Here is a 144,179-nt window from a genome sequence, read left to right as displayed (position 1 = left end):
TTTTGCCAGATGCTTCCCCTTTGGAATGAGAAGTGCACATGCTGGAGTATTGAAACACACTTGTAGACAATCATAAGAATGGTTTTCCCCAAGGCAGCAGTCAGACACAGTGTGCATCGCAGTTCTAGACTTCCAACCCCGGAAACGTAAAGTTGTCACCACAAAAACATTAGCAGCAGTGTAAGTGGCATAAGCAATTTCAGTGAGTCATTTCACACATTTTTTAAGACTAGCCCGTGTACCAGCAGAACAGAGTACAAGTCTAACACGTTGTAAACAACTTGAGAGGATGGTGCAGGAGTATTTGTCATGCCCCGCAGTCAGCGTTCTCTCAGAACGTGTGTTCAGCGCTGCAGGTGGTGTCCTGATGGATAAGCACATCCAGGTGCCCCCTTAAAGTGTAGACTGCTTAACTGTCATCAAAATGAACAAGTCATTGATCTCCAATAACATTTGCACCCCAGTCGCAGACTGGGCAGACTAGGTGATGGTGTTGTTTTAGCGTCATGAACTGATCTTGCGTTGTAGTCTGTGACACCTGGCTTCTGTGTCTGCTGCTGCTGGTGATGTTACAAATAATTTTTTGAAATGTGAAAACTCTAAGTTAGGTCTCCATCTGGTGGTTGCTTGTAGTGGAAGGTGTGTCAGATGCCTATTATGCTGTTTCTACTCTGTGGAAATTGATGCCACTTTAGTGGTGGGTGACAATACTTTTTGAGATGTGGAGAACCCGAGTTGGGTCTCCTTTATTTGTGTTGCTTGTAGCAGTAGGGTTTCCAGACAGGCAGGCCTGCACTTACTTTCACTCAACTACTTGTGTTACTATCCTAACATTTTCTACCAATAGGTGGCATAAATATCAGTTTCATAGAGTACTGAGTATGGCTGGGGAAAAAAAAAAAATCTGTTTCATGAGGTATCACGGCTTCCAGCAAAGAAGTCTTACACCGCTCCTTTAACTACCAGGTCTTAATTTAAACTTCAATTCAAAGATCTAAATGCTGGCACAGACCCTGATACATCATGCATGAACCATGGCTGACTGCTGCTGTGCCATAAGCAAATTTATACTGTGGGTCAATTGATGCCACTTTTCATGGGGTCTGCCCCCAATTTTAGCTCTTCGGGAAGCTTTTTTCACCCGTTAAGGTGTTGTGTATACATTTGTTTTTGCCTCCCATTGAATTTAATGGGGTTCGGGTACATTCGTCAAAATGTTCAGAGAACATGTTAGGCGAACATTGGACGTTCGGCGAACTGAATCGAACCTTTGTTGTACAGAGCGGGGCCACTCCAGGAACCCATGCTCCAAGCGATCAGGCACTTCTTGCTTGTGTGGCGCCCCTGAGGCTCAGTCGCCACAGAGGTACTGCACCTTCTCCTAAGGTGCAGTGCCCCACCATGCAGGTAAGGTGGGAACTCCTGACCACACTCCAACACCTGCATCCCACACACAAGATAGTTCAGCAGGACCACATTGTAGCTTCAGGCTCAGGGTAGCAGAGCACCCTTCGTGGAACCCTGCTTCATAACATGAGATGTGCTGGGAGGTGGGTGGAGATAGATATAAAAGAAGGGGAAAGTGTAGGATTTGAGGTCAGTCTGCAGAAAGGGCAGGCGGAGTAGGAGAGGACAGTCACTCAGTGAAGAGTGAGGATCCCTGGAAGAAGGGATGGAGGAAGGAGTGCTGCAGCTGCCTCAGTGATCTGGGCCAGCTGGCACGGGAAGGAAAGGAGGGAGAAGAGACGTAAACTTGAAACTGCAGCTTCCATAAGAGAGAAGGATAAGCACGGAACGAAGGAGAGGGGAACAGAGAGGACGTGGGTTAGAGAGAGAGAATCCAGCCTATAGGTTCCAGCGCAGGGTCGGGGCCTGGTCTCTGAGGTTGTGCGGGTACTGATGGTTCTGCGGCAGGTGCCGGTGGAGTGGTTGGCTGTGGGTGCACTGCTCCCATCGGGGACTTGGGACACAGCGGCAGGGAGCCGGGATCCAGGAGGTCCCTGATCGGGCTACAGCTGTCTGTCATGCAGGTGGAGTTCTGGGGGCATCTGAAGAGAGGCATTCTGGGGTGGCTAAGTACTGGAATGCTTCGCACTTAGGGGCGCAATAGAGGAGTCGTTCAGAAAGGCACATGTTGGCAGAGTGTTGGAAAGGAGAATTCCATCTTGCCTGGAGGTTGACCGAGTCTCTAACCCGGAGGACACAGCGCGGAGGCAGGCATCGGGGTGCACTACAGACTGAGAGTAAAGCCTTGGAACTACAACCTCTGGTGTCCTCCATTCATTCTGCGCTGACACACTCAGCCCTGCTACATCTGGGCACCAGCACCTACACTGCCCTGGGACTACAACTCCACCTGTGGGGAGCTTTACCATCTATGCTGCACACACCATCAGTCCCAGCGGATCTGCATGCAGTGTTGGCTTAGCATCTTACTTGCCAAACACCACAGGTGGCGTCACAAACTATCCATATAAACTATTCCACAACCCACCATTTTATTGGGCGCCCAGGGCCACGGACAGGGTCGCCGCTGCTGTGACACATCCCCCGGACGCCGGCCCGAGTACCCCACAGCCCTGGGAGGGCGACCCACTTGTCCTCCGTAAATGGGTAATGCCTTCTTCCCCACTTACAGTCGTGCATGCGCATTCAAACCGGACAAGAGCGAAGCGTGTAATGCCTTGTTTTGTGTGCCTAACTGACATGAAAAAAAATACAACAAATAAAACTAATAAAGGCTAGGCATAAGGCAGGTGCCTCCGAGTTGGGCAAAGCTTAAAGCAAGTGCCTCTGGGTTGCCCTCCCAGGGCTGTGGGGTACTCGGTACCGGGCCGGCCATTCAGATGGGAATGTCACAGCAGCGGTGACCCGGTCCGTGGCCCTGGGCGCCCATGTAAAAGGGTTGAGTTGGGATTAAAGTTTGTAAAAGATTTGTGACGCCACCTGTGGTGTTCGGCAAGGGAGGTGTTAAGCCGACGCTGCAAGCATGTCCGCTGGGACAGATGGTGTAGTGCAGCAATGATGTGATAGCCCTCCACAAGTAGGGCTGTTGGTCCGAGGGCAGTGTAGATAGATGGTTAGGAAGAAGGTGCAGTGTTATGAATGGGTCACCGAGGAGGAACAACAAAAAGCTAAGTCCCAGAAAACCAGAGAGGTTGGTAACTATGTAGATTGCAGATCTCTGATTTTAACCACACAACTATCAGTAGCAGTGGAGCGTTCCTACGATGTTCCTAGACGCCTCATCACCACCGGAGGACTACATAAACCTAAAGCAAGAAAAGGGAAAACTAACTGCCCCAGAGCAGACCCCAAAGGAATAGACAGCCCCCACACATGTATTATTGGTGAAGTAAGATGAAAACACAAACACAGGCAGGAAAATAGGCTGAGCAAACGATGGGGCCCCAACTAACTATAAAGAACAGGAAAGGAAAGACACTGTCTGCAATCTGCCAAAAAACCCTACAAAATAATGTCCAACACTTCTGATAACAAAATTAACCCTGAAGTCACTAGACTTCTCCCACTATATCAGAACTCTCAAATATTCTGAGACGGAGCAAAAAGAAGCCAATCTAATAAGGGACTAAAAAGCAAATTGGCAAATACAGATAAATAAGAGTGGAAATTCAGCACAGCCCAGCCGGGGCTGGCTGAACACACAAAAAACTGAATATACCAACAAAATCAAGTGTGAACATTAGCAAAAACAATTAGCTTTGAGAAGGCTGGAATAGAGCTGAAAACCAAGATCTGAGCAGCCTGGAGCAATCACCAGCACTGACTTAGGGCGTCAGCAGTCTTAAATCCAATCTAAGATTCCTGAGGTCCAATCATCATCATCACCATCAATTGGTAGATCTCCACTGACCAAATCAGCCTCACCACCTCCTGTCACCACCAAAGGGAGTCTGGAAGGTGAACTCACCACTGGTGGACCAGAGAATGAACTCACAACAGTGCAGTGTTTGGCACAGAGATGTAGCAGTGCGGAGGATGTTGCAGGAAGGAGGCAAGGACACTACAGGGTGCAGTTTCTTTACCTTTATTTGGCAAACGCAGTCCAGGATCCTGATCACAGATGGCACAGGAGCAGGCTAGCCTGGAAGCAACTCGGGAATCTCTCTATCAGATGGGTTGTGTAGTCTCCTTCCTATCGCTGGCTTGAGGTACATGCAGTACAGGGTTACACTGAAGTTCCTCCTTCTTATCTTCTCTTAGAACTACCTCGTATGGCAGACAGCTGTAGCCCTTTATCTCTCTTGGCTCACCCGTCGCTGTTGTGCCTCCAAGTCTTAGGTGGGAATAGAGCATTTAAAGCTTCCTATTCCTCTGGCTTCTGTTGCAGTATCCATACAACCGTGGAGACCAGGCTCCAGGCTCCAGGTCATGCGCTATCACTAGGAGGGAGCGCTCTGTCCTCAGCTCAACCTCCAGCTTCTCTCCACACGTCTACACTCGTTGCCTTCCTCACACTAACTGACTAATTTCCCCTCCTGGCTGTTATGAATGAGTCACCGTAGGAGGCAAAAACAGAAATACTAGCTAAGTCCAGAAAACCAGAGAAGTTGGCAGCTATCGGATTGCAGACCCCTGAACCTATCAACAACAACTAGCAGTAGCCGTGGGGGGTTCCTACAGTGCCCTAGACCCCTCGATCACAGCCGGAGAACTAAATAGCCTAAAGACAGAAAGGGAAATCTAAACTGCCCCAGAGCAGACCCCAAAGCAATAGGCAGCCCCCAACATATAATGACGGTGAAGCAAGATGAAAAAACACTAACACAGATAGAAAGATAGGCTGAGCAAATGATGGGGCCCAAGCTAACTAAATAGGACAGGATAGAAAAGCTGCTGTCTGCAATCCGCAAAAACCCTATCAAAACAAGAGCCAACAGACTGATCGAAAAAAAGCCCTGAAGACGCTAGGCTTCAAAAAGACTAAATCAGTACTCAGGTATTTTCTGAAGACAGAGCAGAAAGGAATTCAGCTCACCCCAGCAGGGAATGGCAGAAATCCAGAAAAACAAGGCAAAACAAAACCAAAACACAAATGCAAAAAGCAGAGCAGAAAACTTAGCTTTTGAGGAGCAGGAATCAGACTGGTCTCCTAGAATCCCTCAGAGAAATCACCAGCAAGGCAGAAGGGCGTCGGCTGCCTTATATCCAGTCAGCAATTCCTGTCACCCAGTCATCATCATCCTGCTCAGGTGCTTGGTAATCAGCCTCACTACCTTCCTTCACCAGAAGAGGGAGTTCATCAGACCTCAATGGTGAAGGGGAAAATGAACTCACAACACCTGGCCCCAGAGAGAAACTCTTCCCCTTAGTATTGGTTCAGAGCTCCCTCTGCTGGCCTGGAGTGGGAACCGTGTTGCATGACATGGCTAACTGCTAGAGAGACCCTTCATTGCTTCCAAGCCTGACATCACCCTCCCTGGAGGAAGGCAATGCCACTGTGGCGACCATGCTCCTGGAGGCGCCACATTCCCCCCAGTGCAATTCAGTACTCCTGGACTGATGAAAAACATACACAACTTATAAACAAATATAAATGCACAAGATTTAGAAAAAATGAAAACTTACAAAAACCAAAATCTCCAAAAATAGTCCTGTGATGATAAGTCCATGCATCAGCGTCCTTGGTCCATTCCTGGGAAAATGGTGAACTATGTACAAAGGTAGTGACCACACCTAGTCCAGTGGTCAAAATGTCCATAACACAAACGGGAAAACTCAAAAAGGGATTTCTTACAGAATATCTGTAGGCACAAAACTTGAACAGTTACATATATACACACAATTTCAACATTTACATGAACTTATCTATACACGATATCTGATGGGCGGTATACTTTGTGTAGTATGGGTAGACCTGCGTAACCACTGGTGTGGTTGGGGACCTCACTGGTTGCGGGGTGGTAACTACTGGTGTAGTGTGTGATGTATGGAATACACTACTGGTGGTTCTGTGTAACACAGGGATACTAGACTTTCTAGGACCACTTCTATTCACTGTAGGTAAACTGGGTAGTAGCTGTCTGCGAACTCTTAGACTCACCATGGGTATAACAGATTCACCACTGGCAGGGCGAGGATTCTCTCGCTCCACTGCTGGTGTGGCTTCCACTGCTTGAACTTCCTGATTCTCAGAGTTCTCATGAGTCACTTCTTGTACTACCAGTTGGGGAAATGTCAACACTGGCACCACTATGGCATCATTTACTTTAGTCCAATTTGCAGGGAATTCTCCAAGTATAGTGCTGACCTTTTCGTCTTCTATGGGTTGGATGTTATTTTGTTCTTCCATTCTTTCTTTTAACTGGTCAGGGCATAATTTCAAATGATCCCTCGATATTGCTGCTGAGGTTTCGCCTCCATCTTTACTAATAAGGCACACCTTGGTATTGTCAAGGTTTGAGGGTAGAATGGTGTAGGGTTCAGCTTCCCATTTGTCATCCAATTTTTGCATCCTCCTTTTCCTCTTTAGGACTTGTTCTCCTGGTGACAAGGGAACTGCGGGTGCATGTTGATTGTAGTGCCTTTCTTGTTTTTGCCTTGCCTGAGCTAGGCTCTTCTCCACACACTCTTGTACTCTATGGTACTGCTGTTATCTTTCTGTATCCCAGTCAGCATTTGGGGCTGTCACCTCAGGTGTAAGGACTCCCATGTCCAAATCAATGGGCAACTTGCCAGGCCTCGTTCTCATTAGGTAGGCTGGAGTACAGTTGGTGGAATTCACAGGAATGTGGTTGTAGAGGTCTACTAGATCTGGCAATTTTTCTGGCCATAGATTCCTCTCCTCCAAAGGCAAGGTCTTCAGTAGGTCAATCACTGCCTGGTTCATCTTTTCACACACGCCATTGGCCTGTGGATGGTATGGTGTTGTCCGGATCTTCTTACAAACATACAAGTTACAGAATTCCTGGAACACTTCTGCCTCAAAGGCGGGACCTTGATCTGTAAGCACTCGCTCAGGATACCCATGCGGTCTACAGAAATGCTGTTGGAATGCTCTGGCTGCTGTCCTGGATGTTTGATCTTTGACAGGCACAACTACCAGGAATCTTGAGTAGTGGTCCATGATGGTAAGAGCATAGATGTAGCCTGACCGGATTGGGACCAGCTTCACATGGTCCTGGGCGACCAACTCGAGTGGCTGTTTGGTTACTATTGGCTGCAGAGGAGCTCGCTGGCTATTACGGTCTTTTCTGCACAGGTTGCATTGTCCACACTCCCGGCATCAATTTTCAATGGCTTTCCTCATACCAGCCCAGTAGAATCTCTCCCGGAGCAAGGCTTCCAACTTCTTCCATCTGAAGTGTCCAGCTCCATTGTGGTATGCTTCCAAGACCATTGATGCCTCCCTCTTTGGGACTACCACTTGCCAGACCAGCTCATGAGTGCGGGCATTGATACTCCTCCGACACAGCTTTCCTTCATAGATGAACAGCCTGCCTCTTTCCTTCCACAACTGCTGGGCTTCTTCAGTAGCATTCGACTCTGGGCGTGAGTCAGCTTGTGACAGTAGCTCCTTCACCAGGTGGACTGCAGGGTCACTATCCTGGGTTTCTGCCCAGTCATGATGGGGCAATGGATTTAGGGTGATCTCTTTCAAGCCAGACCTTCTGTTTCTCACTTCTTGGACACGTTGGGCCGCAATTGGCCGGTGGAAGGGAGGTAATTCTATCTCTTCGAGAGCCTCAGGGTCTTCTCCTGCATCTGGCAGATCAGGCATTCTGGACAGCGCATCTGCATTGGCATTCTTGTGCCCTGCTCGGTACTTGATGGTGAATTCATAGTTAGATAGCCGAGCCATCCATCGCTGCTCCAGTGCACCTAGCTTGGCAGTTTTCAAGTAAATCAACGGGTTGTTATCCGTGAAGATGGTAAACTTGGCTGAAGCAAGGTAATGCTTGTGTGGCGCCCCTGAGGCTCAGTTGCCACAGAGGTACTGCATCTTCTCCTAAGGTGTGGTGCCACACCATCCAGGTAAGGTGGGAACTCCTGACCATGCTCCAACACCTGCATCCCACACAGCAGGGTAGTTCAGCACAACCACATAGCGGCTCCATGCTCAGAGGGTAGCAGAGCACCTTTGGTGGTTCCCTGCTTGGAACACTGGACGTGCTGGGAGGTGGGTGGAGTTAGTGTATATATAAAAGAGTGGGAAGGTTTAGGATGAGAGGTCAGTCTGAGATCGGTCAGTCAGGAGAGTCTGAGGACGGGTCAGAGAGGAAGGAGATCCCTGGAAGAGGGATGGAGGAAGGAGTGCTGCAGCTGCCTCAGTGATCTGAGCCAGCTGGCACAGGGAAAGGAAAGAAGGAGAAAGACGTAGAACTGTAACCTAAGCTTCCATAAGAGAGAGAGAGACAAGTACGGAACGAAGGCGTATCAGAGAACAGAGAGGACGTGGGTTAGAAGAGAACCCTGCCTATAGGTTCTAAGCGCAAGGCCGGGGCCCGGTCCCCGAGGTTGTATGGACACTTATGGTTCTGCAGCAGACACCGGTGGAGTAGTTGGCTGTAATTGCACTACTCCCATCTAAGACTTGGGGCACAACAGCAACTGATTAGAGAGCCGGGACTCAGGAGAAGGGAGTCACCGAACAGGCTACAGCTGTCTGTCATACAAGTAAGGTTCTTGGGAACATCTGTCAGGAGGCACTCCAGTGTAACTCAGTACTGGAGTGCTTCACACGACAAGGCGCAATAGAGGAGACGTTCGGGAAGGCACATGTTGGCGGAGAGTTGGAAGGGAGCATTCCATCGTTCCTGGAGGTTGATTGAGTCTCTGCCCTGGAGGACACGGTACAGAGACAGGCATCTGTGTGCACTACAAACTGTGAGTAAAGTTTTGGAACTACAGGCCTTGGTGTTCTCCGCTTATTCTCGCGCCAACACAACCAGCACTGCTACATCTGAGTACCAGTTTCTACATCGCTTGTGCCTCTCCTCCATCATCGCATCTACACTGCCCTGGGACTACAGCTCCACCTGTGGGGAGCTACACCATCTTTGCTGCACCATATCATCAGTCCCAGTGGATCTGCATGCAGCGTTGGCTTAACATCTCACTTGCCAAACACCACAGGTGGCGTCATGAACTATTCACCTAATCCATTACATTAAACCACCATTACTTGGGTGCCCAGGGCCACGGACCGGGTCACCGCTGCTGTGACACATCCCCCCCCTGACACCGGCCCGGTACTGAGTACCCCACGGCCCTGGGAGGGCGACCCACTTGAATCTTTTAGTCACAGCCCAGACTATGGCGAGGAACTCCAGCTTGAAGGAACTGTAGTTGTCGGAGTTCCTTTCAGTGGGACGAAGCTTCCTGCTGGCGTAGGAGATCACTCTTTCTTTGCCATTCTGTACCTGTGACAGTACTGCTCCCAGTCCAACGTTGCGGGCATCAGTATACAACAAGTCGTGCATGCGCATTCAAACCGGACAAGAGCGAAGCGTGTAATGCCTTGTTTTGTGTGCCTAACTGACATGAAAAAAAATACAACAAATAAAACTAATAAAGGCTAGGCATAAGGCAGGTGCCTCCGAGTTGGGCAAAGCTTAAAGCAAGTGCCTCTAGGTTGCCCTCCCAGGGCTGTGGGGTACTCGGTACCGGGCCGGCCATTCAGATAGGAATGTCACAGCAGCGGTGACCCGGTCCGTGGCCCTGGGCGCCCATGTAAAAGGGTTGAGTTGGGATTAAAGTTTGTAAAAGATTTGTGACGCCACCTGTGGTGTTCGGCAAGGGAGGTGTTAAGCTGACGCTGCAAGCATGTCCGCTGGGACAGATGGTGTAGTGCAGCAATGATGTGATAGCCCTCCACAAGTAGGGCTGTTGGTCCGAGGGCAGTGTAGATAGATGGTTAGGAAGAAGGTGCAGTGTTATGAATGGGTCACCGAGGAGGAACAACAAAAAGCTAAGTCCCAGAAAACCAGAGAGGTTGGTAACTATGCAGATTGCAGATCTCTGATTTTAACCACACAACTATCAGTAGCAGTGGAGCGTTCCTACGATGTTCCTAGACGCCTCATCACCGCCGGAGGACTACATAAACCTAAAGCAAGAAAAGGGAAAACTAACTGCCCCAGAGCAGACCCCAAAGGAATAGACAGCCCCCACACATGTATTATTGGTGAAGTAAGATGAAAACACAAACACAGGCAGGAAAATAGGCTGAGCAAACGATGGGGCCCCAACTAACTATAAAGAACAGGAAAGGAAAGACACTGTCTGCAATCTGCCAAAAAACCCTACAAAATAATGTCCAACACTTCTGATAACAAAATTAACCCTGAAGTCACTAGACTTCTCCCACTATATCAGAACTCTCAAATATTCTGAGACAGAGCAAAAAGAAGCCAATCTAATAAGGGACTAAAAAGCAAATTGGCAAATACAGATAAATAAGAGTGGAAATTCAGCACAGCCCAGCCGGGGCTGGCTGAACACACAAAAAACTGAATATACCAACAAAATCAAGTGTGAACATTAGCAAAAACAATTAGCTTTGAGAAGGCTGGAATAGAGCTGAAAACCAAGATCTGAGCAGCCTGGAGCAATCACCAGCACTGACTTAGGGCGTCAGCAGTCTTAAATCCAATCTAAGATTCCTGAGGTCCAATCATCATCATCACCATCAATTGGTAGATCTCCACTGACCAAATCAGCCTCACCACCTCCTGTCACCACCAAAGGGAGTCTGGAAGGTGAACTCACCACTGGTGGACCAGAGAATGAACTCACAACAGTGCAGTGTTTGGCATAGAGATGTAGCAGTGCGGAGGATGTTGCAGGAAGGAGGCAAGGACACTACAGGGTGCAGTTTCTTTACCTTTATTTGGCAAACGCAGTCCAGGATCCTGATCACAGATGGCACAGGAGCAGGCTAGCCTGGAAGCAACTCGGGAATCTCTCTATCAGATGGGTTGTGTAGTCTCCTTCCTATCGCTGGCTTGAGGTACATGCAGTACAGGGTTACACTGAAGTTCCTCCTTCTTATCTTCTCTTAGAACTACCTTGTATGGCAGACAGCTGTAGCCCTTTATCTCTCTTGGCTCACCCATCGCTGTTGTGCCTCCAAGTCTTAGGTGGGAATAGAGCATTTAAAGCTTCCTATTCCTCTGGCTTCTGTTGCAGTATCCATACAACCATGGAGACCAGGCTCCAGGTCATGCGCTATCACTAGGAGGGAGCTCTCTGTCCTCAGCTCAACCTCCAGCTTCTCTCCACACGTCTACACTCGTTGCCTTCCTCACACTAACTGACTAATTTCCCCTCATGGCTGTTATGAATGAGTCACCGTAGGAGGCAAAAACAGAAATACTAGCTAAGTCCAGAAAACCAGAGAAGTTGGCAGCTATCGGACTGCAGACCCCTGAACCTATCAACAACAACTAGCAGTAGCCGTGGGGGGTTCCTACGGTGCCCTAGACCCCTCGATCACAGCCGGAGAACTAAATAGCCTAAAGACAGAAAGGGAAATCTAAACTGCCCCAGAGCAGACCCCAAAGCAATAGGCAGCCCCCAACATATAATGACGGTGAAGCAAGATGAAAAAACACTAACACAGATAGAAAGATAGGCTGAGCAAATGATGGGGCCCAAGCTAACTAAATAGGACAGGATAGAAAAGCTGCTGTCTGCAATCCGCAAAAACCCTATCAAAACAAGAGCCAACAGACTGATCGAAAAAAAGCCCTGAAGACGCTAGGCTTCAAAAAGACTAAATCAGTACTCAGGTATTTTCTGAAGACAGAGCAGAAAGGAATTCAGCTCACCCCAGCAGGGAATGGCAGAAATCCAGAAAAACAAGGCAAAACAAAACCAAAACACAAATGCAAAAAGCAGAGCAGAAAACTTAGCTTTTGAGGAGCAGGAATCAGACTGGTCTCCTAGAATCCCTCAGAGAAATCACCAGCAAGGCAGAAGGGCGTCGGCTGCCTTATATCCAGTCAGCAATTCCTGTCACCCAGTCATCATCATCCTGCTCAGGTGCTTGGTAATCAGCCTCACTACCTTCCTTCACCAGAAGAGGGAGTTCATCAGACCTCAATGGTGAAGGGGAAAATGAACTCACAACACCTGGCCCCAGAGAGAAACTCTTCCCCTTAGTATTGGTTCAGAGCTCCCTCTGCTGGCCTGGAGTGGGAACCGTGTTGCATGACATGGCTAACTGCTAGAGAGACCCTTCATTGCTTCCAAGCCTGACATCACCCTCCCTGGAGGAAGGCAATGCCACTGTGGCGACCATGCTCCTGGAGGCGCCACATTCCCCCCAGTGCAATTCAGTACTCCTGGACTGATGAAAAACATACACAACTTATAAACAAATATAAATGCACAAGATTTAGAAAAAATGAAAACTTACAAAAACCAAAAGCTCCAAAAATAGTCCTGTGATGATAAGTCCATGCATCAGCGTCCTTGGTCCATTCCTGGGAAAATGGTGAACTATGTACAAAAGTAGTGACCACACCTAGTCCAGTGGTCAAAATGTCCATAACACAAACGGGAAAACTCAAAAAGGGATTTCTTACAGAATATCTGTAGGCACAAAACCTGAACAGTTACATATATACACACAATTTCAACATTTACATGAACTTATCTATACACGATATCTGATGGGCGGTATACTTTGTGTAGTATGGGTAGACCTGCGTAACCACTGGTGTGGTTGGGGACCTCACTGGTTGCGGGGTGGTAACTACTGGTGTAGTGTGTGATGTATGGAATACACTACTGGTGGTTCTGTGTAACACAGGGATACTAGACTTTCTAGGACCACTTCTATTCACTGTAGGTAAACTGGGTAGTAGCTGTCTGCGAACTCTTAGACTCACCATGGGTATAACAGATTCACCACTGGCAGGGCGAGGATTCTCTCGCTCCACTGCTGGTGTGGCTTCCACTGCTTGAACTTCCTGATTCTCAGAGTTCTCATGAGTCACTTCTTGTACTACCAGTTGGGGAAATGTCAACACTGGCACCACTATGGCATCATTTACTTTAGTCCAATTTGCAGGGAATTCTCCAAGTATAGTGCTGACCTTTTCGTCTTCTATGGGTTGGATGTTATTTTGTTCTTCCATTCTTTCTTTTAACTGGTCAGGGCATAATTTCAAATGATCCCTCGATATTGCTGCTGAGGTTTCGCCTCCATCTTTACTAATAAGGCACACCTTGGTATTGTCAAGGTTTGAGGGTAGAATGGTGTAGGGTTCAGCTTCCCATTTGTCATCCAATTTTTGCATCCTCCTTTTCCTCTTTAGGACTTGTTCTCCTGGTGACAAGGGAACTGCGGGTGCATGTTGATTGTAGTGCCTTTCTTGTTTTTGCCTTGCCTGAGCTAGGCTCTTCTCCACACACTCTTGTACTCTATGGTACTGCTGTTATCTTTCTGTATCCCAGTCAGCATCTGGGGCTGTCACCTCAGGTGTAAGGACTCCCATGTCCAAATCTATGGGCAACTTGCCAGGCCTCGTTCTCATTAGGTAGGCTGGAGTACAGTTGGTGGAATTCACAGGAATGTGGTTGTAGAGGTCTACTAGATCTGGCAATTTTTCTGGCCATAGATTCCTCTCCTCCAAAGGCAAGGTCTTCAGTAGGTCAATCACTGCCTGGTTCATCTTTTCACACACGCCATTGGCCTGTGGATGGTATGGTGTTGTCCGGATCTTCTTACAAACATACAAGTTACAGAATTCCTGGAACACTTCTGCCTCAAAGGCGGGACCTTGATCTGTAAGCACTCGCTCAGGATACCCATGCGGTCTACAGAAATGCTGTTGGAATGCTCTGGCTGCTGTCCTGGATGTTTGATCTTTGACAGGCACAACTACCAGGAATCTTGAGTAGTGGTCCATGATGGTAAGAGCATAGATGTAGCCTGACCGGATTGGGACCAGCTTCACATGGTCCTGGGCGACCAACTCGAGTGGCTGTTTGGTTACTATTGGCTGCAGAGGAGCTCGCTGGCTATTACGGTCTTTTCTGCACAGGTTGCATTGTCCACACTCCCGGCATCAATTTTCAATGGCTTTCCTCATACCAGCCCAGTAGAATCTCTCCCGGAGCAAGGCTTCCAACTTCTTCCATCTGAAGTGTCCAGCTCCATTGTGGTATGCTTCCAAGACCATTGATGCCTCCCTCTTTGGGACTACCACTTGCCAGACCAGCTCATGAGTGCAGGCATTGATACTCCTCCGACACAGCTTTCCTTCATAGATGAACAGCCTGCCTCTTTCCTTCCACAACTGCTGGGCTTCTTCAGTAGCATTCGACTCTGGGCGTGAGTCAGCTTGTGACAGTAGCTCCTTCACCAGGTGGACTGCAGGGTCACTATCCTGGGTTTCTGCCCAGTCATGATGGGGCAATGGATTTAGGGTGATCTCTTTCAAGCCAGACCTTCTGTTTCTCACTCCTTGGGCACGTTGGGCCGCAGTTGGCCGGTGGAAGGGAGGTAATTCTATCTCTTCGAGAGCCTCAGGGTCTTCTCCTGCATCTGGCAGATCAGGCATTCTGGACAGCGCATCTGCATTGGCATTCTTGTGCCCTGCTCGGTACTTGATGGTGAATTCATAGTTAGATAGCCGAGCCATCCATCGCTGCTCCAGTGCACCTAGCTTGGCAGTTTTCAAGTAAATCAACGGGTTGTTATCCGTGAAGATGGTAAACTTGGCTGAAGCAAGGTAATGCTTGTGTGGCGCCCCTGAGGCTCAGTTGCCACAGAGGTACTGCACCTTCTCCTAAGGTGTGGTGCCACACCATCCAGGTAAGGTGGGAACTCCTGACCATGCTCCAACACCTGCATCCCACACAGCAGGGTAGTTCAGCACAACCACATAGCGGCTCCATGCTCAGAGGGTAGCAGAGCACCTTTGGTGGTTCCCTGCTTGGAACACTGGACGTGCTGGGAGGTGGGTGGAGTTAGTGTATATATAAAAGAGTGGGAAGGTTTAGGATGAGAGGTCAGTCTGAGATCGGTCAGTCAGGAGAGTCTGAGGACAGGTCAGAGAGGAAGGAGATCCCTGGAAGAGGGATGGAGGAAGGAGTGCTGCAGCTGCCTCAGTGATCTGAGCCAGCTGGCACAGGGAAAGGAAAGAAGGAGAAAGACGTAGAACTGTAACCTAAGCTTCCATAAGAGAGAGAGAGACAAGTACGGAACGAAGGCGTATCAGAGAACAGAGAGGACGTGGGTTAGAAGAGAACCCTGCCTATAGGTTCTAAGCGCAAGGCCGGGGCCCAGTCCCCGAGGTTGTATGGACACTTATGGTTCTGCAGCAGACACCGGTGGAGTAGTTGGCTGTAATTGCACTACTCCCATCTAAGACTTGGGGCACAACAGCAACTGATTAGAGAGCCGGGACTCAGGAGAAGGGAGTCACCGAACAGGCTACAGCTGTCTGTCATACAAGTAAGGTTCCTGGGAACATCTGTCAGGAGGCACTCCAGTGTAACTCAGTACTGGAGTGCTTCACACGACAAGGCGCAATAGAGGAGACGTTCGGGAAGGCACATGTTGGCGGAGAGTTGGAAGGGAGCATTCCATCGTGCCTGGAGGTTGATTGAGTCTCTGCCCTGGAGGACACAGTACAGAGGCAGGCATCTGTGTGCACTACAAACTGTGAGTAAAGTTTTGGAACTACAGGCCTTGGTGTCCTCCGCTTATTCTCGCGCCAACACAACCAGCACTGCTACATCTGAGTACCAGTTTCTACATCGCTTGTGCCTCTCCTCCATCATCGCATCTACACTGCCCTGGGACTACAGCTCCACCTGTGGGGAGCTACACCATCTTTGCTGCACCATATCATCAGTCCCAGTGGATCTGCATGCAGCGTTGGCTTAACATCTCACTTGCCAAACACCACAGGTGGCGTCATGAACTATTCACCTAATCCATTACATTAAACCACCATTACTTGGGTGCCCAGGGCCACGGACCGGGTCACCGCTGCTGTGACACATCCCCCCCCTGACACCGGCCCGGTACTGAGTACCCCACGGCCTTGGGAGGGCGACCCACTTGAATCTTTTAGTCACAGCCCAGACTATGGCGAGGAACTCCAGCTTGAAGGAACTGTAGTTGTCGGAGTTCCTTTCAGTGGGACGAAGCTTCCTGCTGGCGTAGGAGATCACTCTTTCTTTGCCATTCTGTACCTGTGACAGTACTGCTCCCAGTCCAACGTTGCGGGCATCAGTATACAACACAAATGGTTGGTCATAATCTGGGTAGGCCAGAACTTCATCTCCTGTGAGAGCTATCTTCAGTCGGGTGAAGGACCTCTCCAACTCCTCAGTCCATCCAAATATGGAACTCTTCTGTTTGGCTTTCTTGGACTGCCCCACCAGAAGATTTTGCAAAGGGGTGGCTATCTCAGTGAAGCCTTTGATAAACCTTCGGTAGTGGCCTACCAACCCGAGAAATTGGCGTACTTCATGGAGGTTGCTGGGCTTCGGCCAGTCCCGGATGACTGTGACTTTGCCAGGATCTGGTGCCACACCCTCTGCACTCACGACATGACCGAGGTACTGTACCTTGGGCTTCAGGAGGTGGCATTTGGAAGGCTTCACTTTTAAGCCAAAGTTGGACAAGGCTTCAAACACCTCAGCCTGGTGCTTTGGTTGGTTAGTTCAAATACATATGGGCGTCCGACCTAAGGTGACTTAAGAATCAGATGATATACTGCCCCTTGTATTCCAATGTCAGCAAGTCTACAATATCGGCTGGACCAGCAGGCCTAACTTCCTCTTCTGTGTGTCTGGAGACATGTCACAAGACAATGCTATCATGAGATCACATCAGCTCCCCAGTCTCTCTCATGGGGGGGTAGCAGGTTATTTCCACCAACTAGTTAGAGAGTTCAAACTGTAAATATGTATCTGTGTGCAGTATGGCTATATAAGAATGCATGAGTATATGGAGTATATAGCAGTATATAGCATATAGCAGGCAAGTGAGATCTAGATGAAATACATATACATATATATTTCCATAACAATCCCCCCTTAGATATCACTTGGCCTAAAATCCTGCTCCTGGCCCAAAGCGCTGCAACTGCCAGTGGACTGACATATGCCTAGTGCATACATCCTCCTCTGTACAGACTTTCGCAAATGGGCGGTCAGGAGATCTGTCCCTAAAGGGGGTGTGGTGCAATGTAATCAAAGTCTCTTAGTTAGCAGTCTATGCAGTCAGTGCATGTGTATTCTCTGTCAGGTAGGTAATTTATTCTGTCAGGTAGGTCATCCACAGCATCATTCCAGCTCAGGTGTGTCCTCTGGTATGAAAGCTTTTTCCTGCAATGCGGTGCGTGGATCCAGGAGGGGGTTTTCCCTCCAGGTTGGTGACGTCAGCACTTGGAGAAGGGCCATCGGATCTGGGATTGAGTGCTTCTCTTTATGGACTTTTTTCATCAACACGCAGCAGTCTCCTGACTTCAGGGCGTGCATACCAGGCACCGAATCTGGACCTGGCAATGAAGGAGAGAAACTCGAGAATGGACATTAGCAAGATTCTTGATAAATTCAATTACACATGCAGACAAAGTACCATATTGCATAGTCAACTGCTAAGTAAAGAATACCCCCAAACTGGGTTTTTCAGACCCAAATAAAGTCTCATATTGGTGACAGCTTTTTCTGAGCCTATGGGAGTGTCTAATGCCAGGGTTTGTCTGTCTCTTGGGAAAATTTTTTAGCATGCTGCTGTTGTAGCTGCTTTTGTTCTGACCAAGCGTCAGCTGTCCAGATCACCAGTGAGTCCGAATCATGAGGTTTTTCGCCCTTTCTGTTCACAAGCGCTTGGAGACAAAGTGACACACACACTGGTCATGGCTAAATCCCTTTATCTGACATAATGAAATATAAGACATGTTTTTATACCATTTACAACAATATGTGACTCTGGAGCTCATTTGGCCCCCACCATCACCTCAGGGTCGTACGTACCTTGTTTACAATATACCCAGAACAAGTTGTTGAGAACAAATATGATAACAAGTATAGTTTCATTGAAGACAGAGACTACTAGTCTACATAAGAATAATTCTAGCAATAATAAGGCAAAAGGCAATTGAAGTCTTAAAGGCATTTAAAGGGATATAAAAGCAAACCATTAACTCTTCTATATCACTGCTCTTAAGGGTCCCACCTAGTCTATGGTGTGGGATGGTGGGTAGTGTGTGTGTGGGTAGTGTGTAGTGTGTGTTTTTGTTCTGACCCTAATCAGGTCTCTTGAGTCAGGTTTGCTGTGTACGTGGGTCCCTGATCACTTGCTATTGCTTCTGGAACCCCCATATCTGCACACTATTTTTGAGAGTAGCTTCTTTGCAGCAGTCTTCGCCAACCGGTTCCTTACTGTGAAGTCTTCAGGCCGGATGATGTGGGAGAACTTTTCCCGCTTGTCCGATGTTGGATTTGTTGGTGGCCAGGCAGCTGCTGGGAATTTTGGCTGTTAAGGCGAGAGTCCAGTCTAATCAGGTCATTCATCTGTGTCTTCAATTCTGCGTGGGGGCCATGTGCCCATTGAACCACCGTAGGGTACACACAGGGCCGGTTTTAGGCAAAGTGGGGCCCTAGGCAAAGTTTAAAATGGGGCCCCAAATGCTAACATATTGCACATCACACATTAGCATTTTGATTGTATTTACATGCGCTGAGTTCAGGCCACTAAATGATCGACAAAATTGAAGAAGTCGTTCAATACTTGTTTCCCAGCCTCTTTCCACCATCTGAGAAAGAATGATGGGGACAGAACGATCACTAATGGATCACTAAGGATGTGTGCACACATTGCGGTTTTTGCTGTGGATCCACAGCGGATTTGGTCCTGCGGATCCGCAGCGGATTTGATCCTGTGGATCCGCAGCGGATTTGGTTCTACGGATCCGCAGCAGTTTCCATGCGGTTTACAGTACCATGTAATCCTATGGAAAACCAAATCCACCGTGCACATGCTGCGGAAAATTCCGGGCAGATTTGCTGCGGTTTATTTTCCGCAGCATGTTACTTCTTTTTTGCGGAACCGCAGCTGCAGTGTACATTCCGGGACATACAAATCAATCAATCTCTCTCATCCGCACTGCCAAACCTCACTAAAACCTGCATCAAATCCGCTGTACACATGCTAGGAATCCGCAGGAAAAATGCATGTGTTTTACCCTGCGGTTTCTGCCAAGAGATATGGATTCTCTGCAGAATAAGCCGCAGACTAATCCGCAACGTGTGCACGCACCCTAACAGATCACCATACAGTATCATGTTATCAGCAGCATCTACAGTTTACACCCCATAGTCCTCCATATAATATAATCTGCGCCATAGTCCTCCATATAGTATAATACACTCCTCAGTCCTCCATTTAGTATAATACACTCCTTATAGCCCTCCATATATTAAAATACACTGCTCAGTCCTCCATATAGTATAATACACTCCCCATAGTCCTCCATATAGTATAATACACTCCTCAGTCCTCCATATAGTATAATACACTCCTCATAGCCCTCCATATATTAAAATATACTGCTCAGTCCTCTATATAGTATAATTCACTCCTCATAGTTCTCCATATAGTATAATGCACCGCCATAGTCACCCATGTAGTACAATTCACTTCCCATAGCATAATGCACCCCATAGTTCTTCATATAATGTATTCCCCATAGTCCTCGATACAGTATAATGCAGTCCACATATAGTATAATGCAGCCACCCAATAGAGCATAATGCAGCCACCCCAGAGTATAATGCAGCCCTGCCATACAATATAATGTAACCCCCATAGAATATAATACAGCCCCCCTCTTATAGTATAATGCAGCCACCCCTTAGAGAATAATGCAGCTACCCCAGAGTATAATGCAGCCACTCCACAGAATATAATGTAACACCCCATAGAATATAATGCAGCCTCACCCCCCATATAGTATAATGCAGCCCCTCCATAGAATATATGGCAACCCCCTCCTAGGATATAATGCAGCCCCTTATATAGTATAATGTAACCCCTCCATAGAATACAATGTAGCCCTCCTCATATAGTATAATGCAGCCCCCATTGAATATAATATAATACAGCCCCCCATAGAATATAATGTAGCCCCAAATAGAATATAATACAGCCCACCTCCCCATAGAATATAATGTAGCCCCCATATTATATAACACAGCCTCCCCCTATAGAATATAATGTAAAATGTACCCCCCATGGTATATAAGATAAGATAATACTTTAATTGTCCCACCATGGGGAAATTCAGAGCATTACAGCAGCAAGGCAGGAACAAGTACAGATACAGATGCATAAAGGCATTACATTGACAGTAGGTAGGCACATATACGAAGAAAAAAAAAATGTAACCGGACTGTCACAACTTTGGATCTATCAGTTCTCTGTTTAGGTCGTTCTCCGTTTTGGACAGTGCTGGTTATACAGCCTAACTGCAGCAGGAAGGAAGGACTTTTGATAGCGCTCCCTCTCACATTTAGGATGAAGTAGCCGGTCACTGACAGTACTGCACATCTTTGTCACGGTCTCATGCATGGGATGGGAATCATTCTGCACCATGTAGCTCACCTTGGCCAGTATCCTCCTGTCGCCTACTTCCTGAACTGGGTCAAGGGGGCATCCCAGGACAGAGCTGGCCCTTCTAATCAGTTTGTCCAGCCTATTCCTGTCCCTGGTTGATATGCCACTACCCCAGCACGCCACACCAAAGAAGATGACTGATGCCACAACAGAGTTGAAGAAGGATGCAAGGAGTGCCCCTCTAACTCCGAAGGCTCTCAGCCTTCTGAGCAGATAAAGCCTGCTTTGGCCCTTCCTGTACACTGCATCCAAGTGATGGGCCCAGTCAAGCTTATTATTGAGGATCACACCAAGGTACTTATAGGTGTCGACTATCTCAATGTCCTTTCCCTGAATGTTCACCACTACTGGTGGATTTTTGCCCTTGCGAAAGTCCACCACCAATTCCTTGGTCTTCCCGGAATTAGTCCTAAGGTGGTTCCTCTGACACCACTCCACAAAAGTTTGGTTAGTATCTCTGTACTCTCTTTCATCTCCTCCTGTGATGAGGCCTACTATTGCAGAATCATCAGAATACTTCTGCAAGTAGCAGCTAGATGAGTTGCACCTAAAATCCGCAGTGTACAGTGTGAAGAGAAAAGGGGCAAGAACTGTACCTTGAGGTGCCCCTGTATTGCAGATCACTGTGTCTGACACACTGTCCCGAACCTTTACAAACTGAGGTCGGTTCGTGAGGTAGTTAAGGATCCAGGTGGAGAGTTGGAGGTCCACACCAACAAGGCCCAGCTTGTCTCTCAGTAGACCTGGCTGTATGGTGTTAAAAGCACTAGAGAAATCGAAGAACATTATTCTCAGTGTTCCCAGGTTTCTCCAGGTGAGAGAGAGTCCTATCTAGAAGGTGGATAATGGCATCATCCACACCAATGCCCGGCCTGTAGGCAAACTGGAGAGGGTCCATATCCGAGCTCACTAGAGGACGGAGACATGTGAGAATCAATCTCTCTAATACCTTCATTAGGTGTGATGTCAATGCTACAGGTCTATAGTCATTAAGGTCTTTCGGATAAGGTTATATAACACAACCGCATAGTATATAGCCCAGCACCACATGGTATATAGCCCAGCACCACATGGTATACAGCCCAGCCCACCATGGTATACAGCCCAGCCCACCATGGTATACAGCACAGCATGGTATATAGCCCACCATGGTATAATACAGCCCACCATGGTATACAGGCTGTATTCCATGCTGGGCTGTATAATACAGCCCAGCATGGTATACAGCCCACCATGGTATAATACAGCCCAGCATGGTATATAGCCGCCCCAGAATGGTATAATACAGCCCAGCATGGTCTAATACAGCCCAACATGGTATATAGCCCCCCCAGAATGGTATAATACAGCCCAGTATAGTATATAGCCCCCCAGAATGGAATACAGCCCAGCATGGTATAATACAGCCAAGCATGGTATATAGCCCCCCCCAGAATTGTATAATAAAGCCCAGGATGGTATAATACAGCCCAGCATGGTATATAGCACCCCAAAATGGAATAATACAGCCCAGTATGGTATATAGCCCCCCAGCATGGTATAATACAGCCCAGCATGGTATATAGCCCCCCAAGAATGGTGTAATACAGGCTAGCATGGAATAATACAGCCCAGCAAGGTATAATACAGCCCAGCATGGTATATAGCCCCCCCAGAATGGTATAATACAGCCCAGCATGGTATATAGCCCCCCCAGAATGGTATAATACAGCCCAGCATGGTATATAGCCCCCCCAGCACGGTATAATACAGCCCAGCATGGTATATACCCCTCCAGAATGGAATAATACAGCCCAGCATGGTATAATACAGCCTAGCATGGTATATAGCCCCCCCAGAATGGTATAATACAGCCCAGCATGGTATAACACAGCCCAGCATGGTATATAGCCCCCCAGAATGGTATAATACAGCCCAGCATGGTATAATACAGCCCAGCATGGTATATAGCCCTCCCAGAGTGGTATAATACAGCCCAGCATGGTATAATACAGCCCAGCATGGTATATAGCCCCCCAGAATGGTATAATACAGCCCAGCATGGTATAATACAGCCCAGCATGGTATATAGCCCCCCAGAATGGTATAATACAGCCCAGCATGGTATAATACAGCCCAGCATGGTATATAGCCCCCCCAGAATGGTATAATACAGCCCAGCACGGTATAATACAGCCCAGCATGATATATATCCCTCCCAGAGTGGCATAATACAGCCCAGCATGGTATAATACAGCCCAGCATGGTATATAGTCCCCGCAGAATGGTATAATACAGCCCAGCATGGTATAATACAGCCCGGCATGGTATATAGCCCTCCCAGAGTGGTATAATACAGCCCAGCATGGTATAATACAGCCCAGCATGGTATATAGCCCCCCAGAATGGCATAATACAGCCCAGCATGGTATAATACAGCCCAGCATGGTATTTACCCCCCCCAGAATGGTATAATACAGCCCAGGATGGTATAATACAGCCCAGCATGGTATATAGCACCCCCCCAGAATGGTATAATACAGCCCAGCATGGTATACTACAGCCCAGCATGGTATTTTGCCCCCCCAGAATGGTATAATACAGCACAGCATGGTATAATACAGCTCAGCATGGTATATAGCCCCCCAGAATGGTATAATACGGCCCAGCAAGGTATAATACAGCCCAGCATGGTATATAGCCCCCCCAGAATGGTATAATACAGCCAGCCCAGCACAGTATAATACAGCCCAGCATGGTATATAGCCCCCCAGAATGGTGTAATACAGCCCAGTATGGTATATAGCCCCCCCAGAATGGTATAATACAGCCCAGCATGGTATATGGCCCCCCAGATTGTTTTAATACAGCCCAGCATGGTATAATGCAGCCCAGCATGGTATATAGCCCCCCCCCAGAATGGTATAATACAGCACAGCACGGTATAATAAAGCCCAGCATGGTATATAGCCCCCCAGATTGGTGTAATACAGCCCAGCATGGTATATAGCCCCCTAGAATGGTATGATACAGCCCAGCATGGTATATATCTCCCCCAGTGTGGCCCCACAGTCCAGTACTCAAATGATTTAAAAAAAAAAAAAAAAATTCTCACCTTTTTCTCGTGCCTGCGCTGCTGGCTGCTCCTGTCTCCTCCTGCTCTGTCTGGCACACAGTGAGAGCGCGATTACGTCATCGCGCCCCCACTGTGTCAGAGGCAGAGCGGGGAATGATGGAAGAGGGAGTGTCAGCTGACGCTCTCTCCTCCATCACTGCCTCCTTCAGTGCGGCGGCAGCGGGAGTCGGCGCTGGGGGCATGCGGGCCCCCCTGCCTTACAGGGGCCCCATAGCGGCTGTGTGATGTGCCGCTGGCTGGGGGCCCCTGGAGGAGTGGGGGCCCTAGGCAGCTGCCTGGTCTGCCTGGCCATAACGCCGGCCCTGGGTACACACTTTGAGGTAGGCTGGGTCTGTCTTGAGGTAGACGTTTTGAGGTAGACGGCTTGAGGTGGACAAGTTTCTTGGAGCCCAGTGCTTTTTCCCTTCAGCTTCCAGCTTCCCTTCTCCTCCTTCCGAATCTGGTCCTGTTACTTCTTGTGCAGGTTTCGGGAAGCCATTTTGTCAGGTTTTCTCATCTTCAGTTGTCTTGTAGTAGCCGTCCGGCTCTACGACCTCTCCCATTTTCCATATTGTCTTCCTCTTGGCTGCTACGTCTGCTGTTGATGCCCCGTGTCTCTACTGTGTTCAGTTTTCCGTGTGCCTTGACCTTCAACACTGCCACCACTTTTAGTAGTTGAAGAGCGTCCGGCAGGTCTCTGATGGCTCCATGGTGCTTCACGGTCAATCCGCTTGCTGTGATGAAGTTTCTTGCAGCCCAGATGGGTCCGAAGTCGGGTGCCATGTCATGCGAGTACCTGGAAGTTTTTGTTCTTCGCAATCTAGCAGGTCTTTTGTCAGCTCTATCAGCTCCGCTTCTTGGGCTGACAACCTTCTGGACCATAGGATGTCTTGATTGCTGGTCACTGCACATCCCATGTGGAACCTTCCTTCATCATCTGCAAAACTGGCACCATCTACGGTATCTTGCAGATTTTTCATCTGAGGGTCCGTATCCGCATCCCCCCTTTTTAGTGGGAGTAGAGACTGGTAACGGCTGAGAGCACTGAAGAGTGGTGGAGAGCAGCCTTGTCAGGAGGGCGTGTGCTGCAGATATTGTTTTCATGCAGGAGGGCCCCCCCTTGCAACTGGATCCAGGCCGGCTGAGAGGTAGTCTAGAGGCCTTTGGTTTTCCTAGGCGGGTCTGTTTTAGGACTGGCCAGTAGCATGACCTTCTCCATCCTTGTCCTTTTTCCGTTCGGTCAGGACGGGATGGCTTCTCGTAGTCAGGGAGGCCTAGGGTTGGCGCAGAGACTATGAAGTCTTTCAGTTTTCTGTACGAGATGAAGGCTTCAATGCGTTGATGCAATTGTACAGAGGCTGCATGAAGCCTGGAGCACCAGGGATCCAAGTTCTGCAGTACGAGACTAGACTAAGGAAGGCCTGCATCTTTGGAGTTGTTGAGGGAGCCATCTTCTCCTCCGCGGTCCTCCGGTCATCTGTTAAGTGTTTTGTCTGGTGGGGGATTCGGTGTCTTCAGGAACTTGCTTTTGACACCACTGGACTCTGTTTTGCAGAACTTATGTTGCTATTCCGTCAGGCAGAGTAGAGGAGACATGGAAAGCGTTGTGCAGGTAGCGATGTCGATGACTTCTGCATGCTCCGCAATCCAGTTGACGGGGATGGAGGGCAATGCTCTGGCGAGCTGTGAAAGGCTGTTCTGGGCCCTCTTGGGCATCACTGTCCATTTGCTCTGCACCCCCCTTGTGCGTTTTCAGGAACTAGTCGTCCAGGTGAGGGGGAACATTGAGGGGGAGCTTCGGGCAGATCCATTGCCGTGAGCACCGTTGCTGTGGCTGGCACGTTTGTCAGCAGAGTGTGCAGAACTGGCACAACTGAGGTTTCAAGCACGGTTGCTTTGCTCACAGCCCTCAGGTTATACACCATTCAACTGAGTCTGGTTCTCCTTTCACAGTCTTCCTCTTGATAGAGAAAAGCTGGGACTGCATGATGATTCCTGTGGGTGAGGCGGCTCAATCTGGCCTTGCTCTTCACAGTGCCATGTGTGACGGCACAGGGCCGACAGGAAAACAAGCCGTTTTCTGGGGTCCTCTTCGTTGGAGATGACGTCTGGCTGAGCTTTCTTGCTCTCACAGGGGGTCTTTTTGCTGGGGCATCTTCTTTACCAGCCAGCAGCAGTTCCTTTCACCCAGCTTGATCTCAGGTCAGCATCTTGTTAACCAATTTGAGGAGCTAAGTGGCTGTCTTCTGGTCCAGGGCCTGGATTAACTTCAAGGAGCACCTTCAGGATCTTGTCCAAGATGATCCTCTGGCGCTGGAGCCGGAAGCAGTGCAGCCATTTCACGAAGCTGGTGTGGTCCCTCTGGGTTGAGAGTTTTCCTGGCCCATGCCAAAGTTCTTAGGCCCTTTCTTGAACCGCAGTCCCACCTAGACCTCCAGTTGGTCAGAGGCAGTTTGGCTCTGGGTGATGAGCAGCGGATGCTGGGCCTTCTGAGCGTCCGGGGTTCCAGACTTGAGTGACACCCGCACTGGCGCAACTTGAAGTCTCCCTTGGGCCACAGGCTTCTGGGTGCTATGTCCAGCACCTCCTTGGGTAGGCTTGCACGGTTGTTCGAGTGAGGCTCTTGTAGGGCCACCAGCATGATTGATTCTTCCTGGGCCTGGGGTGGAGAGGAGGTCAAGGTCACATTTTCATGGGAAACTTTTGGTCACCTTCAGTTCCTGCAGTAGGTCTGCGCTCATCAGGTGGGGTGGGCAGGTCTCCACCGTAAACTGGAACAGGATAGAGTATCCTGGCTGTGTCCACATGCTCAGGGGCTTGCGAGCTGCGGAACGTCTGTCTTGACCTGCAGTCCCCATATAAGACACACGGTGTTCTGATAGACTGGTGGGGTCGGGGATTTTCACTTCCGACTGCACCAGTGTCCACAAGGAAAGGCATGACAGCCCCCAGTGATTTGAGGTATTGGGTCCGCTGATGGGGTTCACATGTCAGGGGCGTGACGTCTGGCAGAGCTGGTTTGCCTCTGTCCTATGGACAGGGTTCGTCATTGTCTTCTGTGTTTCTTTCTTGGCGAATTCCTCTGCGGGATGACCTGGGTTGCCGGGGTGCTGTGCACTGGTTCCGGAAATGGCCAAAGTTGCCACAGTTGAAACACCTGACAGGTCTTCTGTCTCTGCAGGGTGGTTGCTTCTCCATGTCAGTGGCCACCACAGGAGGGCCTGTCCTCCGCACTCCTGGGAGGGACTCAATTCTTCTGGCTACTGAGAGCAGGACATCTACTGCTATTGTCCTGTACTCAGGCCTGGCCACTATCAGTAGTCTCTTGATTGGTTCTCTTAGTCCATGCACAAAGGCCTGTGCCAACATTTGTCCGTGTACCTGATCATGAATAGTGAAGCCTAAAATTTGGAATACTTGCCTCACTCTGCCATGAAACCTGTCTACAGACTCTGTCTCGGCTTGTCTCATGTTATGCAGGCTGAGTGCTTGTCTGGCGTTGGCCCACTCTCTAAGCTGTTCAGTTAGCTTTGATCCTGATTCCCAGGAATGCACATCTAATTCTGATGGAAGCTTGAAGTGTTCCTTCATGATTGGCCAGAGTGTTTCACCTGCTTTTACCTCCATTATGGACCAGAGATCACTCCAGGTTGCAGCATATGTCTGCTGGCTCTGCTGCATTCTTCCGTAGAATTGCATGGGGTCCATATCTGGGTCTGGCAGGTTTTTTAGAATACTGAACACCTGACTAGGGGTGAAGGGCACATAGTGTAAGAGTTCTGGCTCTATCTGCCCCTGCCTTCTTGGTGTCTGTGAGTTTCCCCTAGTACTAGTTTCTCACCTACTGTGTCCCCCCATTTCCTTGTAGATTGTAAGCTTGCGAGCAGGGACCTCACTCCTAATGTCATTGTTTGAATTGTCTTAACTTGTATTGAATTTATTGTCTGTACATGTCCCCGCTTAATTGTAAAGTGCTGCGGAATATGTTGGCGCTATATAAATAAAAATTATTATTATTATTATTATTACTATGCATCATAATCTCCTCTTCATATTCATCAGAGAAGGAACTGTGCCATTGTGTGATTGTCTTGTGTGTGGATAGCACTCCCCCCTTCTGAGACTGCAGCTTTGTATCAGACTTAGCAGGGGCAGTCTCTGATGGCACACACCTCCCTTCTGCTAGCTGTTGTATTAGGAGGGAACCTGTGTTGTCATGTGTGGGGAGTGATTCACTTTCTTCTCCTGGTGTTATAGCTGTCTCTCTAGAGAGGGTGTCCTGTGGATGTTGGGACACCTCATTGTCTGGATCTGGCACTGGGCCAGCGGGTGACGATGAACTGGGAGGTGGTTGAGGAAAAGAAAGAGAGGGAAGGGTGGAGGAAAGATTTGGAATAGAAGGAGAAGTGAGAGATAGTGGAGGGAGAGTGAGGAGGCGACAAAAGAGGAGGAGATGGTGAAGACAAAGAGGAGGAGGGAAGAGGAGAGGGATGAGAGGTGGGCGTTGGTGATGAAGATGGAGAGGGAGGAGAGATAAGAGAGAGAAAAGGAGGAGCAGGAGAAGGGATAGGAGGAGAGATAGATGAGAGAGGGGAGGAGATTGCGAGAATAGCAGAGATAGAGGGAGGAGAGAGAAGATGGGGGGGCGGACTGCTTCCCTCCCCGCTGCTGTCACAGAAGGCATTCTTAGACCTGTGGTCCTTCTTAGATGGTACAGATTAGTATGCCGCTGAAAACACTTTTTCCTACACGTAAAAAAAAACAAACAATCCTTTCCTGTTCACACTATCTGTTAGCACCTTCTGCGCTGTAAAATCCTCTGTCACTTTAAGAAAATGCAGACGGCAACTGAGCTCAACTAGCTACTTCCCTTTTTCCTTTCAATACATCATACCATGCTGCAGCATATGGAGCTGCCCGTAGAAAGTGACATGCTTAACTTTCTGAATAACACCTACTGTGTCTGTTCCAAAAACTTCAAAAAGGTGAGTGATTAAAACTCAATATGGAAAATCAAAAAACTGGCAAGATAACACAGGAATTACCAAAGCAGGTAAAAATTCAAAATTCTCTTTTTAACAAAAATTGAAGAAAAAACTGATAGCAAAACTTAAAAATGGAAAAACCCAAAAGAATTTGTACGGCTTTATGTTATAAACTTCTGTGAAGCCCTTGGGGGTTCAAAGTTCTCACCACACATCTAGATAAGTTCCTTAGGGGGTCTAGTTTCCAAAATGGTGTCATTTGTGGGGGGTTTCCACTGTTTTGGTACATCAGGGGTTTTCCAATCGCGACATGATGTCCGATCTCAATTCCAGCCAAAAACGTCAAATGGTGCTGCTTCCCTTCCGAGCTCTGCCATGCGCCCAAATAGTGGTTTACCCCCACATGTGGGGTATCAGCATACTCAGGACAAATTGCACAATAACCTTTAGGGTCCTGTTACCCTTGGGAAAATAAAAATTGGGGTGAAAAGATCATTTTTGTGGAAAAAATATGATTTTTTAATTGTACCGCTGTACGTTATAAACTTCTGTAAAGCCCTTGTGGGTTCAAAGTTCTCACCACATATCTAGATAAGTTCCTTGGGGGGTCTAGTTTCCAAAATGGGGTCACTTGTAGGGGGTTTCCACTGTTTAGGTACATCAGGGACTCTCCAAACGTGACATGGCGTCCGATCTGAATTCCAGCCAATTTTGCATTGAAAAAGTCAAACGGCGCTCCTTCCATTCTGAGCTCTGCCATGCGCCGAAACAGTCGTTCCCCCCCACAAATCATGTATCAGCGTACTCAGGACAAATTGCACAATAACTTTTGCAGTCCAATTGTTCCTGTTACCCTTGGTAAAATAAAAAAAATTGAACCTGAAGTATTTTTTTTGTGAAAAAAAGTTAGATGTTCATTTTTTTTAAATATTCAAAAAAATTCAAGTGACGCACCTCAAGGGTTAATAAACTTCTTGAATGTGGTTTTGAGCACCTTAAGGGGTGCAGTTTTTAGAATGGTGTCACTTTTGGGTATTTTCTATCATATAGACCCCTCAAAGTGGCTACAAATGTGATGTGGTCCTAAAAATAAAATGGTGTTGTAAAAATGAGAAATTGCTGGTCAACTTTTAACCCTTATAACTTCCTAACAAAAAAAAATTTTGGCTCCAAAATTGTGCTGATGTAAAGTAAACATGTGGGAAATGTTAGTTATCAAGTTTTTTGTGTGCCGTATCTCTGTGATTTAAGGGCATAAAAATTCAAAGTTGGAAAATTGCGAAATTTTCAACATTTTTGCCAAATTTCCGTTTTTTTCACAAATAAACGCAAGTTATTTGAATGAAATTTTACCCCTAACATGAAGTACAATATGTCACGAGAAAACAATGTCAGAATCACCGGGATCCATAGAAGCGTTCCAGAGTTATGACCTCATAAAGGTACAGTGGTCAGAATTGTAAAAATTGGCCCGGTCATGAACGTGCAAACCACCCTTGGGGGTGAAGGGGTTAATGGACTAAACCACTAGACACAGGAATGGCTTCGGGACAGGTGGCCAACGACTCTGAGGAAGCCGCTCGTCTGGTCGATGAACATCATGATGCCAGGAGGCCGCAGTTCTCCGGATCAAAGGTGGTCACTAGGGGCCCGCCCATGGACCTGGAGGGCCCCAAACCACCGAAGATTGTAGGGGGATCAGCTAGAAACCTGGCCTACCACAGTCCCCCTGGGGCGCAATGCCACACCTGCCGTCAGCTGGGCCACCTGCAAAGACAATGCCCCAACCGGACTCCGCATACCCAGTGGCCAAAGGCGGGAACAGCTACCTTCAGCCGGGCTGCTGTACACTGCTACCAAGGCGAAGCTGACCCAGCATTGGGGGCTACGACTAACCAAGGGGTGGAAGAGATGGAGGAAGTGCTGCATGAAGTAGACCCCGTGCAGGCAGCCCGGGCAGATAATCGACAACAGCATCGACAGGTCGTGTGGGTTAATGGGAAATGTATGCAGGGACCCTTGTGAAGCCTCATCTCATCCGGGACCAAGAGAAGATGGACCGGACAGTGGCAGTCCGTGTAGCAGGGGGAGCTATACATCGACTACCCACTGCCAGGATTCACCTGAACTGGGGAGTCGGGGATGGCCTTGTTGAGGTCGGCTTGATGGAGGATTTGCCTGCAGACGTCTTGCTGGGAAATGACTTGGGGCCCATGTTGTCTGCATTCTCGGTAGCCCCTCTGGCTGAGACCTATCCTGTGACCACCCGGAGACAAGCTCGAGCTGCGGAGGCGGAATCACACTCAGAGGAGGCCCAGGTAAGACGTCCCAGCCCTGCACGTATTCCCATAGCCAGACACATTTCTTGGGCCACCCCAGATGAATTTAAGAGGGAGTTACTTGAGGATCCTTCATTGGAGGGATATCGTGGGAAGGCACAGGAGGGGAGAGGGGTACTGGAAGGGGAACAGTTTGTATGGAAGCAGGGACTCCTCTACCGGATCACAGAGCAGCACCACACAGGGACGAGCCCCACTATAAAACAACAGCTGGTAGTTCCCAAGAAGTATAGGCAGGAGCTACTGCGAATCTCTCATGATATACCCTTGGCCGGGCACTTCGGCGTCAGTCGCATCAGGCATCGTCTGACACACAACTTCTTTTGGGTAACCTATGATGTTCGTCAGTACTGCCAGACCTGTGACAGTTGTCAGCGCATTGGAAAGAGGGGGGATCGATGCAAGGCCAAATTACGCCCCCTCCCCATTGTGGAGGAGCCATTTAGCCGAGTAGCGGTCGATTTGATAGGGCCGTTAGCCAAACCCAGTCTGTCCGGGAAAAAGTATATATTGACCGTGGTAGATTATGCCACACGGTATCCAGAGACGGTTGCGTTACCTAACAAACTGGCAGAGATGGTGGCAGCCACCCTGCTCCAGGTTTTCTCACGGGTTGGATTTCCCCGGGAGATTATCTCAGACCAGGGTACCCAGTTTACAGCAGAGGTGACCAACCAACTGTGGAAGCTGTGCGGCGTAAAGTCCATTAGAAGCGCCCCATACCACCCGCAAACCAATGGGTTGTGTGAACGCTTTAACGGGACATTAAAACAGCTCATTGGGACTTTTACCAGGACCTACAGGGACTGGGAGAAATTCTTGCCACACCTCCTGTTTGTCTATCGGGAGGTGCCCCAAGAATCCACGGGGTTCTCCCCGTTCGAGCTGGTATATGGGAGACGAGTAAGGGGACCCCTAGACTTAGTGCTGGAACACTGGGAAGGGGAGGGCCTCATAGAAGGGGTACCTATTGTACCCTATGTGCTGGAATTCCGGGACCGCCTACAGGAGCTGACTCAGGCTGTACGTGAGAACATGCAGGCGACCCAGCGGTGCCAGCGCATATGGTACGATCGGAGGGCCAGAGATCGCACTTTGGAAATAGGACAGAAGGTCCTGGTGTTAGAGCCCACTAAGCAGAATAAGTTTCAAGCTGCATGGCAGGGGCCCTACCAGGTAGTGGGGAAATTAGCCGACACAACCTATAATGTCGCCGATTGTGACGACCCCAGGGTTATCCGCATGTTCCACGTGAATATGCTGAAGCCCTACCGGGAGCGCCCTGAAGAGGTAGTGGCCATCTGTGCACCTAGAAACAGTATTGGACAGGATCCACCAGGCCGGAATCACCCTGAACCCAAACAAGTGTCACGTGGGCAAAGCAGAGGTTCAGTATTTAGGGCATTGGGTGGGAAGTGGGAAACAGCGACCTGAACCAGCCAAGATTGAGGCCATAGCCAAATGGCCCATGCCACGCACTAAAACCCAGGTCATGGTGTTTCTAGGGACAGCGGGGTATTACAGGAAATTTGTTCCCAATTACAGCAGCGTAGCCAAGCCCCTCACTGATTTGACCTGTAAGAACCAACCCCGCCAGGTAACCTGGACCTCAGAGTGTGAGGAAGCCTTCCGCCAACTAAAGGACGCCCTCACCAATACCCCTGTATTGGCCGCACCCGATCCAAATAAACGTTTCCTTGTTCATACAGACACTTCTATGTTTGGATTGGGGGCAGTACTGAGCCAAGTCGGGCCGGACGGCCAAGAACACCCGGTAGCTTACCTGAGTCGGAAACTACTGCCCTGTGAAGTAAGCTATGCGGCCATCGAGGAGTGCCTGGCGGTAGCATGGGCACTCAAGAAGTTGCAACCATATTTGTGTGGACGACAGTTTTCCCTCCTAACGGACCATAATCCCCTAGTCTGGCTTAATCGGGTCTCTGGAGACAACGCCAGATTGCTGCGGTGGAGTTTAGCCCTACAACCTCTGGACTTCACCATCCACTACAGACCCGGCAAACACAAAATGGTAACGCGGATGGACTAAGTCGACAAACGGAACTTGTACCAACCCCATAAACTTCGGTCATCCCCAAACCGATCCGATGAGGATCAGACTGTGTATGTCGATCGCGTCGCTGAAAAGGGGAGCCGTGTTACAGAACCACTCAGCACCCAGAATATGTTGTGCAGTTATATGTATATATAATAGGTTCCATGTGAGATGCTTGTCCCTAATGTATCAGCAGTGTCTGCTCTCCCCCCACCTTTGTAATTCCCACGGTAAACATCCGCAGGCTCCGGCCACCTGCGGCTTTTGTAATGCATGTCTGGCCTGACGCTTGTCTATTGGCCGGCCCTCTGTATCTGTGTGATATATTCTGTGTCCTGTGAGTAATGTGTTGTCAGACTGGAAATACATGGAGAAGCAGTGATCTTTTATATGCGCCCATGCACTCAGAGGGATTCCAGCCAGCGTCATTCATTCAGACTCCAGCCAACGCAGAGCGGACCTCCGAAAACACGGGGTGGTACTGAAAGAGGTACCCCAGCTTGGTAGACCCCATTACAGTAGCCTATCCTGCTTTTCTGCGGCCGCTGCGTTCCCGGCAACGAGAGGAAAACTTGCCATTTGTACCCGGCTCCACCGCTTTATCCCTTGCATTAACGAGTCACAGTCTGAATGGGAGTCACCACCACTCACCCTGTCACCCTGGAACAACAAGTCCCCCTTTAACCAGGTATCGGCCCCCTTACTTGGAGCTACCCCATTTTCAACGGTCACAAATTTGGTCACCCCTGCTAAGTCCCTGAGTTGGTCAGACCCACACCTTGCTTTGCTCCCCCTTAACTCTGGGCCATCGACCTTAGGGGGTGCTACCTCCTCTTTATACATCAGATTACCAGTAACCCCTTCAGCTACCTGCTGCGGTGGGGCTCCCTTAGAGTCGTTCCATCTGTCTTCTGAGCAATCAGACACTCCCCTTTTCTTCCCAAGTCCCAAAACAATTTAAAGTCCCGGCCTATTATAATAGGGTACGGCAAGTCCAGGACTACAGGGACATCAAGGCTGCAAATAATCGTGGGCGTCTCAATGATTACCCTGGACACCAGATAGTCCCTAGCGACCTCATGGATGCAGTGGACTTCTATCTTCCTTCCGGGAACCAGATACACAGGGAGTATGGTGCTCACCAGGGTCACTGAGCTCCCATAGTCCAGTCACGCTCTCTCCATTGACTTCCACAGAACACCTCTGTGACATCTTATCAGATGGATAATCAATACAGGATACCAGACATGTGCTGTTCAAACATTGTTCCCAGCAACAATCCATCGGCGCATTCGCCACCTCCCCCTCGGGCCACCACCCATTTCCGGGTATCCCCCCCTGCTGGGAAAAAACATGGAGGAGGTACCTCATGTAGATCACTCATGGAATCCTCAGGGCTCCCAAGGAATTGTGACGCGCCCCAGAGGCTGTGGGATACTCGGTACAGGGCCCGTTGACTTCAATGGGAAATGTCACAGTGGCAGTGACCCAGTCCGTGGCCTCAGGCGGTCATGTAAAAGGGGTTGAATTGAATAGGGATAAAGTTTATGTAGCGATTCGTGACACCACCTGTAGTTTCTGGTCAGAATGACCAGCGCTGCAGTGTTGCTTCTCTGGGACAGATGTTGTGGTGCAGCAATGATGTTGAGCTATCCACAGGTAGAGCTGTAGTCCCAGGGCAGTAGAGATGAGTTGGTAGATGGTGAGGTAGTGTAAAGAGGAAGATGTAGCGGTGCTGGATGAGAGGCGCAGAAAGAATATGGAAGACACAATGGCATGTAGTTCAGTGGGCTTTACTCACAGTTCTGGCAGACACAGAGGCCCGCTTTGGTGCTGTGTCCTCCAGGTGAGGGGTCCGGCCAACTTCTAGATAAGATGAAATGCACCTTTCCAGCTTTCCCTGTCAGTGTGTGCCTTTCCTGGCTGTCTCCACAAAATGCTGCTTTTCCCAACTTACTTTCACTCCAGCACTTCACAGTTATCGTTCTGGGCCAGCAGCGGCGAATCCTGTTCAGACAACGCATCACCGTTTCTGTGACTCTATATAGCTGCCTTTCCAGTCGGACTAACTGTGGTAGGGGCGATGGTCCGTAAAGTAACCAAAGCTATAGGCTTGCTAGCGGCACCCAAAGGAATGTGATCTAGGCTAGGGGCCATTCCCTTTGCAAACAGTCTGGCTCCTTCCTCCACCTAACAGCGTTCAGCGTGGAACGAGACCCACGGGATAACTTTCCAACCGTGTCTCTGGAAGAACCAATCTTTCCTATGGAGAATCTTCTGTTTTAGTCCCAAACCATCCGGTAACGCCTGGTACAAGTCAGGAGCTGCTCAGAACACGTCCTTCACCTTCCCTCCCTCTGAGGGGACTCAACCTAACTTCAGCCTAAATTCTCCCTCCTAAACTACGCTCCGCCAACCTTCCACTCTTCGTGTTCCAAGCAGGGAGCCATAAAAGGAGCTCTGCTACACTACTGATGTGTGTGGGTGTTGGAATCTGGTTGGGTGCAATCACCTTACCTGGTTGTGGGACACCACACCTCTGGTTGAGGTGCAGTATGTCTGTGGCAACTGGACCCTCAGGGGCGCCATATTCCCCCCCTGTTAAACCCAGCACATCCACAGGCTGAAATAAAGCAAAGATGTTACAAGGGACATACAAAATTATTATTTTTCTTTTCAAACAATACTGACTAGCAGTTAACATTATATATACTTATAAAACTCCTCTTGTGACAGGTACTTTTTTCCTTTTAACGTTACAAACTATTCTTATCTCTATTATCTAACAAACTACTTCATGGTGATAACCGCTGAATAGGGTTCATCACCTGTCCCACAAGCTTTATTCAATAACTTCACATTTTTATTAAAGACTACTACTGCAACCTACTCTGTAGAAAAATTCTTTCACTCTAAAATACTAGGCAATAACAAGAATATAAAATGCTTCTTTAAACAGTAATTATTCTTGTACGAGGTAGACACTGTCCCAGCCGAGATGTCTTGCAGTGTCCCTTTTTGAGGACCTGCTCTAAACCTCCAACGGTAGTCCTGGGTGGGCTGCAGGATTTACTGGTACTTTTCTTTAGACCCAGTCTTCGGCCACACCCACGGGTTTTTGTTCAGGTCTGAGGTAGTTGTCCTTTTCTTGCAAAGGTTCAAGTAAAACCAAGGGAAAGCACCTTAAGAGGTGCAAACTATGTACAGTGGAAAGTTTTTGGATCACTCCAAGTTCATGATCGCTGTTTTTAACTGGGGAAACTGGGTTATTTGTGCCTACTGGGCAACTGGGAAACAACAATGAGGGCACAATGGTGCCCATACCCTTCCTGGTAACTGTTCATGATTTTCAAGCATGTTTATTTGTGTTCACTCCCTGGGGTGGATGAAGCAGGCTTTTTCTTCTGCTTCCAGGGCAGATCGTCAGGGTGTCCACTCCCTGGTGGCATTACCCATTGGAGGTAGTCTTCTGCAGGAGCTCCTCCAGAGGTAACTGTACTAGTGGCTGCCAGGGGTAATTTTCTGGCAGCTGGGGTTGCTGCTGCCTGTGCTGGCGCAGTGGGAGCTGATACTTGTACAGCTGGGTGACAAAGTGCTGTTGCCATCACTACCATAGATTTGACGGGAGTATAGATGGTGGTCGGCGCCACAGCTGCCGTGGTAGTGGGCACCTCCTGGTGTTGGTAGGCTTCTACAAATGGTGCGGGGATGTGGTGTAAGTTTACAACGTACCAGCCACATGTCCCCTTGTGGCAAGTGAAGGACACATACACCCCGCGGTACGGTCGTGGTCCGGGTGTCCCTTGGGGAGATGCGCCTCCACATCCCGACGGCTCACGAAGAGGTCCGAGATTCCCTGGGGGTACTGAACGAACCCGAACCCCTTGTCCAGATTAAAATTAGTGGGTAGTTACCTTTGGCCTTGCCCCTTAGCCTCTCCTCTTACTTCGTCTCCCTTTCTTCCTGCAGCTCAAGCCCCAGGAACCCTGGTCTCTCTGGTTCCGCCGCTGTCCCTGCACCTTCCCCTCCAGTGCATCTCCCCCTGTTCAGCCATCCCGTCCTCCTTCATACATCCCTGCTCTGCCCTGAGTCACCCCTTTGGCTCCGGCTGTTGTGGTTTCATCTCCCGTGGGCCTGCCCTTAACATTCCCTGTATAGGGTGTGGCACCACCTAGTCAGCTCGCCCTCGGGGGCTCTGGAGCCACGACCAAGAGGGTCATCTCTTGGGTCTTCTGCTAAAGAACCCTAACACGGATGGCCTCCGCCTACGGAGGGTGGCGGTAGCGCAAGTGGTTTCGGCTTTTCCCCCTTGGGGATAGTGTCCTGCTCCCAAGCCAGATCTATCACTACCTGCCCGGGTTTTGGAGCAGGCAGGGACTCACCGGGGCCTATCAGGGCCTCCCCGGACGCAGGGGCGACGGCCATACCTGTTCCCTCCTGGTCGCTAGGATCCTCCGCAGGTGAGGGGTGGAGGTTGGTGTCGGCAGCGGTCATCGGGGCTGCCAGCTCAGCAACCGCGGCAGGCGCCAGCGGTGGTGAAGCCGATGCTGAGATGGCATCAGATGGGGCCAGTGTCGGAACCTGCGCAGTCGTGTCAGGTCCGGGCAGGGATACAGCCTCTGCAGCAATGTCGGTCTCAGGAGCAGGTGGTAACGTCTCCTGGCAGATGGCAGCGGCCTCCAGCAGCGATGCCTGGTACCGGCTGTGGGGATACCAGAATGGTAGCTGTGGATCCCGGTGGTGAGGGTTCCGGATTAGGGTCAGCATTAGGTGTTATGAATGGGTCACCGAGGAGAAAAAAACAACACAAGCTAAGTCTCAGAAAACCAGAGAGGTTGGTAACTATGCAGATTGCAGGTCCCTTATCTTAACCATACAACTAGCAGCAGTCGTGGAGCGTACCTACGATGATCCTAGACGCCTCGTCACAACCGGAGAGCTAAATAAGCCTAAAGCAGGAAAAGAGGAAAACTAACTGCAACAGAGCAGACCCCAAAGGATAGACAGCCCCCCCACATGTATTGACGGTGAAACAAGATGAAAACACAAAGGCAGGAAAATAGGCTGAGCAAACGATGGGGCCAGACTAACTAGAAAGGACAGGAAAGGAAAGACACTGTCTGCAATCTGCCAAAAAACCCTACCAAAATAATGTCCAACACTTCCGATAGCAAAATTAACCCTGAAGTCACTAGACTTCTCCCACTATATCAGCACTCTGAAATATTCTGAGCCACAGCAGAAAGAGGCCAATCAAATAAGGGACACAAAAGGCAAACTGGCAAATACAGATAAATAAGAGTGGAAATTCAGCACAGCCCCAGCCGGGGCTGGCTGACCACACAAAAAACTGAATTGACCAACAAGAGCAAGTGTGAACATTAGCAAAAACAAACTTAACTTGAGAAGACTGGAACAGAGCTGAAGTCCAAGACCTGAGAAGCAGACTGAATCACCAGCACCAGGATAGGGCGTCGGCTGTCTTATATCCAGTCTGATACTCCAGAGATCCAATCGTTATCCTCCTCATCAGGTGGCAGATCACTACCAATTAAACCAACCTCACTACCTCCTGTCACCACCAGAGGGAGAACTCTCAACTGGTGGAGCAGAAAATGAGTACACAACAATTAGGGTCGGCAGGTACCGATGGCATAGGTACTTCAGGGGCTGACCCCTCCTGGGTGCGCTATTGCCTCAGCTCCAGCAGAGCCTGCCTCAGCCACAGGCTGTGGTTCAGCAGGGCTATCTCCTCCTCCAGCTGCCTCTGGTCCATGGATTCGACCGGGCCGGAGCCTACAACAAAGGCGCCAGGGAGGAGATGCTCCTCTCCGCCACACTCTCCTGGTGTGTATGAGTGGTTGAAGGACCTGTGATGAGGTCATAGCCATGTGACTCGGTGGGCAAGGCTACGGACCATATAAGGTGGACAGGGTAGGTCACATGGAATGAATGCAGGGACCCGGTTGGTCCGTTTTGGAAGGTCCCGTCTGAGAGAGATGGGGCTGTCTTCCTGACAGCAAGTGAACGCTGTGTTAATGGCTGCAAGTGCCTGATAGTTCCCTGGAGGGAATGAATGTCTGCAGCGTGGTGAAGCTGCCATGAGGTAAACCCAGAGAGGGGATATAACTGTGGGAGGCTGAAGAGCCTGCGTATGGAACATTGCATAACTTGTGTGACCACAGGCTTAACAGAGGGAAGCTCTGTCATGGACGCTATGCTGTTAATATGAACTTTATGTTGCTGGTCATGGTTTATGATGCCTAAATAAACCGCTTGGACTGTGATGGTTTTATGGAAAACCTGTGCCGGATGTGATTTATTGGCTGCCAAGCGAGTATCCCCTACCTGAATGACAGTGCTGCGTTACAATATATATACATACACATACACTGCTCAAAAAAATAAAGGGAACACTTAAACAACAGAATATAACTCCAAGTAAATCAAGCTTCTGTGAAAATCAAACTGTCCACTTAGGAAGAAACACTGATTGACAATCAATTTCACATGCTATTGTGCAAATGGAATAGACAACAGATGGAAATCATTGGCAATTATCAAGACACCCTCAATGAAGGAGTGGTTTTGCAGGTGGGGACCACAGACCACATCTCAGTACCAATGCTTTCTGGCTGATGTTTTGGTCTATTTTGAATGTTAGTTGTGCTTTCACACTCGTGGTAGCATGAGACGGACTCTACAACCCACACAAGTGTCTCAGGTAGTGCAGCTCATCCAGGATGGCACATCAATGTGAGCTGTGGCAAGAAGGTTTGCTGTGTCTGTCAGCATAGTGTCCAGAGGCTGCAGAACCACTCCTTTATTGAGGGTGTCTTGATCATTTCCAATAATTTCCATCTGTTGTCTATTCCATTTGCACAACAGCATGTGAAATTGATTGTCAAACAGTGATGCTTCCTAAGTGGACAGTTTCATTTCACAGAAGTTTGATTTACTTGGAGTTATATTCTTTTGTTTAAGTGTTCCCTTTATTTTTTGAGCAGTGTATATATGTAATGAACTTGGAAAATTGGAATATCTTTGAGAACTAACCACAGATCTGTGTATGTAAGCTTGCACTAATTCTCCTGTAATTCTAATCTCTTCATGTAATCCAAGACATACTCGATTAGAATGAGGTCAGGCCCCCACGAGGACCATATCATCACTTCCAGGACTCGTATTTCTTTACGCTGTTCATAGTTCTTAATGACATTGACTGCATGTTTATGGCTGTTGTCCTGATGTAGAATAAATTTCCTAATGGTATTGTATGATATATAACTATCTGCCTATATGTCTGTAGACGCAGCTATCAGCCAAGGAACCTTCGTGCAGCAGAGGAAAGACACAGCATGCTTACCATATTTTGAATTTGAAAGATGTCCAGCTTAGAACTGGCAATAACCAGTTGAACACAGCCACACTTATCTACTGTTTGGAGAAATCTGGAAGAATTGTAGCCAGGGGCGTAACTAGAACTGATTGGGTCCCATAGCAAACTTTTAAACGGGGCCCCCTCAAAGACACACCCACTTCAAGACATTCCCAGAGGTCCATGCGGCAGGCAGCTCTGCAGAGAGCTAATAGACAGCGAGGGCTCAGGGAAGGGGCGGGACTGAACTAGTCTGAAGCAATACACTCTGACTGGCTGCAGGCAGGGAGGAGGGCCCAATATGTGCTTCGCTCCGCACAGCATGCACAGAAATGCAGCGTAGGCTGCAAAATCATAGTGTACATTTTTTTCCGCCGGGGCCCTGGATCCCCTACACTACACGCACCGGTCCGGCGGGCCCCCAAGACAGCGTTGGCCACCCACAGCATCCGCCGGAGCGCCGCAGTAATGTACTTAATTAAATTGCACTACCGGATAGCGCAGGGGCGGACACTGACAGCTTGGGGCCCCTGTGCAAGAAATGTGTCTGGGCTCCCCTCCTTTTATGGCATCAAAGCTATATATATATATATATATATATATATATATATATATAGATATAGATAGATAGATAGATAGATAGATATTATATAGCCACACACACATACATGTATATATATTACATAGTCTCCTTTATTACGTATATTGCTGTCCCTTACACAGTGCCCTCTCTTATGTACAGTACCGTCCCTTACATATTGAATTATATAGAGCCCTGTTTTTTATTATATACCGTCCTGTCTTGTTAGCTGTATAATGCAATGATGGCTGATGGAGCATGGGAAAGCTTCTTTTCTAATGGAGGAGCTGATGGACTGGTAGTTTGGTCACCGGCTGCTCCATCAGCAGTCATTTTATATCTAACAAGAGAGGGGACTATGTAATAAAAGAGGGCACTGTAAATAACAAAATTAACAAGAATACACTATGTAAGAGACAGCACTATACATAACAGCAGAGGAAGCTATTTAATAAGGGACGGCACCATATATAACTAGAGAGGATGGTACGTAATAAGGGACGTGTTATACATAATAAAAGAGGAAACTATGTAACTAAGGGTGGTGTTATACAGAATTAGTGAGTCCACTATATACTAAGGGACTGTGTTAGACATAGTGAGTACACTATATACTAAGGGACTGTGTTAGACATAATAAGCGATAACGTCTTCCTCCACCTCCCCCTGTTCCTAAGGCCATTATAAGTCCTCCTTCCTAACAGCCCAATCCCCCACACCCCTCATTGTCCTCCTCCCCTCGCATCCCATTATTGTCATCTCCCCCACCCCATCATTGCCCTCTTCACCACCTCCATCATTTTCTTCTCCCCACCACTCTTTGCTTTCTCCCCCACCACTCCCATCATTGCCCATTCCACCACCTCCATCATTTCCTCCTCCTCCACCACCCCCATTATTGCCCTTTCCACCACCACCAGTGCATTCTCCCCCACCACCCAATCATCATTTCTTTTTCCCCCACCACCCCATCATTGCCCTCTCCATCACCCCATCATTGCCTTCTCTCCAGCACCCCCATCATTGCCTTCTCCCCATCACTCCCATCATTGCCTGCTCCATCACCCCATCATTGCCTTCCCCCCATCACTCCCATCATTGCCTTCTCCTTCACCCCATCACTGCCTTTTCCCCATCACTCCCATCACTGCCTACTCCCATCATTGCCTGCTCCATCACCCCATCACTCCTATCATTGCCTGCTCCATCACCCCCATCATTGTCTGCTCCATCACCCCATCATTCTAATCATTGTCTTCTCCCCATCATTGCCTGCTCCATCACCCCATCACTCCCATCATTGCCTTCTCCCCATCACTCCCATCATTGCCTTCTCCCCATCACTCCCATCATTGCCTTCTCCCCATCAATGCCTTCTTTCTATCACCCCCCCATGGCCTTCTCCCATCACCCCGGGCATCATGGCCTTCTCTCCTCATCACAGTCTTCTCATATCCGCATCTCCTCCAGGGCCAGGCTAACCTACACACACAGACACACACACACATACATACACACAGACATACACACACACACACAGATACACACAGACAGACATACACATATACAGTGGGGAAAAAAGTATTTAGTCAGTCAGCAATAGTGCAAGTTCCACCACTTAAAAAGATGAGAGGCGCCTGTAATTTACATCATAGGTAGACCTCAACTATGGGAGACAAACTGAGAAAAAAAAATCCAGAAAATCACATTGTCTGTTTTTTTTTCATTTTATTTGCATATTATGGTGGAAAATAAGTATTTGGTCAGAAACAAAATTTCATCTCAATACTTTGTGATATATCCTTTGTTGGCAATGACAGAGGTCAAACGTTTTCTGTAAGTTTTCACAAGGTTGCCACACACTGTTGTTGGTATGTTGGCCCATTCCTCCATGCAGATCTCCTCTAGAGCAGTGATGTTTTTGGCTTTTCGCTTGGCAACACGGACTTTCAACTCCCTCCAAAGGTTTTCTATAGGGTTGAGATCTGGAGACTGGCTAGGCCACTCCAGGACCTTGAAATGCTTCTTACGAAGCCACTCCTTCGTTGCCCTGGCGGTGTGCTTTGGATCATTGTCATGTTGAAAGACCCAGCCACGTTTCATCTTCAATGCCCTTGCTGATGGAAGGAGGTTTGCACTCAAAATCTCACGATACATGGCCCCATTCATTCTTTCATGTACCCGGATCAGTCGTCCTGGCCCCTTTGCAGAGAAACAGCCCCAAAGCATGATGTTTCCACCACCATGCTTTACAGTAGGTATGGTGTTTGATGGATGCAACTCAGTATTCTTTTTCCTCCAAACACGACAAGTTGTGTTTCTACCAAACAGTTCCAGTTTGGTTTCATCAGACCATAGGACATTCTCCCAAAACTCCTCTGGATCATCCAAATGCTCTCTAGCAAACTTCAGACGGGCCCGGACATGTACAGGCTTAAGCAGTGGGACACGTCTGGCACTGCAGGATCTGAGTCCATGGTGGCGTAGTGTGTTACTTATGGTAGGCCTTGTTACATTGGTCCCAGCTCTCTGCAGTTCATTCACTAGGTCCCCCCGCGTGGTTCTGGGATTTTTGCTCACCGTTCTTGTGATCATTCTGACCCCACGGGGTGGGATTTTGCGTGGAGCACCAGATCGAGGGAGATTATCAGTGGTCTTGTATGTCTTCCATTTTCTAATTATTGCTCCCACAGTTGATTTCTTCACTCCAAGCTGGTTGGCTATTGCAGATTCAGTCTTCCCAGCCTGGTGCAGGGCTACAATTCTGTTTCTGGTGTCCTTTGACAGCTCTTTGGTCTTCACCATAGTGGAGTTTGGAGTCAGACTGTTTGAGGGTGTGCACAGGTGTCTTTTTATACTGATAACAAGTTTAAACAGGTGCCATTACTACAGGTAATGAGTGGAGGAAAGAGGAGACTCTTAAAGAAGAAGTTACAGGTCTGTGAGAGCCAGAAATCTTGATTGCTTGTTTCTGACCAAATACTTATTTTCCACCATAATATGCAAATAAAATGAAAAAAAAACAGACAATGTGATTTTCTGGATTTTTTTTTCTCAGTTTGTCTCCCATAGTTGAGGTCTACCTATGATGTAAATTACAGACGCCTCTCATCTTTTTAAGTGGTGGAACTTGCACTATTGCTGACTGACTAAATACTTTTTTTCCCCACTGTACATACACACACAGACAGACATACACATATACATACACAAACAGACATACATACACACACATACATACACACACATACATACACACACATACATACACACACACATACATACACACACAGACATAGACACAGACATACACACATACATACATACAGACACAGACAAACATACATACAGACACACATACATACACACACAGACATACACACACATACAAACATACACACATGCACAAACATACACACATACACAGACATACACACATACATACACACACATACATCATGCACACATACATACACACACACAAGTGACTGACTGACCTGCGGCTGCAGCCACCGGTCGGCCGGTGCCACGGGCACAGTGAGTGAGACAGTCTGTCTCCTCCTCTCCTCCTCCAGAGCAGCAGCGCAGCACAGCATGATTGATGCTGATATCATCTCACCTCAGGGCTGGCTCCTCTCCTCTTGGCGCCTGGCGCTCCACATGGCTAATTTGAATAATTAGCCAAGCGGTGCTGGAGGGGCCCCTCTCCCCTGGGGCCCCCGTGCAATGCACGGGCGGTAGGTCCAACCCTGGGGTAGCGCCGATCAGAGCCGGGGCCCCGGGCCCCTATATGGGCCGGACCACAAAGCAACCGCTTCGGCTGCTAACCCGGTAATTACGCCAGTGATTGTAGCCAAAAACCATACATTTGACATGGCCAAATGTCCCAACTATGCCAGAAAACATAGGAAATGAGGTGCAGGAAAACTGGCAGCATGTGCTCTGGATTGACGAGTCAAAATGTAAAATATTTGGTTGTTACAGAAGGCAGTTTGTTCACCAAGGGGCTAGAGAGAAGTAATGAGTGACTGCAGACAGCAGAGGCCAAATTGGCGAAGACGGAGCGCCAAATCGTGAGTCAGGGTAGACGCACATCTATAGAGGAGCCCTGTCTTGTATCATTTTTAGGCAAACATGCCACCCCAGTGCACATATTTGATGTTCTGATAGTTCATATTATATTTATAGACCTAGGCACAACATGATACACTGGGGATAAAATATTTTGTAAAAGTGCGCAATTGTCACTATGCAATGTGCGTCCCTGTTTTTTTTTTCCAGCATTTACTCCATGGGTCCCTGTTCTTATGTGTATGTTTCCCACCCTTCTCCTCCTGGTCTTTCAATAAATATTTAAAATTTGGATTAATATCAAGGACAATTCAGTATTTTTTTTTTCTTTGTGCTTAGCAGTGAAGCATGGTAGAGGTTCTTTTCAAGTTTGGGGCTGCATTTCAGTAAATTGAGTTGCCACTTTTGTCAGAATTCATGGTGTCCTCAATGCTGAGAAATACAGTCAGATATTGATCCATCATGCAATGCCTTCAGGGAGGTGCCTGACTGGCTTTAAATTTATTCTACAGCAGGTCAATGACCCCAAACATACAATCAAGGTGATGACACCACCAAGTCTATGAGGGATTACATCAAGAGACAGAAAGATTGGCTTTCATAGAAGATCTGTGGTTAGTTCTTCAAGATGTTTGAAGAAACCTCCCTGCCGATTTCCTTCATGAACTGTGTGCAATTTTACCTGGAAGAATCAATGCCGTTTTGAAATTAAAGAGTGATCACAACAAATATCTAAACCAGATCAATATTTGGTGTGTTCATTCACTTTGCATTTTATTAAAGGATAAAAATAAGCTACTAATACTTCCATTTTGAAAGCATTCTCACTTTCCAAACCTGCCATGCAGGGCCGATTTTAGACAAATTGGGGCCCGATGCAAAATTCAGAGTGGGGCTCCCAAGTCCATATAAAACACGCACGTGCAGGGGTGGGATTCAAATTTTTACAACAGGTTCTGTGTTTGTGCGCAGGAAAACCACTCCCATTTTTAAGCCACACCAATTTTAAGCCACACCCATTTACACACACCTTTTCCTCAAACATATAAAAGTAGGGGCGCAGTCAAACAGTTGAAAAAAAAAATTGGAATGAGATCAGAACAGTGCACATTTTGGCCAGCGGCTCTCCTGACCTGAGTGTGACAGCTGCATATATTTCTATGCAGCTGTCTCACTTGACTGACCGGCTTGCCAGGCTGTGCACTGCATTCTGATTCATACAACAGTCTGTCCGCGTCCTAATGGTAATTAAAAGTAAAAATCACCATACCCTTCCTGCAAACTGGTGTTACTCAAGTCCCATCTACAGTGCCTTGTGAAAGTATTCGGCCCCCTGGAACTTTTCAACCTTTTTCCACATATCATGCTTCAAACATAAAGCACTTTTCAGCTTGTGAATTTCCACAAAAATTTAAAATAACCAATAAATTTTGTTCAACTTCACAATTGTGTTCCACTTGTTGTTGATTCTTCACTCAAAATTTACATTTGGTATCTTTATGATTGAAGCATGATATGTGGGAAAAGGTTGAAAAGTTCCAGGGGGCCGAATACTTTCGCAAGGCACTGTATATATGTCAAACAATGATGATTTAAATTGCAGAGTTAAATTGTCATATTTACATAACTATAGTAATGTCAAAATAAATACTGAACTGTGTGGCATGGTGTGAAAGATTAAGGGATTTGAACTAAATACTAATTTGTTAGTTAAAAAATAACATGCAATTTACTGATTACATAATTTAATATTCAACAGAACTTGCAGATAAAAATCCACATGACCAGACCACATATTTCCACCAGATAGTGACTGAATACTACAATACTGATTATTAATTAAAAAAAACACAATACTAAGTGCAATTGTATACAGGAACTCTGTATTTACTGTCAGTGCACAGGTAACACACTGACTCACCAGTGACGTCTCTAGCTGAAGTCCTTCATCTTTGATTTTCTTTATCTTTCAGCACAGACTGCCATCATTTCTTCCAGCCAGGACTTGTCTCTGCATAAAATAACACAGTTACCTAGAGCACCACTTCCAGAGCACATTCCCCACTTTTTCCTCTTTCTTCTACACTACACATCTGAATACAGATATGCACCCACCATTAATACATAATTGGTTATTATGCAACCCACCATTCCAAATATAAATTATAATATGCCATTATGCACCCACTAACTATAAATGCCACTTTCCCACTTAATATATAGGCACTTCAACCTCAACGCGCCCCACTATGTACCTCCTGCTCTAAACCTAACCCCGATTCATTTACATACCCCTCCCACCTCAATTCATTGCCATGTCTTTCTCTCCCACTCTCTATTCATTATCAACTGATCTACCCCACATTCAATACATTACTTACTCCCCCACACTCAAAATTCTTTATTTGTTCTTCAGATAGATCATTTGCTCTCCCCAGCCCCCACCTTCAATTCATTATTTTCTCTCCTCAACCCCCCACCTTAAATTAAATTGCTGTGCCCCGTCACTCACACTGAATTCATCATGTGCAGTCCCCCATACTCTCCACACATAATTTGCAGTCCCCCACTTTAATTTGAAGTCCCCTTACTTCATCTGTTGCAGTCCCCTATCACCCCTCACTTCATCTGCAGTGCCTTCATTATTTGCAGCCCCCTATCCCCGTTCAAATTCATCATGGCAGTCCCCTTTACGCCCCACTTCATCATGTGTAGCCCCACTCCCCCATCATCATGTGCAGTCCCCCTTACCCCCTAATTCATCCTGTGCAGTCACCCTTACCCCCACTTCATCCTGTGCAGTTCCCCTCACCCCCACTTCATCCTGTGCAGTCCCCCTCACTCCCCACTTCATCATATGCAATCTCACTTACCCCCATCATGTGCAGCCGCACTCCATCATGTACAGCCCCACTCACCCCACTTCAACATGTGCAGCCCCATTCACCCCATCCATCATGTACAGCCCCACTCACCCCACTCCATAATTTACAGCCATACTCCCCCATTCCATCATGTACAGGCTCACTCCCCCACTCCATGCGCAGCCCCACTCCCCCCACTCCATTATGTGCAGCCCCACTCACCCCCCTCCATCAAGTACAGCCCCATTCACCCCCTTCATCATGTGCAGCCCCCACACCCCGCTCCATGGAGGACACAGCGCCTCCAGCAGGGCGAATTTATATGACACGCGTGACCCTGGATACACCGCCTCCAGCAGGGTGAATTTAAATAATAGAATGTGCAGCCGGATACATCGCCTCCAGCAGGCGAATTTCAGTAGTACACGTATGTCTGGATACACCCCCTCCAGCAGCGAGAATTTCAAAATAAGGGGGAAAACTAGGAAAACAATTACAATGGTGGCCCTGCGATAGGGAACGGGGAAGTGGAGACCTCCTGCACTCCCCTGAGTCAGTGTCTCTACACTCCTAACGATCCCTAGGCCGGTTCCGCACCAGCGCCGATCAGGATACCTGAAATCCCTAGCTCGCCCTGAACCAATCCCTTACTAGTGAAGTGGATGGTGCAGAAACTAATCCCACCACTGCACTAAAGCACACATTGAGGAAAGTGACAAACAGGGAAACAGCACTTAGTTTTGCTCTATTGCTAATGCTCCAAGCAACAGAGTTCGACACATGAGTGCATCTTTTCCTCCAACCGGATCCAACACCTGAGTGCAGCTTTCCAGCAACAGAGTCCTGCATCCGAGTGCAGCTTTACAGCAACAGAGTCCAGCATCCGAGTGCAGCTTTCCAGCAACAGAGTAAAGCATCTGAGTGCAGCTTTCCAGCAACAAAGTCCAGCATCTGAGTGCAGCTCTCTTCCAGCAACAGAGTCCAGCATCTGAGTGCAGCTTTCACCATAGCTGCCACTCCACCAAGTTTTGCAAGAACTCCTCGCTGACACCATAGCTGCCACTCCAAGCTTTGCAAGAACTCCTCGCTGACACCATAGCTGCCACTCCACCATGCTTTACAAGAACTCCTCACTGACATAGCTGCCACTCCACCAAGCTTTGCAAGAACTTCACCCTGACACCATAGCTGCCTCTCCTCCAAGATTTGCAAGAACTCCTTGCTGACACCATAGCTGCCACTCCAGGATTCTGAGTGGGCTGCCCGAGACTCTTCTCAAGTTCCTTCCTTCACCAAGGATGGTTAGAAAACACCAATATCACCAACAGCGAGTGAGAACACCTGACACACCTTTATAGTTAGGAGCCAGAGTCTCACACCTGTTAGAGATTCCCGTGCAATAACACTCACCACCACCGGGGGCAAACTAGAACAAAAGACACCACTGTGCAATAACCCCAATGACCACCGGGGGGCAAAACCTACTCCAACCAGCTCAAAGGAAAAAAAAGGATACTTATTCAAAACCTGTCATATCCAACCTGGATCATGACAGTACTCTCCCTCAATGAGGGGCCTCTGGACCCTCAAGACAGCTCCTCATCAGGGAACCACCTACAGAGGGGACGCCCAGATCCAGATTTCACCTCTACAACTACCTGTACTTCAGGTTAAAGACAAATGGGCACCACTGGTATTGGCAATGTATGTTCTGGCGGCGTTGCACATCCCCAGAGCACCGTCCTGGGGAGCGAGTTGTGTATGAGCATGTTTGGAGGTAAAACAAGCAGACAAGACTCCACACACATTCCACTGGATGTTATTTGGTGGACACCCATACACGCTCGTTCACACACTGGTCCGGACCAGAACGTTTATTGCCACTCATTACTTTGTCAAATACTGTGAACTTTTACTGGAACTGACAACAGAGGCGTCCCTGTTGTGAGTTCATTTTCCCCTTCACCGTCGATGTCTGATGAACTCCCTCTTCTGGTGAAGGAAGGTAGTGAGGCTGATTACCAAACACCTGATCTGGTAGATGATGATTGGGTAACAGGAAATTCTGACTGGATATAAGGCAGCCGATGCCATTCTGAGTCGCTGGTGATTTCTCTGCTGGATTCTTGGAGACCAGTCTGATTCCTGCTTCCCAAAGATAAGTTTTTGCTCTGCTATTGAACTTATTAGTTTTGTTTTGTTTACCTTGTTTTTTGGAGTTCAGCCATCCCCGGTCAGGGGTGTGCTGAGTTCCATTTTTGTCTCTGATCAGTTTGTCTCTTTGCTCTGTCTTCAGAATTTACCTAAGTGCTGATATAGTCTTTTTGAAGTCCTAGTGACTTCAGGGCCTGTTTTTCCTATCAGACGTTTGGGACATTTTTTGGTAGGGTTTTTACGGATTGCAGACAGCAGCTTTTCTATCCTGTCCTGTTTAGTTAGCTTGGGCCCCATCGTTTGCTCAACCTATCTTTCTATCTGTGTTAGTGTTTTCATCTTGCTTCGCCGTCATTATATGTTTGGGGCTGCCTATTGCTTTGGGGTCTGCTCTGGGGCAGTTTAGATTTCCCCTTTCTTTCTTTAGGCCTATTTAGTTCTCCGGCTGTGATCAAGGGGTCTAGGGCATCTTAGGAACCCCCCACGGCTACTGTTAGTTGTTGTGGATAGGATCAGGGGTCTGCAATCCGATAGCTACCAACCTCTCCGGTTTTCTGGACTTAGCTTGTATTTTTGTTTTTTCCTCCTTCGGTGACTCATTCATAACACGTCCCCCTGTGTCGCCACACTCACACCCCCGCTATTCACCAAGGGAAACACCACCCTCCAACCCCTCCTACTACGAGGCCTGCGCCTCTCTGGGTTGGCTAATGGTGAGGTTTGAGACTTGTCCCTACACCCTGGCAGCTCCCCTGCAGCCACAACTGGAGAAGGGGACGGGGATATGGAGGAAATATGTCACGCCGTTCTGTTTGTATTTGGTTGTCGGCGTGACAATGCATGTTTTTTGCTTTAACCCCTTACTCCTTTCCCCCTAATTGAGCTGGGATACTGCTGGCTTTTACCTGTGTGGAGCCTGCTCCGTTCCCTGCTCTGCTGCGTAGCTGCACATGTGGTGTTTGTCTTTGCTCTGCTGCTTGACCATTCGCATGTGTGGTCCCTGGTCGCCGCTGTGGAAACTGTCCGCGGGTTGAGGTCATTTGCAGCTGGTGCATGACTTTCCACGTGTGTCTAGGCTTGCAGACAATGCCAGGTGCTCTAAGCTGCAGTTCCTGCACTGATTGTGCTGCAATGGTTTCTGTGTGTGCTTAGGGCATGCGCAGCCACACCTTCCCTGCTTTTATCAGGGTTAGTGTGTGTACTTGAAATGCTGTCCCCAGCCAATTGCAGAGGGGCAGCTCCTTTATAAAATTATCTGCCCTATGGGCGGGGTCAGAGCTACTCACAAAGCTCCTGGACTTTGCCATGTGTGTCATGTGTCTGTGTCTCTGGACCTCGGCTGTCTCGGTTATGGTACCAAAGTCCCTGCCTTGATTCCTGCTTTGTCCTGTACCCTCGCCCTGCCCTGGAGGCAGTATATCCGGGCCTGAATCCTTGATCCTGTACCTGTCCTGTACCTGACCCTGTCTAAATTCGCCCTGGCCTGGAGGCGGTGTATCCAGGTTTCAATCCTTGATCCTGTACCTATCCTGTACCTGACCCTGTCTGAACTGTCTGCTGTGTTATGTTCCTGGAATCCCTCTGTGTTTGGAGCCACGCACCCAGTGACTCTGAGACTCTTGTAACCGGTGTTCCTGCTGAGCATCTACTATGCTGTGATCTGACTACCCTGCGGTGCTAGCTACATGCAGGCCCAGCAATCCTGCAGTGTTAGCACCATCACGCTTGAGTTCCTTCCTAGGTCCGATGCCTGGAGCCTGTCGACCGCAGTCTGGAACCTGATGACCGCTGCCTGGTGCCTGGAGCTGGATGACTGCAGTGGTGCCTGTAGGTCGTGTTGGATGTCCGGAACCAAACGACTACCATCTGATGTCTGCCGGTGACTCTGATGTCCTGTGGGTGACTCTGATGTCCTGTGGGTGACCCTGATGAACTCGTGTACCCTGATGACCTCGTGTACCCTGATGTCCTGAGGACCTAGTGTGTCCTGATGTCCCCGTGTGTCCTCATGTCCTGCCTGTGTCCCGATGTCCCGCTTATGAGTGCCTCGGTGATCCGATGGTGCCTTGGGGTCCACTGGGTGGTACCCTTCTGGGAGGTGTGGAATCGGGAGCCTGGTTTAGCCCTGTTTTGTCTATGTACTGTTTAAGTAAGCTTCACTTTTATTATACCTGAAGTTGGGCGGTGTCATCAAGTCCTACGTGTCCTTGTCCACATGCTCAGCTGCCACAGATCCCGGTCGCTTCCCTTCCTTAGTTTGGGTAGGCCCAGGTCCCCTCTCTGGTATAGAGGGTCCATACTGCGTCCCCGGGGGATGCCCACCCCCTCACCATGGAGGTGCCTGCTGGGCCGCGTCTGCGGCCGCAGTCGTGACAAAATATATACACTCCCTGGTCGCCTTCCTCCACACGACCAGGAGGGGGCGGTGTTGTGAGTTCATTCTCTGGTCCACCAGTAGTGAGTTCTCCTTCCAGACTCCCTCTGGTGGTAACAGGAGGTAGTGAGGCTGATTTAATCAGTAGAGATCTACCACCTGATAATGAGGATGACGACTGGACCTCAGGAATCTTAGACTGGATTTAAGACAGCCAACGCCCTAGTCAGTGCTAGTGATTGCTTCTGGCTTCTCAGGTCTTGGTTTTCAGCTCTGTTCCAGCCTTCTCAAAGCTAAGTGTTTTTGCTAATGTTCACACTTGATTTTGTTGTTCTATTCAGTTTTTTGTGTGGTCAGCCAGCCCCGGCTTGGGCTGTGCTGAATTTCCACTCTTATTTATCTGTATTTGCCAATTTGCTTTTTAGTCCCTTATTAGATTGGCCTCTTTTTGCTCTGTCACAGAATATTTAAGAGTGCTGATATAGTGGGAGAAGTCTAGTGACTTCAGGGTTAATTTTGTTATCAGAAGTGTTGGACATTATTTTTGTAGGGTTTTTGGCAGATTGCAGACAGTGTCTTTCCTTTCCCATCCTTTATAGTTAGTTTGGGTCCCATCGTTTGCTCAGCCTATTTTGCTGCCTGTGTTTGTGTTTTCATCTTGTTTCACTGTCAATACATGTGTGGGGGCTGTCTATTCCTTTGGGGTCTGCTCTGGGGCAGTTAGTTTTTCCCCTTTTCTTGCTTTAGGCTTATGTAGTCCTCCGGCGGTAACGAGGCGTCTAGATCATCGTAGGAACGCTCCACTGCTACTGCTAGTTGTGTGGTTCGGATCAGGGATCTGCAATCTGCATAGTTACCAACCTCTCTGGTTTTCTGTGACTCAGCTTTTGTTGTCCTCCTCGGTGACCCATTCATAACAGAATCACCAGCCATACCGCAGATTCTAGGGTACTCAAAAGCAGGAAGAAATTGTTGTAAAAAAAAGAAAAAAAAAGAAAAAGTGTCAGAATTTTTTTTATATATATATATTTTCCTCTTTTTTTTCTGGGGCCGCAGGAGGATTTTTTTTTCCTAATGGAGATTAAGCAATTGTCTGATCGTGTGGAGCAACTTGCTGCTGAAGTGCAGGGAATTTCCACTTACCTCATTCAGTCACATGCTGCTGAACCTAAGATCCCCACTCCTGATGTGTTTTCTGGGGATCGGTCTAAATTTTTGAATTTTATGAATAATTGTAAATTATTTCTTGCCTTGAAGCCTAACTCATCGGGGAGCTCTGTGCAGCAGGTTAAAATTGTCATCTCCTTGCTGCACGGCGATCCCCAGGATTGGGCTTTTTCTCGGACACCTGAAAATCCTATTTTGACTAATGCGGATGCATTTTTTCAAGCCTTGGGGTTGTTGTATGATGAAACTAATGCTGTTGATCAAGCTGAGAGAACCCTGTTGGCATTAAGCCAGGGTCAGGATTCTGCACTTATACTGTCAAAAATGCCAAAATTGGGCGGTCCTTACTACATGGAATGATAGTGCATTGGCAGCTCTCTTTCGGAAGGGTTTATCAGAGACCGTAAAAGATGTTATGGTGGGATTTCCTGTTCCCTCTGGTCTGGATAATTCTATGTCATTAGCCATTCAAGTTGATCGGCGTTTACGTGAACGTAAAACTAAACGGGAGGAGCTGCCACCTTTTGAACAAATGTCTGAACCTATGCAATATGATGGGGTTTTGTCTAGGGCGCAACGTCAGGAGTTTAGAAGGCGTAATAAGCTGTGTTTTTTCTGTGGAGACGCCTCTCATACTATTTCTGTCTGCCCTAAACGAGAGAAACGTTTTGCACACACATTTGCTGTGGGTGGTGAACAATCTAAGTTTCTTTTGGCAATTACTCTGACGCCTATTCCTTTGAGGGGTATTGATGCCACTCGTTTGGCGGAGAATAAACCTCAGTTTTTGACCCAGGTGATAACGCAAGTTGCCCCAGACCACCAAGAAAATTGTAAATTTCTGGTGCTGCATAATTTGCATGATACTATTTTTCTGGGTTTTCCCTGGTTGCAAACTCATAATCCAGTTTTGGATTGGAAATCTGGGTCTGTAGTGAGTTGGGGCTGTCAGTGTATTCTTAGGGACGCTCCTGTTTTCTCCACCTCTCCTCAGTCTCATGATATTCCTGATTATCTGGTCGATTTTTCTGATGTATTTAGTGAGAGTAAGTCTGCGTCTTTGCCTCCTCATAAGAGTTATGACTGTGCAATTGAGTTGATGCCTGGGTGTAAATTTCCCAAGGGTCGGCTTTTCAACTTATCAGTACCCGAACATGATGCTATGCGATCCTATATCAAGGAGTCGTTGGAGAAGGGTCATATTAGACCATCCTCGTCACCTTTAGGTGCTGGGGGTTTTTTTGTGGCCAAGAAAGATGGTTCATTAAGACCGTGTATTTATTATCGTTCCCTTAACACGATGTCGGTTAAATATCAGTACCCGTTACCTCTGATGTCTGATTTGTTCTCCAGAGTTAAGAGTGCCTGCTGGTTTACTAAGCTTGACCTCAAGGGGGAGTATAATCTTACTCGCATCAAGCACGGGGATGAACGGAAGACGGCATTTATTACTCCGGAGGGACATTTTGAGTACCTGGTGATGCCTTTTGGGCTCACTAATGCCCCTTCTGTCTTCCAATCCTTCATGAATGATATTTTCCGGGACTTTGTGGATAAGTTTTTGATCATCTATTTGGATTATATTCTGATCTTTTCCAGTGATTGGGATTCTCATGTGGAACATGTTCGGACTGTTTTCTGGATTTTGAGGGAGAATTCCCTGTTTGTTAAGGGATCGAAATGCCTCTTTGGTGTACAGAGGATTTCATTTTTGGGATTTATCTTGTCTCCGTCGACTATTGAAATGGACCCGGCCAAGGTACAGGCCATTTATGATTGGGTTCAGCCTACTTCTTTGAAGGCTCTCCAGAAGTTTTTGGGTTTTGCTAATTTCTATCGTAAATTTATAGGTAATTTTTCTGGTATTGTCAAACCACTGACTGATCTGACCAAGAAGGGAGCTGATGTGCTGAATTGGTCTCCTGAGGCTGTCTCAGCATTTCAGGAGCTTAAGTGGAGATTTACTTCAGCTCCAGTTTTATGGCAACCTGATGTCTCACTTCCATTTCAGGTGGAGGTAGATGCTTCTGAGATTGGTGCAGGAGCTGTTTTGTCCCAAAAATACCCTGTGACTTCTAAGATGAATCCTTGTGCCTTCTTTTCTCGTAAGTTCTCCCCATCTGAATGCAACTCTGACGTGGGGAGTCGGGAATTGTTGGCCATGAAGTGGGCATTTGAGGAGTGGAGACATTGGTTGGAGGGAGCTAGACATCAAGTTGTGGTCCTCACCGATCACAAGAATTTGATTTATCTGGAGTCGGCCAAACGCTGTCTATTTCTTTGGGGTCTTCTCTGGGGCAGTTAGTTTTTCCCCTTTTCTTTAGTCTTATGTAGTCCTCCGGCGGTGATGAGGCGTCTAGATCGTAAGAATGCTCCACTGCTACTGCTAGTTGTGTGGTTAGGATCAGGGATCTGCAATCTGCATAGTTACCAACCTCTCTGGTTTTCGGGACTTAGCTTTTGTTGTCCTCCTCGGTGACCCATTCATAACAGGGTGGCTTCTTCGGTGGTATGGAAGGTTTGGCGTGAGCCCCGCAGACTATCGCCCACCACAGGGACACACCCCTTCACCTCGGGGAATACCAGGCAGCACCATGGGGACACCCACTCCCCCCACCTGTCTCGGTGTGTCCACGTGCATGAGCAAGTCCCGCTCACCAGCAGGAAATCTGGGGGCTTCTTTGCCAGAGCCACAATTTGATTTTCTGGTTGAGCCAGAGGGAAGGCCCCAGACCATGATAACTGCTGCTGGAACGGCTTCAACACACCATGCAGCTCCTCACTCACCTCAGTGAGGCCCAGCAGCAATTACTCACCTGCCTGAACTTGGCCAAAAGCCTACCAGAAAAAGAAAAATGTAAGGTTGGTGATAATGTCATGGTCACGTGTGACTGGACACATCGCCTCCAGCAGGGTGAATTTATATGACACGCGTGACCCTGGATACACCGCCTCCAGCTGGGCGAATTTAAATAATAGAACGTGCAGCCGGATACACCGCCTCCAGCAGATGAATTTCAGTAGTACACGTATGTCTGGATACACCGCCTCCAGCAGGGCGAATTTCAGAATAAAGGGGAAAACCAGGAAAACAATTACAATGGTGGCCCTGCAATAGGGAACAGGGACATGGAGACCTCCTGCACTCCTCTGAGTCAGTGTCTCTACACTCCTAATGATCCCAAGGCCGGTTCCGCACCAGGCGCCAATCAGGATACCTGAAATCCCTAGCTCGCCCTGAACCAATCCCTTACTAGTGAAGTGGACGGTGCAGAAACTAATCCCACCACTGCACACACATTGAGGAAAGTGACAAAAAGGGAAACACCACTTAGCTTTGCTCTGTTGCTAATGCTCCAAGCAACAGAGTCCGACACCTGAGTGCATCTTTTCCTCCAACCGGATCCAACACCTGAGTGCAGCTTTCCAGCAACAGAGTCCAGCATCTGAGTGTAGCTCTCTTCCAGCAACAGAGTCCAGCATCTGAGTGCAGCTTTCACCATAGCTGCCACTCCACCAAGCTTTGCAAGAACTCCTCGCTGACACCATAGCTGCCACTCCACCAAGCTTTACAAGAACTCCTCGCTGACCCCATAGCTGCCACTCCACCAAGCTTTGCAAGAACTCCACCCTGACACCATAGCTGCCACTCCTCCAAGATTTGCAAGAACTCCTCGCTGACACCATATCTGCCACTCCAGGATTCTGACTGGGCTGCCCAGGACTCTTCTCAAGTTCCTTCCTTCACCAAGGATGGTTGGAAAACACCAATATCACCAACAGCGAGTGAGAACACCTGACACACCTTTATAGTTAGGAGCCAGAGTCTCACACCTGTTAGAGATTCCCGTGCAATAACGCTCACCACCACCAGGGGCAAAGTAGAACAAAAGACACCACTGTGCAATAACCCCAATGACCACCGGGGGCAAAACCAACTCCAAGCAACCAGCTCAAAGGAAAAAAAAGGTTAATTATTCAAAACCTGTCATATACAACCTGGATCATGACACCATCATGTGCAGCCCCACTCACTCCCTCCATCATGTACAGCCCCATTCACCCCCTTCATCATGTGCAGCTCCCACTCCCCCCTCCATCATGTACAGCCCCATTCACCCCCTTCATCATGTGCAGCACCCGCACTCCCTCCATCATGTGCAGCCCCACTCACTCCCTCCATCATGTACAGCCCCATTCACCCCCTTCATCATGTGCAGCCCCCACACCCCCTCCATCATGTGCAGCTCCATTCACCCCCTCCATCATGTACAGCCCCATTCACCCCTTCATCATGCGCAGCCCCCACACCCCCCTCCATCATGTGCAGCTCCATTCACCCCCTCCATCATGTACAGCCCCCGCATCCCCCTCCATGTGTAGCCCCATTCACACCCCTCCATCATGTACAGCCCCATTCACCCACTGAATTCATATTACAAAAAAAAAAGTTTCCCATACTTACCTCACAGCCACTCCCCAGCAGCGCCTCTCTGCATCCATCGTCCAGATACATGTCGGCGTCTGCGCGATAACGTCATCGCGCAGGCCCGACACCAGACCCAGAAGTAGAGAGGGAGCTGCGCAGCCGTCAAGGTGACGGCTGTGCACAGCTCCCGACCCGATACACTGTGAAGCTGGCGGCTGTGTCTGCTGCCGGCCGCATCACAGTAGAGGGCACAGCCACACACAATTTGCTGCACGGCCAGGCCGGCCCTGTACAGGCGGGCCAGCCCTCCCCAGTGGGCCCCCCCGTCTTTTGCTCTGGTGCGCCGGGTGCTGACGCCGGCCCTGAGTGGCAGTACAGGATCGCGGTTCTGAATCTCCTCGGTTCGGGGAACAGGCTGCTTTTTTAACAAGCGGTTCCATCAAACCAGGGAGAACCAGCCGAATACCACCCCTGTGAACGTGTTACAACGATATCGGTGTCACCAGTGTTTTCAATCAGTGTGCTGTCCATGTTTTTTCCAGTATGGATAATGGAAATGAAATTACAAAGTTTCTCATATACTTTCCATGTTAAACACGGACGGCATGTTTACAGGAACCAATAGACTTGTATTGGCCGTTGTCATCTGCGCTGCTGGGAAAACACGGACATAAGTGCAGCACCGTAGGTCAAATAGGGGACACGTGGCATCCATGAAAAACATGATCGGTCGTGTGAAGGGGGCTGTACAGTCACATAATAGAAAACATTAGCAGAATTGCCATCTTTTTCTACATCCTACCTCACAAACAGCAGAATAAAAAGCGATTAAGAAAAAGTCCTACATGTCACCCCAAACTACTCTGGTAAATCCCCTCTGGCTCCATGGCCAATGGTTTGGGGTCCCTGATGGTTATTATTCACTTTGCAGCTATAATATAAGGTGAAGCCACAAGACCCCTACAGCCCAGTGCTAAGACTGACAGAGACCTCCGGAGCCACAAGACCACTGCCAGTTTGTTTTTGTCCCTTATTAGATTGGCCTCTCTTTGCTCTGCTTTCAGAATATACCAGAGTGCTGATATAGTGGGCGAAATCTAGTGACTTCAGTGTTTTTTCTATCAGACGTGTTGGGCATTTTTTGCAGGGTTTTTTGCGTGATTGCAGACAGTGTCTTTCCTTTCCTGTCTAGTTAGTTTGGGCCCTATCCTTTGCTCAGCCTATTTTCCTACCTGCCTTTGTGCTTTCATCTTGTCTCACCAACAATATATGTTTGGGGGCTATCTATTCCTTAGGGGGTCTGCTCTGGGGCAGTTTAGATTTCCCCTTTCTTGCTTTAGGCTTTTAGTTCTCCGGCTGTGTCGAGGCGTCTAGAATCATCGTAGGTACGCTCCACGGCTACTGCTAGTTGTATGAATAGGATCAGGGGTCTGCAATACGTTTAGTTACCAACCTCTCTGGTTTTCTGTGGCTTAGGTTGGTCTTGCTTTACTCCTCGGTGACCCAATCATAACAGAATCACCAGCCTAAACCACAGATTCTAGAGTACTCAAAAGCAGGAGAGAATTGTAAAAAGAAAAAAAAAATGTCAATTTTTTTTTATATATATATTTTTTCCTCTTTTTCTCTGGGGCCGTAGGAGGATTTTTTTCTTTAATGGAGATTAAGCAATTGTCTGATCGTGTTGAGCAGCTCGCTGCTGAAGTGCGGGGAATTTCCGCCTATCTCGCTCAATCACCTGCTGTTCAACCAAAAATCCCTACTCCTGATGTGTTTTCTGAGGATCGGTCTAAATTTTTGAATTTTAAGAATAATTGTAAACTATTTCTTGCCTTGAAGCCTAACTCATCGGGGAGCTCTGTGCAGCAGGTTAAAATTGTCATCTCCTTGCTGCGCGGCAATCCCCAGGATTGAGCTTTTTCTCTGACACCTGGAAATCCTATTGACTAATGTGGACGCATTTTTTCAAGCCTTGGGGTTGTTGTATGATGAACCTAATGCTATTGATCAAGCTGAGAAAACCCTATTGGCATTAAACCAGGGTCAGGATTCTGCAGTTATACTGTCAAAAATTCCAAAAGTGGGCGGTCTTTACCACATGGAATGACAGTGCCTTAGCAGCTCTCTTTCGGAAGGGTTTATCAGAAACCGTAAAAGATGTTATGGTGGGATTTCCTGTTCCCTCTGGTCTTGATTCTATGTCATTAGCCATTCAAGTTGATCGGCATTTACGTGAACGTAAAACTACATGAGAGGCGTTGCCGCCTTTTGAACAAACGTCTGAACCCATGCAATGTGATAGGGTTTTGTCTAGGGCTCAACGTCAGTTTAGAAGGCGTAATAAGCTTTGTTTTTTCTGTGGAGACAACTCATACTATTTCTGTCTGCCCTAAACAAGAGAAAAGTTTTGCGCACACATTTGCTGTGGGCAGTGTACAACCTAACTTTCTTTTGGCAATTACTCTGATCTGCTCCTTATCTACATTTTCCGCTAAGGCTTTTGTGGATTCAGGAGCAGCTTTGAATCTGATGGATTTGGACTTTGCTAAACATTGTGGTTTTCCCATGATACCCCTGCGGACTCCTATCCCTTTGAGGGGTATTGATGCTACTCCTTTGGCGGAGAATAAACCCGTTTTGGACCCAGGTGATAATGCGGGTCGCTCCGGACCACCAAGAAAATTGTAAATTTTTGGTGCTGCACAATTTGCATGATACTATTGTTCTGGGTTTTCCCTGGTTGCAAACTCATAATCCTGTTTTGGATTGGAAATCTGTGTTTGTGGTGAGTTGGGGTTGTCAGTGTGTTCTTAATGACACTCCTGTTTTCTCCACCTCTTCCCAGTCTCATGATATTCCTGATTATTTGGCTGATTTTTCTGATGTATTTAGTGAGAGTAAGTCTGCGTCTTTGCCTCCTCATAGGAGTTATGACTGTGCAATGGAGTTAATGCCCGGGTGTAAATTTCCCAAGGGTCGGCTTTTCAACTTATCGGTACCCGAACATGATGCTATGTGATCTTATATCAAGGAGTCGTTGGAGAAGGGTCATATTAGACCATCCTCTTCACCCTTAGGTGCTGGGCTTTTTTGTGACCAAGAAAGATGGTTCTTTAAGGCCTTGTATTGACTATCGTTCCCTTAACAAAATCGCTGTTAAATATCAGTACCCATTACCCCTGATTTCTGATTTATTTTCCAGAGTTAAAAGTGCCTGCTGGTTTACCAAGCTTGACCTCAGGGGGGTGTATAATCTTATTCGCATCAAGCACAGGGATGAATGGAAGACGGCGTTTAATACTCCGGAGGGATATTTTGAGTACCTGGTGATGCCTTTTGGGCTCACTAATGCCCCTTCTGTCTTCCAATCCTTTATGAATGATATTTTCCGGGACTTTGTAGATAAGTTTTTGATCATTTATCTGGATATTTTGATCTTTTCCAGTGATTGGAATTCTCATGTGGAACATGTCCGGACTGTGTTCCGGATTTTGAGGGAAAATTCCCTGTATGTTAAGGGATCGAAATACCTCTTTGGTGTACAGAGGATTTCATTTTTGGGATTTATTTTGTCTCCGTTGGCTATTGAAACGGACCCGGCCGAGGTACAGGCCATTTATGATTGGGTTCAGCCCACTTCTTTGAAGGCTCTCCAGAAGTTTTTGGGTTTTGCTAATTTCTATCGTAAATTTATAGGTAATTTTTCTGGTATTGTCAAACCACTGACTGATCTGACGAAGAAGGGAGCCGATGTGCTGAATTGGTCTCCTGAGGCTGTCTCAGCATTTCAGGAGCTTAAGCGGAGATTTACTTCAGCTCCAGTTTTACGGCAACCTGATGTCTCACTTCCATTTCAGGTGGAGGTAGATGCTTCTGAGATTGGTGCAGGAGCTGTTTTGTCCCAAAAAGATCCGGTGACTTCTAAAATGAATCCCTGTGCCTTCTTTTCTCGAAAATTCTCCCCATCTGAACGTAACTATGATGTGGGGAATTGTTGGCCATGAAATGGGCATTTGAGGAGTGGAGACATTGGTTTGAGGGAGCTAGACATCAAGTTGTGGTCCTCACCGACCACAAGAATTTGATTTATCTTGAATCAGCCAAACGCTTGAATCTTAGACAGGCTAGGTGGGCCTTGTTTTTCACGCGTTTTAATTTTGTGGTCTCTTTTCTTCCAGGCACTAAGAATGTTAAGGCGGATGCCCTTTCTAGGAGTTTCTTTGCGGATTCTCTTATTGTGACCGAGCCTACTGCCATTCTAGGTGAGGGGGTAGTTCTTTCCGTCATCTCGCCTGATTTGAGACGTGCCCTGGAGGAATTTCAGGAGGACAAACCTGAGCGTTGCCCTACGGGAAAATTGTATGTTCCTGACCAGTGGAGGAAGAGAGTAATGTCTGAAATTCATTGCTCCGCATTGGCTGGTCATCCAGGTATTTTTGGTACCAGAGATTTGGTGAGTCGGTCTTTTTGGTGACCTGCCTTATCTCGTGATGTCAGGAATTTTGTGCAGTCCTGTGGGACTTGTTCTTGGTCTAAACCCTGTTCTCGTTTTAGTGGGTTGTTGATGCCCCTGCCGGTGCCCAAGAGGCCATGGACCCATATCTCAATGGATTTTATTTCTGATCTTCCTGTCTCTCAGAGAATGACTTATCTGGGTGATTTGTGATAGATTTTCTAAGATGATCCATCTTGTACCACTCCCAAAGTTGCCATCTTCTTCAGAGTTGGTGCCCTTGTTTTTACAACAGGTGGTTCGGTTGCATGGGATTCCTGAGAACATTGTGTCGGACAGAGGAGTCCAGTTTGTTTCCAGATTTTGGAGAACTTTTTGTTCCAATCTGGGAATTCAGTTATCTTTCTCCTCTGCGTTTCATCCTCAGACCAATGGGCAGACTGAGAGAACAAACCAGACTTTGGAGTCCTATTTGAGATGTTTTATATCTGCTGATCAGGATGACTGGGTTTCATTTTTGCCCTTGGCCGAATTCGCGCTAAACAATAGAGCTAGTTCTGCCACTTTGATGTTGCCCTTTTTCTGTAACTGGGTTTCATCCTCGATTTTCTTCAGGGCAAGTGGAATCTTCGACCTGCCCAAGTGTGGACACTGTGGTAGAGAAAATGCAGCAGATTTGAGACCAAGTGGTGGATAAGTTGTCCCTCTCTCAGGCAAAAGTCCAACGGTTTTCAAAGCGGCAGAGGACCATTGGTCCCCGGTTTAAAGTGGGCGATATGGTTTGGTTGTCGTCAAAGAATATTCCTATGAAGGTTGCGTATCCAAAGGTCAAGCCAAGATTCATTGGACCTTATAAGATTTTGGAGATTCTTAATCCTGTTTTCGATTGGCGCTTCCAGTTACGTTTAAGATCCATAACGTGTTTCATAAATCTCTGTTGAAGAGGTTTGTGGAGCCAGTAGTTCCTATGGCGGCACCTCCTGACCCTGTATTGGTTAAAGGCAATGTGGAATATGAGGTAGAGAAAATATCGGATTCTCGTTTGGCTAGACAGAGACTCCAGTACTTGGTCAAATGGAAGGGTTATGGCCAGGATAATTCTTGGGTCTCTGCTTCTGACATTCATGCCGATAGATTGGTTTGTGCTTTTCACTGGGCCCATACTAATCAGCCTGGTGGCGTGGATGAGGGTTCGGTAACCCCTACTCAAGGGGGGGTACTGTTGTGAATTCACTTTCTGGCCTACCTCTGGTTACTAGTGAAGGTAGTGGAGGTGGTTATATTAACAGAGGGGTCGCGAGTTCTCTTTCCGGGCTCCCTCTGGTGATTACAGGAGGTAATGGAGCTGATCTAATTAACAGAGGTCTGCCACCTAATAATGAGGAGGACGAATGGACATCTGGAGTTCCTGATTGGATTTAAGACAGCCGACTCCCTCTATCCCTGCTGATGATTTTTTCCTGCCTCCTGAGGTCTTTCCAGCTCAGTCCCTGCATGCTCAAACTAAGTGTTCTTTTGCTATTGTTCACATTTGATTTGGTTTTGTCTATTTCAGTTTTGTGTGGTCAGCCAGTCCCGGCTGGGGCTGTGCTGAATTTCCATCCTTATCTTACTGTTTGTACCAGTTTGTTTTTGTCCCTTATTAGATTGGCCTCTCTTTGCTCTGCTTTTAGAATATACCAGAGTGCTGATAAAGTGGGCGAAGTCTAGTGACTTCAGTGTTTTTTCTATCAGACGTGTTGGGCATTTTTTGCAGGGTTTTTTGCGTGATTGCAGAGTCTTTCCTTTCCTGTCCTGGCTAGTTAGTTTGGGCCCCATCGTTTGCTCAGCCTATTTTCCTACCTGCCTTTGTGTTTTCATATTGTCTCACCGACAATATATGTTTGGGGGCTATCAATTCCTTTGGGGTCTGCTCCGGGGCAGTTTAGATTTCCCCTTTCTTGCTTTAGGCTTATTTAGTTCTCTGGCTGTGTCGAGGCGTCTAGAATCATCGCAGGTACGCTCCACGGCTACTGCTAGTTGTGTGGATAGAAACAGGGGTCTGCAATCCGCTTAGCTACCAACCTCTCTGGTTTTCTGTGGCTTAGCTTGGTCTTGCTTTCCTCCTTGGTGACCCAATCATAACAAATACCTTTACAAGGCGCTGTGTGGATAGATAGATAAGATAGATATGGGATAGATAGATAGATAGATAGATAGGTAAAACACTATAGTTATAAGGTTAGAAGTTTATTTTATGAACCTTGCTCACTTGTGTGTCCACAATATTTCCTACATTTCAATTAATTTTGCAGATTGAAACAAATTTTTGCTCAATTGTTTTGGTCCAAATTACGCAAATGTTTACTTTTATGAATGTCCATGGGCCAAAATCATAAAATATATCTGGTTTTAGACAGTGCAAACTTAGACATTTTTCATTAAAATGTCCCATTGTGCCAGCATATTTACATTGCTGGGTTTTAAGAAAGATGAGCTTTTTTTTTACCAATTTTATAAAAAAAAATAATCAACCCACCTAAAAATATATTCTAAATTGGACAACTAAAAGTTGTTTTAACTAGTTAATACTGGACATGCATGAATTATGTACCAGGCATTACTAGACCTTATAGTCAAGTCTCATATAACACTGTACTATTAGGACACATCATCATCATGGAATAATTTCCATTGGTATTCTCTTGGAATGACCAATGTCCATTTACCAAAGTATGGAGTCAATAGAATAAAGAAAAATCTCCAGCACCTTTAATAGAGATCTCTTTAAAAATGTCATTGGAAACTCAGCAACATTACAACAGTGGTTTTACAATAGTTATTTTGCATTGTTGCATATCCATTACATGATTTCAAGAGGATTCTTAGGCGTTGAGGTGCTAGAGGTTTCTCTACAACTGAAGTCTCTGATGCTAAGTTAACATTGAATTCTATGGCCTGACTAAAAAACAATGGAGTCTAAAACTATAGATTTACATTTTACATTCTATTGATCAGTAAACTCCGATAGTCATCAATGGAACCTAAAAGATTCAATTGACTTCAGTGCATCTTCTATACAACTTTCCACATACACGTCAAAGTTATATTACAATTCTGCACTTTACATGACACATTGACTTCTATAAGAATACCAACCCATTTTATGCATTTTATTGGCTGTTTATCTGCCAAAAGAAAAACTCAAGGCATAGATTAACTGAACTGTCAGAAGAGCAAGTGTTTACTGTAAAGCTCATCTTAACATATTTCAGTTGTGTATCATTCCAAATTAGTATATCCAATAGTGGGTACTAAAGTGAAAATCCCTGTGTTTCACTAACCGTGCCACTCTTTTCCATTTTGTGCTCTGTCTCCACATTGCAGAGATATTCACTTTTGGATTGTATTATGTGAAATCTCTGCTTGCAGTCCAACTGGGTGTTTTTTCAGTCTTCTCTGGTGGCTTGTGCTTTCACCCCGCCCTGGTGTGGCAGCTGCCAAACTGTGATTTGCAAATCACAGCTCGTCAACTGAATTAGCATTAGTCTCAAATACTGCTAAGGTATCTGGGGAAGAGGTGGGTGAAAGTATCCAAAAAGACAGAAAAAATCCAGCTTCCAAATATGCAAAAATTTATTAAAGGCATAAGAACAGAGATACACGGACAAGCCACATCATTGCAGAGTAGCGGTAGCAACGTGTTTCGAACAATATGTTCTTTTTCCAAGTTACTTTCAAATGTACACCATGCACAATATATACCTCCTCCCACCAATCACAAGTTTCACACACTGTGTATAATGACAGTAAAATCAAAGAAACAGAGAGATATAATTAAAAACACAAATCAAATTGTGTATAACAATTAAATTTCGAAAGATAGAGATATGGTTACACAATATTTCCAATGCAAAAATTGTACACTTTAATATTGAAACATAATTTCCTTGCGCGCATTAAGTCCATTAGGAACACATGTTCTCAGCTGGAACATCCAAAAAGCTTCTTTGGTCATTAAACATCTCTTTAAGATCTCCACCTTTTGATGAAACACAAACTTTCTCAATTCCCACAACTTGCAGCGAAGAAATATTACTCTGATGTTGGGAAATAAAATGTTTAGAGGCGAAAGACATAGCCCGATTAGAACTGCCAAGAGAAGTTATGTCAGTTATATGTTCTGAAATTCTCACTTTTAATTTTCTCGTAGTGCAGCCTGAGCCTACATAATTTAGTTTACAATCTGTGCACAAGATCATGTATACGACATTTTTTGTGTTACAATTAATAAAATGACAATTTTAAATTGCTGCACATTGTCGCTATCCGCAAATAAATGCATTACCTTCAAATGTGCACAGGTTCTACATCTGGCTCCACCGCATGAATCCTGGATGCTGTAGCCAGGTGCGTTCATTGCTCTGAAAATCTATAAAACTAGGAGAAATTATATTATCTAATGTGGCTGCTTTTTTGGCAACTATACTGTTGGAAACTGTTTTGTGCCTGACATCTTCTGGTATGGCAGATACAGAGATGACGCCCTCATTATATGGAGTGGTGATGCGTCTGCCATACCAGAAATTGTCGGGTATATGAATAATAATAGTTTTAATTTGCGTTTCACTTATCAGTTGGATTCTACATGCGTTTCATTTTTGGATTTGAAATTGCAAGGCAATATAGGTTCTCCTATTGTCACTTCCACACATTGTAAGCCTCTGGCTGGAAATAATATTTTACATGCTATGAGTAGCCATCCTCACCATACTATCAAGGCAATTCCAGTAGAATTGACTAGAATAACTAGAAATAGCAGTGATAAAAATATATTAACGCAGGAAATTCATTCTTGTTGTGACTCAAAAAAAGAGGTTATCCTCACTGGTCATTGGAATGTGCTAAAAAAAAAATTCACAATAAAAAAAGGGATGATTTAATGAACTCACCAATTGTACATACTTCTAACAATGTTAATAATATGAGAAACAAAAAATTGGTTTGTTCTATCAATTTTAGTCCACAATTTCACCCCATTTCACCTCAATTATTCGTAGAAATAGTTTTTTTTTTCATGAAGATGACACAGTCAGCAATTTTGTCAGAAGGTTGTCATATTGTTGCCAAAAAAGCAGCCACATTTGGTAATATAATTTCTCCTAGTTTTATAGATTTTCAGAGCAATAAACGCACCTGGCTACAGCATCCAGGATTCTATCGATGCAGTGGAGCCAGATGTAGAACCTGTGCACATTTGAAGGTAATGCATTTATTTGCGGATAGCGACAATGTGCAGCAATTTAAAATTGTCATTTTATTAATTGTAACACAAAAAATGTCGTATACATGATCATGTGCACAGATTGTAAACTAAATTATGCAGGCTGCACTACGAGAAAATTAAAAGTGAGAATTTCAGAACATATAACTGACATAATTTCTCTTGGCAGTTCTAATCGGGCTATGTCTTTCGACTCTAAACATTTTATTTCCCAACATCAGAGGAATATTTCTTGGCTGCAAGTTATGGGAATTGAGAAAGTTTGTGTTTCATCAAGATGTGGAGATCTAAAGAGACGTTTAACCCCTTCACCCCCAAGGGTGGTTTGCACGTTCATGACCGGGCCAATTTTTACAATTCTGACCACTGTTCCTTTATGAGGTAATAACTCTGAAATGCTTCCATGGATCCCGGTGATTCTGACATTGTTTTCTCGTGACATATTGTACTTCATGTTAGTGGTAAAATTTCATTCAAATAACTTGCGTTTATTTGTGAAAAAAACAAATTTGGAAAAAAATTTAAAATTTCGCATTTTCCAAATGTGAATTTTTATGCCTTTAACCCCTTTCTGCCATCCGACGTACTATCCCGTCCATGGTACCCGGGCCCGTATGACCATGGACGGGATAGTACGTCGGGCCCTTTAATGCGATACCGCGACTAAAGTCGCGGTAATCGCATTAAAATTCCGACGCCATCTCACCTTAGAAAAGATGGCGTCGGCATCCCGGGCTGCGATCCCGCCCCCCCGGCATCAAGAGCGCTGTGATTGGGTGTTCAATTCTGAACAGCCAATCGCAGCGTTTCTCATTGTTTCAGCCAATCAGCTTGGCTGAAACAATGATGTCCTAGGCTGGGATCGAGTACCGATGTACTCGATCCTAGAGCCGGTGCCTGGCAACGCCAGGCACCGGCAAAAAGCACCCGGCTTGGCGCGATCGCCGATCTGATCGATCGCGCCAATCGCAGTGCACAGCGGCGCTATATCGCCGCTGTGCCCTGCCAGTACCGGCCAGGATCGGTGCTATATTAGCACCGATCGTGCTGGAGCCTGATGCAGGCCCAGCAGGGCCTGCAGGAGTTGGCTGGCGTGATCGATTAGATCGGCGATCGAGCCAACCACAGGGCACAGCTGCGGTCACCATGTGACCGCTCTGTGCCCTGCTGGTGACCTGGGCATGACCTGCCTAGTAATCGGAGCTGTGAGCTCTGATTCTAGGAAGTTGCCATGGTCACCAGGCAGATCAGGGATTGGTGGGATCGATGTAATCATTCGATCCCACCAATGACAGGTCACAGCAGCGATGTGACCGCTCTGTGACCTGCCCCCTGACCTGCCTCTGACCTGTCTGCAGGGGTCCTCACTCTAGCTGAGGATTCCTGCAGAGAAGTCGGACGCAGCAAGAGCTCCTGTGCTGGGTATTGTGGTGCCACAGTTTGTAGCATCACAATCCCTGCAGAAGAAAGAAGAAAGAAAACGACAATTGTAAGTGCTAATTGATCCCTGATCCCCTGCCCAATCTATCTTCACCCCCCCATCTATCTTCATCCCCCCATCCCCCCTCCACCCCCCCTTCACCCCCCTTTTACCCCCCTCCACCCCACTTTTGCGCCACCTCCGTGCGCAGCCGGCGAGCGTTGATTGGTGACGCAGTTCACCAATCAACACTCGCGCTCGCTTTTTTTTCCTTAGCCCCCTTTGCGCCACTTCCGTTCACACATCCCGCAGCCGCAAAAGTTGGATAAGTGACACACGTCACTTATCCAAGCTTGTGCCTGCCGTTTTTCATTTTTTTCACCCCCCTTTGTGCCACCTAACTACAACCCTAACTGTTGATCCCTGCCCAATCTCTCTTCATCCACCCCAATCCCCCCATCCCCCTTCCCCCTATTTTTACCCCCCTCCACCCCACTTTTGCGCCACCTCCGTGCGCAGCCGCCGAGCGTTGATTGGTGACGCAGTTCACCGATCAACACTTGAGCTCGCTTTTTTTTCCTTAGCCCCTCCGTACACACATCCCGCAGCTGCGAAACTTGGATAAGTGACACAGTTCACTTATCAGAGTTTGCCGTTTTCCTTTTTTTTTTTTTTCCACCCCCCCCTTGCGCCACCCCGTGCGCACATCCAGCAGCCTAGTTTTGATAAGTGACACTTATCAGCTAGGGCCTGCTGTTTTAGACTTTTTTCCACAGCTTTTTCTTTACAGAGAGTTTACACCAATCACTCCCCCCCCCTCACGTACACATACAGTTTTCAATAAAGTGTACACCCAAGCACCATACTTACACAAAAATGTCATCAAATTCATCCCAACAGCGCTATTCAGTGGAGGAGGCATATGCTTTACTTGCCTCCGAAACTGATAGGGATTTGGATGACGATCCGACTTTTCTTTATTTTTCGGATTCTTCATCCTCTTCTTCTTCCTCTTCCCCCTCTTCATCTTCCTCCTCGGGTCCTGCGGAACCGCCACGCAGACGCTCCAGGACAGAAGATGAGGCAGCGCCCACCATGCCCGCAGCTGACCCAGTGCTCCCCGTATGGACCTCGCCCCCCGAAAATTACGAGCCACTGATTCCTGATTTTGTGGCAGAATCAGGAATCAAGTTTGACACCACCGGCCTCACAGAAATTGACTTTTTCAAAGTCTTTTTCTCTGAGGATTTTGTTAACCTCATGGTGGAGCAAACTAATTTGTACGCTCGTCAATTTTTGGAGCAAAACCCGCGTTCAACATTTTCAAACTGGTCTCCTGTAGACGCAGTTGAAATGACGCAGTTTTGGGGCCTGGTCCTCCATATGGGGATACTGAAGAAGCCGGAAATTCGGCAATATTGGAGTGTTGATATTTTATACAACACTCCAGTGTTCCGAATGGTCATGGCCCGGACGCGTTTTGAGGCCATCCACAAGTTTCTGCATTATACTGATAATGCAGAGTGTCCCGCACAAGATGACCCCAACTTTGACCGTCTGTTTAAAGTTCGGCTGGTCATCGAACACTTCAACAAAAAGTTTGCTGAAGTGTACGTGCCCCAAAGGGACATCTGTGTGGATGAGTCCTTGGTTCACTTCAAGGGAAGGCTGCGATTCCGTCAATACCTGCCCAGTAAGAGGGCCAGGTACGGAATCAAACTCTATAAGTTGTGTGAGAGTACCTCAGGGTACACCCACAAGTTTAGAGTTTACGAAGGGAAGGACACCCGGATTGAACCCCCTGAGTGTCCTCCTTTCCTGGGAGTGAGTGGGAAAATTGTGTGGGATTTGGTGCACCCACTGCTGGATAAAGGTTATCACCTCTACACTGATAACTTTTATACCAGCATCCCACACTACAAATCCCTCTCTGAGCGACGTACCGCAGCCTGCGGTACTGTCCACAAAAATCAGAGAGGCCTCCCGAAGACGCTACTTGGGCAGATGCTCCGAAAAGGTGAGAGCAGAGCCCAATGTAGTGACCACCTGCTGGTGGTCAAGTACAAGGACAAGAGAGATGTCCATCTCTTGACCACCATACACGGTGATGGCAGTACCCTCTGCACTGTACGGGGTACCTCTACACAGGTCCTCAAACCGACATGTGTAGTGGGGTACAACAAAAAAATGGGGGGAGTTGATCTCTCCGATCAACTCCTCCAACCGTACAATGCATTGAGGAAGGCCAAGGTGTGGTACAAAAAGCTGGCCGTGCACATCGTCCAAATGGCAATGCTCAACGCATTCCTGCTGTCACAATGTGCATGCCCCAGCGATACGTCGTACCTTCATTTCCAGGAGGTAGTGGTTAAGGCCATGATGTTTGGCGCTCAGGAAGGAGCGGGCCCCAGTACTTCAGGAACTGAATGTGCTCGTATTGTCCCAGGTCAGCATTTTCCGGGGGTGGTCCCGCCAACCCCAAGAAAAGGTAAGCCGCAAAAAAGGTGTCGAGTGTGTTACAAAAAAGGAATACGCAGGGACACCATTTACCAGTGCGACACCTGCCCCGAAAAACCTGGCCTGTGCATGAAGGATTGCTTCAAATTGTACCACACCTCCATGCACTACTAATTTACATTAGATTAGTTGGGGGCACATCTAGATTTGTTCATAGGGGTCTAGTATCCAAAATGATGTCATATGTGGGTTTTTTTCCTGTTTAGGCACATCAGGGACTCTGCAAATGGAACATGACGCCAGCAGACCATCAAAGTCTGCATTCCAAAACAACACTACTTCCCTTTCGAGCCCCAACGTGTGCCTAAACAGTTTTTTCCCACATGTGGGGTACCAGAGTACCCAGGACAAATTGGACAATGACTTTTGGGGTCCAATTTCTCCTGTTACTCTTGGGAAAATTAAAAATTGGGGACTAAATGATCATTTATGTGGGAACAAAACAGGATTTTATATTTTCACGCCTGGGCATTATAATCTTTAGTGAAACACTTGGGGGTTCAAAGTGCTCACCACACATCTAGATAAGTTCCTTAGGGGGTCTAGTTTCCAAAATGGGGTCACTTATGGGGGGTTTCTACTGTTTAGGAACATCAAGGGCTCTGCAAATGGAACATGACGCCCGCAGACCATTCCATCAAAGTCTGCTTTCCAAAACGTCATTACTTCCCTTTCGAGCCCTGACGTGTGCCCAAACAGTAGTTTTCTCCCACATGTGGGGTATCAGGGTACTCAGGACAAATTGGACAACAACTTTTGGGGTCCAATTTCTCCTGTTACTCTTGGGAAAATTAAAAATGGGGGACTAAATGATCATTTATGTGGGAACAAAACAGGATTTTATATTTTCACGCCTGGGCATTATAATCTTTAGTGAAACACTTGGGGGTTGAAAGTGCTCACCACACATGTAGATAAGTTCCTTAGGGGTCTAGTTTCCAAAATGGGGTCACTTATGGGGGGTTTCTACTGTTTAGGAACATCAAGGGCTCTGCAAATGGAACATGACGCCCGCAGACCATTCCATCAAAGTCTGCTTTCCAAAACGTCATTACTTCCCTTTCGAGCCCTGACGTGTGCCCAAACAGTAGTTTTCTCCCACATGTGGGGTATCAGGGCACTCAGGACAAATTGGACAACAACTGTTGGGGTCCAATTTCTCCTGTTACTCTTGGGAAAATTAAAAATTGGGGACTAAATGATCATTTATGTGGGAACAAAACAGGATTTTATATTTTCACGCCTGGGCATTATAATCTTTAGTGAAACACTTGGGGTTTCAAAGTGCTCACCACACATCTAGATAAGTTCCTTAGGGGGTCTAGTTTCCAAAATGGGGTCACTTATGGGGGGTTTCTACTGTTTAGGAACATCAAGGGCTCTGCAAATGGAACATGACGCCCGCAGACCATTCCATCAAAGTCTGCTTTCCAAAACGTCATTACTTCCCTTTCGAGCCCTGACGTGTGCCCAAACAGTAGTTTTCTCCCACATGTGGGGTATCAGGGTACTCAGGACAAATTGGACAACAACTTTTGGGGTCCAATTTCTCCTGTTACTCTTGGGAAAATTAAAAATTGGGGACTAAATGATCATTTATGTGGGAACAAAACAGGATTTTATATTTTCACGCCTGGGCATTATAATCTTTAGTGAAACACTTGGGGGTTCAAAGTGCTCACCACACATCTAGATAAGTTCCTTAGGGGGTCTAGTTTCCAAAATGGGGTCACTTGTTGGGGGTTTCCACTGTTTAGGCACATCAGACGCTCGTCAAACGTGACATGGCGTCCAATCTCATTTCCAGCCAATTTTAGGTTGAAAAAGTCAAACGGGGCTCCTTCCCTTCTGAGCCCTGCCATGTGCCTAAACAGTGGTTCCCCCCACATATTGGGTATCAGCGTACTCAGGACAAATTTGACAACAACCTTTGGAGTCCAATTTCTCCTGTTACCCTTGGGAAAACAAAATATTGGGGACTAAATGATCATGTTTGTGGAAAAAATATGATTTTTTATTTTCACGCCCGGGTGTTATAAACTTCTGTGAAGCCCTTGGGGGTTCAAAGTGGTCACCACACATCTAGATAAGTTCCTTAGGGGGTCTAGTTTCCAAAATGGGGTCACTTGTGGGGGGTTTCCACTGTTTAGGGACATCAGACACTCGTCAAACGCAACATGGCGTCCGATCTCAATTCCAGCCAATTTTAGGTTGAAAAAGTCAAATGGGGCTCCTTCCCTTCTGAGCCCTGCCATGTGCCCAAACAGTGGTTCCCCCCCATATATTGGGTATCAGCGTACTCAGGACAAATTTGACAACAACTTTTTGGGTCCAATTTCTCCTGTTACCCTTGGGAAAATAAAAAAATTGTTGCTAAAATATTATTTTTGTGACTAAAAAGTTAAATGTTCATTTTTTTCCTTCCACGTTGCTTCTGCTCCTGTGAAGCACCTGAAGGGTTAATAATCTTCTTGAATGTAGTTTTGAGTAGCTTCAGGGGTGCAGTTTTTAGAATGGTGTCACTTTTTGGTATTTTCTGCCATGTAGACCCCTCAAAGTGACTTCAAATGTGAGGTGGTCCCTAAAAAAAATGGTTTTGTAAGTTTTGTTGTAAAAATTAGAAATCGCTTGTCAAATTTTAACCCTTATAACTTCCTAACAAAAAAAAATGTTGTTTCCCAAATTGTGCTGATGTAAAGTAGACATGTGGGAAATGTTATTTAGTAACTATTTTGTGTCACATATTTCTGTTTTAAGGGCATACAAATTAAAAGTTTGAAAATTGCAAAATTTTCAAAATTTTTGCCATATTTCTGTTTTTTTCATAAATAAACGCAAGTTATAGCGAAAAATTTTTACCACTAAAGTGAAGTACAATATGTCACGAGAAAACAATCTCAGAATCGCCTAGATCCGTTGAAGCGTTCCAGAGTTATAACCTCATAAAGGGACAGTGGTCAGAATTGTAAAAATTGGCTCGGTCATGAACGTGCAAACCACCCTTGGGGGTGAATGGGTTAAATCACAGAGATACAGCACACAAAAAACTTAATAAATAACATTTCCCACATGTTTACTTTACATCAGCACAATTTTGGAATCAAAATATTTTTTGTTAGGAAGTTATAAGGGTTAAAAGTTGACCAGCGATTTCTCATTTTTGCAACACCATTTTATTTTTACGGACCACATCACATTTGAAGCCACTTTGAGGGGTCTATATGATAGAAAATACCCAAAAGTGACACCATTCTAAAAACTGCACCCCTTAAAGTGCTCAAAACCACATTCAAGAAGTTTTTTAACCCTTCAGGTGCTTCATAGGAATTTTTTGAATGTTTAAAAAAAAAAAAGAACATTTAACTTTTTTCACAAAAAAAATTACTTCAGGTTCAATTTTTTTATTTTACCAAGTGTAACAGGAGAAATTGGACTGCAAAAGTTATTGTGCAATTTGTCCTGAGTATGCTGATACCTGATATGTGGGGGGGAACCACTGTGCGCATGGCAGAGCTCAGAAGGGAAGGAGCGTTGTTTGACTTTTTCAAAGCAAAATTGGCTGGAATTCAGATCGGACGCCATGTCACATTTGGAGAGCCCCTGATGTACCTAAACAGTGGAAACTCCCCACAAGTGACCCCATTTTGGAAACTAGACCCCCCCAAGGAACTTATCTAGATATGTGGTGAGAACTTTGAACCCACAAGGGCTTCACAGCGTGAAAATACAGCGGTACAATTAAAAAATCATATTTTTTCCACAAAAATGATCTTTTCACCCCCAATTTTTACTTTTCCAAGGGTAACGGGACCCTAAAAGTTATTGTGCAATTTGTCCTGAGTACGCTGATACCCCATATGTGGGTGTAAACGACTATTTGGGCGCATGGCAGAGCTCAGAAGGGAAGCAGAGCCATTTGACTTTTTTGGCTGGAATTGAGATCGGACACCATGTCGCGTTTGGAAAACCCCTGATGTACAAAAACAGTGAAAACCCCCAACAAGTGACACCATTTTGGAAACTAGACCCCCCCAAGGAACTTACTTCGGAAGGGAAGTAGTGACGTTTTGGAATGCAGACTTTGATGGAATGGTCTGCGGCTGTCATGTTGCCTTTGGAGAGCCCCTGATGTACCTAAACAGTGGAAACCCCCCATAAATGACACCATTTTGGAAACTAGACCCCCTAAGGAACTTATCTAGATGTGTGGTGAGCACTTTGAACCCCCCCATGCTTCACAGAAGTTTATAATGCCCGGGCATGAAAATTAAAAAAACGTATTTTTTCCACAAACATGATCATTTAGTCCCCAATTTTTTTTATTTTCTCAAGGGTAACAGGAGAAATTGGACCCCAAAAGTTGTTTTTCCAATTTGTCCTGAGTACGCTGATACCTCATATGTGGGAGAAAACTACTGTATGGGCACACATTGGGGCTCGGAAGGGAAGTAGTGATGTTTTGGAATGCAGACTTTGATGGAATGGTCTGCGGGTGTCATGTGCGTTTGGAGAGCCCCTGATGTACCTAAACTATTGAAACTCCCCACAAGTGACCCCATTTTCGAAACTAGACCCCCCACGGAACTTATCTAGATGTGTGGTGAGCACTTTGAACCCCCAAGTGCTTCACAGAAGTTTATAAGGCCCGGGCGTGAAAATAAAAAAAATCATTTTTTTCCACAAAAATGATATTTTTGCCCCCAATTTTTTATTTTCCTAAGGGTAACCAGGGCTGTGGAGTCGGAGTCAGAGTCGTGGAATCGGAGTCGGTGCTCATTTTGGTGGAGTCGGAGTTGGAGTCGGTATAAAATGGACCGACTCCGACTCCTAAAATATATAATAAATTGGGTACAGTAGTTCAATGCAGAATATGCTGAATATTTTTTCATAGGAATTTGGGAAAGTTATGAAATTTCCTATAAATGACTATTCTATTCCTGATCTAAGGCTACATTCACACACAGCATTTTTCCTGCGTTTTTTGAGGATACGTTTTTCAGTTGCAAAAGCAGATCAGCTTTTTAAAAAACCGCATCACCTGAAAGGTTTTTGAGCTCATAGATGTTTTCAATAGCAAAAGCAGATTAGAAATCTGCTCTATCTATATATCCATTTATCTATATCTGTCTATCCATATCATATCTGTAGCAAAAAGAATGAAAGCCGGAGAGCACACAGACTAACACTCCTTTTTTTTAGCACCAGTCAGGTACACCTCATAGCTGCCCAAAAGGACGCCCAGGACAGGCAATGCTCGTCTTCAGTAACATCAACATCAACTGATAGTTGGAATAAATAGACTGCATTCATCACCACATCTTCTTAAGGTGCAGGCTTTATTTTCAAGTGTAGGGGTGTGAAGTATGAGGTTCTGCAGCAGCTGAGGTGTGCAGTATGAAATTCTGTGGAACAGTATGAGATTCTGCCCCCCCAGGTTTGATCCTGGCTACGCCTATAGTGTGAATGTAGCCTGAGGATCTAGGCTTTATCTTAGCCGAGATTAGTCATAGTGTGTGTGTATGTGTGTATATATATATATATATATATATATATATATATATATATATACACATACATACACACACACACATACATACATACACACACAGTACAGACCAAAAGTTTGGACACACCTTCTCAATCAAAGCGTTTTCTTTATTTTCATGACTATGAAAATTGTAGATTCACTCTGAAGGCATCAAAACTATGAATTAACACATGTGGAATTATATAATTAACAAAAAAGTGTGAAACAGCTGAAAATACTGTATGTCTTATATTCTAGGTTCTTCAAAGTAGCCACCTTTTGCTTTGATTTCTGCTTTGCACACTCTTGGCATTCTCTTGATGAGCTTCAAGAGGTAGTCACCGGAAATGGTTTTCACTTCAAAGGTGTGCCCTGTCAGGTTTAATAAGTGTGATTTCTTGCCTTATAAATGAGGTTGGGACCATCAGTTGTGTTGTGCAGAAGTCTGGTGGATACACAGGTGATAGTCCTACTGAATAGACTGTTAGAATTTGTATTATGGCAAGAAAAAAGCAGCTAAGTAAAGAAAAATGAGTGGCCATCATTACTTTAAGAAATGAAGGTTAGTCAGTCCAAAAAATTGGGAAAACTTTGAAAGTGTCCCCAAGTGCATTGGCAAAAACCATCAAGCACTACAAAGAAACTGGCTCACATGAGGACCGCCCCAGGAAAGGAAGACCAAGAGTCACCTCTGCTGCGGAGGATAAGTTCATCCAAGTCACCAGCCTCAGAAATCGCAGGTTAACAGCAGCTCAGAATAGAGACCAGGTCAATGCCACACAGAGTTCTAGCAGCAGACACATCTCTACAACAACTGTTAAGAGGAGACTTTGTGCAGCAGGGCTTCATGGTAAAATATCTGCTAGGAAACCACTGCTAAGGACAGGCAACAAGCAGAAGAGACTTGTTTGGGCTACAGAACACAAGGAATGGACATTAGACCAGTGGAAATCTGTGCTTTGGTCTGATGAGTCCAAATTTGAGATCTTTGGTTCCAACCACCATGTCTTTGTGCGACGCAGAAAAGGTGAACGGATGGACTCTACATGCCTGGCTCCCACCGTGAAGCATGGAGGAGGAGGTGTGATGTGTGGGGGTGCTTTGCTGGTGACACTGTTGGGGATTTATTCAAAATTGAAGGCATACTGAACCAGCATGGCTACCACAGCATCTTGCAGCGGCATGCTATTCCATCCGGTTTGTGTTTAGTTGGACCATAATTTATTTTTCAACAGGACAATGGCCTCAAACACACCTCCAGGCTGTGTAAGGGCTATTTGACCAAGAAGGAGAGTGATGGGGTGCTACGCCAGATGACCTGGCCTCCACAGTCATCACACCTGAACCAAATCGAGATGGTTTGGGGTGAGCTCGACCGCAGAGTGAAGGCAAAAGGGCCAACAAGTGTTAAGCATCTCTGGGAACTCCTTCAAGACTGTTGGAAGACCATTTCTGGTGACTACCACTTGAAGCACATCAAGAGAATGCCAAGAGTGTGCAAAGCAGTAGTCATCAAAGCAAAAGGTGGCTACTTTGAAGAATCTAGACTATAAGACATACACTCACTGGCCACTTTATTAGGTACACCTGTCCAACTGTGTGTTAAGACTTAATTTCTAATCAGCCAATCACATGGCGGCAACTCAGTGCATTTAGGCATGTAGACATGGTCAAGACAATCTCCTGCAGTTCAAACCGAGCATCAGTATGGGGAAGAAAGGTGATTTGAGTGCCTTTGAACGTGGCATGATTGTTGGTGCCAGAAGGGCTGGTCTGAGTATTTCAGAAACTGCTGATCTACTGGGATTTTCACGCACAACCATCTCTAGGGTTTACAGAGAATGGTCCAAAAAAGAAAAAAAATCCAGTGAGCGGCAGTTCTGTGGCCGGAAATGCCTTGTTGATGCCAGAGGTCAGAGGAGAATGGGCAGACTGGTTCGAGCTGATAGAAAGGCAACAGTGACTCAAATTGCCACCCGTTACAACCAAGGTAGGCAGAAGAGCATCTCTGAACGCACAGTGCGTCGAACTTTGAGGCAGATGGGCTACAGCAGCAGAAGACCACACTGGGTACCACTCCTCTCAGCTAAGAACAGGAAACTGAGGCTACAATTTGCACAAGCTCATCGAAATTGGACAGAAGATTGGAAAAACGTTGCCTGGTCTGATGAGTCTCGATTTCTGCTGCGACATTCGGATGGTAGGGTCAGAATTTGGCGTAAACAACATGAAAGCATGGATCCATCCTGCCTTGTATCAACGGTTCAGGCTGGTGGTGGTGGTGTCATGGTGTGGGGAATTTTTTCTTGGCACTCTTTGGGCCCCTTGGTACCAATTGAGCATCGTTGCAACGCCACAGCCTACCTGAGTATTGTTGCTGACCATGTCCATCCCTTTATGACCACAATGTACCCAACATCTGATGGCTACTTTCAGCAGGATAATGCGCCATGTCATAAAGCTCGAATCATCTCAGATTGGTTTCTTGAACATGACAATGAGTTCACTGTACTCAAATGGCCTCCTCAGTCACCAGATCTCAATCCAATAGAGCATCTTTGGGATGTGGTGGAACGGGAGATTCGCATCAGGGATGTGCAGCCGACAAATCTGCGCCAACTGTGTGATGCCATCATGTCAATATGGTCCAAAATCTCTGAGGAATGCTTCCAGCACCTTGTTGAATCTCTGCCACGAAGAATTGAGGCAGTTCTGAAGGCAAAAGGGGGTCCAACCCCTTACTAGCATGGTGTACCTAATAAAGTGGCCAGTGAGTGTATTTTCAGTTGTTTCACACTTTAATTATATAATTCCACATGTTACGGTAATTCATTGTTTTGATGCCTTCAGAATGAATCTACAATTTTCATAGTCATGAAAATAAAGAAAACTCTTTGAATGAGAAGGTGTGTCCAAACTTTGGTCTGTACCGTATACATGTATACAGTGTATTACATATTTACAATTTATTACAGTTTTTTGTGTTCTAAAGTTGTATTCCAATAAATAGATATTATGTTCTATCTAAATATCTTGATTATTGGATCATAGAAATGATTAAATGTCTGATGTTCACATTGTACTACAATAAATTTTTCACTTAAATATAAGCAATATATGTGGGAGTCGGAGTCGTGGAGTCGGAGTCGGTGTAAGGGAAATTGAGGAGTCGGAGTCGCAGGTTTGGATTACCGACTCCACGGCCCTGAGGGTAACAGGAGAAATTGGACCCCAAAAGTAGTTTTGCAATTTATCCTGAGTAGGCTGATACCTTATATGTGGGGGTAAAACACTGTTTGGGCGCATGGCAGAGCTTGGAAGGGAAAGAGCACCGTTTGACTTTTTCAATGCAGAATTGGCTGGAATTGAGATCAGACGCCATGTTGCACTTGGAGAGCCCCTGATGTGCCCAAACAGTGGAAACCACTCAATTATAACTCCAACCCTAACCCCAATACACCCCTAACCTCAGCCCTAACCCTAACCCTACTGGGAAAATGGAAATAAATACATTTTCTTTTAATTTTATTATTTTTCCCTAACTAAGGGGGTGATAAAGGGGGGTTTGATTTACTATTTATGGCGGATTTTATTTTTGGCAGCTGTCACACGCTAAAAGACGCTTTTTATTGTAAAAATAGTTTTTGCATCACCACATATTGAGAGCTATAATTTTTCCATATTTTGACCCACCGAGTCATGTGAGGTCTTATTTTTTGCGGGACGAGCTGACGTTTTTATTGGTATCATTTTCGGGCACGTGACATTTTTTGATCGCTTTTTATTCCGATTTTTGGGACGCAGAATGAACAAAAACCAGCGTTTCATGAATTTCTTTTGGGGGGTGCGTTTACACTGTTCCGCCTGCGGTAAAATTGATAAAGCGGTTTTATTCTTCGGGGCAGTACGGTTACAGCGATACCTCATTTATGTCTTTTTTTATGTTTTGGTGCTTTTATGCAATGAAAACAATTTTATATAAAAAATTATTTTTGCATCGCTTTATTCTGCGAGCTATAACTTTATTTTTTCGCTGATGACGCTGTATGGCAATTCGTTTTTTGCGGGACAAGATGACGTTTTCAGCGGTACCATGGATATTTATATGCGTCTTTTTGATCGCACGTTACTGCACTTTTTGTTCGGCGGTATGATAATAAATCATTTTTTGCTTCGTTTTTTATTTTTTAAGGGGTTCGCTAAAGAGTTTAACTAATGGGACAGTTTTACAGGGTGGGTCGTTACAGACGTGGTGATACCAAATATGTGTACTTTTATTGTTTTGTTTTTTTATTTCCAAAAAATGAATTTATTAGGGAATATTTTTTTTTTTTAAATTTATTTAGCGATTTTTTAAAAATTTTTACACTTTTCTTTTTTTTTTTTTTTAACTTTATTAGGTTGTCCCAGGTGGGACATCACTGTCCTGAGACAGATCGCTAATCTGTCACATCACAGATCACTGTGACAGAGCAGCAATCTGTCACAGGCACTACACAGGCTTCCTCCTTGCCTGCACTTTGCAGGCATGAGGAAGCCAATTCCCTGCAGGCCCCCGAAGGTCCCCGTCGCCATCTTGGATTCGGGGACCTGCAGGGATGGAGCCCCCCGCAGCAGCGCTGCACATTGCGCTGCTGTGGGGGGCTCAGGGAAGCACGGAGGGAGCCCCCTCCCCTGCCGATGCTTCCCTTTAACCCCCGGTACACCGCGATCGTGTTTGATCGCGGTGTGCAAGGGGTTAACGTGTCGGGGGTGGTCCGTGACAGCCCCTGACACATTGTGCCGGGTGTCAGCTGACACCCGGCCCCGATCAGCGGCGCTCACCACGTGGGCGCCGCTGATCGCTGTGACGTACTATCCCGTCCCTGGGAATTAAGTCCCAGGGCACATGGACGGGATAGTACATCACATGGCAGTAAGGGGTTAATGACCAGAGAAGCTTTTTGGATGTTCCAGCTGAGAACATGTGTTCCTAATGGACTTAATGCGTGCAAGGAAATTATGTTTCAATATTAAAGTGTACAATTTTTGCATTGGAAATATTGTGTAACTATATCTATATCTGTCTAAATTTAATTGTTACACACAATTTGGTTTGTGTTTTTAATTATATCTCTCTGTATCTTTGATTTTACTGTCATTATACACCGTGTGTGAAACTTGTGATTGGTGGAAGGAGGTATATATTGTGCATGGTGTTCATTTGAAAGTAGCTTGAGAAAACATTGTTCGAAACGCGTTGCTACCGCTACTCCGCAATGATGTGGCTTGTCCGTGTATCTCTGTTCTTATGCCTTTAATACATTTTTGCATATTTGGAAGCTGGATTTTTTTCTGTCTTTTTGGATTGTTTCACGTGTGGCTACACAGAATCCGAGCCTCCATGCACCACCGTAAGCCAAGACAGGTGAGATGGTGATTTTATTCATTACATATGGGGGTGAAAGTACACGGCTCCAGAGAAGACCCTGAAGAAAGTCCAATTGGACTACAAGCAGAGATTGCACATAGTGCTCAAAAACCAACAAATGTGAATGAAACAATGCAGCACAAAAATGAAGAGTGTGACAGAATCGGGTGAGCTTGAGAATATTTTTACAAAATATTTAACTAATTTTTGAGCGGGTTACAAGTTTTCTTTATGACTTTATTTGTGGTTAAACATTTCTTACATTATGATCATCAAAAAAACTTCTCTGTGTGAGTTGCCAGATGTCTCTCAAGATTTGCTTTCCTGGCAAAATATCTCCCACATTCTGAACATATAAATGGCTTATCCCCTGTGTGAGTAATTTGATGTTTCTCAAGGTGATGTTTCACCATAAAACATTTCCCACATTGTGAGCATGAAAATTTCTCCCCTGTGTGAGTTTTCTGATGCTTAACAAGATTTGATATCTTGGTGAAACATTTGCCACATTCTGAACATATAAATGGCTTATCCCCTGTGTGAGTTATTTGATGCCTCTCAAGATGATGTTTCACCATAAAACATTGACCACATTCTGAACATGAAAATGGTTTAATGCCTGAATGGGTCTTCTGATGTTCAACAAGAACTGATTTCTTGGTAAAGCATTTCCCACATTCAGGACATGAAAATGGCTTCTCCCCAGTATGAGTTCTCTGATGTCTCTCAAGATGTGATTTCCTGGTGAAACTTCTTCCACATTCTAAACAAAAAAAAGGCTTATCTCCTGTGTGAGTAACTTGATGTCTCTCAAGATGATGTTTGACCACAAAGCACTTTCCACATTCCAAACATGAAAATGGCTTTTCCCCTGAGTGAATTCTCTGATGTTCAACAAGAATTGATTTCTTGGTAAAGCATTTTCCACATTCCTCACATGCAAATGGTTTCTCCCCTGTGTGAGTTCTCTGGTGTCGCTCAAGGTGTGATTTTCTGTAGAAACCTCTTCCACATTCTGAACATAAAAATGGTTTATCTCCAGTGTGCGTTATCTGATGTCTCCAAAGGTGATGTTTCACCATAAAACGTTTTCCACATTCTGGACATGAAAATGGCTTCTCCCCTGTGTGAATTCTACGGTGTTCAATTAAAATTAATTTCCTGGTAAAACATTTTCCACATTCCAAACATGAAAATGGCTTTTCTCCTGTGTGAGTTTTTTGATGTTCAACAACAGCTGATTTCTTGGTAAAACATTTCCCACATTCTGAACATGAATACGGCTTTTCTCCCGTGTGAACTCTTTGATGTTCAACTAGAATTGATTTCTTGGTAAAACATTTCCCACACTCCGAACAGGAAAATGGCCTCTCATTTCTATGCATTCTCATATGCATGGAAAGGTTAAATATGTTTTTATAATGTCTTCCACATTCAGAACAAGTACATATTTTATCTCTTCTATCAGCAGTAACTTGTTTATTAGTTTGTGATTGATCAGATGAAGGTTCACTGTAGTTATTAACATGGGATGACACATCTCTGCTAGGGAGTAGTAATAATATATTTGGAGCAATGTGGTGTTCCCCAGAAGTATTGTGAGAAGTATTTTCTTCATAATCTGAAAACAAAGGATGTTGCACTGACAGTCTGGTGCAGTCATCTGCTGGATCAAAATAAAGTTATCAATTAAATAAAAGAACACAAACTTTCAACTACAAAAACATATGTAAAAGCATTTGAATAACAGTGGATCTAAAATCAATGTGTCAACGGACAACAATTTTAAGGAATGAGATCTGTACTTAATTTTAATAATTACCATATATTCTCAAGTATAAGCCGACCAGAGTATAAGCCGAGGCACCTAATTTTGCCACGGAAAACTGGGTAAGCTTATTGACTTGAGTATAAGCCAGGTATGCATTGTCCCCTCATCCCTGTCCTGCTAGGTGTGGCTCCCCCAATCCGGTCCTACTCTGTGTGGCTCCCCCTGTTGTATGTATGGCTCCCCCCACTTCCCATCTTGTATGCATGGCTCTGTCCCATCGTTGTATGCACGGCTGGGCTCCCTCATTCGATCCTTGTATGCATGGCTCGGCTCCCCCCTGTCCTCCCTCTTCCTCCTCACCTTACTCGTGCCGTCGCTGCACGTCCCTGAATCTCCATTGTCCCGCCACAGCAGCTCTTCCTGTGCTCAGCGGTCACATGGTAACGCTCATTAAGGTAATGAATATGCACTCCACGCCTATGGGAGTGGAGACACATGCATATTCATTACCTTAATGTGCGGTACCACGTGACGGCTGAGCACAAGAAGAGCTTCCAGCGCCGGGACGGAGATGCAGGAACGTTCAGCAACTACGCGAGGAGGGTGAGTATGACGTCACAGCCGCCGGCTCCTGCCGCTGCCCTTCCGCTCCCCTCCCCCTCCGGCTTTCTGAACAATGACTGGTGTATAAGCAGAGGGAGGTGTTTTTGGCACAAAAAAAAAAAATGTGCTGAAAATCTCGGCTTATACACGAGAATATATGGTAGATTTATCACCTTCAGAACACAGCATTTTTTTTTTTTAGCATTGCTGCATAAACACTTTTTTTTCTAGGACTAGATGTACTTATCAGTGTGGGACGCATACCTAACGCTAATTAACTCCATATGGAAATACAAAAACAAAGTAAAAAAAAAGCAAATTTTGCCCTTTTTAATGCAAAATAATTTTAAAAAATGGACATGCTGGATATTGCCGTAATTGTATTGACAAGGAAAATGATATTGCAAATTCATTTTTAACACAAAATGTACAGCGTAAAAACAATTCCTAAAAGATAATGTCAGAATTTATTTTTTTGTCTGTTTTTATTTCCACAATTTCACCACACTTGGAATTTATTTTCCCATTTTCCAGTACATTATGTGTTAAAAATGAATGGTGTCAGTCAAAAGTACAACTCGTCCTGCAAAAAACAAGCCCTCATATGTCTATGTGGACAGAAACAAGTGAAGAGGATCCTATATTCATAAAGGCTAGGTTTCATTTCGCTCTCACTCTGGAACCTCACGATCAGTGGCAGCTCAGATTGTGGCCGTTTAACCCTTTGGTTGCCATTTCCAAAAGAGACAGTGGCATCAAGGAGGTTAACAGGTTTAGATAAACAGCTTTGGTCCCTGCTTTTAATTACAGGGTCTAGTTTTTCAGAATTAAAATTATAACAGCATAGAAAAACACTCTTACAACATAACTTTTAATAATTCTAAGATAAAATATTCCCAGAACAATTGAAAATCAACAAGAATAGGTTCACATGTGTAACCTACACATTGACCCATAATTTCTCATGCCTTTAAACCATAGGTAGTATACAAACTAGGTAAATGGAAAAGTGCCAGTGCATATAAATTGTAGATCTCACCCATTTGAGCCTTAGGAACCTTCAGTTCTGTAAGATTCCAGGTGTAGCCAAGTCGAATTTTCACCCTTGTCTGACCTTTCATACCCAGTGTGTGTGCTCCTGCCCTAACAAGTCTGGCTCTGATAACCCCCCCCAAAAAAAAATCCCTCCTGATGCGTTTCTTGATTCTCAATAATGGGAGAATGGGGAGAAAACGGGGAGAGATCCATGATGCTATCATGATGATTTATATAGCATCAACCAATGGCCCCTTCCTAGTCAGGGTGTCCCATCTCACTTCCGAGGGCCGAGTTAAATCCCCATGTGTTTAAGACAACAAACATCCTCTCCATGATCGTCCATATGCTCCCAAATCTAGCATTATTACTCACCATCCACGCCAACTCGCCATATATCTGCTCATTAACTGTGGCACCTTATCTAGTAACACTCCCGTTGACACCATGCAACGATTTGGATTTATGGATCACGGAGTGAATTACCTTTACGATGGACTACTTGCTAGAGATGGGGTGCACCTTACGAAGACTGGAAAACATGTATTTGGAAGTCGCCTTGCTACACTTGTAAGGAGAGCTTTAAACTAGAACAACATGGGAAGGGAAGCAAAAGACCAGAAAAAGCCATACACCTGAAAAATGCTGTTGAGAACTCTGCTATTAGAAGTGGAAAGGAAGAACAAAGACAAAAAAATCTAATTAATAAAAATATTGGAGAAAGAGAAACCAATCACAAACTAAAATGTTTCTATACTAATGCACAAAACATGGGCAACAAACAAGGAGAATTGGAACTACTAACACAGGAAAAGAAATATGATGTCATTGGAATCACTGAAACTTGGTGGGACGATACACATGATTGGAATACAAGACTAGAAGGATACAACTTATTTGCAAGAAACAGACTTGATAAACGAGGAGGAGGTGTCGCATTGTATGTTACAAACGCGTATATCTGCACAGAGATTGAAGCTTCAGAGACTGGGAGTTCTGTGGAAACTGTTTGTGTAAGAATACAAGGACAGAACAATGGAAAGGACACCATTGTAGGCATTTACTACAGGCCGCCTGTGCAAGCTGAAGATATGGATGAACTCTTTATGCATCAAATGGCCAAGTTCTCCAAAAAATATGACATAGTTGTCATGGGAGATTTCAACTATCCAGACATTTGTTGGGAATCTCTCTCAGGCAAAACTAACAGGTCAAGGAAATTCTTATCCTCTCTTGCTGACAACTTTATCTTCCAAAAGGTAGGGGAGAAAACAAGGGGAACTGCTACCTTGGATCTAATCCTTATAAACAGGGAGGAAATGGTTGAGGAGGTAAAAGTGGCTGGGACCCTAGGAGGTAGCGACCATGCTATTTTACAATTTTGGATAACTAGAGGAGGAAGACCTGTGAAGACTCAGACGTCAAGGTTAGATTTCAGAAAGGCAGATTTTAAGGGATTCAGAAAGAGAATTGGAGGGATCCAATGGCTGGATATCCTTAAAGACAAAAATGTCCAGGAAGGATGGGAAATCTTGAAAAATGAAATTCTCCGAGCACAATTGTTAACAATTCCGAAAAGAGGGAAGAATAGGAAGCATTTATGGAAACCAGGATGGATGAACACAGAACTTAAGCACATGCTAAAAAGGAAGAAAAAAAGGTTTATAAAATGGAAAGAGGGAGGCATATCTAAAGAAGAATATAATGCTGTCTGCAGAACCTGCAGGGCACAAATCATATTATCTAAAGCTGAAAATGAATTGAGGCTTGCAAGAGATGTCAAAAGCAATAATAAAGGATTTTGGGGATATGTCAAAAGTAAAAGAAAAGTCAAAGATGCTATAGGATTTTTACAGGATGAAAATGATGAAATGGTAAGACAGGATGTTGAGAAGGCCAAACTTTTAAATTCCCATTTTGCATCTGTTTTCTCTCAGAAAGGAAATGTAACATTAACTGTTCTTCACTGTCCTATTAAGGGAATAGAAGAATCCAGGATATCTATAAACAGAAAGATAGTGAGGAAACACTTAGCTAACCTAAATGAATTCAAGTCTTCAGGTCCAGATGAATTACACACCAGAGTACTGAAGGAGATAGCAGAAGAAATTTTTGAACCCCTCTCCATAATCTTTGAAAATTCTTGGAGAACAGAAGTCCCAGAAGACTGGAGAAGAGCAAATGTTGTTCCTATCTTCAAAAAGGGGAAGAAGGTGGACCCAGGCAACTATAGGCCGGTGAGTCTGACTTCTATACCAGGAAAGATCTTTGAACAAATTATTAAACAACATGTATGTCAATACCTGGATAAGAATGAAGTGATTAAACAGAGTCAGCATGGGTTTGTAACTAATAAGTCAAGTCAGACTAACTTAATTTCCTTCTATGACGGAATCACTGATTGGGTGGATCAAGGAAATGCTGTAGATATAGTATATCTTGACTTCAGCAAAGCATTTGACAAAGTATCTCATACAATCCTTATTGAAAAAATGACTAAGTATGGAATGGACAAGGCAACTGTTAGGTGGATTCATAACTGGCTTAGTGATCGGACCCAAAGAGTGGTCGTAAATGGCTGCACATCCAGTTGGAAGAATGTCTCAAGTGGGGTACCACAGGGCTCTGTCCTGGGCCCTGTATTGTTCAACATCTTTATCAATGATTTAGATGAAGGAATTGAGGGTAAACTGATTAAATTTGCTGATGACACAAAGCTAGGAGGGATAGCTAATACTAGAGAAGAGAGAGAGAGAGGATTCAAAAAGATATAAATAAACTGGAGAAGTGGGCAGCAACTAACAGAATGGTTTTTAACAGGGAAAAATGCAAAGTACTACATCTGGGCAATAAAAATGAAAAAAGCATATAAAGAATGGGAGGAATAGGGCTAAGCAACAGCACATGTGAAAAAGACTTGGGTATACTAATAGATCACAGACTGAATATAAGTCAACAGTGTGATGCAGCAGCAAAAAAAGGCAAATGCAATTCTAGGATGTATTAACAGAAGCATACAGTCTAGATCACGTGAAGTCATTATTTCCCTCTACTCCTCTTTGGTCAGACCTCATCTGGAATATTGTGTCCAGTTTTGGGCACCACATTTTAAAAAAGACATCAACAAACTGGAGCAAGTTCAGAAAAGAGCGACCAGAATGGTGACCGGTCTGCAAACTCTGTCTTATGAGGAAAGGTTGCAGGATTTGGGAATGTTTAGTTTGCAAAAGAGAAGACTGAGAGGTGACTTAATAGCTGTCTACAAATATCTAAAGGGCTGTCACATTGTAGAAGGATCAACTTTATTCTCTTTTGCACAAGGAAAGACTAGAAGCAATGGGATGAAACTGAATGGGAGGAGACACAGATTAGATATTAGAAAAAACTTTTTGACAGTTAGAGTGATCAATGAGTGGAACAAGCTGCCACGAGAAGTAGTGAGTTCTCCTTCAATGGAAGTCTTCAAACAGAGGCTGGACAGACATCTGACTGGGATGATTTAGCGAATCCTGCTTTGAGCAGGGGGTTGGACCAGATGGCCCAGGAGGTCCCTTCCAACTCTACGATTCTATGATTCTATGATCACAAAGTTCCAGTGGTGCAAATGCCTATGCTCCACTCCCCCACTCCACTCATGCCCCACTCCTTTCCCTCCCTCTTTGTTGAGTGTCAGAAACAGTATTGGGTTCACTTTAAGGAGGAATGCCTTTAAATTTGGTCTTACATATTCTACGCTCAGTTAAGTTTACAAATGTTCCTACTGACAACATATTTTCCCTTTAAATAATTTTCACATAGTTATGGGCCACCTTGGGATAACCCTCTGGGCCAGGATGTGACTCTTAGATTTTGGGACACTTAAACAGGATATCGGCTATCTAGTTAACTAGATGAGCACCACTTTATTCTAATTTATGCAGTAACATTGAGCAAAGCTCTAACCATGGTATCTCTACACATTAGTGCTTACAGGCCCGTTTCATTAGTATAGTGATGCGTCCATCATAGTTAAAATTATAGGGGAGGAATTAATCAAGAAGTATGGTATTTTTATACCACCTCCATAAAGCACCTCATAACCCTCCTGACTGCCTCTGGCTGGCACGCCCAATGTCTCCTGATTATCACAAAGGCAGGCAGGAGTAGATGTTGGCTGAGTGAAAATCGCAAATCTGCCATTGTAGTGCCCAGTATGTTATGCCCAGCTTGTGCTTCTGGAGGCATGGACCCTGTAAATTAAGCAGGCACTCATTGCTACAGAAATGCTAAACAAAGGTGCTAACTGCGGTTTTGGCACACTGGTGCTCAGAAGGGAGGGAAGAAATTGGATTTTGGAGCACAGAAGTCGCTTGATTTCTTATGGGGGGGGGAGGGGCGAGGTACCAGCGCTGTTACAGAGACTTTGTGCAACTAGTAACGTGGAAGGCCCCTATATTCCAATTGACAGATGACAGACCTGAATGGGGACTTGCTTTTTTGAGGATAGATTTGAAGCTTTTATTGGGAACATTTGCCATAACATTTGGGATCACATTTATCCTGTGCTCTGTGCTGAACAAAATTACATTGGCGTTTCCATCTCAATCTCTGAGTGACGCGATTCAGATGAAACCCCCAAATGATGCCTTCACTATAATGAGGACGCAGAGGTACTTTGGACTCTGTCTGGCCTCTGTTCAGCGGTTTGCTTCTTTTCAGAAGTGCACAAAACTGTGGTCGACTGCATTTTTATGCAATCCTAAGAAGACGGACACCGCCGGATCATAGGGGGCCAGAGGGTGTCCACAGTGTCTCCATATGCCTTAACATAGGGAATCTTCCACGGGGGGTTCCTTCTGATTCATGTATTTCAGAGATTCACAAGGAAACCCTAGTGTAAGGGCTCAGAGCAGAGTGCTGGATAAATGTAAGCAGGGCCTTATTGAAATCTTTAGGCGGCAGAATGAGAAAAAGAAAATCAACAGCAGGTGAAGAAATGGGTTTATTTATTTTTTACGCCGTTCCTCATGCGGTATAAGTGATTAGGCCACTTTATTCTTCAAGTCGGCACGATACCCGATTTATAAATCGGGTTTTTATTTTTGGCAGCTGTCACACACTAAAAGACGCTTTTTATTTTCAAAAACTAGTTTTGGCCTCACCATATTTTGAGAGATATCTTTTTTCCATATTTTGGCCAACAAAGTCATGTGAGGGCTTTTTTTTTTTTTTGTGGGACGAGTTGATGTTTTTATTGGTATCTTTTTCAGGCACATGACAGTTTTTGATCACTTTCTATTCTGATTCTTGGAAGGCAGAATGAACAAAACCCAGCAATTCAGGAATTGTATTTTTGGGATTTTTTTTATGCTGTTCACCATGTGGTAAAATTGATAAGGCAGCTTTATTCTTTGGGCCAGTATGATTAGAGAAATACCACATCTATATAATTTTTATGCTTTGGTGTTCTTACACAATAAAAACTATTTTATAGAAAAGAAGTGAAGTGTTTTTGCATCGCTGTATTCTGAGAGCTATAGCTTTTTCATTTCTTTGCTGATGGAGCTGTATAGCGGCTTGGTTTCTTGAGAGACAAAATGATGATTTCAGCGATACTATTTTTATTTACATTTGTCTATTTGATCGCATTTTATTCCACTGTTCGGCAGTATAATGAAGAGCAGTTTTTTGCCCGTTTTTTTTTTTTGCGGTGTTTAGTGAAGGGATTAAACTAGTGTAACAGTTATATAGATCAGGTAGTTCTGGTGTCACGTTCGCACACAGCGGATGGCACAACATATAGGTACAACGGGTTGATAAAGGGAGAGGGAGGCCCCAATGGTAGGGAGCACGAGATGGGACGACACCAATCTGTATCAGCCCCTAAGCTCCTCTAACGCCCTATGCAGTTCCTTCCCCCTGCCGCTGTCATGTGCCTAGACCCTGACTGCCACTTCTGCTAACCCTGGCTAGTGCCCTGACTGGCAAGGACACTAGCCTTGCCACTGCAGGTAATATAACACAGGGAAAGAGACAGTCACGGGTCAGACAGAAAGGTTACAACTCAGCTCGGAATCTGCTGCAACGCACGACAGTGGTAGAGTAAACGGCACCAGGAAAAAAGGGCCCCAACAGCGGCAATAGCACAGCCAAAGGAGAGCTCCACACACCTAGCTGGTCTGCATAGAAGTATCTCTATAACCGATGATCAGCTGATGGGTTATGTGAATATTTAAAAAAGTGAGGTGGTAGTGGTTACCAACCAACATGAGCTAACCAGCCGAAAAGAAGTTGCCAGCAAGAGATTGACATTAACTCTTCCTGGACCAAAGGAAAAAAAACTACATTTAAAATTCCAGAAGACCCAGAGCTGGCACGAACCCCTTAATGATTTGTGACATCCAGACGCAGCAATACCAAATATGTGTCCTTTTTTTTGTTTTTACATACAAAAATATTTATGGGTATAAGATTTGTCTATTATTTCATATCTTTGCATTTTTTTTCACTTTTTTACTTATGGGTCTTTAACTTTTTAGCACTCTGACCGCAGGTATAAGGCATTGCAAGATATCTGTCAGTGCTGCACTGATCGAAGCCTCTTAGACCATGCTCTGAACCCCCCTCCACCTCTCAGCCTCCTACATGTTGCAAATGAAAGCAATCGCTGCTTTTAGATGGGGAAATAGCTGGGTGAGAGCCAGGTCTCAGCTGTCATGTCAGCCGAGATCCCGGCAGTGATTGCGCACGATCACCATGACGCACATATACTTAATCGGTCGAGATGCTCCTTCTCTTCCATGACGTATAGGTACGTCAAATGACATGAAGGAGTTAAGCTTACTTATAAAAAAAGAATATGTATACCTTTTATAAAGTTGGTTAAACATAAGGGTACAGTTATACTGCATTGTCTAAACAGCAGTTTACAATCACATGTAGTGTATTGCTGTACTTTTTCTCCTATTACTCCTTGTGAAAATAAAACAGTTGCTAATAAAACAACTAATACTGGAGAAAAATATTTTTTTTTTCATAGTCAAGTGTTATAAATTCTATGAAATATTTTAGGGATCACACAACTGAGTAGTTTTAAAAATTGGGTTAATTTTTTTCTAGGTTTCTGTAATTTTGACAAACTGGATGCTTTTCAGAGCAAAATCTGTATTCTATAAGTTAAATAATGCTCTTCCCTTCTAAGACCAACGACCTGAAGTTACAAAATGTGGAGAGTTTTTTATCCCTTTTACTCCTTGTGAAAATGTAAGTTTTGGGGTAGAAACAAAAAATTAAAATTCTTTATTTTTATAGTCAAATGTTATAAAATTTGCTGAAACACCTGTAGATTCAAAATACTCACTACATACCTAGTTATATTCCTTTAGGGATATACTTTCTAAATTGGAAAAACTTTTTCAACATTTCTACGGTTCTGGCACCTCAGGAGCTCTGCAAATTAGACATGGAGCTCACAAACAAGTCCTGCAAATTCTGCACTCCAAAACGCAAAATGACGCTGCATGCCTTCTGAGCTCTGCTATGTGCCCTCACAGCACTTTGTAGTCACATATGGGGTACTGTCATGGAGTTACAATTTTGGGATGCTTCAACCTTTCCTTTCAAACTTAATTTTACTGACATAAAGTGCAAACAATCGCTTACCCAGAGACATGAAGAGCTGGTGATTATCTGTCATGACGTCCTTGTACAGATCCTTGTGCTCTACCACATACTCCCATTCCTCCATTGAGAAGTAAACAATGACATCTTGACACCTTATGGGAACCTGATATACATGATACAATAAACAACAAACGATAATTCTGGACAGCTTCTGCCATGTGAATAAAGTCCAGTTTCCAGACGAGTTTTTCAACTTCCAAAAACCAGCTTAGCTTTCCAGGATCAAAAGGATTCTTATATTTAAACCATCACATCTCTAGTACGTATTGGACAAAGACTTCTGCTTGGCTCATTACTAGGAGTTGATGTGTCGGCTTTGAATGAAGGAATCTCATTGATGCTAGTGAGCTACGTTTTTCTAGATTACATAATGATCCGGTCATCAGACACTTCCCTCCTTGGTCTTACTATATAATGTCCCAGCGGCACTCACCTCTCCAGTCAGCAGCTCAATGATCTGGTTGGTGAGCTCTAGGATCCTTTGCTTATGGATTCTCTCATGTATCAGTACATGAGATGAAGACTCCTTGATCATCCTCTGTTTTTTTCTTGATCCTCCCGACACATGAAGTCGACTGGTGGTGGTCAAACATTCACCAGTTATCCTCTGCACTACTGCATAATCCTATGTATGGAGACAAACAGTATACACATAATAAACTACCCCAGTTGTATTGATATAGCTGCATATCTTCCAGAGTCCCTCACCTCTCCAGTCAGCAAGGAGATAATCTCCATGAAGAGGGTTAATATACTCTCATTCATCCTATTTTTGCGGTTATATGGTGAACTTGACATGGAAAATCCTGTTGTCTTGTAAAGAAAACTATGAGGAGCCAGACGGCTTTCTACTGCAATAACAAATAGAAAACAGTATACAATTAAAGGGATGGTCCGAAATGAACATTTATTTTAATCCTATTTGATGTCATAATCTAATCTCTTTTGTAAATATTTAAAGAGGTTGACCAATCACGAAATCCAAAATTTCTTTTAAGGCCTCTTTCAGACTTCAGCTTTTTGCATCAGTCAAAATCCGCCAAAAGGACGGATGGCGGATCCATTTTAGCACTGATGACAACGGATGCCACCCGTCCGGTTTTTTTGAGGAGAGAGAGGGAGAGGGAGAGGGAGAGAATGAATTTTTTTTTTTGTCCGGGACCAAGAAAGAATTTCGGGTTAAATCAGTGTCTGGAGGATCTGCCAGAGAAAAAACGTTGCAAACTCCGTTTTGAAATCTTTGACGATGGTGACAGACAGCAACTTCTGGTGGATCCGAAAAAAAAACGGATGCAACGTACGGCAATCCGTCACAATCCGCCAATAATGGAAGTCAATGGGGAAAAAAAACGGATCCTCAAAAGAAAATTGCGGATCCGTTTTTTCAAAACCTGGCGGATTGTGACTGATTATAAAAAACTGAAGTGTGAAAGAGGCCTAAGCTAATCTGTGCTGTATTGTAATATACAACACCCCTATACATTTTGTTTCTGCTTTTCGTTCCTCGTGAATTTCACCTCATTCCCTGCACCCACTTTGTTTACCTGCAGCTCTACCAAACATGACAGCTCCCTGTGCTTTATTATCTAACCACACAGCTTTGAGCTGGCACCTCCCGCCTCAGTGTCCAGCATCGGCCTCTGCCCGCCTACTGCATACCCATTGGCTGTCAGTAATCTGCCACAGCACAGACCTCTGTCACCACTTCAGTACTGGAAATAACAGAGCAAAGTCCTATGTCTGTGGAAAGCAGCACAAATCACTCCACACCACATCCACAGTGGTGATAGAGTGTCACATGTCCCTACATCACATCCACAGTGGTGATAGAGCTTCACGTGTCCCCACATCACATCCACAGTGGTGATAGAGGATCACATGTCCCCACATCACATCCACAGTGGTGATAGAGCTTCACATGTCCCTACATCACATCCACAGAGGTGACAAAGCTTCACATGTCCCCACATCACATCCACAGTGGTGATAGAGGATCACATGTCCCCACATCACATCCACAGTGGTGATAGAGGATCACATGTCCCCACATCACATCCACAGTGGTGATAGAGCTTCACATGTCCCTACATCACATCCACAGAGGTGACAAAGCTTCACATGTCCCTACATCACATCCACAGTGGTGATAGAGCTTCACGTGTCCCCACATCACATCCACAGTGGTGATAGAGGATCACATGTCCCCACATCACATCCACAGTGGTGATAGAGGATCACATGTCCCCACATCACATCCACAGTGGTGATAGAGGATCACATGTCCCCACATCACATCCACAGTGGTGATAGAGGATCACATGTCCCCACATCACATCCACAGTGGTGATAGAGCTTCACATGTCCCCACATCACATCCACAGAGGTGACAAAGCTTCACATGTCCCCACATCACATCCACAGTGGTGATAGAGGATCACATGTCCCCACATCACATCCACAGTGGTGATAGAGCTTCACATGTCCCCACATCACATCCACAGTGGTGATAGAGCTTCACGTGTCCCCACATCACATCCACAGTGGTGATAGAGGATCACATGTCCCCACATCACATCCACAGTGGTGATAGAGCTTCACATGTCCCCACATCACATCCACAGAGGTGACAAAGCTTCACATGTCCCCACATCACATCCACAGTGGTGACAGAGCTTCACATGTCCCCACATCACATCCACAGTGGCGAGCGAGAGGCATATGTCTCCACATCACATCCACAGTGGTGACAGAGGCACCACATGTCCCCACATCACATCCACAGTGGTGATAGAGGGTCACATGTCCTCACATCACATCCATAGTGGTGATAGAGCTTCACATGTCCCCACATCACAGCTACAGTGGTGACAGAGGCACCACATGTCCCCACATCACATCCACAGGGATGATAGAGCGTCACATGTCCACACATCACATCCATAGTGGTGATAGAGCTTCACATGTCCCCACATCACATCCACAATGGTGATAGAGGGTCACATGTCCCCACATCACATCCACAGTGGTGAGAGCTTCACCTGTCCCCACATTACATCCACAGTAGTGATAGAGCTTCACATGTCCCCACATCACATCCACAGTGGTGAAAGCTTCACATTTCCCCACATCACATCCACAGGGATGATAGAGCATCACATGTCCCCACATCACATCCATAGTGGTGATAGAGCTTCACATGTCCCCACATCACAGCTACAGTGGTGACAGAGGCACCACATGTCCCCACATCACATCCACAGGGATGATAGAGCGTCACATGTCCACACATCACATTCACAGTGGTGATAGAGCTTCACATGTCCCCACATCATATCCACAGTGGTGAGAGAGCATCACATGTCCCCACATTACATCCACAGTGGTGAGAGAGCATCACCTGTCCCCACATTACATCCACAGTAGTGATAGAGTGACACATGTCCCCACATCACATCCACAGTGGTGAAAGCTTCACATTTCCCCACATCACATCCACAGTGATGATAGACCGTCACATGTCCCCACATCACATCCACAGTAAGAAGGGCGCTCATACTGCGCATACGTCAGAATTGACAACCGACATATACTCTGTAGAGAAGGAACTAGCACAGGCCCTGAAACGGACATCATAGAATCATAGAGTTGGAAGGGACCTCCTGGGCTATCTGGTCCAACCCCCTGCTCAAAGCAGGATTCGCTAACCCATCCCAGTCAGATGTCTGTCCAGCCTCTGTTTGAAGACTTCCATTGAAGGAGAACTCACCACTTCTCGTGGCAGGCTGTTCCACTCATTGATCGCTCTGTCAAAAAGTTTTTTCTAATATTTAATCTGTATCTCCTCCCATTCAGTTTCATCCCATTGCTTCTAGTCTTTCCTTGTGCAAATGAGAATAAAGATGATCCTTCTACAATGTGACAGCCCTTTAGATATTTGTAGACAGCTATTAAGTCTCCTCTCAGTCTTCTCTTTTGCAAACTAAACATTCCCAAATCCTGCAACCTTTCCTCATAAGACAGGGTTTGCAGACCGGTCACCATTCTGGTCGCTCTTTTCTGAACTTGCTCCAGTTTGTTGATGCCTTTTTTAAAAAGTGGTGCCCAAAACTGGACACAATATTCCAGATGAGGTCTGACCAAAGAGGAGTAGAGGGCAATAATGACTTCACGTGATCTAGACTGTATGCTTCTGTTAATACATCCTAGAATTGCATTTGCCTTTTTTGCTACTGCATCACACTGTTGACTCATATTCAGTCTGTGATCTATTAGTATACCCAAGTCTTTTTCACATGTGCTGTTGCTTAGCCCTATTCCTCCCATACTGATGACGCTTTGTTTCAGGGGAGGGCAGAGAGGCGGCACAATAACTGAATCTGCCCCCTGATGGCATCTTGTTTTAATATCCCAGCATGCAATAGGCATTCTCAAATGAAGCATCAAACATGAAGTAGTAAAAAAAAATAAACTGGTTACTGTAGAGCAGTGAGGAAAGGATAGGGATTTTTTAATTAAAAGTATTTCTACTTCAAAGTGTTTATTACAACAATCACATTGTATAGCTGTATAATTCAAGAGGATATTGCAAATTAGATATAATGTATAAAGTTCAATTATTGGTATTAATAAAGTTATAACACAGGAGCATGAAAGAGGAAAAAAAAAATGAGATTTTATGGTTTCCAGATAATACAGCAACCTTATAGAGAAAAAAAATAAGTGGATGATCCTATCATTTTAATAGGAACAGTCACACACAGGGGCGGACATACCACATGTGCAGCTGCATCGGGGCCCGGAGATTGAGGGGGGCCCCTGCAGGGTGGCTAACACTGAAGGCAATCTGGCCTGTTTATTCGGCCTTGAGACTCTGGGGGAATCCCTAGCCAGATTGCCCTCATGGGCAGTGGGCAGAGAGCAATCCCAGCAGCTCAGCTGCCTTCAGGTGAAAATGGCAGTGGAGCTGCAGAGAAGTTCTGCTTCCTGTCTGACACAGCAACATGGCTGGATGACGTCAGTATTCAGCGTGCGTCTGTGTCAGAGAGAAAGCTGCCGGCGACAAAGATGCTGCGAGGAACTTGTGGAGAGGTGAGTGGTGTTTGTGGGTGATGGAGAGGGCAATGATGGAGGTGGTGGGGAGGGCAATGATGGAGGTGGGGGAGAGGACAATGATGGGATGCGGGGGGGGATGGAGGAGAACAATGAGGTGTGGGGGATTGGGATGGGAGGAAGGGGGACTTGTAATGGACTTACAAACGGGGAGGAGGACATTTGATATGGATGTAAAATGAATTGGGTAATGTATGAAGGTGCTAAGCCCCTGATACCATCCTCCACCATCTCACAATTCATTGTGATGCTATTGGAGGCTTAAAATTTATTGGGGATTGAGAGAGGAGGCAATAATGTGCACCTTACCCTTTATAATGAATTGAAAAGTGGTAGAAGACGCTGTCAGGGACAGTTAATTGGGGAGAGTCACAGACTGAATAATTATTGGGATTCAGATTATAGTTAATGGGGGGACACCGTGCTGCTTATCACTTTATATTTTTAATGGTGTGTGGTTTATAGTATATTAATGGTGGGGCACATATCTGTATTTAGGGGAGACACATGTATGTATACAATGTATATGACCTTGTTATTTTCAGGGCTGCAAAGATCATCGTTGACAATATGAGCCGTGGCTGGGAGATGTCGACATGAAGGTCTGACCAGATCCAGATGGAGAAGAAATAGGAGAAATCTAATCAGATGAGACATCAGCGGTAAGTGCCTGGATGTAAATATCATTCTGTATCTGCACTGTGTGATTTGGAGTGATAATGTATTTTTGTAAAATCCCTTATTCTACATTCTCACATTTGTGTGAAATGTCCGTGCACTTCCAGGTTTATTTTGTTTGTTTTTTTTATCGGACAGCACACGGACTCAGTTTTATAGTTCCATTCACACATACATGAAAATCACGGATCTGAGAATGAGATCCGTGAGGGTAAGAGAATGTCCTGTTCTGATCCGATTTTGAGGATCAGAAAAGGATATGCTCAATGCATTTGTAAAAGTGGGCAGCACACCAACACTGCACAGAGAAACAGGGATGTGGCCTTATTATGTATAGCACAGTCCCTTAGTATACAGTATATACAGTGTACTCACTTATTATGTATAGTCCCTTAATATACAGTGTACTCACTTATGTATAACACCGTCCTTAGTTACATAGTTTTCTTTTATTATGTATATCACCATCCCTTATTCCGAACCATCCTCTCTAGTTACATAGGGTGCCGTCCCTTATTATACAGTTTTCTCTGCTATTATGTACAGTGCTGTCTCTTACATAGTTTATTCTTATTATCTTTGTTATTAAAAGCATCCTCTATTATTACATAGTCTCCGCTCTTGTTAGCTATAAAAGGAGCAGCCGATAACCAGACGACCACACCATCAGCTCCTTCATTAGAAAAGCAGCTTTCCTGTGCTCCATCAGCCATCATTGCACTACATATCTAATAAGACAGGACGGTATGTAATATATACATACATACATATTATATAGGGTCCCAAGCAGTCAGTGTCCGCCACTGGACCCACATATATGTCAAAATTAATTAAGCTCACTGAATGATGCCCTAAAAGGTCCCAGGATTAAGCCCAAAACAGGATACAGAGAAAAGTGTAAAATTAGAAGACGAAAAGTCACAAAGTAACCAGAAAAGGGAAAGAAGAAAAAGTATTTAGATCTGATATTCCATGAAAAGACTAATGGCAACTACGGCACAGAGAATATTCACATGTCTTCTGAGTACTGGGTCCAAGGGTAGGTTATCTTATCTAATATGAGGATTCGATCCAAGGGGATACTGGAAAGTTTCTAGTTAACCATGATTCATGAGAATTTCAATTTCGCTTGATCAAAGCTAATTGAGGCAGTTTTCCAGGCTCCTGCAAGAAACAGGAATGGTATGAGTTTCTGAATAAGCTTTGGGGTATTGGTCTATTTAGCAAACCCTAAGGAAGAGGAAAGACTGGTTCAAGGAAATCTAGTAACTGATTCCATAAAATGATATTAACCCCTTCATGCCACAGCCCATTTTCATTTTTGCTCCCCTTCTTCCCAGAGCCATAACTTAATTTTTCGGTCAGTATGGCCATGTGAGGACTTGTTTCTTGAGGGACGAGTTGTACTTTTGAACAACACCATTGGTTTTACACTATTGTGTACTAGAAAACTATTGTGTACTAGAAAAAAAAAATCCAAGTGCAATGAAATTGTAAAAAAGAAATGCAACTCCACAACTGTTTTTTTTTTTTGTTTTTTTTTTACCATCTTCACTAAATGCTAAAACTGACCTGCCATTATGATTCTCCAGGTCATTACGAGTACGTAGATACCACACATGTCTGGTTGTTTGTTTGTTTTTTTTTTATTTAAGAAGTGAAAAAAAATTCAATAGTTAAAAAAACAAAAAAAAAAATTTTTTAAAAATTGCCCCTTTTTCCGAGACCTGTAGCTTCTCCATTTTTTCATGATCTGGGGCCAGGTGAGGGCTTATTTTTTGTGTGCTGATCTGACATTTTTATTTATACCATTTTGATGTAGATATGATCTTTTGATCGTCAAATATTGCATTTTAATGCAATGTTGTGGGGTTTTGACTTTTTTTTTTCCGCTACACCGTTTATCGATCGGATTAATTCTTTTTATAGCTTGACAGATTGGACAATTCTGAACGCGACAATACCAAATGTGTATTTTTAATTTTTTCATTGTTTTATTTTGAATCGGGCAAATGGAGAGTGATTTGAACTACAGCTCTGGCAAAAATTAAAGACCACTGCACAGTTTTATAAAAATCAGCTTCTCTACATGTCTGACAGCCATTCCATTCCAGTGTCAATTGAATTCCAACCAGAGTACATCTCATTCTACTTAATGTGCTGCTGATTAGGTGATCACCTGAACCAAATCTTATTTAAAGAAGGAAAGTATATAAAACCCTGCTGTGGTGTTCACAGTCCTCTTGCAATAGGACAAGCTGGATGGCAAAACAAGTGCTAGTACTATACCAAAAGCAATGAAAAAATAATTTTTAACCATGCCAAAGGAGTTGAAAAGAAAATCTTGCATGAGGAAAAGAAGGGCTCAATTCTGGCTTTACTAGCAGAGGGATACAGTGAGCGTCATGTTGCCTCAATCCTTGAAATTTCTAAGACAGCAATCCATTACAACAAGGTCAAGAAGCAGACATTGGGGACAATGAAGCTACAGACCGACAGAGGGCAAAAACAACTCTTCACTGACCAGGATGACCATCATCTTATTCGAATGTCAGTCAGCAACCACAGGATGACATCAAGTGACCAACAAAAGGAATGGCAAATGACAGCTGGGGTGAAGTGCACGGCAAGAACAGTTCATAACAGGCTCCTAGAGGCAGGGCTCAAGTCAGGTAAAGCTAAAAAAAAAAAAGCCTTTCATCAATGCGAAGCAAAGGAGAGCCAGGCTGAAGTTTGCCAAAGACCATAAGGATTGGACCATAGAGGACTGGAGTAAGGTAATCTTCTCTGATGAGTGTAATTTTCAGCTTTGTCCAACACCTGGTCGTCTAATGATTAGACGGAGACCTGGAAAGGCGTACAAGCCACAGTGTCTTGCACCCACTGTGAAATTTGGTGGAGGATCAGTGATGATCTGGGGATGCTCCAGCAAGGCTGGAATTGGGCAGGTTAATCTTTGCGAAAGACGTATGAATCAAGCCGCATACAAGGTTATCCTGGAAAAACAGTTGATTCCTTCTGCTCAGGCAAATGTTCCCCAACTCTGAGGACTGGTTTTCCCAGCAAGACAATGCGCCATGCCACATAGCTAGGTCAATCAATGTGTGGTTGAAGGACCACCACATCCAATCCCTGTCATGGCCAGACCAATCTACAAACCTGACCCCCATTGAAAACCTCTGGAATGTAATCCAGAGGAAGATGGATAGTCACAGGTAATCAAACAAAGAAAAAAACTGCTTACATTTTTGTACCAGATCCAGGTTTTACAAGCAGCTGAAAGAGCTGAGTGGGATCAGCTGCTCACTTACCTCCAGTCCAGGACTTGGAATGTCTGATTTAAGGCAGCTGGTGCTGTCTCACTGGGTCTGTGTGCGTCCATGTCAACGGGCCTTGTATGCGCTGCTCAGACCCTGCTCGAGTCTGAGAGTTAAAGACTGATATTTAGAGGGCTGAACCTGTGCTGTATAAAGACTGGTTAATTTCCATTTTTGTTCTGTTATACCTTTTTTGTACCCGGAAGAAGCAGTTTTATTTTGTTAAACCAGACGGTTTATGAATATTTAATGAACCGCCCGTTTGTTCGAATTAACAAACTAAGTCCTGTGTTTGAACCCGTGTCTACCATAGTGCCGATCCTTCACAACTGGTGCTGCGAATGTGGACAGGAATCCTAGAGGATAGGCGATTGCTGTCTGGAAACTGCATGTCCTCGGTCAAGGCAGCGGTAGCAGAGCAAGTGCCATCTGCAACCATGGAGTCATGGCCGAAAGTGTTGGCACCCTTGAAGTTGTTTCAGAAATTGCAGTTTCACATGTTTTGTTACACACAGGTTTATTTCCTTTGTGTGTATTGGAACACCACACAAAAAAACTGAAAAAATGCAAATTGGATATAATGTCACAACTACAAAAAATGGGATGGACAAAATTGTTGGCACTCTCAACTTAATATTTGGTTGGACATACTTTGGAATAAATAACTGCAATCAATTGCTTCTTATAACCATCGACCAATCTTCTTACACCTCTCAACTGCATAAGAAGAGTGATCCAAAATTCCAAACTGCTGTAGGTCTCTCATATTTGAAGAATGCCTTCTCTCAAAAGCAATTTTAAGATCTCTCTACAGGTTTTCAATGGGATTTAGATCCAGACTCATTGCTGGCCACTTTAGAAATCCCCAGTGTTTTGTTTCCATCCATTTCTGGGTGTTTCTTAAAGTATGCTTGACGTCATTGTCCTGCTGGAAAACCTATGAACTAGGACGCAAACCCAGCTTTCCGACACTGGGCACTACAATGCAACCCAAAATCCTTTGATATGTTCAGATTTCATGATGCCTTGCACACAGTCAATGCACCCAGTGTCAGAGTCAGAAAGACAAATCCAAAACATCTTTGAACCTCCACCATATTTGTCTGTAGGTACTGTGCTCTATTCTTTGAAAACCTCATTCAGTTTTCGGTAAACAGTGAGGCACTTTATCAAAAAGCTCTATCTTGGTCTCATTTTTCCACAAAATTCTCTTCCATTAGTATTGCGGCTACTCACATACATTTTGGCAAATCGCAGTCTAGCTTTTGTAGGTCTCTGTGTCAGCAATGGGGTTCTCTTGCGTATCCCGCTTTAGTGTTTAATTTCACTCAAATGTTGACAGATAGTTCGCACTGACACTGATGCACCCTGAGACTGTAGGACAGCTTGAATTTCTTTGGAACTTAGTTAGGGCTATTTATTTACCATGCTGGGTTGCAAACTTTCATCAATTTTTCTCACCATCCACATCCAGGGAGATTAGGTACCGTGCCAAGGGTTGTAAACTTTTTGATTATTTTGCAAACAGTTGACAAAAGAACATCAAGATCTCTGGAGATGGACTTGTAACCTTGAGATTGCTGATATTGTTCAGCAATTTTGGTTTTCAATTCCTAAGACACTTGTCTTCTCGTTCTGTTCCCCATGCATAGTGTGGCACACACAGAAACACAATGCAAAGATTGAGTCAAATTCTCCCCTTTTTATCTGGTGCAGTGTGCACGATGTGAACCTGTGGCGTGAGATGAGCCAACAGTACCTTCGTGATGTCACCGGTCACGTGATAGATTACAGGTAGCACAGTGGACCAATTCCTCTCCGACTAGATTCGGAAAAAACACGGTTTCCTTCATCAGGAGGATTATATATAACTAGCTGAAGAGCCCGGCGCTGCCCGGGCATAGTAACTAACTCTGGTTAGTTATAGCAAATTATAATTATCCTCCATCCCATAATCCCGTGCCCATATACCCATCATACATATCCACGATCCCATAGGCCCGTACCCATATACCCATCATACATATCCTCCATCCCATAGTCGAGTGCCCATATACCCATCATAAATCCTTCATCTCATAGTCCAGTGCCCATATACCCATCACACATCCTACATCCCATAGTCAACCATTATGACATCATAATGAGCGGCGGCAGGACTTGCAACCTATGATGACATCAGCGTCGCCATGGCAACCATTGTGACATCATAATGAGGGCGTGGCTTCATACGCACACACTGCTTCCCCAGTATGCAAATAGGGGCATTATGACATCACAATGAGGGGCGGGGCTTGATGCGCACACACTTTTTCCCCCAGCATGTAGATAGGGGCAAAATTGTTTGGTGAATTGGAACACGCGGGGTTAAAATTTCGCCTCACAACATAGCTTAGGACGCTCTCGGGGTCCAGACGTGCGACTGTGCCAAATTTTGTGGCTGTAGCTGCCATGGTGCGGATGCCTATCCCGGACATACACACACACATACATACACACTTTGAGCTTTATATATTAGACTAGCTGAAGAGCCCGGCGCTGCTCGGGCATAGTAACTAACTGTGGTTAGTTATAGCAAATTATAATTATCCTCCATCCCATAGTCCCGTGCCCATATACCCATCATACATATCCACGATCCCATAGGCCCGTGCCCATATACCCATCATACATATTCTCCATCCCATAGTCCCATACCCATATACCCATCATACATATTCGGCATCCCATAGTCGAGTGCCCATATACCCATCACACATCCTTCATCTCATAGTCCCATGCCCATATACCCATCATACATATTCTCCATCCCATAGTCCCATGCCCATATACCCATCATACATATTCTCCATCCCATAGTCCCATGCCCATATACCCATCATACATATCCTCCATCCCATAGTCCCGTGCCCATATACCCATCATACATATCCGCCATCTCATAGTCCCGTGCCCATATACCCATCATACATATCCTCCATCCCATAGTCCAGTGCCCATATAAACATCACACATCCTCCATACCCTTGGTCCCGTGCCCATATACATATCCGCCATCCCATAGTCCCATGCCCATCTACCCATCTTACATATCCTCCATCCCATAGGCCCATGCCCATATACCCATCATACATATCATCCATCCCATAGGCCCGTGCCCAAAACCCATCACACATCCTTCATCTCATAGTCCCATGCCCATATACCCATCATACATATCCTCCATCCCATAGTCCTGTGTCCATATACCCATCATACACATCCGCCATCTCATAGTCCCGTGCCCATATACCCGTCATACATATCCTCCATTGTATAGTCCAGTGCCCATATACCCATCACACATCCTCCATCCCATAGTCCCGTGCCCATATACATATCCGCCATCCCATAGTCCCGTGCCCATATACCTGTCAAACATATCCTCTATCCCATAGTCCAGTGCCCATATACCCATCACACATCCTCCATCCCATAGTCCCGTGCCCATATACATATCCACCATCCCATAGTACCGTGCCCATATACCCGTCATACATATCCTCCATCCCATAGTCCAGTGCCCTCCATAGTCCAGTATCCTCCATTCCATAGTCAACCATTTTGCCATCATAATGAGCGGCGGCAGGGCTTGCAACCTTTGATGACATCAGCGTCGCCATGGCAACCATTGTGACATCATAATGAGGGGCGGGGCTTGATACACACACACTGCTTCCCCAGTATGCAAATAGGGGCGTTATGACATCACAATGAGGGGCGGGGCTTGACGCGCACACACTTTTTCCCCAGTATGTACATAGGGGAAAAATTGTTTGGTGAATTGGAACGCGTGGGGGTAAAATTTCGCCTCACAACATAGCTTAGGACGCTCTCGGGGTCCAGACGTGTGACTGTGCCAAATTTTGTGGCTGTAGCTGCGACGGTGCGGATGCCTATCCCGAACATACACACACACACACACACACACACACACACACACAGACACACACACACATACATACACACTTTGAGCTTTATATATTAGATTTACAAAAATGAAGTGGGTTATTTCTTTTTTTGATAGATTGATGGCAAAACTGACAGCGGCGGGCTGCAAACCTCAGCTGTCCGCTTTATCATGATTGGTTATCAAGAATAGAGGGGTCTCCAGGCCTTTTTTTTTTTTTTAATTATTTTTGACAACCAGCCAAGCTAAAGCAGACAGCCTAAAAAGGAGACCAGGGCTTCAATGGAATGGGCGTAAGGCGAGTATAACTGTTTGTTATTTTTAAATAAATTTGTAAAATGGTGTGTAGTTTTATTTCAAATAAAGAACTTTATTCTGGGTGTTTTTTACTGACCATATGACTATGGTGTTACTAATGGATAGATGTCTTATAGACGCCTCTCCATTACTAACTGATGGGCTTGATGTCACCTGAAAGAACTAAGGTGTCAACAACCCCACTAATGTGAACCCCATTTATTTAAATAGTTTAAAAAACTGTGTGGAGACCCCTCTATTCTTGATAATCAGCCATAATGAAGCTGACAGGTTTGCAGGCCGCAGCTGTCAGTTTTGCCATGCTGGTTATCAAAAATAGACGTCACTTTTTTTCTTCTTTTATTTATAGCGCAGACTGAGGAACACTCACATCAGCCACGCCTGCTGTCACTATTAGCAGCATTATGTGTAGGCTGATGGGAGTAGTACTACTCAGCCGACGCCTCAGTGACAAGATGTAAAACTGTTTACTGCCGGTCTCAGCTGTTGGCGCTCTGACTGGTGGTATTAATCTTACCGCAGATCAGAGCCACCAGTGTTTCTTGCATTATCATGCAAATGACAGCGTGGGAAACACTCAATGCTTGAGGTGCTGAACCTAAACAGTAACAAGGACCTCCTGGAGAAGTCCATGTTCGAGGTCCGTGCCTAAACAGTAGGTGTTCGGTACGAACCTTGAACTTTACTGTTGGGGTTTGCCCATCACTATTTATATTTTCTGGGGTTTTTTATACTTAGATTCTGTCTCACAGTTGAAGTGTATCTATGATAAAAATTACAGACCTCTTCATTCTTTGTAGGTGGGAAAACCTGTAAAATCGTCAGTGTATCAAATACTTATTTTACCCACGGTAGATATAGCATCAATGTTGTTAACACAATCTGCCATACACTCACAGCACAGGGACAAAAAGGGGCACAGCTTACAGCCCACAATCAGTGTTTGGTCAGTATGTTACCTCAGTATTTGCAAGTCAAAATCACAAGTGGGTGGTAAGTACAGAAGTGGTGACGTGTTTCTATAATACTTTTCCTCTGTTCCACTCCTGGTTTTGGCTTACAAATACTGAGGTAAAATACTGACCAAATACTGAACATGTGAACGTGACCTAATCTAGCTGTTTAATTTCTAAGGCCATGCGTTTTGGCCCTGCAGATCTGCAGCAGATTTTGCTGCGCTGTACAGTGCCTTTATATTCAATGGAAATTAAAAAACGCAGTGAACATGCTGCAGACTTTTCCGAGGTTTTAAATCCGCAGCATGTCAATTTCTTGTGCGGAATCCGCAGAGGTTTGACACCTGTTCCATGATCAGGTGTCAAAACGCAGGGGAAAACTGCAGGCTAATAAACAGGTAAAACGCAGGTCTTTTGACCTGCGGATTTAGCCAAATCTGCGCAGAAAAGTCTGCAGCACAATCCGCAACGTGTGCACATGGCCTTAGACGTTGTGGCCAAAAGTAACTGCAGCATTTAAGCGGTTAGACAAAATGAGAGACTGGGATGACAATGGATTTCCATGGCAGGGACCTAAATGACACAATGAACCAAAATACTATGTTATAGCAATCACTGACCACACTGATGCAAAAAAATTATCTAAAAAAACAAAAACATATATTATACTTACTTATATAGAGCAATCATATTCCAAAACGCTTCACAGACACTATCATCACTGTCCCTATTGGGGCTCACAAGGTAAATTCTCTATCAGTACATCTTTGATGTGTGGGAGGAAACCGGAACAAATTTTTTATGCAAATACTAAAATCCTTAATCATGAAAACCATGTAAAATACAATACACCCCAACAAATGCTTTTTTTTTTTTTTTTTTTTTTAAAAAAGGGTTTTTTGGTATGCAAATTGAACATGCAACAAATTATACAAATGTGGTACTGATGTAATGAACCAGAAGAATAAAACTGATGTTGTGTATATCACAAACTTAATGCTTAAAATTAAACCCCCAAATTATGTAAGAATTGGTTTGCTTTTTCACTCTCCACAGTTTTTTTTTTAAATTCAGAAGATATAAAATAATTTGTCCCGATAAGCATTTATAAGGCAACAAAAAGAGTATTCTGAACGTTCTAGCGCACAGAACACAATGGTGCAAAAAAAAAAAAAAATGCTGATAAGTCAAATGGCCATACAAAGGTTGTCATCCCAATGTGATGTGTCAGAAGGGTTCTGCCATGTTTGGCTTGCAATCTAAGGCTGGTTTCACATTAGCGCTTTTTAAGCGCACGCACGGCCGGTGGTAGCTCCGCCCCCGAGCCGGCTCTCTGCCCGGCGTGCCCGCCCCTTGCTTGTAGCGCCGCCTCCTAGCGCACAGCGGCGCCTGCGATCGGCGCACCCTATCTTTAGCATAGGGTGCGCAGATCGTGCGCAGGCCGTGCGCTAGTTGCGCTTTGACCTGCGCTGCGCACTTTTGACGGTGCGCCGTGCGCGCCAAAATCAAACTTTTCGGATTTTGGCGCGCACGGCGCACCGTCAAAAGTGCGCAGCGCAGGTCAAAGCACAACTAGCGCACGGCCTGCGCACGATCTGCGCACCCTATGCTAAAGATAGGGTGCGCCGATCGCAGGCGCCGCTGTGCGCTAGGAGGCGGCGCTACAAGCAAGGGGCGGGCACGCCGGGCAGAGAGCCGGCTCGGGGGCGGAGCTACCCCCGGCCGTGCGTGCGCTTAAAAAGCGCTAATGTGAAACCAGCCTAATACTGCTTGCTATGTTTTTTAGGTCTTTTCCAGACTGTACACAGCCAGTTGAGATATCCAGCAAACTGGGGGAAAATGGTTAGGCTCTTCCTGGGTTTCTTTCCACAATTAAAAATGCACCAAATAGTCCAGTCAAAATACGAGAAAAAAAATCCTTTACCCTGAATAAATTCCAAGAAAGCATTTTATTGTTTTTTTTGGTAGTATTACATGTAGGGAAAAACATACTAAAAGTTTACCAAGATAGGGTTACCACAAAGGGTCCAAATGTGACGTCAAAGAATATGGCCGCCAAAGCTGTAAAATGTTAAATGCGACTTGCCTTTCAGTGTCTATCATATTTCTTTTACAATTACTACTATTATTATATTTATTATTTAACGATTTATCTTCTTTTACAAACAGCGTAATGATGACTGGGCAATCACCATTCAAGGGAGAATCGCGTACTTTGGGAAGGACTAACATGCTGCAGACTGTCTGTATCATCGTTCATGTGACATTAACTTTCTGACAAATTACGGAATTCCTATGCGTCATGGTGGTGGATCTACTACAAAGAAACCGCAGAAGGTAGGGAGGCCGATGAACATGGACCAAGAGCAAGCGTTCTTGAGAATGTGTGCATTTCTCGAGGACAACGATGAAGAGCAACTGACTGTCACAGATCTTGCAAAGAAAATGATGGAGTATCTTGTGGAAGGAGACAGTGCTGCCTATAGTAATAAATGGCTGCGGTATAGGCTGGAGGAGAGGTGTGGTGATTCACTATTCATAGCAGAGTGTTAAGGGTTGCCTAATATTGTAACGTTCCGTGAAAAGACCAGAATAATCCTGAGGGACTATTTCCGTAGTCAGGAAACGGATGAAGAAGCCCAGAAGAGAGCCATCATAGAGACTGCGGCCAAACTAATCAAGAGCGATATCAAGTCTAAGATCCCATCTTCAACCGATGAATATCCAAAGACTTCTTCGCTTAAATGTCAGTCTGCCTTAGATTATCTCCCCCTGAGTTTGCTTTGCTTGCTTGAAACCCTCTTCGTTGGAAAGGACATTCACAGGAAGGTCGCAAGCATTGGACAATCAGTTGTTCAGGCTGTACGTCCCAGGGCTGTAGTAGCTCCATTGCAGCTTGGGTTAGCAGTCCAGCTCCATCATCATTTCAGGTCTTGATTTCTTGTAGACAGTCTCTCAGCCAGGGGATATTGTTCATCATATTCGGAAGTTCAGCGATTCGAGGAAAACGCTGCCGCTTCTGTTGTACAAGATGTACTCGGTGGTACCATAGACAGACTGGATACAGCACTGCTGTTCGCTGCAGACAACGTCGATCATAATATCATCGCGTTAGATGGAAAGGGGACTTTCCACGGCATGGGGATGGTAGCTGCTGTGACTCCAGGAAGGAAGGTCAGTCGCACTGTTCTCAGACGGAAGACTGCGGACTTGGAGATAGTTGAACAAAGCAGAGTTGATGTAAGGGAATACCGTTTTGCAAAACACACTCGCCGAAATATAAAATTCAAGCCCATGTCATTTCTCGACGCCATTGACCATCGTGTTGATGTATTGTGGGAGATGTCTTTACGCTTCAAACAGCCTGCACTGAGCTGGAATGGAATGATGCACATGCTACATAAAGACTGTGATCATCTGGGGTCGTCTTCGGTAATCTTCCTGCCCATCATTGACGAGTATTCCGGAGACAAGTCATGCATTCTTCTCTACTCTTGAGTATCTGTGCAACCTTGCTGATAAACACCGATCCGCTGCAGTTGTTACATTCGATCAGCCACTCTACAGGAAAGCGTCAGAAATCAAACACGAGGTGCCTGAAGACAGCCCGGTTCGAGATGTTGTCCTGATGCTCTGGAGCTTCCACACATTGATGAATCTTATGGGTGCCATAGGAACGTTGATGGATGGGAGTGGAATCAAAGAGATCTTGGGAACAATTTACGGTGACAATGCTGTGCAACACATCATGACTGGAAAGGCAGTTCAGCATGCAGTTCGTGGCCATCTCCTCCTTGATCAGTGTCTTACTCAGCAAGTTGCAGACAAAGTACTTTGCGACCATCCCGGTTTTGCAGACCTGTTGCAAGAACTTGAGCAGTTGTATGCTCGGACACTGACAGGGGAGAGTGACTTGAATTCAGTCATCACTTCTACCTGCCTTAGTGAAATTGTCAACCTCTTGTCCACCAAAAGAAACGGATTATCCGCTCACTCTCGCACCAGTAAACTATGGCTGAATTACCAACAGATGGTTGGAATTGCAAGGGAGCTTATCGAGGCCGATCATACAGGATCCTGGCTGATGCACCTTCATGCTGTAGCCGAATGTTTGCCCATTCTTGCAGCTGCTGGGCATGGGAACTATGTGAAGGCCGCCTACCTTTACCTCCAGTCTATGACCACTCTGGAAGATGATATGCCATCAGTATTCCATAGATTTATGAATGGCTTGCATGTTGTAAGGCGGACTGATCAGTACTGGGCAGGCCTTGGTTGCGACCTAGTCATCGAGCAAGTTCTGATGCGCTCCCTAAAAACTGCAGGAGGATTCACCAGAGGAAGTGGAATGTCCGAACATCAGAGGGCCTTGTAGACTCTGTCTGTGCCAGTGTCCTCTTCCTACAGTGATGCAATGCAGGGTTTCACTCGCCAGAGCTTTGTCACCAGTGAACAACAAAAGGAGGCAAGAACGTCAAGGACGAGAAGAGATCATGGAGACCTGGAGAAAATTGCAGATAAACTCGAGACCTTTTCACCTTTCTCTGATGAAGTGTCTTTTGCAACTTTATCACCGGTGTCAATGCAAATAAGGATGTGAATGTCCATAACCTGTTGACCATTGGAAGAGAAATAGTAGCAACAATGGAGGGTCAATCACTGTTTTCAGTTAAGTACAAGCGGTCAATGAAAGCCAAGACCCTGGCAAGCAGTGAGGCTATTGACGTTGCTAAGGACAAAACAATAGACCCCGCTCTTTTGTTCCAAAAGTTTCTTGTGGTGTCTCAAACTGCTGATCTTTCCCTTGATGAGGTGATGGCCTATGAACATTCACCTTACCCACCATCCCTCTTTGAGGCAAAATATCTCTTCCGCAAACCAAACAAAGCACAACTTATGGCTGCTATAAAAGAACAGAGTTCAGATGACGCAGTACTCAAGGATGTACCAGTAGTTGAACATTATGTTCTTGACGGAGGTTCTCTTCTCCATCAACTGAAGTGGTCAGAAGGAAAGACATATTGTTCAATCGCTGAAGACTATGCATCTTTCACACTAAAGCACTATGGTAAGGCTACGATAGTATTTGATGGTTACATTGGAGGACCAAACACTAAGGACATTACCCATCAGCGACGGGGCAAAAAACGAACAAGTAACAAAGTGAACATTGCTGAAGGAACGAAATTTGTCAGGAAAAAGGAGGAATTCCTTTCGAATGTGGAGAACAAACAGTCTCTTATCAATCTCGTTTCACAGCGCATGAATGACAGAGGTTGCCACGTAATACAATCAGAGGGGGATGCAGATGTGGAGATTGTTAAGGCAGCAGTGTCAATGTCATCCAACAAAAGTACTAGTCTCATTGGCGAAGATACAGATCTTTTGGTGTTGTTACTTCATCACGCGTCAACCAGCAATGGCAACAAGCTTTATTTCTACTCGGATAAAGGGAGTCCTGCAACAGTATACGACATTAAGGTTATGAAGAAGTTCCTGGGAAACCATGTCTGCAGCAGTCTTCTGTTCCTTCATGCATTCACAGGTTGCGATACCACTTCCGTGGTTTTTGGAATCGGAAAAAAACTCGGTCTACACAAGGTTTTGAAGGGAGACTCGGTAGTAAATAGCTGTGCTAAAATCTTTTCCACAACTAACAAAAACAGAGCTGAGATTGAAGACGCTGGGTATAAAGCAATGGTGGCATTTTTCGGGGGCAAACCTTGAGACAATCTGTCTGCAATGAGGTATTCTACTCTCTGCAAAAAAGTTGGTTCAGCCAAAATCTTTGAAACACCTGAACGACTGCCACCGACCTCCTCTGCAACGAAGTATCATGCCCTTCGGAGTTACCTCCAAGTGATGCTTTGGATGGACAATGGTGAGGCCATGGACACTACTGAATGGGGATGGGAATTGCAGAACAACAGTCTAGTTCCAGTGATGATGGATACTTCACCCGCGCCAGAAACACTTCTGAAAATAATTCACTGCAATTGTTCTCGTAGTTGTAGTACACTTCGGTGCACTTGCAAAAGACATGGACTTACCTGTTCACTGGTATGCGGACCATGTCAAGAAGGGCATTGTGACAATATGAGTGAGGAAGCAGTGTCTGATTATGAAAATAGTGACTATTGACCTGACACGCTTATTCAGTGATGAAGTAGGTCTTAAAATACACTGTGTATTAATTCTATAGTTTCTAGAAATGTACATATATGTCATGACGTCATTGATGATGTCATGACCTCGCCTGTCCATGTAGTTAGTATAAAACTTTGTTTAAAAATTGTTATATGAAAATATATAGCATACAAAATGCAAACTCTTCTGTAACCTAAAGCTACAGCTTTGAAATAGGGAAATATTCGTTATTTTTAGTGCGATGGATGTCATCGTCTTATGACATCATAGTTAGGACCTTTGTGGTGATCAATTTTTGGAAAACTTTTAATAAGTTGTTCCCCACATATAATAGTAATAAAAAAAATCATAAAACGCTTTCTTGGAATTTGTTCCGGGTCAAACCGTATTTTGACTGGACTAAAAACAATGAATGTCTAACTGAGGATTGTCCAGCTTCTGATAGAGTGACAGCCATGATTTTTGTTTCCAAAAAATCATTTGTTTGTCTCCAGTAAAATGGTCCTTAAATGAAAGCCCCACAAAAAGCAGTATTTTATTACAACTCACTTGTGCTGATATTTAAAGGGGTGTCCAGTTTCCCAAATATATCTTCTGCTTCCGGGGTAACTTCAACTTTAATGCCAATCCGACTTTCAACCTAAGTCACCACATAAAAAACACAAAAACAAATGCTTAAAAGGGAATTAGTGACCTGGATTTTGCTACTCCATCTGACAGCAACACAATGTAAAAGCAGAGAACCTGATTCCAGCTATGAATCACTAGTTGGTCTGTTTGAAGCCCTTTTGATAAAATCATTTTTATCTCCTGCAGATCTATCAGTTCTCTGAATGCTGAGCTCTGTATAACTCCACCCACACCTCTGACAGCTTCCGGTGCACACAGTGCATAGGCACAAGGCTGCCAATCAGTGCTGGGGGTGGGATTAAACAACAGAGCCTACATTTTGCGGCTCTCAGATTAGGTGGCACAAACCTGGTGAAATTTTAATCCCTATCCGACATCGGGTGTAAATGTACGCCAATGTTGGACTCCCCCCCCCCCCCCCCCCCCTTTTATGTGGGCTCCAGCACTGAGCCCACATCTTTCCCAGCTCATGTCAGCTGTTTTGAACAGCTGACATGTGCCTCTAACAGCTGCAGGTGGAATCGCGATCCACTTGCAGATATTAACCCGTTAAATGCTGTTGTCAAACTGACAGCGTCATTTAACCCGCGCTTCCAGAAAGCACCCCGGAAATCACGTCCATTGGTGACCCCGTCACGTGAACGCGGGTCACCGATGGCTCGGCATGCAGACCTCTATGGTTGTCACTGCCGAATTGCTATGAGCGCCGCCCTGTATGTAGCCATTCTGCCGATCGGGTTATGGCAGTTTCTAGTCTCCCATGGAGACTATTGAAGCATGCCAAAAGTAAAAAAAAAAAAGGAATTTTTGTGTACTCACCGTAAAATCCTCTTCTCTGAGCCACTGATTGGGGGACACAGGACCATGGGTGTTATGCTGCCTCCACTAGGAGGCTGACACTAAGTAAACACAAAAAGATTAGCTCCTCCTCTGCAGTATATACCTACATGCTGGCTCCAGCCGAACCAATCAATGACAAAGCAGTAGGTGAACGTGAACATCATACGAGGGTATAAAACATCAAAACAAGGAAAATACTCAGGCTAACAGGGTGGGTTGTTGTGAATTCTCTCTCTGGCTTCTCTCTGGTGATTACTGAAGGCAGTGGAGCTGGTCAAATTTACAGAGGGGTTGCGAGTTCTCTTTCTGGGCTCTCTCTGGTGGTTGCTGGAGGTAATGGAGCTGATCTGATTAGCAGAGGCTTGCCACCTGATAATGAGGAAGACTATTGGAGATCTAGGGTTTCAGATTGGGATTTAAGACAGCCGACTCGCTCTATCCCTGCTGGTGATTTTCTTCCTGTGCCTCCTGAGGTCTGATGTCTCCTGCTCTGTCCCTGCATGTTCAGCTAAGTGGTTCATTTGCTACTCTGTTTGCATTTGATCTGGTTTTGTCGACCTCTGCTTTGTGCGGGTCAGCCAGCTCCGGCTGGGGCTGTGCTGAATCACCGCCCATATGTTACTGCTTGTGCCAGTTTGTTTTTTCCCCTGTTATATTGGTCTCATTTTGCTTTGCTTTCAGAATATACCAGAGTGCTGATATAGTGGGGGCGAAGTCGTGCGACTTCAGTGTTTTTGTGCATCAGACGTGTTGGACTTTTGCAGGGTTTTTTGTGTAACTGCAGACAGTGTCTTTCCTTTCCAGTCCTGTCTAGTCAGTGTGGGCCTCATCATTTTCTCAGTCTATTTTTCTGCCTGCATTTGTGCTTTCATCTTGTCTCACTGACAATATATGTTTGAGGGGTATCTATTCCTTTGGGGTCTGCTCCGGGGCAGTTTAGATTTCCCCTTTCTTGCTTTAGGCTTAGTTAGCTCTTCGGCTGTGCCGAGGCATCAAGGATCATCGTAGGCATGCTCCACGGCTACTGCTAGTTGTATGGACAGGATCAGGAGTCTGCAATCTGCTTAGTTACCAACCGCTCTGGTTTTCTGTGGCTTAGCCTGGGCCTGCTATCCTCCTCAGTGAACCATTTATAACAGTGGGTGCTGTGTCCCCCAATGAGTGGTTCAGAGAAATGTATTTTACGGTGAGTACACAAAAATTCCTGTTTCTCCTTCGCCTCATTAGGGGACACAGGACCATGGGACGTCCTAAAGCAGTCCCTGAGTGGGGAACTGAGAGAACAAATCAAACCCCACATACCAACTGTCTAGAGATGCGCTACCATCACCTGCAAGATCCGTCGGCCCAGGACCGCATCTGCGGATGTTGTAATGCTTCTAGAATGTATTCAGACTGGTCCAAGTCACAGCCTTTCAAACCTGTTCCGCCAACACCTGGTGCCAAATGGCCCAAGAAGTCCCCACCGACCGAGTGGAGTGTACCTAAATCCCAGTGTATCCACCTGGCTATTGTGGACTTTGAAGCTGCAAATCCCTTCCTGTGACCCTCAGGAAGAATGAACAAGGCGTCAGTCTTACGGACGGACGTCCAAGTCTCAGAGCTCTCACCAGATCCAGAGGGTGAAAAGCCCGCTCAACACAGTGTACTGGTGCCAGGCAAAACGAGGGCAAGACAGTATCCTCTTTAAGGTGAAAGGAGGAAACCACCTTGGGCAAGAAGGACGAGGACGGCCTGAGAACCACCTTGTCCTGATGGAAAACCAAAAAAGGAGCTCAACAGGACAGTGCGGCTAACTCCGAAACCCGCCTGATTGAAGTCACCGTGACAAGAAAGGCCACCTTCCATGAAAGGTGGGTCAGAGAGACTTCCTGCAGTAGCTCGAAGAGAGACTCTTGTAGAACCCCAGGACCAAGTTAAGGTCCCAGGCATCCAACGGCATTCTATAGGGGGGCACCACATGGCAGACCCCCCTGAATGAACGTCCTCACCTGCAGCTGCTGGAACAAAACAGATAAGGCAGAGATCTGGCCTTTGAGAGAGCTAAGCGCTAGGCCTGATTCCAAATCGGTCTGAAGGAACTCTAAGATGGCGGGAATGGAGAAGAGGAGAGGACGACCGCGGTCTCTGCACCGTGAGAATAAAGTTTTCTAGGTGATAGATGCGCACCGATACAGGCTTCCAAGCGTTAAGTTAATCATGGTGGAAACCACCTCATAGGAGTACCCAGATTGAGTTAGGACCCAGGATTCAACGGGCAGGCCGTTAGACACACGGACCCTGAGTTCTGAAGGCAAATCGGACCTTGGGAGAGTAAATCTGGTTGATCCGGTATTCGCCAGGGAATATCAACGCCGAGCTGCAGCAGCTCCACGTACCGGCGTGGCCAATCCTGAGTGACTAAGATCACTGGAACGCCTTCCGTCTTGATCTTCCTGATGACCCTCGGAAGTAACAGAAGTGGGGGAAAACATGTACGGAAGCCGAAACTGATGCCACGAAGGGACAAGTGCATCCGCACCAATGGCCTCTGGATCCCGTGACCGAGCTATGAACTCAGGCACCTTGGCGTTTAGTCTTAATGCCATCAGACCCAAGTCCGGAGTCTCCCAGCGGTAACAGATCTGTTGGAAGACCTCCGGATGGAGTGACCACTTTCCCGAGGTGAGACTCTGATGGCTGAGGAAGTCTGCCGCCCAGTTTTCCACGCCTGGAATGTGCACTGCTGAGATGACTGAGTGGTTCCTCACGGCCCAGCGGAAAATGTGTTCCACCTCGCGCATTGACGCCCTGCTGCGGATGCCCCCTTGATGGCTGATATATGCCACAGCCGTGGCGTTGTCTGATTGTATTCGGATGGGGCAACCCGCCAGAAGGTGATGGAATCACCCTAATTTCCAGGACGTTGATGGGAAGACGCGACTCCCAAAGTGACCAGCGCCCCTGGGCAGTGTGATGACGAAAAACAGCTCCCCAGCCGAGAAAGTTGGCGTTGGTGGTGACCACCAGCCATAAAACCGGGAGAAAAGATTTTCCTTGGGTGAGAGAAGACCGTAAAGTCCACCAGCTGAGCGTCTGCTAGATCCGCGGAGACATGTAGCACCACCGGTTGAGGGAGAATGGGTTCCTGTCCCAGGCTGCCAGAAACACATGCAGAGGGCGGAGGCGTAAAGGGAACCGCTTCCATCGCTGCCACCATTTTGCCCAAGACCCCCATGCCGAATCGGATGGAATGAGGATATGGGCGATAAAGTGCCCGGGCTCCCTATTGAAGGACTAAGACCTTGTCTCGAGAGAGAATTACCAACCCTCTGGAGGTTGGTTCATTCCCAAAAAGGATATCTGCTGAGCTGGAACCAGAGAAGATTTGTTTAAGTTTATCAGCCATCCCAGGTGAGAAAGTGTATCCAAGGTGATATGGACGCACTCCGCGCAGGTTTGGAAAGACGGCCCCTTGATCAGGATGTCACCTAGATATGGCAGAACGACTATTCCCCGAGGGTGCAGAATGGACATGATGACCGCCATGACCTTTGTGAATACTCGAAGAGCAAGGCGGTGAACTGGAAATGTTGCTCGCAGACAGCAAAGCGCAAAAACTTCTGGTGAGGGGGGAAAAAAAAATAAATAAAAAAAAAAAAAAATTGGAATATGAAGGTAAGCATCCCTGATGTTGATGGATGCTAGGAACTCCACCTTTTCCATCGAGGTGATGACGAAACGGAGGGACTCCATCCTGAAGTGCCGGACCCTGACAAACTTGTTTAGGAGTTTCAGGTCCTGAATGAGTTGCACCGTACCGCCCTTCTTTGGAACCACGAATAAGTTCGAGTAGAACTCCTCGAACTTCTCATTTTCTGGGACCGGAATGACTCCGCTTTGGCGTAGCGAATTGATGGCTCGGTAAAATGACCAGGCCTGCACCCCTATCTTGGGGGGGCGAGAGGGGAAGAACCATGCTGAAGGGCGGGAAGAAAATTTAATTTTGCATCCGGAGGACACCAGGTCGATGACCTATTCGTCATGAACGACGGCGAGCCAGATGAGACAAAACAGAAGTAGACGACCGTCTACTCTGCTATTGTGTACCGGATAATGCCATGAGTCATTGAACCAAGAATCTATGGGACCTGGATCCCTTAGCTCTATATTGTTTAGGTCGGCTCTTCCAGGACTGGTTGGTCTTGAACAGACCTAGGGACCTTTGCCCCCACAGGGGAAGCGCCCCGATCCGGAAGAGGTGGTTGTAGTGGACCAACTGGGATTGCCGCGAAAGGACTGGAAACGTGTCTGTTGCTGACGGCGGAAGGGTCACCTAGTTTTCTGCTGGGGGAGGAATTTACTCTTTCCTCCTGTAGCGTCAGAGATAAGCTGATTCAGCTCTTCTCTAATAAGACACCCACTCTGGTAAGGCAGAGACATTAAGGACTTTTTGGACGCAGAGTCCGCTTTACATTCCCTGAGCCACAGTGCCCGTCTGATGGTGATGGTGTTTGAGGCTGCAAGTACAGCAGTTAGCCGCGTCCAGAGAAGCGTGTATCAGATAGTTCTCGGCCAGAGAGATCTGACTGGCCAGATCTGCTGCATCCTGGGGAAGGTTACTACCTTGAATGGTTCTGGTCAAGGTATCTGCCCAAGAGACCATAGCTTTAGTTACCTACATCGCGGCAAACGAAGGAGAGAGTGCCGAGCCCGAGGCTTAAAAAAAAGGAATGGGCACGGTTCTCTGACGGTCTGTGGGGTCTTTAATAGAGGAACCATCTGTTAAGGACAGAAGAGTTTTAGTGGCCAGGCGGGTTTCTGACCAGTGAAGCGTTTGTTTGGACGCTCCCTATGCTGCCGAACTGTGCCCTGAAACTCAGGATGGTTGGAAAAAACGCTATGAGGGTGTTTGGTCCTCTTGAAGGACACCGCGTGATCTGAGGCAGAATTGGAGTTATTGTCAACCTTCAAAGTCTGTTTGACGGCCTCAATGAGACTGCCCACCGTCGCCTGATAATCCGGTGAGTCTAGATCGAAGGACACGTCAGACTCGTACTCAGATTCCTGGTCTCTACAGACCCCGGGTGATGGGGAGCGAGAAACGGAGCTCACAGATGCCGAGGCGTGACAGAGACGTGCTATGGGTTCGGGTTCTAGATGCCTGTTTATTTTTTGAATGAGAACGGCCCCTGCTGGCCGACTGTTCCCGTGAGGTAGCGGAACCCTCTAAGACAGGCAGGCAAATGCCCCGACCCGTGGAGGGACTCAATCGCTTTAGCTTGTGAAGCCATGGACTGCTACAGTGACGAAGCCCACTCAGGGGGACTAGGTACAGCATAACAGTCGTAGCAGCATAACACACATGGTCCTGTGTCCCCCAATGAGGTGAAGGAGAAAAGTTTTTTAAAAGTATTAAAAAAATAAAATATATAAAAGTTCAAATCACCCCACTTTCGCCCCATTCAAAATAAAACAATAAGAAAAAAACAAACAAACATACACATATTTGGTATTGCCGCTTCCAGAATCGCCCAATCAATATAAAAAAAGAATTAACACGATCGCTAAGCGGCGTAATGACAGAAAAAAAAAAGTAAAAAAGTCAGAATTACGTTTTTTTGGTCGCCGCAACATTGCATTAAAATGTAATAAAGGGCTATCAAAAGATTGTATCTGCACCAAAATGGTAACATTAAAAAGTCAGCTCGGCGCGCAAAAAATAAGCCCTCACTCAACCCAAGATCATAAAAAAATGGAGACTCTATGGGTATCGGAAAATGTCGCAATTTTTTTTAGCAAACATTGGATTTTTTTTTCTAAAACAGAACTTAGACATGTTTGGTGTCTTTGAACTCATAATGACCTGGAGAATCATAATGGCAGGTCAGTTTTAGCATTTAGTGAACATGGTAAGAAAAAAAAAAAAAACAACTGTGGGATTGCATTTTTTTTTTTGCAATTTTACCGCACTTGAAATTTTTTTCCCGTTTTCAAGTACACAATATGGCAAAACCAATGGTGTCGTTCAAATGTACAACTCAGCCGGCAAAAAACAAGGCCTTACCCGGCCATTTTGATCAAAAAATAAAAAAGTTATGGCTCTGGGAAGAAGGGGAGCAAAATATGAAAATGGAAAACCAAAAATAGCTCTGGTCGTTAAGAGGTTAAGTAGATCTAGATCAGATTAATTTTTTTTTCTCTTCAGTTTTTATTTTCCGATTGCAGATTATTTTTAATTGTGTTTTCTATGCATGATTATTTATGTATAGGTGTAACCTTTAATTGTAATTATGATAGGTGCATGGAGGAAGGCCTTGGAGCTGCCACGAGATGAATCCAAATTAGACGAGCCAATTCATATGTGGAGGGTGCACGTCCAAGCTAGATAAGCATAGCGGAATCAGGAAAAAAGGAGATTGATGGCACTCCAGGAATAAAGAAAAAAATATATATTTCATTATGGCAAATTAAGTCATACTAAAATCAAGTTTTCTGACGCGTTTCGAGTGCCTGGTGTGCACTCTTATGACTAAGAATGCACACCAGGCACTCGAAATGCCTCAGGCAACTTGATTTTAATATGGCTTAATTTGCCACAATGAAATATATATTTTTTCTTTATTCCTGGAGTGCCGTCAATCTCCTTTTTTCCTGTAATTATGATAGTGAAAAAATGCTAAAAATTGATCTCCCCAGGTGTCTATTTTGAGGTTCAATGATATAGAAGTTTTAGGAGATTTAAAATAAAAACTTGATTTACATATTTTCTTCTTACACATTTCTTTTAAAAATGGTCTAATAACATTGGAAGTAATAAATTCTCAAAATTACTTATTCTCTCCTGGTAAATTCCCTGTTACTCCAGCGCCATTGAAATTACTGGATTCAGCGCTCACCTACAAACTATGACACAACCTCCAATGAGGCCTGTGATTGGGAACGACATCACTGTGGGACAGCTTAACATGACCAGAAGCAGAAGAGCTGAAGCTTACAGATAAGAGTACAGGTAAATATAAGTTATTTTGGTATGATCATTTCCCCCTGCTTTTTTCTTAAGAGAAAATAAGGGCGGGGGCGCAGACATAGGGCTTCACCTGGTATAAATCAATTAAAATACAAAAGTACTCTGGAGTACTCACGCTTTATGGGTTGTGTTCAGACACAACCACTCTCAACGTTTGTTGCAGTCATATAGCTGCTGCAGAGCTCGTGCAGGTGGACAGCGTCCACTAGGTATCATAAGTTGAGGATCCAAGAAAAGCACTTCTGAGCATCCGCGCTGCTTTAGTGATAAGAATTCTTCAGAAATCCATATAAATCTTTCAAGTTCTTTATTATATGTACTACAGAAACTACGCGTTTCGAGGTGCTTTTCTTGGATCCTCAACTTATGATACCTGCTTTTTTCTTGTCATTTTTAAAAGATGGCAGAACACTAACTACATTTACCTGATGACCTCCCTGATGATCCTGTGGGATATTTTGACACCTCTCTGGACAATTCTGGGACTGATCAGGACAGGGCGATGTACGTGGTACTTTTCCCATAATGGATCCTTCTGTAAGAGTACACGCAGGTTGATTTAAAATACATTGTAAACATTTTGTAATTCTCAGCACTGTGATAAGTAACTTTTGTGACTGTCAAAGTCAATGAAAGTCTCCACTTACGCAGTGATGTGAGGGTCTGGCAGCTCTCCATCATGACATCCTTGTACAGATCCTTGTGACCTTCTATGTACTCCCACTCCTCCATGGAGAAATAGATGGCGACATCCTGACACCTTATAGGGACCTGACACACATGAAGATACAGATTTAGCACATTCTTTTTATTATTTAGTACGCGCCAACATTTTCTGCAGCTTTTACATTGACATACAACTACTAGCAGCACTGTGTGCAACAGTACAGGGTGGGTCATTTATATGGATACACCTGGGTGGGCCATTTATAAAGTTGGATCCAAAATGGCAACTTCAAGATGACTGCCATGGTCACCACCCATCTTGAAAAATTTCCCCCCTTCCATATACTAATGTGCCACAAACAGGAAGCTGATATCACCAACCATTCCCATTGTATTTAGGTGAATCCATATAAATGGCCCATCCTGTATTATTGCCAGTAAAAGGACAAACACCATTATGTAAACATGACAACCATAATTTCCCCCATGCAAGGATCTGGCCTTTGATCACCTGCTACAGGTACTGTAAATGCACACAAGTCATGAAGTTTAGGAGGAGCAGATTGAGTTTGGGCTGCATAGTCATTGTCTGCTCAGAAGGAATGGAAACGAACAAATAAAAAAAAAAAAAAAAAAAAAGTATAGCTCGTGGAGGAATGAGAAGGAAAAAAGAAAGCGCAAAAACGGAAAATTGCCCTGTCAGGAAGGGGTTAACATTTAATGGTATATATATGAAACAGTCTTTTCTTCCAATCAACTACTACATTGTAACTCTGTCTCATGTAAACTTACATCATGTTATTTCCATACTGTCCTTTTCTAATTCATTGATTATTTACCATATATACTCGTATATAAGCCGACCCGTGTATAAGCTGACCCCCCTAATTTTGCCACAAAAAACTGGGAAAACTTATTGACTCGCGTATAAGCCTAGGGTGGGAAATGCAGCAGCTACAGGTAAATATCAAAAATAAAAAAAGATACCAATAAAAGTAAAATTAATTGAGACATCAGTAGGTTAAATGTTTTTGAATTTCCATATAAATCAGGAGCCCACATATAATGCTTCATACAGTTCATGATGGGCCCCATAAGATGCTCCATACAAAATACACACCATATAATGCTGCACAAAGGTTAATAATGGCTCCATAGAATAATATGCCCCATATGCTGCTCCATAAAGGTTATGGCACCATAAGATGCTCCATAGTATACCCCCCATATGCTGCCCCATAAGGTGCTCCATAGTATACCCCCATATGCTGCCCCATAAGGTGCTCCATAGTATACCCCCCATATGCTGCCCCATAGTATACCCCCATATGATGCCCCATAAGGTGCTCCATAGTATACCCACCATATGCTGCCCCATAAGGTGCTCCATAGTATACCCCCCATATGCTGCCCCATAAGGTGCTCCACAGAATCCCCTCCATATGCTGCCCCATAAGGTGCTCCACAGAATCCCCCCATATGCTGCCCAAAAGGTGCTCCACAGAATCCCCCCATATGCTGCCCCATAAGGTGCTCCATAGTATACCCCCATATGCTGCCCCATAAGGTGCTCCATAGTATACCCACCATATGCTGCCCCATAAGGTGCTCCATAGTATACCCCCCATATGCTGCCCCATAAGGTGCTCCACAGAATCCCTCCATATGCTGCCCCATAAGGTGCTCCACAGAATCCCCCCATATGCTGCCCCATAAGGTGCTCCACAGAATCCCCCCATATGCTGCCCCATAAGGTGCTCCATAGTATACCCCCATATGCTGCCCCATAAGGTGCTCCATAGAATCCCCCCATATGCTGCCCCATAAGGTGCTCCATAGAATCCCCCCCATATCCTGCACTATAAGGTGCTCCATAGAATCCCCCCCATATGCTGCCCCATAAGGTGCTCCATAGTATACCCACCATATGCTGCCCCCATAAGATGCTCCATAGTATACCCCCCATATGCTGCTGCTGCCACCGCTGGCTCAGGACCCCGGCACTGGCGATACTTACCGATCCTCCGTCAATCGCTGCGCGCCCCTGTGTCTGCAGGGTCCCTCTGTCAGTGACGTGCAGGCAGAGGGCGCGCACTGATTACGTCATCGCGCCCTCTGCTTGAACATCACAGACAGAGGATGGAAAACAGCAGAGCAGCGAGCAGTGATGGACCGGAGATCGGTAAATATAGCATATACTTACCCCCTCCTGACGCGGTCTCTGTGCAGCCCCTTCTCCCGGTCTTAGGCTCCTTCCTGCAGCAGTCACGTGGTACCGCTCATTTAAGTCATAAATATGCGCATATTCATGACTTTAATGAGCGGTACCACGTGATTGCTGCAGGAAGGAGCCTGAGACCTGGGAGAAGCGGGGGGGGGGGGCTGCAGAGACCGCGTCAGGAGGAGGGGGTAAGTATGATCAGACTCCCCCGCTCCCCCTCCCCCACCGACCCCCCGGTATATGACTCGTGTATAAGCCGAGAGGGGGACTTTCAGCCCAAAAAAATGGGCTGAAAATCTCGGCTTATAAGCGAGTATATACTGTATTTTATTTCCTTATCTTTGCAAATCATACCCTTACCCAAAAAGACATGCATTTAATTGAATTCCAACAGGTTACGTAGGCTTTTCTGCACAAGGTTCTTTTTCTAAGGCCGGGATCACACTTGCGAGAAACTCGCACGAGTCTCGCACCTCAATACCCGGTACTGCCGCCGGCACTCGGGACCGGAGTGTGCAGCTGCATGTATTTTATGCCTACTGACCACGCCATTATCTAGACATCAACACTACATGTTATGGCATGGATTTTGTAGAGCTTCGGTCCAGAAAAAATTAATTTGAATTCACAAATAACCCTTTAATTCTTCCCTCCACAGACAATATTACTGGATTGTGTCCCAGCAGCACTCACCTCTCCAGTCAGTAGATGACTGATCATGTTGGTGACTTTTAGAACCTTCTGCTCCTCGCATCTCTCATTCCCTGGTGAGTAAGGTAAAGGCTCTGTGATCTCGGTCCTGCCACATTCTTCATCCTCTTCTGATACTTTCTTGACTACTATGTAATCCTGTGAACAGAAAGACATCAATTTCGCTTAATATGCTCTCTTCACCTCCTTTTTGCCATTTTAGAATATACCACCATTTTCTGATCATGATGATTTAACTCAACATATCTCCCCATCTATAGCCTTGCTGCACAGCCCCACTTACTTTAGAACAAAATTACCCCAATGAAAAAGAAAACAAAACCCTTATCTTCCAGTATCTTTGATATCTTTGATTTTTAATGATGGAGACGAGTGATGACATGTTACATAACTCACAGAACCCCTCACCTCTCCAGTCAGCAGGTAGATTATCTCCAAAGTGATGTTTAATACCCTCTCAATAATGGGATTACTGTTTCTCTCCATCTTCGGTGGGTCAGGCAGGGCTCATGTTGTAAAGGAGACTTGAACTTCCTTACACTGCAAGGGAAAAATAAGGAAGGAATCTAAAATAATGCATGGATCAGACAATATAGGAAGGATGTCCCAGATTGATCATTACAAAGACATACACATTGCGGACAGTTGGGACCATGAGCAGACTAAAGCTTGCCGTCAGGCTACGATTGAGTAGCCATGTTATTGGGTGCCACATGAAGGTATGGTATATTAGTACAGAGAACAAGGATGTGAGTGATGACTATCCAAAAATACACTGCTAGACCTGCAGTAACAGATCTGCCTTTCCTATCCGCAGAACAGCAGCAAAACGGAACTGTAACTGAAGCACTGATGGGGCAACGGGTCCCATGGCATCTTAGGCTGTATGAGCTATGAACAAGAGTGACACCTCAATAAACCATTCTATTTCCTGCGTGTGCTCACTTTGATATGGCAAATCAGACATGGAGGTAATTATCTTAATCTGACTCCTTGTTAATTGATGTTCGAGAAGCAGGTCTGGCGGCCAACATACATAAAGTGACCCGAAGATTATGACCATTTGCATCTTGGCCAGGTGGAGGTAAATCAAGAGATGGCCAAAGTGACAGTTGGGGTAAGCCCTCATTCACGTATGTTTTTATTTTGCTTTTTGAAAGAGGAAAATCCTACTGTTTCCGTCAAGTGTGCTGGATCCAATTTTCAGCCATTGTTGGTCCATGTGTCTCTTTTTACCGCCAGAGTGCTATTTGTTTTGGTTACGATATATAGAAAAAAGGTGAATATTCTCTACCTATTAAACAGTAAAGAATGGACAGCACTTGGAGAGCAGTCAGATGACATTTGTGTGTTCCCCATCTTTTAGTGTACACATCTACTCAAATTGGCAAGTTTCTATTTGTGGAAAAAGGACATGTGAACAAACCTGTAAACTATAATGGTTCTACCTGCGAAAAACACGGATATAACAACATGCATCTTATTAAGGCCTGAAAGTAAATCCCCCCCGACATTGCAGCTAATTTTTCCAGTGTCTGACAAAAAAGTCAAACTCACACCCTCTGGTGAAAGCACACCAAGATCACAAGGATGGAGGACACATGGCACATCTAATAAACTAGGCTCTCTATGTGCTTGGCCAACTAAATCCTTGCTCCTATAGCTAAAGCAAGGCGAGCTGTCCCAGTGGTAACAGCAGCTAATTCAGTATGGAAAAGATGACGGAGGCATATCAGTTACTGCTAAAAACAAAGCAGCCCTGGGCCGACCACATGGTCGCACTTGGAGTAATGGAGTCTACTCAGATTGCACCATCTACAGACCTCCAAACCTGGAACAGTGTGACTCCACGTGTCGACAGACTGGAACAGCAGCGTTAACTCATCTAGTCTGTTATGTGAAGGCTACTCTGTCTCATCATATGTATCTGAATAGAGAGATTTTTCAGTTAGGCCAAGATTGCTCCATTTTTTTTCATCATTTGGAAAAATGCAGTTTTTCATTGTTTTCATGAGTAAACCAAAGATAACATCAAAGCAAGATGTCTGTCATATTCCGCTGCATTACACTTGCTTACAAGGCACCACTGTATACCACAGCGCTTTACATTCACAATACTCATTGGAGCTCACTAATCTAGATTCCTTATCAGGCTTTACTTATTGTGTGCATTGTAATTGCAATTTCCTTTTCTGTCACAGGGTTTTTGTCACCTAATCAGAGAGCAGCATTATGTAGAGACAGAGACCCTGATTCCAGTCATGTGTCAGTTAAGGCCCCTTTACATTTAGCGATGCACCAGCGATCCCGACCACGATACGACCCGATCTCACAGCGATGCAGCAGCGATACAGCGGTCGTTACTTACCTTTCAGACGCGGCGATCTTGACGTCCTCCCGTCCGCGTCCACGCGTCGCTCGTCGTCGCCAGCAGGAAGCCCAGCAGGAAGCGCCCGACGAGAAATGGAGCTGTGCGATCAACGACAGAAAGCGGGGGAGCCGGTCGGAGGTAAGTATCACACATAGCGATATCGCTAGCAATATCGCTAGCAATATCGCTGCTGCGTCACAAAATCGGTGATGCCTTAGCGATATTGCTAGCGATATCGATATGTGTAAAACCCCGTTTACTGGGATGCTTGCTAGAGTTTTGTTAAAATCAGTGTTTTATCAGCAGGAGAGTATCACTAGAGGACTAATTGTCGAGTGCAATGCAGTCCTTCAGTTTAGTATAATCCCCACCAGATTGGCAGCTTTCAGACTATGCACAGTGTACACTGGAAGTTGTCAATCAGTGTTGTAGGTGGGTTTATACAGAGCTCAGTATTCAGAGAACTGCTAGACAAAGCAGTGATTTTATCAACACTACAGCAAGCAGCTCAGCAAGTGACACATTACTAGAATTAAATATTTTTTTCTACTGGCTAACACGGTACCAAAACACTTTTTTTTGTATTACTAGAATTAGCACCTCTGCCCCTACATTATGCTGCTCTTAGATGGGGTAGCAAAACCTGGAGACAAATTCCATTTAATATAAAAAAAAACATCAGCAAAATAAGTCTGTATTGTACATCTCTAACAAGCTGATATTAAATATAGGTCACATGAAAACATCTCATTCTACACACTTGATATGATACACAATCATCATTACAATGCTTGATATTACCTATCTGTAGCTATACCGGTATAATCTGCTCCACATAACATACAGTCACCTGCAGATAGAGAAGATAATATATATGGCCATATACTTCACATGTAAATGCCACCATGGCATACAAACACGGAGCATATGTATAGAACCCCCACATACAGTCCTATCAGTGCACATATGTATGTACCAGCCAAACACATACCCCTGTACATAATACACAGCTGCAGCACATACATGCACACACATACTGTCCTATCAGTGCACATATGTATGTACCAGCAGTATACATACCCCTGTACATAATACACAGCTGCAGCACATACATGCACACACATACTGTCCTATCAGTGTACATATGTATGTACCAGCCAAACACATACCCCTGTACATAATACACAGCTGCAGCACATACATGCACACACATACTGTCCTATCAGTGCACATATGTATGTACCAGCAGTATACATACCCCTGTACATAATACACAGCTGCAGCACATACATGCACACACATACTGTCCTATCAGTGCACATATGTATGTACCAGCTATATACATACCCCTGTACATAATACACAGCTGCAGCACATACATGCACACACATACTGTCCTATCAGTGCACATATGTATGTACCAGCCATATACATACCCCTGTACATAATACACAGCTGCAGCACATACATGCACACACATACTGTCCTATCAGTGCACATATGTATGTACCAGCAGTATACATACCCCTGTACATAATACACAGCTGCAGCACATACATGCACACACATACTGTCCTATCAGTGTACATATGTATGTACCAGCCAAACACATACCCCTGTACATAATACACAGCTGCAGCACATACATGCACACACATACTGTCCTATCAGTGCACATATGTATGTACCAGCAGTATACATACCCCTGTACATAATACACAGCTGCAGCATATACATGCACACACATACTGTCCTATCAGTGCACATATGTATGTACCAGCTATATACATACCCCTGTACATAATACACAGCTGCAGCACATACATGCACACACATACTGTCCTATCAGTGCACATATGTATGTACCAGCTATATACATACCCCTGTACATAACACACAGCTGCAGCACATACATGCACACACATACTGTCCTATCAGTGCACATATGTATGTACCAGCTATATACATACCCCTGTACATAATACACAGCTGCAGCACATACATGCACACACATACTGTCCTATCAGTGCACATATGTATGTACCAGCTATATACATACCCCTGTACATAACACACAGCTGCAGCACATACATGCACACACATACTGTCCTATCAGTGCACATATGTATGTACCAGCTATATACATACCCCTGTACATAATACACAGCTAAAACAAAAAGCAAAAAACACAAATATCCTGAACTAAAAGTAAAAAATATACTGCAAATAATGCATAAAGGTAATAATAATAATAATAATAATAGTATTTAGTAAACATAATTTTGATCAAAATAATGTACAAGCCATCCCGCCACGTCACGGCAACCCTTGTGGGACAGTCCCTACTCTAGTATTTAAAACCTTTTCACTTGCCAAGTGGCGTGAATGTGAATAAGGGTCGAGCGGCTGAACCACTAGTAACAGCTTAGGCCAGACTGGATGGCTTTCCCAGCTCAGAAAGAGGGCGGTCACACCCATATATGCACTGAATGCACAATGACGATAATGATTATAATACACAGCTGCAGCACATACATGCACACACATACTGTCCTATCAGTGTACATATGTATGTACCAGCCATATACATACCCCTGCACATAATACACAGCTGCAGCACATACATGCACACACATACTGTCCTATCAGTGCACATATGTATGTACCAGCCATATACATACCCCTGTACATAATACACAGCTGCAGCACATACATGCACACACATACTGTCCTATCAGTGCACATATGTATGTACCAGCAGTATACATACCCCTGTACATAATACACAGCTGCAGCACATACATGCACACACATACTGTCCTATCAGTGTACATATGTATGTACCAGCCATATACATACCCCTGCACATAATACACAGCTGCAGCACATACATGCACACACATACTGTCCTATCAGTGCACATATGTATGTACCAGCAGTATACATACCCCTGTACATAATACACAGCTGCAGCACATACATGCACACACATACTGTCCTATCAGTGTACATATGTATGTACCAGCCATATACATACCCCTGCACATAATACACAGCTGCAGCACATACATGCACACACATACTGTCCTATCAGTGCACATATGTATGTACCAGCAGTATACATACCCCTGCACATAATACACAGCTGCAGCACATACATGCACACACATACTGTCCTATCAGTGCACATATGTATGTACCAGCAGTATACATACCCCTGCACATAATACACAGCTGCAGCACATACATGCACACACATACTGTCCTATCAGTGCACATATGTATGTACCAGCCATATACATACCCCTGTACATAATACACAGCTGCAGCACATACATGCACACACATACTGTCCTATCAGTGCACATATGTCTGTACCAGCCATATACATACCCCTGTACATAACACACAGCTGCAGCACATACATGCACACACATACTGTCCTATCAGTGTACATATGTATGTACCAGCAGTATACATACCCCTGCACATAATACACAGCTGCAGCACATACATGCACACACATACTGTCCTATCAGTGTACATATGTATGTACCAGCCATATACATACCCCTGTACATAACACACAGCTGCAGCACATACATGCACACACATACTGTCCTATCAGTGCACATATGTATGTACCAGCCATATACATACCCCTGCACATAATACACAGCTGCAGCACATACATGCACACACATACTGTCCTATCAGTGCACATATGTATGTACCAGCAGTATACATACCCCTGCACATAATACACAGCTGCAGCACATACATGCACACACATACTGTCCTATCAGTGCACATATGTATGTACCAGCAGTATACATACCCCTGCACATAATACACAGTTGCAGCGCATACATGCACATACATACTGTCCTATCAGTGTACATATGTATGTTCAAGCAGTATACATACCGCTGTTCATAACACACAGCTGCAGCACATACATGCACACACATACTGTCCTATCAGTGCACATATGTATGTACCAGCCATATACATACCCCTGTACATAATACACAGCTGCAGCACATACATGCACACACATACTGTCCTATCAGTGCACATATGTCTGTACCAGCCATATACATACCCCTGTACATAACACACAGCTGCAGCACATACATGCACACACATACTGTCCTATCAGTGTACATATGTATGTACCAGCCATATACATACCCCTGTACATAACACACAGCTGCAGCACATACATGCACACACATACTGTCCTATCAGTGTACATATGTACCAGCCATATACATACCCCTGTACATAATACACAGCTGCAGCACATACATGCACACATACTGTCCTATCAGTGCACATATGTATGTACCAGCCATATACATACCCCTGCACATAATACACAGCTGCAGCACATACATGCACACACATACTGTCCTATCAGTGCACATATGTATGTACCAGCCATATACATACCCCTGCACATAATACACAGCTGCAGCACATACATGAACACACATACTGTCCTATCAGTGCACATATGTATGTACCAGCAGTATACATACCTCTGTACATAATACACAGGTGCAGCACATACATGCACACACATACTGTCCTATCAGTGCACATATGTATGTACCAGCAGTATACATACCCCTGCACATAATACACAGCTGCAGCACATACATGCACACACATACTGTCCTATCAGTGCACATATGTACCAGCCATATACATACCTCTGTACATAATACACAGCTGCAGCACATACATGCACACACATACTGTCCTATCAGTGCACATATGTATGTACCAGTAGTATACATACCCCTGCACATAATACACAGCTGCAGCACATACATGCACACACATACTGTCCTATCAGTGCACATATGTATGTACCAGTAGTATACATACCCCTGCACATAATACACAGCTGCAGCACATACATGCACACACATACTGTCCTATCAGTGCACATATGTATGTACCAGCCATATACATACCCCTGTACATAATACACAGCTGCAGCACATACATGCACACACATACTGTCCTATCAGTGCACATATGTATGTACCAGCCATATACATACCCCTGCACATAATACACAGCTGCAGCACATACATGCACACACATACTGTCCTATCAGTGCACATATGTATGTACCAGTAGTATACATACCCCTGCACATAATACACAGCTGCAGCACATACATGCACACACATACTGTCCTATCAGTGTACATATGTATGTACCAGCCATATACATACCCCTGCACATAATACACAGCTGCAGCACATACATGCACACACATACTGTCCTATCAGTGTACATATGTATGTACCAGCCATATACATACCCCTGTACATAATACACAGCTGCAGCGCCAGCACACATACTGTCCTATCAGTGTACATATGTATGTACCAGCCATATACATACCCCTGCACATAATACAAAGGTGCAGCACATACATGCACACACATACTGTCCTATCAGTGCACATATGTATGTACCAGCAGTATACATACCCCTGTACATAATACACAGCTGCAGCACATACATGCACACACATACTGTCCTATCAGTGTACATATGTATGTACCAGCCATATACATACCCCTGCACATAATACACAGCTGCAGCACATACATGCACACACATACTGTCCTATCAGTGCACATATGTATGTACCAGCAGTATACATACCCCTGCACATAATACACAGCTGCAGCACATACATGCACACACATACTGTCCTATCAGTGCACATACAGTGCCTACAAGTAGTATTCAACCCCCTGCAGATTTAGCAGGTTTACACATTCGGAATTAACTTGGCATTGTGACATTTGGACTGTAGATCAGCCTGGAAGTGTGAAATGCACTGCAGCAAAAAAGAATGTTATTTCTTTGTTTAATTTTTTTTTTAAATTGTGAAGTTTATTCAGAGGGTCATTTATTATTCAACCCCTCAAACCACCAGAATTCTGTTTGGTTCCCCTAAAGTATTAAGAAGTATTTCAGGCACAAAGAACAATGAGCTTCACATGTTTGGATTAATTATCTCTTTTTCCAGCCTTTTCTGACTATTTAAGACCCTCCCCAAACTTGTGAACAGCACTCATACATGGTCAACATGGGAAAGACAAAGGAGCATTCCAAGGCCATCAGAGACAAGATTGTGGAGGGTCACAAGGCTGGCAAGGAGTACAAAACCCTTTCCAAGGAGTTGGGCCTACCTGTCTCCACTGTTGGGAGCATCATCCGGAAGTGGAAGGCTTATGGAACTACTGTTAGCCTTCCACGGCCTGGACAGCCTTTGAAAGTTTCCTCCCGTGCCGAGGCCAGGCTTGTCCGAAGAGTCAAGGCTAACCCAAGGACAACAAGGAAGGAGCTCCGGGAAGATCTCATGACAGTGGGGACATTGGTTTCAGTCAATACCATAAGTAATGTACTCCACCGCAATGGTCTCCGTTCCAGACGAGCCCGTAAGGTACCTTTACTTTCAAAGCGTCATGTCAAGGCTCGTCTACAGTTTGCTCATGATCACTTGGAGGACTCTGAGACAGACTGTTTCAAGGTTCTCTGGTCTGATGAGACCAAGATCGAGATCTTTGGTGCCAACCACACACGTGACATTTGGAGACTGGATGGCACTGCATACGACCCCAAGAATACCATCCCTACAGTCAAGCATGGTGGTGGCAGCATCATGCTGTGGGGCTGTTTCGCAGCCAAGGGGCCTGGCCATCTGGTCCGCATCCATGGGAAGATGGATAGCACGGCCTACCTGGAGATTTTGGCCAAGAACCTCCGCTCCTCCATCAAGGATCTTAAGATGGGTTGTCATTTCATCTTTCAACTAGACAACGACCCAAAGCACACAGCCAAGAAAACCAAGGCCTGGTTCAAGAGGCAAAAAATCAAGGTGTTGGAGTGGCCTAGTCAGTCTCCTGACCTTAACCCAATTGAAAACTTGTGGAAGGAGCTCAAGATTAAAGTCCACATGAGACACCCAAAGAACCTAGATAACTTGGAGAAGATCTGCATGGAGGAGTGGGCCAAGATAACTCCAGAGACCTGTGCCGGCCTGATCAGGTCTTATAAAAGACGATTATTAGCTGTAATTGCAAACAAGGGTTATTCCACAAAATATTAAACCTAGGGGTTGAATAATAATTGACCCACACTTGTATGTTTAAAATTTAAATGAGTAACATAACTTTTTGGTTTGTAAGATTTATGCATCTGTTAATAAATCCTGCTCTTGTGTGAAGTTTGAAGGCTCTAACTTATTTGCATCTTATCAAACCTGCTAAATCTGCAGGGGGTTGAATACTACTTGTAGGCACTGTATGTATGTACCAGCAGTATACATACCCCTGCACATAATACACAGCTGCAGCACATACATGCACACACATACTGTCCTATCAGTGCACATATGTATGTACCAGCAGTATACATACCCCTGTACATAATACACAGCTGCAGCACATACATGCACACACATACTGTCCTATCAGTGCACATATGTATGTACCAGCAGTATACATACCCCTGCACATAATACACAGCTGCAGCACATACATGCACACACATACTGTCCTATCAGTGTACATATGTATGTACCAGCCATATACATACCCCTGTACATAATACACAGCTGCAGCACATACATGCACACACATACTGTCCTATCAGTGCACATATGTATGTACCAGCCATATACATACCCCTGTACATAATACACAGCTGCAGCACATACATGCACACACATACTGTCCTATCAGTGTACATATGTATGTACCAGCCATATACATACCCCTGTACATAATACACAGCTGCAGCACATACATGCACACACATACTGTCCTATCAGTGTACATATGCATGTACCAGCAGTATACATACCCCTGTACATAATACACAGCTGCAGCACATACATGCACACACATACTGTCCTATCAGTGCACATATGTATGTACCAGCCATATACATACCCCTGTACATAATACACAGCTGCAGCACATACATGCACACACATACTGTCCTATCAGTGCACATATGTATGTACCAGTAGTATACATACCCCTGTACATAATACACAGCTGCAGCACATACATGCACACACATACTGTCCTATCAGTGTACATATGCATGTACCAGCAGTATACATACCCCTGTACATAATACACAGCTGCAGCGCCAGCACACATACTGTCCTATCAGTGCACATATGTATGTACCAGCAGTATACATACCCCTGTACATAATACACAGCTGCAGCACATACATGCACACACATACTGTCCTATCAGTGCACATATGTATGTACCAGCCATATACATACCCCTGTACATAATACACAGCTGCAGCACATACATGCACACACATACTGTCCTATCAGTGCACATATGTATGTACCAGCCATATACATACCCCTGTACATAATACACAGCTGCAGCACATACATGCACACACATACTGTCCTATCAGTGCACATATGTATGTACCAGCCATATACATACCCCTGTACATAATACACAGCTGCAGCACATACATGCACACACATACTGTCCTATCAGTGCACATATGTATGTACCAGCTATATACATACCCCTGTACATAATACACAGCTGCAGCACATACATGCACACACATACTGTCCTATCAGTGTACATATGCATGTACCAGCAGTATACATACCCCTGTACATAATACACAGCTGCAGCGCCAGCACACATACTGTCCTATCAGTGCACATATGTATGTACCAGCAGTATACATACCCCTGTACATAATACACAGCTGCAGCACATACATGCACACACATACTGTCCTATCAGTGCACATATGTATGTACCAGCCATATACATACCCCTGTACATAATACACAGCTGCAGCACATACATGCACACACATACTGTCCTATCAGTGCACATATGTATGTACCAGCCATATACATACCCCTGTACATAATACACAGCTGCAGCACATACATGCACACACATACTGTCCTATCAGTGCACATATGTATGTACCAGCAGTATACATACCCCTGCACATAATACACAGCTGCAGCACATACATGCACACACATACTGTCCTATCAGTGTACATATGTACCAGCCATATACATACCCCTGTACATAATACACAGCTGCAGCACATACATGCACACACATACTGTCCTATCAGTGCACATATGTATGTACCAGCCATATACATACCCCTGTACATAATACACAGCTGCAGCACATACATGCACACACATACTGTCCTATCAGTGCACATATGTATGTACCAGCAGTATACATACCCCTGTACATAATACACAGCTGCAGCGCCAGCACACATACTGTCCTATCAGTGCACATATGTATGTACCAGCAGTATACATACCCCTGTACATAATACACAGCTGCAGCGCCAGCACACACATAATACTGCACCGCCCCGTCTGTACGCATATTACAGCACAAGAGGCAACGCACCCGCGCCACTAACTTCCAGCATCTACAGACGTTGGATCCCATCTGCTTCAGGACCTTTGATGATGTCACAGTCATGTGATCAATCACGTACACATAGAAAGCAGAAAACGTTGCATCCTTGTGAGTGTAGGACCTTGCAGGATGCAAAGTCATGTGATCATTGTGGGCGGAGTCGGATGATTCTTCTGAGACTGTAGCTGTAAAATACTCTAGTGGCTGTGCCTGGGGCTGTGTGTGGCAGAACTGTGCGTCAGTGCCGGGCATTGTGCTGTGTGTTGCAGAGCAGTGCGTCAGTGCCGGGCATTGTGCTGTGTGTGGCAGAGCTGTGCGTCAGTGCCGGGCATTGTGCTGTGTGTGGCAGAGCTGTGCGTCAGTGCCGGGCATTGTGCTGTGTGTGGCAGAACTGTGCGTCAGTGCCGGGCATTGTGCTGTGTGTGGCAGAGCAGTGCGTCAGTGCCGGGCATTGTGCTGTGTGTTGGCAGAGCAGTGCGTCAGTGCCGGGCATTGTGCTGTGTGTGGCAGAGCTGTGCGTCAGTGCCGGGCATTGTGCTGTGTGTGGCAGAGCAGTGCGTCAGTGCCGGGCATTGTGCTGTGTGTTGCAGAGCAGTGCGTCAGTGCCGGGCATTGTGCTGTGTGTGGCAGAGCTGTGCGTCAGTGCCGGGCATTGTGCTGTGTGTTGCAGAGCAGTGCGTCAGTGCCGGGCATTGTGCTGTGTGTTGCAGAGCAGTGCGTCAGTGCCGGGCATTGTGCTGTGTGTGGCAGAGCTGTGCGTCAGTGCCGGGCATTGTGCTGTGTGTTGCAGAGCAGTGCGTCAGTGCCGGGCATTGTGCTGTGTGTTGCAGAGCAGTGCGTCAGTGCCGGGCATTGTGCTGTGTGTTGCAGAGCAGTGCGTCAGTGCCGGGCATTGTGCTGTGTGTGGCAGAGCTGTGCGTCAGTGCCGGGCATTGTGCTGTGTGTGGCAGAGCAGTGCGTCAGTGCCGGGCATTGTGCTGTGTGTGGCAGAACTGTGCGTCAGTGCCGGGCATTGTGCTGTGTGTGGCAGAGCAGTGCGTCAGTGCCGGGCATTGTGCTGTGTGTTGCAGAGCAGTGCGTCAGTGCCGGGCATTGTGCTGTGTGTGGCAGAGCTGTGCGTCAGTGCCGGGCATTGTGCTGTGTGTGGCAGAGCAGTGCGTCAGTGCCGGGCATTGTGCTGTGTGTGGCAGAACTGTGCGTCAGTGCCGGGCATTGTGCGGTGTGTGGGGCAGAGCAGTGCGTCAGTGCCGGGCATTGTGCTGTGTGTGGCAGAGCTGTGCGTCAGTGCCGGGCATTGTGCTGTGTGTGGCAGAACTGTGCGTCAGTGCCGGGCATTGTGCTGTGTGTGGCAGACCAGTGCGTCAGTGCCGGGCATTGTGCTGTGTGTGACAGAGCAGTGCGTCAGTGCCGGGCATTGTGCTGTGTGTGGCAGAGCAGTGCGTCAGTGCCGGGCATTGTGCTGTGTGTGGCAGAACTGTGCGTCAGTGCCGGGCATTGTGCGGTGTGTGGGGCAGAGCAGTGCGTCAGTGCCGGGCATTGTGCTGTGTGTGGCAGAGCAGTGCGTCAGTGCCGGGCATTGTGCTGTGTGTGGCAGAACTGTGCGTCAGTGCCGGGCATTGTGCTGTGTGTGGCAGACCAGTGCGTCAGTGCCGGGCATTGTGCTGTGTGTGGCAGAGCTGTGCGTCAGTGCCGGGCATTGTGCTGTGTGTTGCAGAGCAGTGCGTCAGTGCCGGGCATTGTGCTGTGCGTGGCAGAGCTGTGCGTCAGTGCCGGGCATTGTGCTGTGCGTGGCAGAGCTGTGCGTCAGTGCCGGGCATTGTGCTGTGTGTGGCAGAGCTGTGCGTCAGTGCCGAGCCTTGTGCTGTGTGGGGCAGAACTGTGCGTCAGTGCCGGGCATTGTGCTGTGTGTGGCAGAGCTGTGCGTCAGTGCCGAGCATTGTGCTGTGTGTGGCAGAGCTGTGCGTCAGTGCCGGGCATTGTGCTGTGTGTGGCAGAGCTGTGCGTCAGTGCCGGGCATTGTGTTGTGTGTGGCAGACCAGTGCGTCAGTGCCGAGCATTGTGCTGTGTGTGGCAGAGCTGTGCGTCAGTGCCGAGCATTGTGCTGTGTGTGGCAGAGCAGTGCGTCAGTGCCGAGCATTGTGCTGTGTGTGGCAGAGCTGTGCGTCAGTGCCGAGCATTGTGCTGTGTGTGGCAGAGCTGTGCGTCAGTGCCGAGCATTGTGCTGTGTGTGGCAGAGCTGTGCGTCAGTGCCGGGCATTGTGCTGTGTGTGGCAGAGCTGTGCGTCAGTGCCGGGCATTGTGCTATGTGTGGCAGAGCTGTGCGTCATTGCCGGGCATTGTGCTGTGTGTGGCAGAGCTGTGCGTCAGTGCCGGGCATTGTGCTGTGTGTGGCAGAGCTGTGCGTCAGTGCCGGGCATTGTGCTGTGTGTGGCAGAGCTGTTTGTCAGTGCCGGGCATTGTGCTGTTTGTGGCAGAGCTGTGCGTCAGTGCCGAGCCTTGTGCTGTGCGGGGCAGAGTTGTGCGTCAGTGCCGGGCATTGTGCTGTGCGGGGCAGAGCTGTGCGTCAGTGCCGAGCCTTGTGCTGTGTGGGGCAGAGCTGTGCGTCAGTGCCGAGCCTTGTGCTGTGTGGGGCAGAGCTGTGCGTCAGTGCCGGGCATTGTGCTGTGCGTGGGGCGGAGCTGTGCGTAAGTGCCGAGCATTGTGCTGTGTGGGGCAGAGTTGTGCGTCAGTACCGAGCCTTGTGCTGTGTGGGGCAGAGTTGTGCGTCAGTGCCGAGCCTTGTGCTGTGTGGGGCAGAGTTGTGCGTCAGTGCCGAGCCTTGTGCTGTGCGTGGGGCAGAGCTGTGCGTCAGTGCCGGGCATTGTGCTGTGTGTGACAGAGCAGTGCGTCAGTGCCGGGCATTGTGCTGTGTGTGGCAGAATTGTGCGTCAGTGCCGGGCATTGTGCGGTGTGTGGGGCAGAGCAGTGCGTCAGTGCCGGGCATTGTGCTGTGTGTGGCAGAGCTGTGCGTCAGTGCCGGGCATTGTGCTGTGTGTGGCAGAACTGTGCGTCAGTGCCGGGCATTGTGCTGTGTGTGGCAGACCAGTGCGTCAGTGCCGGGCATTGTGCTGTGTGTGACAGAGCAGTGCGTCAGTGCCGGGCATTGTGCTGTGTGTGGCAGAGCAGTGCGTCAGTGCCGGGCATTGTGCTGTGTGTGGCAGAACTGTGCGTCAGTGCCGGGCATTGTGCTGTGTGTGGCAGAGCAGTGCGTCAGTGCCGGGCATTGTGCTGTGTGTGGCAGAACTGTGCGTCAGTGCCGGGCATTGTGCTGTGTGTGGCAGACCAGTGCGTCAGTGCCGGGCATTGTGCTGTGTGTGGCAGAGCTGTGCGTCAGTGCCGGGCATTGTGCTGTGTGTTGCAGAGCAGTGCGTCAGTGCCGGGCATTGTGCTGTGCGTGGCAGAGCTGTGCGTCAGTGCCGAGCCTTGTGCTGTGTGGGGCAGAACTGTGCGTCAGTGCCGGGCATTGTGCTGTGTGTGGCAGAGCTGTGCGTCAGTGCCGAGCATTGTGCTGTGTGTGGCAGAGCTGTGCGTCAGTGCCGGGCATTGTGCTGTGTGTGGCAGAGCTGTGCGTCAGTGCCGGGCATTGTGTTGTGTGTGGCAGACCAGTGCGTCAGTGCCGAGCATTGTGCTGTGTGTGGCAGAGCTGTGCGTCAGTGCCGAGCATTGTGCTGTGTGTGGCAGAGCAGTGCGTCAGTGCCGAGCATTGTGCTGTGTGTGGCAGAGCTGTGCGTCAGTGCCGAGCATTGTGCTGTGTGTGGCAGAGCTGTGCGTCAGTGCCGAGCATTGTGCTGTGTGTGGCAGAGCTGTGTGTCAGTGCCGGGCATTGTGCTGTGTGTGGCAGAGCTGTGCGTCAGTGCCGGGCATTGTGCTATGTGTGGCAGAGCTGTGCGTCATTGCCGGGCATTGTGCTGTGTGTGGCAAAACTGTGTGTCAGTGCCGGGCATTGTGCTGTGTGTGGCAGAGCTGTGCGTCAGTGCCGGGCATTGTGCTGTGTGTGGGGCAGAGCTGTGCGTCAGTGCCGAGCATTGTGCTGTGTGTGGCAGAGCTGTGTGTCAGTGCCAGGCATTGAGCTGTGCGTCAGTGCCGGGCATTGTGCTGTGTGTGGGGCAGAGCTGTGCGTCAGTGCCGAGCATTGTGCTGTGTGTGGCAGAGCTGTGCGTCAGTGCCGAGCATTGTGCTGTGTGTGGCAGAGCAGTGCGTCAGTGCCGAGCATTGTGCTGTGTGTGGCAGAGCTGTGCGTCAGTGCCGAGCATTGTGCTGTGTGTGGCAGAGCTGTGTGTCAGTGCCGGGCATTGTGCTGTGTGTGGCAGAGCTGTGCGTCAGTTCCGGGCATTGTGCTATGTGTGGCAGAGCTGTGCGTCATTGCCGGGCATTGTGCTGTGTGTGGCAAAACTGTGTGTCAGTGCCGGGCATTGTGCTGTGTGTGGCAGAGCTGTGCGTCAGTGCCGGGCATTGTGCTGTGTGTGGGGCAGAGCTGTGCGTCAGTGCCGAGCATTGTGCTGTGTGTGGCAGAGCTGTGTGTCAGTGCCAGGCATAGAGCTGTGCGTCAGTGCCGGGCATTGTGCTGTGTGTGGGGCAGAGCTGTGCGTCAGTGCCGAGCATTGTGCTGTGTGTGGCAGAGCTGTGCGTCAGTGCCAGGCATTGAGCTGTGCGTCAGTGCAGGGCATTGTGCTGTGTGGGGCAGAACTGTGCGTCAGTGCAGGGCATTGTGCTGTGTGTGGCAGAACTGTGTGTTAGTGCCGAGCCTTGTGCTGTGCATGGGGCAGAGCTGTGCGTCAGTGCCAAGCATTGTGCTGTGTGTGGGGCAGAGTTGTGCGTCAGTGCCGGGCATTGTGCTGTGTGTGGGGCAGAGTTGTGCGTCAGTGCCGAGCATTGTGCTGTGTGTGGGGCAGAGCTGTGTGTCAGTGCCAGGCATTGAGCTGTGCGTCAGTGTTGGGCATTGTGCTGTGTGTGGGGCAGAGCTGTGCGTCCGTGTTGGGCATTGTGCTGTGTGTGGGGCAGAGCTGTGCATCAGTGCCGAGCATTGTGCTGTGTGTGGGGCAGAGCTGTACGTCAGTGCCAGGCATTGAGCTGTGTGTCAGTGTTGGGCATTGTGCTGTGTGGGGCAGAGCTGTGCGTCAGTGCCGGGCATTGTGCTGTGTGGGGCAGAGCTGTGCGTCAGTGCCAGGCATTGTGCTGTTTATGGGCAGAGCTGTGCGTCAATGCCGGGCATTGTGCTGTGTGTGGCAGAACTGTGTCAGTGCCGAGCCTTGTGCTGTGCATGGGGCAGAGCTGTGCGTCTGTGCCGGGCATTGTGCTGTGTGTGGCAGAACTGTGCGTCAGTGCCGAGCCTTGTGCTGTGCATGGGGCAGAGCTGTGCGTCAGTGCCGGGCATTGTGCTGTGCGTGGGGCAGAGCTGTGCGTCAGTGCCGGGCATTGTGCTGTGTGTGGGGCAGAGCTGTGCGTCAATGTTGGGCATTGTGCTCTGCGTGGGGCAGAGCTGTGCGTCAGTGCCGGGCATTGTGCTGTGTGTGGGGCAGAGCTGTGCGTCAATGCCGGTCCTTGTGCCTTGTGTGGGGCAGAGCTGTACATCAGTGCCGAGCCTTGTGCTGTGTGTGGGGCAGAGCTGTGCATCAGTGCCGGACCTTGTGCTGTGTGTGGGGCAGAGCTGTGCGTCAGTGCCGAGCCTTGTGCTGTGTGTGGCAGAGCTGTGCGTCAGTGCCGATACATGTGCTGTGTGTGGGGCAGAGCTGTGCGTCAGTCCCAAGCCTTGTGCTGTGTGTGGCAGAACTGTGCGTCAGTGCCGAGCCTTGTGCTGTGTGTGGCAGAACTGTGCGTCAGTGCCGAGCCTTGTGCTGTGTGTGGTGCAGAGCTGTGCGTCAGTGCCAGGCCTTGTGCTGTGTGTGGGGCAGAGCTGTGCGTCAGTGCCGAGCCTTGTGCTGTGTGTGGGGCTGAGCTGTGCGTCAGTGCCGAGCCTTGTGCTGT

At 46.0% G+C, this 144,179-nt stretch overlaps 1 protein-coding gene across 9 annotated transcripts; it reads right to left on the bottom strand.

Moving 5' to 3' along the window:
* Positions 1-82,905: 82,905 nt before the first annotated feature.
* On the bottom strand, positions 82,906-138,304 carry LOC141069559 (uncharacterized). 9 transcript variants are annotated; one of them, XM_073559209.1, is made up of 11 exons: positions 138,165-138,279; positions 129,484-129,532; positions 126,720-126,851; positions 126,294-126,449; positions 123,361-123,484; positions 123,139-123,248; positions 114,784-114,874; positions 94,469-94,611; positions 94,194-94,385; positions 93,740-93,863; positions 82,906-84,355 (listed from the first exon to the last, which is right to left on the bottom strand). In XM_073559209.1, the coding sequence occupies exons 3-11, from the start codon at positions 126,795-126,797 to the stop codon at positions 82,962-82,964; spliced, it is 2,412 nt and encodes an 803-aa protein (XP_073415310.1). In that variant the 5' UTR covers positions 126,798-126,851; positions 129,484-129,532; positions 138,165-138,279; the 3' UTR covers positions 82,906-82,961. The 9 variants fall into 9 exon arrangements, with proteins under 9 accessions (XP_073415310.1, XP_073415309.1, XP_073415318.1 ...); XM_073559208.1 differs by having other exon boundaries at positions 138,073-138,216; XM_073559217.1 differs by having other exon boundaries at positions 82,906-84,352; positions 138,073-138,216.
* Positions 138,305-144,179: the final 5,875 nt, after the last annotated feature.

Source organism: Dendrobates tinctorius, unplaced genomic scaffold (genome assembly GCF_039654945.1).
Source record: "Dendrobates tinctorius isolate UK_male_01 unplaced genomic scaffold, ASM3965494v1 ptg000266l, whole genome shotgun sequence".
Classification (NCBI taxonomy): domain Eukaryota; kingdom Metazoa; phylum Chordata; class Amphibia; order Anura; family Dendrobatidae; genus Dendrobates; species Dendrobates tinctorius.
Note: the sequence above shows the minus strand (reverse complement) of the source record. Positions and strands in the feature narration are given on the sequence as shown.

Bases quoted from the DNA above. Each gene is read 5' to 3' on its own strand.
- LOC141069559 (XM_073559213.1), bottom strand. From the start codon at position 126,797: ATGGAGAGAAACAGTAATCCCATTATTGAGAGGGTATTAAACATCACT. The intron at 123,485-126,293 runs GTGAGTGCTGCT...CATGTGTGTCAG, and splicing joins GTCATCTACTGACTGGAGAG to GTCCCTATAAGGTGTCAGGA. The intron at 94,386-94,468 runs GTGAGGGACTCT...CTCCATACATAG, and splicing joins TCTCCTTGCTGACTGGAGAG to GATTATGCAGTAGTGCAGAG.